We start from the raw sequence: 144,179 nt of genomic DNA, 5'->3' as shown, positions 1-144,179 counted from the left end.
GGAAATTCAGGTATAGCATATACCATAATTATTCATGATTAAGTGGCCATATATAATTTATATCCTTATGTTGTAACACTACTAAACACTAAAACATTAAAACATATAGCAATGTTAAATATAACATTATGCTTCTTTGAAGGGAACTGTAAAGTCACCAATCAAGACACAATGGTAAAAAGGATCATACACATGCAATACACAAATATATGTCACAAGTTTAAATCAAACCATCTAAAGGAGGATTTGTCATGTTTGTGGTCTTAGGTTTGATTGCGTGGTGTTTGTGACAGTGATACCTGCAGCTGATGTGAGTAAAACAGTGTCTATGATACAGGGGCTTTTAATACCCATCTATAACTACAACAACATCCTCCTGAAAACAAACCCAGCGTCCATAAACATCCTCTCAGTCGGTACGTAACTGTATGTAAGGGGTTAGAAGAGGAGCATTCAGTCAACAATAAAAGTCACTGTTTTGAATTCTACAGCTGTCTTTCCCAACGTGACTTCAAATCCTGCTTTGACCACTGTTCCACCAGTCTCAAGTACAAATATTACAATATCAGGTCTGTGCCATTCAGAGCTTCATAACTCATGCAATAAATGCTTTTATAAATCCAGAAGACTTTTCACCATAATTCATATAAAAAAGTAGGTTGCTAAAAATTCACATTCCTTTTCAAGAGCTCATATGCAAACCATTTTGTTCTTCAGGAACTCGCACAACATCACAAACACTTGCAATGGAAAATAGCTGTTTGATCACTTCAGGCTTAATTTCAAACAGAGGTGAGTTAAACGATGACACAACACATATTTTTGTATGGATATACCAGAATCTCAAATGAAAAACAAATTAAGTGACAACTATGTAAAACATATTTGAATGCAGGTTTTATGAGGGAAACAAATATTTGTGCAAGACGTAGAATCATATTGAATTAAATATCCTTATTATATGTTTCTTTTAAATGAGTGATATTATTTTCTGTCAAATAATGTGTAAATATTGCAGTATATTATGTTGTATTTTAAACAGTTGATTTAATTGGCATCGCTTTATTTTAATGTGTCCTCATTTAACACATACTTACTATTATAATAATGATAAACTATTCATAATTACATGCAAGTAAACCTAAACAAAACCCTAATCCTAGTCCTAAACATATAGTAAGTACATGTCGTTAATTAATATTACTCAGTAATAATTACACTGTAACAAGGACACTTAAAAGTAAAGTGTAACCATTTAATTCACCAGAATTTGGAGACATTTTCTATAGGGTCTTTCTCAATCTAACAATGAGTGGCAGCCACACAGACCCTCAACACACTATACAGCAATGGGTGAGTAATATGGAATCATATAGGTAGCAAAAGTCATGAAACATATTCTAAAAAGTAATTTGGTCCATGCCTTTGTATTTATTGTGCTTCTTTCTTCAGCTTCAGCAAACACTGGGGAAATGCAGCATGGATGTTTGGAATCTTGCGATAAAAGGAGGTCCTAAGTAAGTGTCCCAACACTGAATACATTGAACACCCAAATGCAGATGAAATAGATGCTGCATTGTTACTTAAATAAAATCTTTTTCAGGTACATGACTACTTTTCAGATTCAGGCTATACCATTAGTGAATGTCACAGCAACAGAGAGGCTGATTTATGAACTTTTGACAAGAGGATACACCAATGCTACCATCAGTATCAGTGTCCCGTCCGGTGAAGTCAACATCAGCCATATAGGTACTGTCTGGTTTATACTGGAATACTATCTTATACTGGAATTAAAGAAATATTAATGGAGCCAGAATATGTGAATGGTTTCTCAATGCTGTTTATTGTTGCAGATCCAGGCCTTTGTCCAGAGGAAAGCATGCACACAGTGTATGGTTTATACCCATGGCCCGAAATGACAGCTCAAAGTGAATATAGCATGGGGTGTGTAAGAGGGAATGAATCTGCTACAAGGTTTTGGTAAGTACTACACATTGTGCAGTGCTTTCACAGCTAATACACAGGTTGTTAAAATATGAACATCAGCCAGTTAATCTATTGAGGTATTAAAAAACTAATTTCCAATTTGTTTTATGGACGTTATAATTTTTTTAATCACCACTGAATATATTTTTAAAGTGAAATATTGCTTTGTTTCTATAGATACAATTCAGTGGCCTTGGAAAAACATTCAGATAACACTAGTTTGTCTTGTGTTTGTCTTTGCGTCATTTGGCACACAAACTATACAAACAATGCTGTGCTGCACTGCTGATTAATATGCCTTATCTTTTTCTTGTGGAAAACAATATCCTTTAATTGAATAATTAGCTTGACAATACTGCTTGGACTCCTGACAATGCAAACATTAACTCCCAGTACAGCAATATAACACACCATTGCATGACACTGTCTTCTTGAAATCTTTTCAAGAGCTCCAAGAAACCTCAGGTAAAGCTGTTCTAAAATAATTGTAAAAACCGTATAAATTATATTTTCTTGACGTAAAGAATGCATTAAATTGGTAATTCACTGCTGCCAAATGGGTTTAATTTTTTTTTTTTTTAAGAAAAACATTCAGAATTAACATTTTCATAACTTGGCAGAACACTGGAAAAACATTCTGTAAAAATTTGAAGCTGGGGAGCTGACAAAAGTTCTTTGCTGACAAACAAGGGTGTATAATTTAGTATGGATGCTAGTTACATGTCCCTACCAATATCAACTACTTAATCGTCCCTAGCTATAATTTTGAATAAATAATGAAATATATGTATATGTTACCACTCTTGTTGTAATTTCAACTGCATCAGAACTAGGTCATACCATTAATATTAACTGATATGCTAGAAAACTGCATGCTTTCAAGGATGTACATTTAATACACCTGTGGAGTAAGAACAAGGTTTTAAAGTGTTTAAAAAATATGTGCACAACTCAGTTAAATGTTAAAGTTTATCCTCTTTATCATTTTTTAAAACTGAATTTACAAAGCAAACTGTTGGCTGAAATATCCACAAAATAAAAATTAAGCGAAACTGTGGTCAAAAGTCTATTATAAACGCGAAAATGTTGGGGTATTTAGATTGGTAGGGGGGTATGGTCTGCAGTTACGTCCCAAGTCAAAACCAAACCTTCCCCTTCGCAGTTTTGTGCTCTTTTGCATCACCCATTTGCTCTTTTAACATTGACAGTCACACTATAATATAGAAAAATACAATTCCATTTTAACAATTATTTCTCAAATATTTAGTACAAGGTCTACTGATAAATGTAACATTTATTCACTTATGTGGTATGAGATGACTGGATGCATTTAATTTATTTTATATAATATGTCAGCTACTGAACTGCAGTGGTCAAACTGTTTAAAATATAGTGAATTAAGCTACAAACTCAAGCATCAAGTACAATGTTTCCATATAGGATAACATATGTATTTTGAGGTGCTCATCATATTAATGGAGTATTTCACTAATAAGGAGAAAACCGGTTACCTCAAATATGTTGGATATTACACTGAACAAAATTATGAACGCAACACTTTTGTTTTTGTCCCCATTTTTCATGAGTTGAACTCAAAGATTTAAGACTTTTTCTATGTACACAAAAGGCCTATTTCTTCCAAATATTGTTCACAAATCTGTCTAAATCTGTGTTAGTGAGCACTCCTTTGCTGAGATAATCCATCCACCTCACAGGTGTGGCATATCAAGATGCTGATTATACAGCACGATTATTGCACAGGTGTGCCTTAGGCTGGCCACAATAAAAGGCCAGTCTAAAATGTGCACACAACGCAAAGCCACAGATTTTGCAAGTTTTTTAGGGAGCGTGCAATTGGCATACTGACTGCAGGAATGTCCAGCAGAGCTGTTACTCGTGAATTGAATGTTCATTTCTCTACCATAAGCCGTCTCCAAAGGCGTTTCAGAGACTTTGGCAGCACATCCTACCGGTCTCACAAGGACAGACCACGTGTATCCACACCAGCCCAGGACCTCCACATTCAGCTTCTTCACCTCCAGGATCGTCTGAGAGCAGCCACCTGGACGGCTGCTGCAACAAAAACCAAAGAATTTCTGCACAAACTGTCAGAAACCGTCTCAGGGAAGCTCATCTGCATGCTCGTCTTCCTCATCAGGGTCTTGAACTTACTGCAGTTGGCCGTCGTAACTGACTTGACTGGGCAAATGCTTACATTCGATGGCATTTGGCACTTTGGAGAGGTGTTCTCTTCACGGATGAATCCTGGTTTTCACTGTACAGGGCAGATGGCAGACAGTGTGCATGGCCTCGTGTGGGTGAGCGGTTTCCTGATGTCAGCGTTTGTCGATCTAGTGGCCCATGGTGACGGTGGGGTTATGGTATGGGCAGGCATATGTTATGGACAACAAACACAGGTGCATTTATTGATGTCATTTTTAATGCACAGAGATACCATGACGAGATCCTGAGGCCCATTGTTGTGCCATTCATCCACAACCATCACCTCATGTTGCAGCATGATAATGCACAGCCCCATGTTGCAAGGATCTGTACACAATTCCTGGAAAATGAAAATATTTCAGTTCTTGCATGGCCAGCATACTCACCGCACATGTCACCCAGCATGTTTTAGATGCTCTGGATCGGCGTACATGACAGTGTGTTCCAGTTCCTGCCAATATCCAGCAACTTTGCACAGCCATTAAAGAGGAGTGGACCAACATTCCGCAGGCCACAATTAACAACCTGATCAACTCCATGAGAAGGGGATGTGTTGCACTGAATGAGGCAAATGGTGGTCAGACCAGATACTGACTGGTTGTCGAACCCCCCTGGACCCCAAATACAGTAAAACTTCACATTTTAGACTGGCCTTTTATTGTGGCCAGCCTAAGGCACACCTGTGCAATAATCATGCTGTCTAATCAGCATCTTGATATGCCACACCTGTGAGGTGGATGGATTATCTCAGCAAAGGAGTGTTCGCAAACAAATGTGTTGCGTTTATCATTTTGTTCACTGCATGGACATGGAAGGCATCTTCAAAATGTAAATACAGATATTTTATTTGTAAACAAAATAATTTTTCTGCTTATTTCATTTAATGTCATAGCAAGCTAAGGAAGTAGTAGTACTGACAATGTCATATATACATTGCTGAAGGTGTAATCAGGAAAAGACAAACTATGGACAGCCTTTTTAACAATTAAAGGTGGGGTAAGATATTTCTGGTTGCCAATATTTCAAATCACCACAAAAACCCTAGGTCCCCCCTGCACTAGTATCTATTTTCATGCTACTTGTACTTATTTATTTTTTAGATAGTAGTATATTTCCATTAAATAGTAGTACTTATTCATTAGCTACTAGTGTTTATTCTTTAGCTAATAGTGCTTATTATTTAGGTACTAGTGCTTTATTCTTTAGCTACTAGTGTCTTTTGTAAAGTAACTAATATTTATTCATTATATACTAGTTATATATTAGATACTAGTGCTTATTCCAATAATGACTAGTATTTAATTATACTTTTCATGTTAAAAAAATAGAACTAGTACTTAATTTTTTAGATCAAAGATATGCTGAACTTAATAGATACTAGTACTTTTTAAATGTGCATTTCTGCCCAGTATGGTAATCGTATGTTGCATATTAATGAGACAGCAACATATAGTAGAGAGATTAGACAGGAAACAAAAACAAGGAGACGGATGTATGGTTTTTTGGAGGAAACCACATAGAAAAAAAACAATCATTTGTACACTAGCACATAGTAGCCTAATGTGTTTGTTGGTCATTGTGCGATTGACCTCTGGTGGCAGGATGGAGATAAGACACCCAATTTTATTATCTATTATTTTCCTCTTTTTCCTCCAGTAAAATCAATAAAAATCATATCAGGGCAGTATGTCATATTTTTTTTCTAAAAAAAAAAAAAAAAAAAAAAAAAAACACACCAGGTTTGCTGTATTTGTAGGGATGCACAATTTGGCTTTAATTTTGCCACTTATAATGATTATAGTTATTATTTTGGAATAAAAACAAAAACAATAAAATATATGAACATTCATTTTGTAATAACATTATTTCACTATAATATTTTGATGATGCATGTTTCACAAATTTTTATCTAAAAAGTTATTTATTAAAAAAAAATTTATTTAATCTTTATTCAATTATTTTAGCTATTTTTACCCAAATTAGAGTTTTGTGATCAATAATGAGTATTCAGTTATAATTAATATCCGGTAAAAATATACATTGTTAATTTACTTACACTACCAGCATTGTAGCAAAACAAAGCTGTTCTAAAATTGGTTAACAAACCCTTTATAAATAAATGGCTAAATGAGACTCACATTTTGTCTCATTCTATTTAGTAAGTTGAATGGGGCAACTGACAGAGCAGTGTGGGATCATCCTGACATGAGCAAGTGTATTCGGACAGTGACAGATTTTGATGATTTGGAGAATATCACAGTTACAGCTGGTAAGTTATCAATGTGGGTTTTTATTTGCCTTTATCTGTCAGAGAAGACAGAAACAATTAATTCAGCCCACTTTAATATTTTCCATGTTGCATCTGTCTCCAGACAACTCAGCAGACATTGTGGACATGATTGAGGATCTTTTAAAGGAACAAAGCAATCTGAATGACGCTCAGATGGACATCGTCCTTGAAAAACTGTCTGAGGTCACTGAGGTTGGAACCTTGACCACAGCCCTGTCCAACGACATTACTAAAATTGTTTCAAATATCTTTTATATCAAAACTAGTCCCACCCAAATCAACAAGTAAGTATGCAAGCAGGTCAGAGCATTTTATGCAGGATTATATTGTGATGCAAATAGTATAAGAGATAGCTGAACCAAAAATGGATATTATATCATTAATCACTCTCATGTTGTTTCAAACACATTTCTTTCATCTCTGGACACAAAAAGTGAACATTTATAATAGAATGCCCAAGTTGCTATAATATGGTGTCAGAAGATCCCACACTATTTTAAACGGACAATGCATTTTTTCATGGCTCTTTTCATGGAGCAAAAAGGAGAATTACCGTATTTTAAGTCGCACCTGAGTATAAGTCGCAAGACCAGCCAAACTATGAAAAAAAGTGTGACTTATAGTCCGGAAAATACGGTATTGTGATTTTTATCAACTCATCCACATCTTGGATGGCATGAGATGGAGTAAATTTTATTTTTTTGGTGTCAACTATTTCTTGAAATCCAAAGTTTTTTTCATTTGCAGGTTGAGCCTAAAACAAGCATATTTAGTACAGTAGAAAATTTCTATAATTTGATCTCCGAAATATGTCTGAATTTCTAATTATCCTGCTGCATTCACTCCATTGTGGCTTTCTGTCTTTGTGTGTGGTAGAATTCTTTCTATTACAGACCTTATGGGAGACAGGACGGTGTTTGAGGGCGATGCTCATAACATGACAGCACCTTCATTAGCACTTCAGCTGATCAACCCTGACACCTCTCAGTTCCACGGCCTCACATTCGAGGTGTCCTCCTTACTGAATGATAGCACCCCTGAGGTGAGAGACTGTATATATATCACTGCATGAGATCAAGATGATTATGGAAACTTTAGACTCTTAGCGAAAATAGAAGTGTGATATTAAATTATCACAGTACCTTTGAGATTGTGTTTTCACACCACAAGGTTTCTGTGTCCTTGTGTGTGTTGTGTTAGTGGATCATGGGACACAAGTGGTTATTTTAGCACCATGTACATGTCCGGTGTGATACTAGCCCTGACCACCAAATGACTTTGAAATAAAAGAGATGTGAATGTATTAAGCAAGTATTTTTGTATGTATTGAAGCTGAGGAATGTAATTTTCCTTTTGCGTTGAAATATCTTTGGTGTGAATTGGGGACAGGACTATCTGTTTTTCAGAGGATGTTTGTTTGTTTTGTTCAGTGTTGCTTTTGGTGCAGAGAGTTCCACGTATATTTATATCACATATGCTCCTGATACATATTAAGATCAAGCAAAGAAGGAAAGTTTCTGCTCAGTTGGTTCACTCATTCATTTGTATTCAAATAAAGAAAATATGAAGCCAAATCAAGATTCAACTGTTGTGGTGCTACCGAATGAAACAATATTTTGAACAAATTGGTTATTCATTGACTCATTCATATAGTCATAGTCACAGTGCATTTTGGCATAACCTGTTCTCACAGCCTGCAACAATCAATACAGAGAAAAACGACATGTATGGTAAAAGGGGTAAAAATTTATTTTTAGCGGACAATTTTCACTATTAACCAGTTGCTTATTAGCATGTCTATTATTAACATACACAGGTTGTTTATTAGTATTTATAAACCACTTATTCTGCGTGACCATATTCTACATTCCTAATCCTACCCCAAACCTTAACTTAATAACTACCTTACCATCTATTAATAAGCAGCAAATTGCGAGTTTATTGAGGCAAAATCATAGTTAATGGTTTGTTAATAGTGAGAATTTGGCCATAAAATAAAGTGTGACCGTAAATGGTTTTTAAAGTATGCTGTAATGTTTTCTAACTTTTTTTATTTCAGATATTTTATGACAAGAACTTTACAGTGCATCCAGACACAGGAACTGTAGCATTCATTTCTTTACCTCACGCAATTGAGAGCTTTTTCCCGGACAATGGAGCCAGACCTCGTGTACAGTTTCATTTTTACGGCAAAGAAAATTTATTTGAGGTAACATACATTAAATTGGTGATCACACTTTCCACCTTCTGAAGAATAAACCACCTCAAATCAGTTTTCTCATATCTTGCCCTGGAGGGCCAATGCTCTGCAGAGTTTAGCTCCAAGCCTGGTCAATCCCACCTACCTCTGATTTTTTTTAATGATCCCAAAGACATTGACAAGTTTGCTTAGGTGTGTTTGATTAGGGTTAAAGCTAAACTCTGCAGGTAAGGTGAACTATAAAACTATAGAATTTTCAGTTTTTAACTATATATGTGCAGCATTTTCAGTTCTTACTTCTGATGGCAGACTTTTAACATTTAGGACACTACAGCCGACATGAAGCTGAACTCTTATGTAGTATCTGCCAGCGTCACCAATGCTACAGTAAGCAACCTTGAGATCCCAGTGATGGTCACGCTCCGTCATCTCCAAAACAAAGAGGTCTGTATGGATACAATCAGCCAACACCAAAACAAATCACAAATCATTTCAGCATCATTATTTTACAGTTGAAACAAACTATAGTAAACAGTTACCATAATAATGTAAGCTGCCGAATGTATGCCATCTTTTGTCAACAAATATCTTCCTAAGAATAGAGAAAAATGTGGAATCTGTAAATCGTCGACTATGATAACCCATGGCATTGTCACAGATTTACAGTCTTATCATTAAAATAATATTTCACCAAACTCTTTTTTTTCTCTCTCTATAGGATTGGGACACTGTCAAGTGTGTCTACTGGGACTTCAACAAAAACAGTAAGCTTTTTTACACACATTTTCAAATTCAAAATTTAGGCCTGTCTACAGTAAAAGTGCCCTTCATTTTGGTTAATATCCCCGTGATAGTTGTTGACTGAATGTCTTGTAGATGATAAAGGTGGATGGAATGATACAGGATGTGAGACGGTGCTGTCTAATGCCACTTATACGTCCTGTTCCTGTGATCACCTCACACATTTTGGAGTTCTTCTGGTGAGTTTGGTTTGTCTGGCCAAAATGTAGACAGCCAATTAAAAATGTTATAATGCCCATAAAGTTTTACCTCATTAACATGGTTGTGTGAAACTAAATTTGCCCTCGCAATAGTACAATGTCAATGAATTATAACAGACTTTATATTCACCAAAGGAAATATTAATTAACAGTAAAGCTTTTATGATAACATTTGCAAACTAAAGGTCATAGGTTCATTTATGGATGACAAATTATGTCAACGTGCATAGCGTTTGCATAAAATACGCCTGGATTCTGATTATTGTAACCACTATGCATGTTTCCCTGAACCCATCTGTCTTCCAGGATATCTCTAAAACCCCAATAAGTGCGAAAGATGAAAGGATTCTTACCATCATCTCGTACCTGGGCAGTGGCATATCCTGCATCTTTCTTGGAGTCACACTGTTGACCTATTTGGCCTTTGAGTGAGTTCATAAACATTTGTGACCCTGGACCCTGGTCTAAAGTGTACATTTTTCAAAGATCATCTGAAAGCTGAATAAATATGCTCATGAATAAATATGACAATATTTGGGCGAGATAAAACTATTTGAATATCTGGAATCTGAGGGTGCAAAAAAATCTAAATACTGAGAAAATTGCCTTTAAATTTGTCCTTAGCAATGTATATTACTAATCAAAAATTAAGTTTTGAAATACTTGAAATTTACTAATTATCTTCATGGAACATGATCTTTACTTAATATCCTACTGATTTTTGGCGTAACAGAAAAATCGATAATCTTGACCCATACAATGTTTTTTTGGCTATTGCTAAAAGTATACCCCAGCAGCTTAAGACTGTTATTGAAATCCAGGGTCACATTTTGTAAGCTGCAGCTTAAACCAGAATAACAATGCAGACTAAGAGACTCATTTGGTTTGTTTACATCCTTGAGCAACTCAAAAGGATTCATCTTCAGAAATGTCAGTAAATGTTGTCTTTTTTACATCTGTTTTCTTACCACAGGAAACTGAGGCGAGACTACCCTTCAAAGATCCTTATTAACCTCTCCGTAGCCTTGCTAGGGTTGAACATGCTCTTCCTGGTGAACTCCTGGCTTGCTTCTTATAACAGCAGTGCCATCTGTATTACTGTAGCAGCCTTTCAACATTACTTTTTCCTGGCTACCTTTACGTGGATGGGACTGGGTGCAATCAACATGTATCTGGCTTTGGTCAAGGTCTTTAACTCATACGTGCCATCTTACATCCTCAAATTCTGTGCACTTGGATGGGGTGAGACAAACAGTTTTATGTTTTTTCTCTTCAGATTTTATACTGAATAATTTCAGTTGAATTAAACGTGCATAAAAACTAAGAAAATCAAGGAAAAGTTTTGTGTTTGTTAATTCTTGAACTGTTGGTTGCAGGTTTACCTCTGCTGGTTGTAAGTTTGGTGCTTGCCATTGATATTAATTCATATGGCACCATGCTCTCCAGATCACTTCACCAGGAATCCCCTGCATTGTAGGTGCCATAAGCAAAATAATTTAAAATACACATTTGTAAATGGTGCACACCAACAAATATAACTATAATCATAGAGCAAGATACCCAATCCCACAAGAAAACGTATTTTTAATTAGTTGCGATTCTGTATTTCATGACGTTGCTAACACATTCATGTGATAAAAAATGTATGATTTATGGTGGCAGAGAAAGCTCAAAGCCCTGCAAATAAACAAACAAACAAACAAAAAAAATACCTGCAAATTAAGAAAACATTTTCATTAATTTGACAACACATGCATGGCACATGCTCACAACACAACCAAATAAAGAAACATGCTGCAAATATGCACAGACAACATTGAAAAAGTTTGGGAATCGCAAGTTTGGGGCAGGGCAGTGGGAGGGGGATAAGAGTGTACTGTAAATGAGAAACATAAGGTGGCTAACTTACTTTTGCAAATTTCCTTACTTTAACCATAGCCTATGCTTTTATTATTAAAATTACTTATTTGCAGTGTGTGTGTGTTGTGAGCATTTGCAGAACATGTGCTGTCAAACTGATGTCAAACTGACTGTTTTTTCTAAATTTTTCTATTTGCATGTGTTTTCTGAAGTTGCAGATCGTTGAGCTCTCTTAGCCATCGAAATGATTGGTCTTTTTTAAATTTTCCTCACCGTTTTTGCACGCGCAGAACATATCTGAAGGGCATGATTAAAATAAACAGAAAGTTATCGCCTGTTGGTGTGGACGCAAATTTATTTATCACATGGTTGCCATTATAACTGTATTTTTGGAATTAATGGGCCTTTATGGTTATACTATTTCTCTTCAGTTGCTGGTTAAGGAATGACGTGACCTTTTATGTGACGGTGGTTTCCTTCGTGACCCTGGTCATGGTCTGTAACATCTGCGTGTTTGTGGTGGTGCTGGTACAGATCCGTAAAATGCAGGTCAATAAGCCCTCCAGCAGCCGAAAAGGGTTCCTGCATGACCTGAGAGTGGTGGCCAGTCTCACCTTCCTGCTGGGACTTACCTGGATACTAACCTTTGTCGCCTGGGGCCCAGCCAAAACACCCCTGATGTACATGTTCTCCCTCTTCAACAGTCTTCAAGGTAACAGCAAGGACTGCTTATGCCTGTGATAGAAAGTTTATGTTCAAATATGTAACACAGTACATACGATATATACGCAGTAGGACTCATCATTATAATAGGTCCATCATACAGATAAGAATAAAATAAGGATGCATTATTCTGCTGTTTAACAACAGAAGATAATATTTTGGATTGTAGTTGTCCTGGTGAATGTAAGGGATCTTTGGACAAGTGTTTTGCTTTTTGCTGTATTTCAGGTTTCTTTATCTTCCTGTTTTATTGTCTGATGAAAGACAATGTAAGGAAGCAGTGGAGGATACATCTCTGCTGTGGAAGATTCAGACAGTCTGAATACTCAGGTTTGTCTCATATAAACTATAGTAAATAGCTATAGCTAAGAGAAAAAAATAATCATATTGTACACTGTTTGAATTGAACAAAACTGTATATCAAACACCAACAAAAATGATAATAATAATATAAGGTTGTAGATTAAGTTTTAAAGATCGACCCCATTTACACCACTAAAAAAACAAACCTATCAACTGGAGACAATAGTTCTTGAAATAATAAATGAATAAAAGATCATTTGAATTTCGAGCAGACTGGAGCCGCTCTGTGACACCGGGGGCCAAAGCGAAAGGTGGTCTAAAAGTCTCCTCACCGTCCATGAAGTCAGAGACTACTAGTGAAACGAAGAGCTCCGATACCTCGAACTCAGGGACCAGCCATAATGCTGTTTTCCTGACACAGGACAGAAAACAATAAAAAGCGGGAATATGACTTCTGTGTATTCGATTTCTTTTTGTGTTTGTTAAATGACATGTTTGGAAATCTCCAGCAGGTTTCATTAAGTTTTTTTCCTCTCTCTTTTTGTCAACTGTATTGTCATTATTTTATTGATTTAAACAAATAAATACGATTGTTTCAATGATTCTTTTATTTCTTCCAGAGAGATTCATTTCCGAGGTCATCTGTTTAAATGTGTTATGACTTGTGTCATTCAACTGACTGATAGCTATATATCTTTATAGCTAGACAGGATTTTAGTCATTTTTGCTTCAGACTATCATAATTAAAAAAGACAGCAGTTTATCCCCCTGCCAGATCTAAAACATAGTAGCAAGAAATCATAAAAAATCCAGAGGGTTGCTCATTAATAGGTTCCTCTACAATAATAGGGTTTTTCTAAACTATATTTTTGAGTAACACTTTGCATACATGTATTAAGATAAATTATTGTGACATTAATAATGAAATAAAGGACAAATAAAACGAGTATTGATCATCAATGTTATCTGATCCACAATGTCAACGGGAAAATTAAGTAAAACAACATAAAAACATAAGCTTTGTCAGTGTCTTTTTTTTTCCAGAGATGACAGTTAAATGGTCTAACTTGTTCAGTCACATTCTACTCGTGCTGGTTAAAGTTCATAGATTAACGCCCCACATTTAAGGGCAAAAAGTGAAGTAGTTTCTTGTTGTCGATGTACAAAAGGAAACGATTAAACTGTAGCGTTTTCAATTCTCGCGCAAGAGCGGATATTTCGCCTTTGTATGATCAGTGTAACTGAAGCGTGGGAGCGTCTGATTTAACACTCGAGAATTCACGCCTTTTGCACGGTGAGTAAAAACGGTGGCCGTTTCCATTACAGCAATATTTCATCATTTTAAAATAGCTTTAACAAAAACGTAGAGTTAAGCGTTATGCTGAATTCTATAAATCTGGATAAAATCAAGTGCTATAGCTCCTAAACCTAGTGATTTACGTGCAGTTTGCTGTTCAGAGAGGGGACAGACTGTTTTAATGTTTTAATATTCTGCAACAGTGCCAGTATTAAGATTTTATATTAAGTAGCCTAGATATGTATCTGCATTTTCGTGAATATGTAGACTTCAATTATAACTTCCGAAAGACCTAAAAAAAAATAATAATAAGAAAACCTTCAGATAGCTAGCTTCAGATATCAATCATTACTAAATATTAACTTAAAATGAAAAAAAAAAAAAAACATTTATTTTAAATATAGTTTGCAGACCTGTTACCTGTTATCTATCTATTTATCTATTTATCTTAAGAGTATGGTACTGTTTAGATAGATAGATAGATAAATAGAAAGATAGATAGATAGCAATGCATTTAACACATCAACGTTTAATCAACAACATTATAAAATGTGTTTGACATATGATGACGTTTTGTTCAGTGCCGTCCACTTTTAATTTATTAAACATATCATACATTTCTCATAAGCTAACAAAAACAAATTGTCCTTTTTTTTTTTTTTTTTGCTGTGGAAAGTTCAAGATTTAGTTCTTTAGCAGAATAGCACTTACCAACATAAGACGTCAACCAAAAAATGCATAAAAATTGATTCGGCCTCATATTGATCTTAATAATACTGTATCGCTTACTGCAGCAAACCTTAATACTCGAGTAATTGATGCTAATATAATATAAATCCACTTAGCAAATATAGAACAGCTGGGTTGTGACATATCCCATGCTTACATAATCTTATTCATCTATACCATTGAAAGAATGCAAATAATGCCATGCATTTGCAATTTCACATTAGATTTAGAAGACAAATACTTAAACACACAATAAGCTGTCACCACGGCAGGATAGACGGATAAATGATGCAATGCCTACTGTTTCTGCAGTACCAGATCAGTGATGGAGGAGGGTCTAGGGAACCCTGTGGCTAAGAAGACTAAAGAGGAGTCTGGTAGTGTCCTTCTCACTTACTTCCAAGGAGACATCAACAGCATGGTGGATGAACATTTCTCCCGTGCTCTGAGTCAAGCAAATAAACCGAAGGAGGAAGGCTCCAACATCAAAAGAAATCATAAAGTTGCTCAAACAAGTAACTGTTCCTCTTAAATTTAGCTTTTACATAAAATATGTGACTTGCTAAATGGATTGAAACACTGAATTCAATATTTATTTTATTTTTAGATGGGCTTTCAAGTCAATGGGAAGCAGAGTCACAAACCAGGTTTCAGTCCTTGTTTCCTCCGGAACATCTCCAGCAAGGAACAAGCAGGGAGGTTCAATCCCACCATCACATGCCACCAAATCACCCTGCAAACAGTGCTATTCTGTGGTCAGGGGATTCCAGGCAGGGATTGAGTGTTGTACTGCCCCCCATGATGTACCCCTCGGCTGTATCCTCTGGTGGTTTGATGGTAGCAGAACATCAGTACTCTAATTCAATGTTAAATTTCCTCCACAACGATCACCCTGACGTGGGCACAGTAGTGCGACCCTCCTCCAAACAAAACCTTGCATCTGGATGGACCAAGTATCCTGGATTTGGCGATCAGATGACTGATATGAATCTTAATTCTGGTAAATGCCATAATTTTCTACCATCCTATTTTAATAACACCATTTTATTTCTGTGATGGCAAAGCTGAATTTGCCATCACTTTAGTTTTCAGCGTCTCATGATCCTTCTTATTCATGTATGCTATTATTCACATTCTTTTTCATTTTATAAGACATTATCCATCTTAAGTATTTTAATTAAGTAACTTGTGATTGCCTTTTAGGTGTACAGGCGACTGAGAAAAAGGATCTTTTTTGGATTTAACAAGGTTATTTGAGATTTAAAAGGAAGAACAAAGAAGTCTTTCATCACTTTTTCATCGTTTAACTGAACAAGTGACTAATGGACCTTGCAATGCTTCACCTGGAGGCGTCTGCACATCCAACCTGTTCAGAAACAAGCTCTTCATGTACCACAGCACAGAAGAAGATTGTACAAGAGATTGGCCTCAGGCTCTGTGGTTAAAGACGTTTTACACGCACACAGGAACACACACTAAATCTATGTTTTACATACATACATACATTCATGCAAACATACATACATACATATATATATATATATATATATATATATATATATATATATATATATATATATATATATTGTCTGAAAGCTATTTTGTTGCATTTAATTTGTCAGATAGGCTTCTCTGGGTGTAAATAACTGATCTCGAAAAATATTACAAACATAATACATTGAACATTGTAAATGTACAAAAACAAAGTATAAAGAGGTTTTATATGAGAAGTGCAGATGTTGCATAGTTTGCACAAAACATATTTATTCTCATTTCATTTATGCTTGAATGAGAGCATTATACAACTTGTCTATGCAGTCATTTTGTCAAATTCGACTGCTTTTAAGTGCCAGACAATACTGTAGTTTGATTGAATGCACAGCCTTTGATGTCGACAACAAAAGGAATCTTTCTCCTCTCTTTTAAAAATTAAAATGTTATTTATTTTGCTACCCTTAATACAGTTAGTCACATTTTATTATTGGCATTTGGCATTGTTTTTCCCTGCTATCTTTGATAATCAGAACAGAACTGTAAGGTCACAAACCAGTTGAAAATCACTTTGGTATTGTGTTGTATAAATGTCATTGTATTGTATTTCCAAATGGGATATTACAGTATTTCATTTGTACATTACAGTATTTAAGACATACTTGATTTAAGTTATTATTACATTGGTGGTCAAGTATGACATATTAGCTAATGAAAACACTATAACCCTAGTGGGCGACAACAACAATGCACTGCATCTCGCTGTAAAATACATTAATTATAACAGCATGATGTGAGGTCTATATGTCTTGGAGCATATCTTAATCTCACACTATGATGTAAGTATCACTCCACTCCACTCCCCCACCATGAATCCAATTCATGGACGCAGATGGAGGAACAGCCATCTCTCCACACCCCTGCTTGAGGATTACTGATGTCCTTGTACTATATTTAGCTGTTACCCATCTGGTGGCACACATGTCCCTTTCCAAATAAAAATGACCAAAGCCAAGACTAAACTCTGCATTCAGACTCACCTCTGGCTAGAAACATTCAGCACAATAATCGATCACTCCACATTTTATTGCAGTGGGAGTGGAGGACAAATCCTTTTTCTGAGCACAGAACTTTATAATTACACAGTATTACTTGATTCTACATCCTTACTAGTATCTGAAAAGCAGTACGGGAAATATGTCTAATTCAGCAGGCAAAATTAAATGGACACTTTTCTATCCCAAGAGGTCACAGGAGGAGCTGTGAATGGCACAGAAAGTGCCACAACTGACATGTTCATATTGTATTCATACTACACACATTTATATAAATTATAACCTACTTTGACAATGTGATTTTAAAATGCAGCTACTAAAAAACGAAACTGGCACCATCTTACATCTCAGTTATCAATTAGCGGTATCAGATCATGGAGGACTTCAGCTTTAATATTACTCTAATGCTGTGTCAGTGTTTGTCTTGTTGCTTCGCCGGTTCTTTTGGACACTGAAACAGAATCTAATATGCAGGCAAAATTATTAGTTTTAATAATTGTATTTATTTGTTGATTCATCATGTAATCAGCTGGTTAACATACAGTCAGGCCATTTTTACAGGAGTCCTTACCCCAGCTAACAGGAAACATTGTCTGGCAAGGTTCTCTCAAAGTTGTGAACAAATTCAATCCTCCAGCAACATTAATAGAAGTCAAAGATATCTGGTCAATAATGCACTCAAAACATTAGCACAAAAGCATTATTAATACATTTTAAAACATTCAAAACAATTTTAGTTAGACTTTCACCTGAATTTAAATGTTTGTTTAAATGTTGCTAGTTGTTAGAATGTTTAGAGAACATTTTCATAATGTTTGCAAAATGATGAAGCTCAAAACTTATGAGCCATCTATCTAATGCAGTGCTTCTCAGCTTTAACTAGAAAAGGTCTCATTTGTTTAGAAAGGACATTTTAGGAGGAAAAAAACTCAATGTTATTGTGCAAAGGGTAAAACTCTTCTGGCATTTCGGATTGGCTTTATTATCAAAACTCTCTCCATTAAAACCTCCGCTCTCCTCTTTACTCATATTTAATCTGTTATTCTAATATAGTCTGCAGTGACACCTCAGAGAATCCACAGGGCACAACTCAATTATCACTGACCTATGGAGGTGTCACCTTTAAATAGGACAGATTTAACTTTTGGCTTCATAAAATAGTATTATTTCTAAAACAATACTGCCTGACAGCTGAGACTAAATAGCTTCTGTTAACTATTGTGAGCTGATAACACTGACCTACAAGTATCGGTGGATTCTGCCAGAAGCCCTTGTGTTAATGCTGATATGTCTGTGTTATTAACCTTTTTCCTCACACAAATACATTTGTAGCCATGGAGTATGATATGACAAGGTGCTGCTGTTTTATGTATGTGATTTATAGTGAGAATCATACTTTATTAATTAACAATATAAAACCATGTGGGCTCCACAGGGGAAATCATCACAAAGGTGGTGGCAAAATTACCATAACAAGATTTTCCATGGAGTGGATCAAAACTCACAGCCACACAACCAGTTACTGTGGATGTGAGATATATGATCACGGCAGTATTGGAAAAAGATTCAAAGAGTGTCCAAATTAAAACAAAAATTTGACTATGAACATTGCATGGCTGTTGTAAGTTAGCAACTTTTGATTACCTGTCAGTTAATGTATAGCCATCCATATCATCATATCTTTAATACCATATATCTGACAAAATTTAAGTTTACTTTTGAATCTCAGGATAAAGCACTATCTGGCAGAAGTTGGCGCTTTGATTGATAAATTTTATTTAAAGAATGCTTCACATGGTCTGACTTGATAGAGTCTAATGGACAAAAAAAAAAGAGGAAAGATTCATAGTCATAATTCCAAGAAAATAAATTTTATACAGATATTATAAATGGCCAACTATAAAAAAATATATTTTCTGAAATAGAACTTTAAGCATAGGCAGTATTTTTTCTCCCCAGCAAAATAAACAATTTGTTGAACCTTAATGCATGGGTAGGGGAGAATGGGAAATGTTATGATACAGTGTGAGTTGTAACATCATTGATATTTTTAAATTAAATATAGAAATAAAATAATACATCTGGCTTACAGTTTGATTTACAATCATGTAAATGGTAAATGGCCATGATAACCTGAATCTAAAAGTGATTCTGAGCTTGAGTATAAAACCTCACTTCATCTATCTCAATTTTGTTTTAAATGTATAAGTCATTCACTGTAAATTTAAATATGTTAACGTTACTTTAAAAAGTCTTAGAATCTTCTTAAAATTTATTTAAGGTTTAGTTCAAACCTTACTACGCAATTAGCCTAGCCTACTACAATAAAACCATTTTATTAAGGGATTTGTGTCTATTGTGTTTTCTTCCTTTCTTTCTACACTTCAAAGTCCCGATCTGAACCAAATTTTTTGCCATTCACACTCCAAAGTCCCAGTCTACGTCAAAAAAAAGACTCAGTAATCGCTCCACGGTTCCAATATAAATCAATTTTTTTTCACAATCTATACTCCGAAGTGTCAGGGGGCTTTCACACTTGTCATGTCTGGTTTGAGTAAAAACGAACCCTGGTGCGATTGCTCTGTTAGTGTGGTTCGTTTGAATAAGTGTGAATGCAGCAAAACAAACTCTGGTTCCGTTCAAATGATATATGAACGCAACACGGACCAAATACTTCTAAACAAACAAAAAACAGGAAGTAATGAAAAGATGCAACATGATTTGACGATGTGGTGGAACATAAAACAAAATCAGATAAAGTGCCTTTTATGAGCTCCTTGTAAGTTTGCATGTGGTGAAAATAAAATTATATATAGGGCAATTGAACCAAGTGTGAAAACACCTTCAACATGAATCAAAACAAAAGATTTGAGAATATATTCAGATTATGCCTGGTAACCGATTTTTTTTTTTTTTTTTTTTTTTTTTACAATTCTAATTAATTACATGATGTGGTGATTAATGAATCAAAATAATCGCACATCAAATTTGGAGAAATTACTCACAAAAGATAATTTGAAGTCATTGTTGTGTAAAGCATCAAACAGTCATTACAAAAAGTAGGTTCAGCAAGACAAATTTTATTTGATAAAATTTATTACATACTTTTGGACCATGTGAGTAAATGATGACAGAGTCATTTTTGGTTGGGTGAACTATAGCTAACTATAATAATTTATTTTCTTCATTTGTATTATTATTACTATGACAATATGAAATTATTTCTTTAATGAAATTATACTCTAAATAATAAACTAAAACTCCCAGTAGGTGGTGGTAAATGTCTTAATGATTAAGTCATCGAGTCATTTATTCATTCATTTGATTCGTTCAAATGGCTGATTCATTCAGGAGTGAAGTAAATGGTTCTTTATGAATGGTTCATTGAATCATTAAGCTTGCAGCGGGTCATCACCATCAGACCGATCGGTGTGTGACATCAAAGTACCGCAATACAAGAGCTCCTTAATACAAGAGAGTTATTGCTCTGTCTCATAATAGTCATCAGTAGACTGTATGAAATGGCAGATGATCCATAGGTCTGGGGCGGGGCAAGTGCATCAAATTCGTTAATAATTTTAACGAGTTATTTTTCCTCCATAATTAATTAAACAAATTAACACGTTAAATTACCAGCCCTAATTCAGATATATTCGAAACATTCAGATGTAAGCCCTTTCATAATCCCAAACATTTTCATAAGTAACTAACAAATATACTTTTTTCGACCTACTGCATACTGAACTGTGAGCAGCGCAATGTTGCTATGGTTAGTTCCTCAGGCAAACTTGATTTCATTAGAACAGAACAGAGTCCACTGGAAAGTATTGAAAGCTATAGCCTACGTATCTGTGGAAAAATATATTATAGCATTTATCAATACGAAAACGATATGCAAATGTATAAAATATAATATATATAGGCCTATAGTCTAAAAATAATATGCACCCCCACCCCCCACCCCTCATAATTCGCACCCTGGTCACCCTGGCGCTCAAAGACGCGCCTCTCAGACGCACGGGAGGTCAGCAGCAGCAGAGGCAGGGTGTTAATGGTGGGCTGCGCGTCAGTGAGGGGGGAGATGAGAACTGTGCATCCATCCGTGAGGAAAGTCATAGTGTCAACACTATTTAGCCGTACAGTAAGGCTGCTATGGTCGTCTACATCTGGAGTTTGAACATTAGCTACAAAGACACTTCTGAGCTCAATCAAAGTGCAAATGTCAGTTCAGAAGACGCCCTAGAGCCCCACGATCCCCCACCCGGCCTGAGCCGAACCGGCCACACGGTGACCGCCGTCTGCCTCGGAATCATTCTGGTGTTTGGATTCCTCAACAACCTGTTCGTCCTGCTCATCTTTGCGAGGTTTCGCTCGCTGTGGACACCTATAAACCTCATCCTGCTGAACATCAGCGTGAGTGACATACTGGTCTGTTTGTTTGGGACTCCCTTCAGCTTCGCTTCCAGTCTCTATGGGAAATGGTTGTTGGGATATCACGGCTGCAAATGGTACGGGTTCGCCAATTCGCTTTTTGGTAAGTTTCCTACTGAAGTTCATCCAACAGGTGAGCTATATTTCAAAGGATATTTTACAGCTGAACTTTCTTTGTAGCGATGTGCGTTGCTTTCTTGAGTAAGCTACAGGTGTATTGCTGATCGATGAGTAACGCTTTTAACACAAACACACAATATCCATGGTCGTTATATATTTAATAACTATTTATTAATAGCGTCTTCAAACCAAAAGCTTAATAATGTTCATATTTTAGTAGTTTTTGGGAAGCTTAGGAAAAAAATATAAGCCAGAAAAATATAGGTTAAGTTTAGAAAATATAAATAAATAAATAAACATATATGTATAAGTTTGTTGCTGACTAATTTTAATCAAGCATTTGATTTGAAAATGTCTGTGTGTGCGTCACTCAACAGCACACAATTATAAGTAAATAAGTTTTCAAGATGTTGCAGTTAAAGTAGTTAACCAACACTAATCATAATATATATAGCATATGCAAAAATAATGCATATGCAAAATATCTCTTGCTGTAAGGTCAATCTGCTTCTATTTTTATTATTAATGCTCAAGGCAGACAGAATCACACTGATTTTATCTTCTCTGGGGGTTGTCTCGGAAGTCACAGTTATCTGACATTTGAATGGAGAGCTCGTTTAAGACCATTAATTATTCTAGTGGGAGTGTTATGACACCCCCTGTATCTCTTGCTGTGATGTGTAGAGGAACTGCAGGGACAAGTGCAGAGCACTTTTATGCAGAACATGTGGACCTGCAGTGCAATCCCACTGAAGCAGAATGAAGTTCAAAGTTTTTCTCTGTGGTTAACAATTGGACAGAAGAAATAAATATGTTGTCAACAGCTTCTTCGAGCTCCATCATCTTGTGTAAAGACACATCTGCATTGTTTTCAGGATGGGTTGTTAAATAATGACTTGTCTCCATACCTTTGACCTCACATCAGTGTTCAGTAAAAACTAAAATTAATTTTGTATGTTTTAATAATTTTATACATTCTTTCAGATAGTTTATAAACACTGTGCATTGATTTTTAGAGTTCATAAAAAGTTTTTAATCAATAAATAGTTTTTTTCTAGTTTTGATAAACAGCCATTAAAGTCTTGTTAACACAATACCTCAATGTTGCAGATAATTTGGGCAGTTTCTATATAACAGATGTAGGTTGTGCGACTGATCCAGGGACAGAACAGGATGCACTTTGCATTTAACCTCAGACTTCTCTCTAGGGGACTGTCCCGGATGTTCACGGTAAATGGCTTTGTCAAACTTGGGTTTATTGTCATTTTCCCCCTGCGTGACAGAAAGTTGTCAAAATTGCTGTCATTGCTTGGTGTAGACTGGCAATATATTATGATAAAAAGACATTTGGAATATTCACAAGCTATTTGTTTTGTGACCGCCATTTTTCCATATCTGTTTTATTTATCCCAAAATAGGAATTGTGTCTCTGATGTCTCTGTCCATACTATCATATGAGCGTTATGCCGCCCTGCTGCGCCCCACCAAGGCAGACGTGTCTGACTTCCGCAGGGCCTGGCTCTGTGTGGCCGGATCCTGGCTCTATTCACTGGTGTGGACTCTCCCCCCGTTCCTGGGCTGGAGTAGCTATGGACCTGAAGGGCCCGGGACAACATGCTCAGTGCAGTGGCATCAGCGCTCAGCCAACAGCATGTCTTATGTGATGTGCCTGTTCATCTTCTGTCTGCTTCTACCCCTAATGCTCATGATCTTCTGCTATGGCAAAATCCTGTGCATTATTAAAGGGGTGAGTGAGAGAGGATTTATTCATTATTATATGTTTGTATGTATATGTTATTATTTCTTAAATGAACTATATATTTTTACACCAATCAATAGAGTACTGGAAGAGAAACATAAAACATCCATTTTACATTGTTCCATTGTACAAAAAGGTTATTTCATAGTGAAAAAGTTTCTTTAGATCAAATAAAAAGATCTTTACACTACGGAAAATCATTCTTTTAACTGTTTACTTGAAGCTTCTTTGGGCTTCTTTTATAGCATCACTGTAGAAACATCCTTTTGGAACATTTAATTTTTAAGATTGTAGAATAAAGCTATTGTGATTTTTGATTTTGTGATATTTGGCCAGTTTCTAGAGAGCATAACATAGTATTAATAATACAATTATTATTTCTAAGTCAAAAGATTCAGTTTAAAAAGTCAAAACGTATTTTCTATTATTAGTAGTTTTTTTTAAGCACGATTATCATATTGTCATATTGCTCCATCGTCAAATTGTGAATGATGAATGATTCAATAACTCATATAAAGACTGCTTTCACAATTTTTTATCATGTTTTTCTAAGGAAGAAATGGTAAGGCTACATCTCATGCAGTCGCATGCACTCCAAGTAGGTACTACTTTGCCACTATTAAAAGGATGTTCTATATAGTTTGAATGTGTGTATATAGTATTAATGTAATCCAGATGTACTATATTTGTCATTTTGTCACTGTCATGTGACCTACAAGCATCAGTTATGATGCTTCACTGTCATTCACAAATCCTCTTTCGTGAGAGTGAGGTGTCCATTGGATGTGCACTAAAGGATGTTTCATAAACACTTTGAATTTGAACATGAATAGTGTGAACCTGGAGAAACAATGCAGGTAAAACTCCCATCACTAATACAGTGACTGAAAGCACAAACATCGACAAGAAGAGGGATCCCAGTGCTTTTGTGTAACATGTCTGTGGAAATAAAGCTGTTGTACCCAGAACTCTGCAATGATGTCTCATAGCTAGTGTCAAATTAACATTTCAACCCCCGGCCAGCTACAGATAACAGATTCTCCGCTCTTGGATTCTTTATTTATCCATTTGATATGGATTTGTCCAGCTAAGGGAATAAGATCAAAGCACTTTGGGGCATCAGGTTAGACAGTGCTCAGGGCGAAGAAGGCTTTAGGTTTTTGTGACTCACCTATGCCTGAGGCATATTTCATAAACACATCACCGTGTGAAGAAATATGTCATGAGCATTTCCAGCAGGTATGCAGGGAGCCAGCCTCTAGTCGCCAGAGCGATTCTATGAATGAATCACCATCTGAGTTATTTTTAGAACGAAGAGTCTGTTACTACTGGTGACAAACTGTTATGTAAGAAACCTATTTCCTTCAGGATTCACTCTGTTCAGTAGCAGGCACCACATTGTGTATCAGACAAATGGAAAGAGCTGCTTCCATTACACGTATGAGTGGGCCAATCGCTAAAGCCCTTTGGCTTTTCTTAGAAACACAAACATGGAATTCTGATGGGATTCAAAAGGAGGAATTACAAGAAGAGAGCACTGGTAAAATCAGGGGGTGACATGTCTGAAAAAAAGTAATTGCATTCCTAAAATAGAATCACTCTAGACGTGTGGTATGAAATCGATTTCCAGTACACTATTCAATGGTAAGCGAATGAAAATGTATTTAGACACTATTAAGAAGCACTTTTTGGGGTGTTTATGAATGGAGGACACTTTTTTGTTTATTGAATCATTTGCAGAATCAAAGACTTCCAGGCAGAAGGGTTAATAAATTATGGAAATGGAAAAATTATACTGTACTGAAAGGAAATTTTGTTTATGTTGCTTCAAATTAATATTTTTTTTTGTCAGTGTCATTGATCCTACAAATTGCTGAAGGACACTTTCAGAGGATTACACAGGTGAGAAAACACAGCTAAGCTGGAGCTGTCAATACGAACACAATCATCTTGTGTAGGACAAATGGAGCATGTAAACGGTGTGAATTTCGACATTAGCCGGTGCAGGGAGCTCAGCTCCATTCATCAGCTCTCATTTGCCACCACTGCTGATTGGAAGTTCTCATTCGGTTCCTGACCGGCAGGAGATCTTTATAGAGAGAGATTACTTCATGATAGGAAGGGGATAAGGAAGTTGAACAGACTCCAGAGGGTAAAAGTCACGACTCTTGATGTTTTGATGCCTGAAGAAACCATCTGCCAGTCTTCTTTTAATGTGCAGACGGCTTACACATGGCAAGCTAATTCATGAACTGTATGACAGTTTATGTTATCTGCAGCAAGATGGAGGCTTTTAGTTGGATTTAAATGGTTGAAAAAGTCTTTCTACATCAAAATGCAGTGTTTAATGTACGCATAGATACGCATACATTAAGTGTTTCTTTTTTCGGCTAAGGTAACTAAGATCAACCTGCTGACTGCACAGAGGAGGGAGAACCATATCCTTCTCATGGTTATCACCATGGTCTCCTGCTATCTGCTGTGCTGGATGCCGTACGGGGTGGTGGCTCTGCTGGCCACCTTTGGCAGGAGGGGAGTGATCTCTCCCATAACCAGCGTGGTGCCATCAGTCCTGGCCAAGAGCAGCACAGTGGTCAACCCGGTCATATATGTGCTTTTCAACAGCCAGGTTAGTCCATAGATGAAATGAATTTAGAATTTTTTAGTTGGGGTGTAGAAACACTGTACTGTGTCCTAGTGTATTGATTTGACAATAAACAATTAAGTGCATTTATCATTAGAACTATATATTATTTATCACAGAATTTTTTTTTTTTAAATAACCTAAAAGCTAAGCTATAAGGCCACTATATTCAGCCACATACCATAATTTGCATCTACTACTTTTGATGCATATTTTGGAAAATCAAATCTAACCAAATTCGGACCAAATGTTCAGATTTGTCAAAATATTGCATCACATAATTAATAATCACATTCAATGGTCAGAGCTAGTATTTCAATATTTAAATTGTATATATTTTTATATTTTAATGTATGCACATTGTTAGGAAAAAAGTGCACAAAGCATATAAAGTATACTCCATTTTCCACATTCCACTCCATCTAGTGCAGTCGAATGCGCAGACCTTTAAAAAAAATACTTAGTTGCCCATGAGTGCTCAGGTAGCACATGCACTGCTGTCCATGCACAAGTCTGTGAGGACACAAAAAAGTATGTTGTGCATTGTCCATGAGACGAAAGTGGAACACAGACAAGTATACTTAAAAGGACAACATTGTACCTTATCTTCCCCTAAAAAAGGTCTATATTAGTGAAATTAAATGCAGACTGTTTCATTCTTTTTTCCTTTCAGTTCTACAGGTGTTTCTTAGCATTTCTGAAGTGTCATGGAGATCCATCTTTTCACTGCCAGAATCCTCAGCACAGCAGCAAAGAGGATCCTCATGTGCTCAAGCCCTGTGATGGGCCCTCATGGCATCGTGGCATCAAGGGCTCCCAGAAAAAAGAGCAGCACACCCTGGCATTAGTGGTCCATTACACCCCCTGACACTCTCAAAGACTGCCCAGGCTCTTTACAGATCAGCATTTATGATGCAGTATAATGAAAACTGACAGTGTGATGATTGTTCCAATATCACCACAAAGTTTCATATGACCAGTGTATCAGAATCCCTGAGTAGGACCGAAACAAGACTTAAAATTAATGTGCACTGTGTCAGGTTAACAAATACTCTAGAAAAAAATAATGTATTTTTAGATACATACTATATAATGAACAGTTGAATAAAGACAACACGTTGCTAACAGTGCAGTGAAGCAGTTAGTGTAGTGTCAGCCTGTGAATGCTGTATTTAGTGTAGTTACACTTGTCACCAACAGTAGGAGCCACTGCCCATATCATACTGCAGTGAGATTCACTAATGTTTAATCATATATAACAGAACTGTAAAGTTGAGTCCATACCCATATGCGGCTTGTGGCAGATTTTTTTAATGCATAATTTATTACTAGCCTTTGATATTGGCATGTTAGCTAATAAAAGTTTCCCTATAGCATAGTATTAAATATTTTTAAGATATTAAAGCCCACTGCTTCATTGATATCTCCATGTACTTAAGTGTTATCATATTTTATTAAGCTTTACAAAACTGTATAAAGTGTATTTTTGTGAGTAAATGTGAGTCATGTTATAACACAAAGACATGTAATTACGTCATTATTCCAGCTGAAGTATTTTCACACTTCAATCCTGCATCATTTGCACATTTTCAGGAAAGTGTGAACATTTTAATGTGCCATTTTCAGTTCCATAGGCCCACAGTCTCTTTTTCACCAACACGCACAAAACAGACACTGAGTCATGCGTTACCAATCATTCTATCCATCCCTGAAAAAAGAAGCAGTGAATACAAGGTTTGCTATGTATGTGTTAAATTCTATCTCCCTGTAATAATTTTATAATTTTGTAATTATAAACACTAGTCTGTAGCTAGTTTTACAAGTTACTGCACTTTATACTTTCTAGTCATTTTCAGAACAGCCAATGCACTGGAAGTCTATCAGCTTTCTTTCTCTTTGAAAAATAGTGAAAATTACATAAAGCAACAGCATCATGATTATCAGTATATTACCTAACTACTGTACAATAACTTATAAAGCCTTGATTTTTAAGGGGCGCCTGAAAGAAGATTTAGAATTTGCAGGAAGAATTTTTTAACATGCTTTGTGTGTAGCTTTAATTTGTGACAATAAATGATAAGTGCCAATATTTTTCACTGTAAATGACCTCACGTTACTCATGAGCATTGCTTATTCAAAACGCTGAAATATGTATACTTCCACCTACATGCATTCACACTACGCAGGAAGCACATTGCTTTATATCTTATGTTTCGGTCAATAAAGGTCAAATGACAGATCCCAGTTGTCCCCTTTCACGACTTGTGGGCGAAGATCATTTCCTAATGTATGAAGCGAGTGTTTGAAATAATACTGATGACTTCGGAAAATGTGAGCCCTGGCAGTGGGGGTGGAACTGAGGTTAGATGCTTCAGTTCATGTGAAACCTGTTGAGTGTTTTGTCTTTTGCATAAAATTGATCGATACTATGTAATCAGCATAATTAGGTTCTATTGTCAACAGACTACATTTAAATGAAAAACCTTTTTGTTTTTAATATTATGTACTGTTTATAACCAACATTACAGTCCCTTCATTTAAAAAAAATGTCTAACAAACTATAAACTATGTATAGATGCTTACTCGTTTACAGATACAGCAATTCTTTCAACAGAAAGATCAAGTGGAGTTATGAGAATATGTACTTGAGACCACCAGTTGGTGGTTAAAATGAGGTCAAAAGTTGTCAACTGTATATAGGCCAAAAGCCAAAAGGAAGAGCATGTCACTCATAGATTTTCGAGGATGCTTTATAGATGTGGTAAAGTAGGAACTTGTTATCGACCTTGATTATCTAACAAAATGGTTATGGTTCATAAAAACCAGGTTTCATAATGGGTTTTGCTGGTGTTTATGCACACGACTGCAAAGAATCTTCATTCTCTGTTGTTTACACCACATGTGCTTCACTCCGGTCAGATTTTTTTTAAAGAAACATAGACACATACAACATGTGACTTTATTTCCTGTGGTTTACTGACAAACAGAAACTCTGCTCTAATTGCAGCTCACAAGTCACCAATAATTAATGCCCAAAAATAAAGAGGCACCAAAAGTATTTGGACATATAAGTCACTTGTATGCTTATTGCATTTGACTTAATAAAAAATCCTCCATTCATTTCTCTAATTGGACACCTGTTTGAACATCGTCTTACCCTCACTAAAATCACTTTGGGATCAATTGATTAAAAGTAACTGCAAAAAAAATTATTTCTGAGAAAAGATCTAAAATTATTTGTTTGTGAGATGCCATTTGGTGTGCTTTTTATATTTAATGCAATGCTATTCATACAAGTTTTGATATTCGTTTAGGTAAAACTAATTCTTTACAAATACTTGTGTACAAAATGACAAACCAGAACATTCAAACGGCAGATTTTGAATCTGCAAAGACAATGACCTTTGTGCAAAAATGTGTGACCTCATGGAATCAGGCCTTTCTAGTACCTGGTGTGAGGATGCATGCTTACTTATGACAAATTGTGCACAAACACATCCGCCTTTAACTCTCAGCCCATCTAAAAAAGGTGACATCTTTCAGGAAGTTGCATTTGAATGAGCTTGCTTGCGTTGAGAGCAGCTCTTCAAAACTGCATGGGTGCCACTGGAGTACACCTCTCTTCTCTAACCGACTTGTGCCTCTGTTCATCATGATAAACACCTTTCACACTAGCTACAATCCTCCACCTCCACCGGTGCCTCCACGGGCAGGATACAGCAGACCCCGGCCAGCGGGCAACACATCTTTAGTCAAGTTTTTGTCAGTGATGCTACTGCTGTTAATGATACTGACCTTCGGAGGCTTCCTCTACCTGTTCCAGAAACTCAACGTGGTATGAACGGATCTTTTCTTAGTGTCCAAATTTGTGTCTACTGCGGGGTTTCATAGGGGTAAAATTGAAAAAATATTATGTATAATATAAGGTTAAGTTTGCACAGTTTTAAATATATATGTGTGTGTCTGTGTATGTGTGTGTGTATATAAGTAATTTATTATTTTAACAGAAGCTTACATACTTTTAGATTGCAGATTATTTTATGGCTTCATATATTGTAATAATCTTGCTTATGATAATTATTTATTATGTGCATTATTGATATTATTAACATTATCGTAACTCGGCAATCATTGATAATCGTTTTGTGGTAGGAGCGAATTAAAAGGTGCCTACATGAGGTTAACAACGTTAACATAAATTGTATGCTAAAATAAAGAACAATATTTTATACAATGATTATTTTGTCTCGGAATATACAGAAACTTTGAGATTTAAATAAGTGAGAGGCCTAATCTCATGGGTGTGTTTCCTGGGCTGTGTGGTTTTATGAGTAAGGCAGCATGCTGCGCATCAAAGAAACAAAGCCAACAAAAACCAGATTTTCTGCCCAAAAGGAAGTTAAAACCAAACTACCCAACAAATGATGCAATCTCACTCTTTGATTTATATGCTAAAGGAGTGACTCGATAACAATTTTAAGCATGATAATCCCTACATAGTACGCATTACTGAGATTTAAAACATCATAAGAATCAAATTGAATAAAAAATCAAACATAAATCTATACATACAGCCCTTATTTTGGCAAACACAGATATACAGTTTAAAAATAGATTATGTACAGCGAATGCATTCCATTATAATGCAGTATGCATTTCCGTGAATCAAGCAGACAGACTGATAAATGAAGTGTTAGTTTCAGTAGGGCTTTCAAATGTTTCAGTAATGATCGATTTAAAGTGCAAGTTAAGAGTGCTTGTTTCACCAAACAGATGTGAGAATGTAAGTCACGTTCACCAGAAGAGTAAATACAGTAACATACCTTCCAGTGCGATCAGTTTCAGGTGAAATGGTGATAAAACTAAACACGACTGTCATTACACATTTATTATTAAGCTTATGAAAGATCTACAAACCAAAAATATATGACTTTTTTATCATATATAAATGATATATTGTGCACCTACTTCATGTTAGGTGTCTGTATACATTGTTACGATGCAACTGTGCACATATGCTTTTACATTGTATACTTCTATTTGAAAATACCATCCTGTAGACAAATTAATTACTGTAGTTACGTATAAGTACATAGTAGTTAAAGATACATAATGTAAAGTTTGAATTGAATTGAATATATATATATATATATATATATATATATATAGGCTATATATATGTGTGTGTGTGTGTGTGTGTGTGTATGTGTATATATCTATATGTGTATGTATGTATATATATATATATATATATATATATATATATATATATATATATATATATATATATATATATATATATATATATATATATATATATATATATAAAATATATATAATATAAATAAATAAATAAATATATATATAATGTAAAGTGGGTTATATATATATATATATATATATATATATATATATATATATATATATATATATATAGGAAATTGTACTTGTATGCTGCGTGAAATAAGCTTCAACAGGCAGCATTGTGTACATTTATAAAAACATTTTCATTGTCTATTTATACATGAAAAGTCATAATTCACTTTTTGTGTTCTCTGTGATCAGTTTTTTTTTTTTTTTGGAGCTCTCTCTAGATATTTACTACAAATGCTTTAAGCATTAAGGGAAGCATATTAACAAATGTCTTTTCCTTCATCAGCAGTTCCAGGACAGTTATCATGAAGAAGACTTCGTCCTAAAGAGACTACAGGACTGTGCGGACAGCGGTATGGGAGAAGAATCAATGACAGAATGTGGCAAACTGATGGAAAAATATAAAACCGTCATAGAAAAGGTATCATGTTATTGATATTGACCCTCCTAGATGTGAATCGTACAACATTTCCTTTAAATGAAAACATTGTATACAACTCTATGACTTCATGTATTAATATTCTTTTACTTCCTCCCAAAGGTTTCACAAGCAAATGAAAAATGTAAGTGTCTAAATATATCACACCATGTACTGTTAACTACTGACTGTGCTAGGATGCTAGTGCCTGCATAAAAATAATGTTTAGCAAGCAATGTGGTGTCCTTTTACTTTTGATATATTTTATTGTAACCCTGTGTTTTATTGTATACTTACTACTGTGTGTTTCTCCTGCAGTGTCTAAGTTAACTGGAGGGCCACACTTTATTGGACCAGCTGCACACATGGTTGCTCTGACTGTGCCCAAAGGTAATAGAATCTAGTAGAATCATTCATTTAGTATTAAATGAAATCATGTAATTAAACGTAAGCCTATAGCAATTGTGCGGTGATAATGGGTTTCTCCTTGTTTTAAAACCACCAGATAAGGCTTCTGACTTCTTGAAGACAAGCAGTCTTATTTGGGATAAAGATCACTCCCTGCTGCAGGACGTAAAGATCAGCAAAGAACGGGACAAGTTGACCATTCAGTATCCCGGAATCTATTTCATCTATTCCCAGGTCACCTTCTCCAGAAATACTCCTTCATCTTCATTAAAGCAATCCATAAGGAGCACAGGACCCAAGAAAGACCAATTCAAGGAGCTACTCAAGTCCTTTTGCAGTTTGAATCCAAGCACATCAAATATGTGTACAGCTTCTGTGACAGGGGTGTTCCATCTAGAGAAAGACCAACAGATCTATGTTACAGTAACAAACACAACCTTGGTGAACCGGGACTCTTGCAGCTTTGGATTATTCAAATTGCGGTATTGAACACTCTGGAAGTGGATCGTGGCACTCAATTATAAATTATCCTATACATCTCCAGGGAAATACATTGCACAATCTTTTCTCCTGGACTCCAAACCACAATCAAAATTCAGGACACACAAGGAAGTCATCAAATATTGTTCATTAAAAAAAAAAAAAAAAAAAAAAGTTAAGAACAACATTATTTATAATGCCTTAATAAAGATATTTATTTTCAAATTAGCTTGCCAATTATAATTGATGGTGGATTCTTATTTATAGTACATCCCAAGTACTTTTAATTTAAATGTTAATATATCATATGTGGGTTATATATTAGTATTCAGTAAGTAACTTTGAATAAAAGAGCGCAAAAATAATTTCCCCCTCCCTATTACACCATTCCTCAAGTCCTCCAGTATTTTTGATTTTATTACCAATGTTTCCAAGTGGTCAGAAGTTGTGTAAGTTTTTCCTAACATAGTAGATTGAGGTTGAGAGAAGCGCTTATCTTAAACTTTGGAAACTACTGTGTAGGACGAGGCGAAGGGAACGACCCATAAGCCTACCAGTTCTGTTTTTAACTTCAATTTGATAATACGACCCTGAAGTGACTACTGCTGTGCCTATTTTACAGCATTCCATCCTCCTCCATGGAAACAGTGAGTTTTAGGTGACAAACGCGTGCTCATTTGAGCCACGCGGATGCCTCTGCTTACAGGAAGTAGTCAGCCTACTACACTCACTCTAGCTTTACTCCATTCAAGCATCAAAAAAGTAACACCGTAATGCATCATTTGATCTACCACCTTATTTCACAAGGTGGAATTTCCTCGTATGTGTAAGGATTAAAATAAAATCAAACGTATAGCTCATTAACATGATGTTATTTTATTAAAAGAGATCCTTATTGAAATGAAGACGAAATAAAAACACAAGCACTAGTGAAAAAAACAAAACAAATTATATATATAGCATTTATATTGCATAGATCAACTCCGCAAAAATAAAACCTGTGTTCTGCAGACATGGGCACTTTAGAGAGGAAACTGACGTGGACATTCTTCATCCCTCTTTTATGATCTCCTGAAAGTGCTATTCAATTTTTTTTTTTTCAGACACATTCATGACATGACAAAGTGAATTTCCTTTCATTGAGATCAGTTGCCACCTAGAGCAAATATCATGTATACACACTAGCATAACCTATGGATCAATTCAACCTCTTACACACGCACGCACACACACACACACACACACACACACACACACACACACACAGGCCATCAGAAATAACACATTCACTACTGCAGATGGCAAAGTTTCAGACAGATGCTTTAAAACTGCAGGAGTTTCCATAACAACAATACAATCAGGATTAACACTTTAAAATAATATTTAAGGCTATGTGTACCGCATGGCATGCAAGGTTAATTGCTGGAAAAACAAACACGCACACAAACAGGAAACAGATTTACACAAAGTACCACAGTAACAGCATTTTGTTTGTGCACCTCAAAGCACAAATTATTGCCTAATCGGAAGAATATATTATACAGTATACTCCTTCCAAGAGAAAATCTGGCTCTTGTACAGCGATTGTAACAACAAACCAGTCGCATATTGCATTGAATTGCCACAGCAATGCTCCGGAGGTGACCGCTGGTGGGTTAAAAAAAAAAAAAAAAAAAAAAAAAAAAAACAACAAAAAAAAAAAACTCCCCACCCAAGTTTTGCTCATCTTTACAGCTCTTGCCTGCATTTCTTCGCTGCTTAAGATCTCTAGCGAATGACAGATTAGTCACGGTTAACCAGTTACTGTTAAAATGGCAAGAGTTCAGGAAAACAAATATGTACCATGGGTACCACCCACAACTATGGCAGAATACAAATGAGTAAGAAAATGCACCTCCACTATAAACCAGATTAGATGCCATATGCAATTCAATGTGGATGAAAACAAGTCTGTGAGAGATAGATGTACCGTCTTTACCATGGCATCCACTACATAAAGCTTAACTCTTCTGAGATGTAAACATCATCTGAAAGCTGAATACATAAGCTTTCCGTTGATGTGTGGTTTGTAAGGATAGGGCCGAGATACAACTATTTGAAAATCTGGAATCTGAGGGTGCAAAAAATAAAATAAAATAAAAAATTAAATATTGAGAAAATCACCTTTAAAGTTGTCCGAATCACATACTTTTTTAAACTCATGCTATTAAACAACAGCACAATTAACTAAATGCACTATCCATCACAGCCTCCATTTCATTCCAGTCAAAAATTAAATATGCTGTAACCCTAAGGTCTATTGCTGATGGGGAGCAGTTTGCGTTCTAACCACATTTGTTCGTCACTCTAATATGAGCCTCCAAGATATGGTAAGTGAGGAACAAACAGTGCCTTAAGTACCGTATGCTTCTACGCACACTTGGTTTTTGAGTCCTAAAAGGGCTCCTAGCACCAAATCCGCAAACATACTGCATTGTTTTTGGTTTAAGAAGCATATGAAATAGTTTCAAGCCTCTGAAAAAGGAGGATGAAGTTCCTACTGTATTTTTGTTATCATTAAAAAAAGATTCCTTTCTCCATAATATCTGATATATACATATTTATACTGTATATATGACATACATACATTATATGATGTATCCTATTAGTATAGTATCATAAACCTAACTATTTCTGACAACGATATCCCTGACAGCTTCAAACTAGTGATGATTATCAAAAGCGTGATTATGTAGTATTATAATGGCTGTTTTGGAAATACTGTGTACCCATACTGATGCGAGCGACTGTCCGGGTAACACATATTTGGAATAAACTGAATCTAAACCTACAGTCCAATGACGCATTACAGGCATTTAATTCAAAGCCTTCAAACTAAAAGGAAAAACTAAACTCATTTCAAGAAGTAGGGCATCTCGTTTCAATCAGGTGCAAACCACAAATCTCAATCTTGTTCATTTGTTACCTAAAAGCAACAGTTTTCACATTATAAAAGCAGAAATAGGTCTAAAAAGAGCAATACTTGTTGGAATCCTATGACAAGTATCTTCTCTTATGCCATAAACAGAATATTTTCACTTGTGCAATAGCGGCTTGAGTCGGAATGCTGTTCATGGGCTGAATGTCATCGGATTTCTTTTGTCCGTGACCAGTAACAGTCATAAAGTGAGGCAGATATTTGTTCATTTCAAAACCGAGAGATTCCACCGTCTTTTCTGTGATGATTCTTGTTGGATTGGAGCGGAGGGAACCGGAACAAAAAATGGACTGGACTCTTAAACGGTTATCTGAAGTTTTCCAAATCACAAAATACTTAAGATGCAGTTCACTTGGTTTTCCGGAACAGTTGCCGGTTGTTCTAGAATGTCACATCACAGGAGTGTGAAGCAAACCGCACAGTGATATTCTTCAGTATGGCAAGATAAACACAGTCACTAATCACAGAGTTGATCTTCTTATCGCCTCTTGTCCTTAAAAAACATCTGACGAGAAATGGCTGAAAATCCCCAGCACGGTGACTTTTCAAAAGCAACGTTCAGTGTGTAATGTGATGGAGAAAACACATAAAAACACACTGGTGAGGACACACAGACGCGGAAACACATACATGCGGCTGGCGAAGGGAAACAGGCGAGTGTCCAGAGTGTTCTTTAGTGACCTCCTTCATCCCAGGAAGTGTCATTCTTTTGCTTGGCCAACTTTCTGACTATACGCTCTAGCTCCTTACGGGACTTCTGTTCCTCTTCCAGACATTGCTTCATCCATTTATTCTCCTACGTTCACAAACACACGCCATCAGAAGATTACAGCACAATGCTGATAATGATAGCTCAGGCCAACACCAGGTTACAAGAACGTCAAATCTTACCTTTTTTAATTCATGGACTTCATCTTTTAGAGCATAAACAGCATCAACAAGACTTCTGCAAAAAGCAATAAAATAAAAGCATTCTTTAAAATAAAACTGTTAAGTCTTTATACAGTAAGAATCAGAGTCAAGACTGAAAAATTCTGAACTATTTCTAGAACATATTTACAATTTTGCACCATTTCTATGTAACAAATAAAACAAACTAAAATATAGGCATTTTTGTTAAATGGGCTCAGTGCTAATCATCAAGTAATTCTGATATCAGATATCTGAACATACTTTTCCTCAATGATGGTCTGGCCATTGCTCTTGATCTCCTCAACAATAATCTTCTCTTCATCTGGCAGCAGGACCTGGGGGATGCACTCCTTACGAACAGCTGTGTGAACAAATCACATCTTCTAATGAAATCACACTGTTAAACTGTATTAACGATACATTTCTGTTATTAAAAATTCAGTAGCTTAGTTATACAGTACAGATGACGGGCAGGTCTACCTGTGGTGGACTGGAGGAGACTGGCTCCAGTGCAGTAGGCCTCAATCACTTTGAGTATCTGTGCATCCTCCTCCAGAGCTGCTGTGCCTGATTGTGACAATTTATTATGTATCTGTATTTCTTTTTGATTGTATGTTAAATACAGGTTGGCAAAGCTACTGTTTGTTTGTTAGTTCTCAAACCCCTGCAATTCTACCACTACGTGGACTTTTTTTTAGTTCTGGGAACTAAATACAGTGTTTTAATATACTTACTTTTTCTGAGCATGATCTCATCGTCTGATTGTTTTCTCTCCGTTTTTCTCTTTGGGAGGAACTTGGCTCTGGGTTTTGGGCTTTTACTAGTGTCCTGAGGAAACAGTCTGGTGTTAATGAAGTAACAGGATCTGCTGAGCTCTGAATAAAACCACAAAACCGCAGCTTGAGGATTTTAATTGGCGCTCAAATCCCGAGAGAGGATGCTTAGAAATTAGGCCAATAAACGGTAGCTTACATAAGTTATGACGCCATTCAGGATAATTCAACAGCAAATGAACAGGGACTCGTGAATGAAAACAATTTGCAGATGAGAGACCCTTGTCTGTTTGTGAACTAATTATTTCAGTCTGAGTCATTTGTTGACTGTCACAGCAGTGTCACAGGACTGACGCCACCTTTTTTTTCTTGAACGCGAACAACGCAGAGTGAGTCATCTAAATTAGTCTCCTCTAGAACGAAAGCTTTATTAAATCAACTTCTTTTGACCTTCATTGAATTGTCTAAATGACAGGCTAACCATGGTAGACATAAAAAAAATTCTGTGGGCAGCTTTATTTAGGAATCTCTGGATGAATATTAAAGGGTTTAAAAAATTTGGTCACTGACAACGAGTCAGTTCAATCGCAATTTTAGTGAGAATCCGTAAAGTAGTAGTATACAAAGTATGAATGTTAATGAAAGTTGCTTAACCAAGACTGTATTGCTTTTTTTTATTCTGATATACAAACGTGTACACTTGGCATGCTTCACGCTACAGTAAATGGGGTTTTCAGTTTTTATATTTTACTCGTGACATCAAACCGAAAGTAAATGATGGAAATAACTGAAGTTATTTGTACATGTTCACAGTTTACAGAAATGTTTATCACTAACAAATTGCTCATTCATGAAATGACTGTATAACATGATTTGAATCAACACGAAAATAGAAAGTGGCAAATATTAGCTCATTGATTTACAGCACAACATTGTGACCGTGAGAAATATATATGTATAAAAAACTTTTTTTATGAATGACGTCTCAAACGATTCTCCAGGTTCGTCAAGATCGACATTTAGCCCGGAAAATGACGTGAAAACTAGCGGAAAGACCTGGCTTATGAGAAGACCTCTTAGTTTTTAAATAAAAACTTGCCATTATGCTCTGCGGTAGTTGTTGCTCAGAATACCGGGACAATCACACAAGCATGATTGGAAAATAATATTCCTTCTTACGGTGACATAAACAGCATCACCTCACACTAACTAGCCATTATGAGTCATTTTGCCATTTCTATGAACAGCTACTTGGCAGATACGGATTCTTATGAACGTCTAAATTTAGCTTCAAATATAAGATGTGATATCTGGATTTTAACATGTGATATCAGCTGTGAAAAAGTGTTTTTTGAATGGCCATATTTGTTGGAAGCAAGAAAATGTATAGGCTTGGGTACATTTTTGATTGATATGGATGGAAAGTGTTTTCTAGCACTTCAGTAACTGTGGCAACGGCTAACGTATGCCGTAATCCCTTCAGAATCTCTCGAGACAGTCTGCAAGACAATTCACGATCCCAGTTATTTATTTTATATCCCTGGAACACTGCCGCAGGTTATTAGGCCTTTGCCGAATATAGAACCAATTATTGCTGTTATGTTTTCCAATATGAAGAAATCCCTACCTAATGCTCTTGATATCTTCAAGTGATTTACATTTAATCACATTTAAATACATCTTCCTCATAATAATACATAATTCAAGGGCCACATTCTCATCATCTCAAAACCTTGTGTGTACAGCTTAGAACATTGTCATTATTGAAGAGATGGCTACATTTACATTTACTATTAGTAGCACTTGTGGGTGCAGATTTAATATAATTATTGAAAAAAGCATATTATGATACTTGCTGTCTTACATAAAGAAAATTGTTGCTACCATCAGAGCAACTGAAGCGTCAAGTACCACCAAATGGAAAGCAGGTTTTAGCGAGTCTGCTACCACACTGGTCGAGAGCAAGCAGCATGAAATGAGTAAAGAGCCGTTTGCAGAAGAACCCTTCTTGCATTTTGAAACAGCTGGACAGAATGTAGGAATGAAACCCAATCCAGGGCTTTGGAGGCACATTTTTAACAGTTTTTAAAATGAATCTTGAAATGGCATGGAAGCCGAGGCAGAAACCATATTATATATATATATATATGTGTGTGTGTATGTATGTATGTATGTATATATATATATATATAAATAATGTTTTTCTCAGACTAATAAAATAGCATGTTTAAGGAAATAAAACAAGCAATATATTGACTTCTAAAGCCAGTTTTGCCTATTTAGTGCTTTGTCTGCCACACTAATGTTACATACTTGGAGTTTCTTTTTTTTATAAAAGTGATTAATTGAATTAATTACTCACATTTAATGCAATTTATTTGTTTTGATCAAATTGAAGCTCAATATTTCTATAAACTGTATGCATGTGCACACTTGTTTTTTGGTTGGATAAGTATCACACCATCTTTTGTAAGTATCGCAGCAGTTTTTTTCATGCAGGAAAAGGGTTGGTTGGGTTTGTGGGTATACTGATTAAAGACGATGAGCTTTGAAGGTTGAGAAGCAGGATATGATTCAGTACACGTTGTTTACTGCCTGCCAACATTTTGCTATTGTATTTGAACTCCCTTTCTATTTATAAATGAATACTACATAGCAAAGATCATTAATTACAAATGGATGCATCTTAAGCAAAGATCACTGCAGAGGGAGTAGAAGATACAACTGCAAACAACACCAGAAATGGGCGGCTCTCCACAGAATTAGAGAAAAAGACAGATAACCATGGATCCAGCGTGCAACACCGGTGCTAGCCAAGCACACAGACACGGACACAAACACACAAGTACTCACAGAAAACACACAGACACACATCTACTCTTACCTTCAGGATATAAGACATCCTCTAAAGAAGCAGAAAATGGAGAGAGAATGAAGATGTGTATGAGAATAAAAGAACAGCCTGACAGGAATATGATGGAAAGATCAGTGAGAGGTGAACGTTAACTGTTGCAGAGAATCAGAAAATTTCACATGCATTTCATGGTCGTCACTAACACTTCTTGTAGAAAATCTTGTAGAAAGGCCATGCACATTAATAAGATGTTCGAGTGGGCTTTGGGTAGAGCTAGCTAATCTGCAGCTCAAAGACCACTAAACATTCCACTTAAATCTGAGATAACAACACCTCCACCGCAACCTGTGGTGAAGACGATGAAGGAGGCTGCTGGCTGAAAAACTTTACAGTCAGACTAGCTCTATGTGCATCAGTTTCCTGTTAGGACCACCAAGAATACACAAAGGTAAATTACGCTCCCACTCAAGATCTCTTATGACTGTTTTCCCAAAAGCCTACCTCTTTATAACCTAGCGCAGCGGAGGGCTTGAGGGGCGGCGCTGGTCTGAGACAGCTTAAGGACCATGGCTTGGTGAGTTTAGGGGGTTCGAAAGGTCCTCGGTTAGCCACACCAGAACCGAAACTGTGCAAGTGGTGGGACGACGTGCCAGCCATGGCTGTAGGTTTACCCTCAACACTCTGCTCATGCAAAATACACAAGAAAATAATGATTCAACCGTAGAGGGGCATCATACTGAGAAATAAGGTGCAAAAAAAAAAAAAGGTGTTACCTTCAATATTGTTCCGACTGGACTTCCTTCCTTGCTGTAAGCATGAAGATGCTCTAACCACTCCAGCTGCTCCTGTGCACTACTGCAGAACACCATGGTGCGATCTATTGTCCCTCCTAAAAACACCATCAAAACATGGTTAGCGAAATGGAAGATACAACAAAGCTGCAACTGCTCAAGCTTTTTAGTACGTCTAAATCTTCATGCACTTATGAATGCATCTATGCACTGTTTTAAACTGTTTTAAGGAGTCACTGTGATTTGTTATAACATCGATGGCTCATGTCAAATATGGTCTTTTTGGTCGTCCAATCCTCACTCGACAAGAAGGGTCACACAGACTCTTGATCACGGTGTATTTAACAACCTCCCTAGATCGGTTGGCAACAATTCTGGTAAAAACAATCTCTCATTTGGATTACTAATATATGCGATCACTTTCCACTAAAGGACCTCTGGTGTACAGTCTGTTGTCTGACTGTAAGTTTGACTATCACTGTTTAACTGAGACATGGTAGACTTTTTTAATCTAAACCAGTCTGTTCTCCCAGGATATGGTTATGTTTTTTTGAACACTTTCTGAACTCTTGACTTACCTTTGTTCCATGTCTCCTAATGTTATTATGCTGGGTGATTTTAACATTCATATAGATAATGTCAGCAATGCATTTACAAGTTAATTTATATCATGCTTGGATTGTTTTAGTATGCAGCAATTTAACACACTGCCTATTTATTCTAAGGGGTATAGTCTTGATCTTGATTCATCATGATTCATATATGAATAGATTTTACGTGAACCTCTGTTTTTCTCTCTTCTCTTAAGCAAAGCAGCATGGTCTCGGCCCCTTTTCGAAAGGGAATGGTTTATCTGGGTTTATTTTGTCACAAACCCGTGAAGTAACTTCTTATAGTCCCTACCAGCCGTTTTTGTAGGCATTAAACTGCCAGAATTTTAAATCTCTGTTTGCATTGAACTTTCAGCTTCGTAACTTTACAGTCATTGTTTAGGCTTAAGCAGCAACATTACACACTAACTAATTTTAAAAAAGTGAAATCACAATCAACCACCCCTTAAAGAAATCAGGGGCTGATCCTTTACATTTTGATAATTTTCATCCAATTTCAAATTTACTGTTTATCTCTAAGAAAAGAGTATTGCAATTCAAATTCATGAACATCTCTAATAATAATAATAATAATAATTTGTATGAACAATCTGAATCTGGTTTTCGTTCCACCATAGCACTAAGGCTGCTCTTGTCAGAATAACCAATGATCTATTGCTGGCAGCTGACCATACTTTCCCTTCTTGAATTGAGCACTGCCTTTGATACTGTTTCACATAACAAAATTCTTAACAGGTTAGCTTCTATTGGGATTACTGACACACCTCTGTCTTGGTTTAGGTCATATCTTTCTGGATGCACTTAGCGCATTCAATTAAAAAGTTTCAGATCAAGAAAATCTACAGTCACCCAGGGTTCTGTTTTGGGTCCAGAAGTATTTCAGAAATTATAAACTCCTTCTTGGTTAAATAAAAAAAAAAAAAAAACATTTGGCGATATGAGCCAAAATTAATTTCAATATATTAAACACTGTCCAGATGATATCAAAATTATATTGTGATATGAGAAAAAAAAATTACAGACAAAAATTTTTATCCTTATATACTAGAAAAAATGAGGGATTGGACATAGACCTGAAATCATCAATGTTGCAAACATTTGTGCTGCTTAATATTTTTGAGGAAACTATTTTTTCATGATTCTCTTAGTTATGAATATTTGAAATTGTTCTTTAAGTCAGAGCGCTGGAGTTTGTGAGAAACAGAATGGGGCATCCGTTTACTGTCATGGATTTGTTGTGTTGCGTTGCACCGCATCCACAGTAGAGAACATCACTGGGTTCTATTTGATCGCGTCTGTTGTAGTCGCTTTGAGCAGAACCAATTAATTTATATCTCTACATGGCTCCCTGCAATACAACTCTGATTCTTTAATCGTACCATCTACTGGTTATTGATTACAACCATAACTTCTACATCTGTTAGTATAACACTTATACTCACCAAGGCTGCATATATTAGATCAAATTTCAATAAAGTGTAATATTGTGTAATGTTATTAAAATTTAAGATAACTGTTTTTCATTTTAATATAACTTATTAAATTATATGTAATTTTTTCCTGTGATGACAAACCTGATTTTCAGTATCAGTACAGTCTTTATTAGCACATGATACTTCAGAAATCATAATATGCTGATTTTCTGCTCAATAAACTTTTCTTATTATTATCAATGTTGAAAACAGCTGTACAGCTTAATATCTCTGTGGAAACTGGGATACACTTTTCAAGGTTGTTCAGTAAATATAAAGCTGAAAATAACAGCATTTAATTGACACAGGAATCTTTTGTAACATTATAAATGTCTTTACTGTCACATTTTATCAATTTAAAGCAAAAGCTTTTGAGCTGTAGTGTAATTCATTATTAACTGATAACAAATTCAGTCAACTCAATAACTGATGCAACCAGTCAGTCAAGCTTTGGAACAGAATCACTGAATTAACCTTTAAGAATATAGTGTAAAAATATACAGTTTAGTCTAGTAAATAGAGTGATTCGGTCAGTTTCTCACAAAGAGCTATAAAGAAGGCTTGGAATATTTCTCACACGTCACTTTGACTATTATAGGGCTTTATTTTGTCCTTTCTGAATCTTATCAGATGTGGTCTTTATGAGCTGTATGTAAAATATTTGCATGAAAAACTGGTTCCACAGGATAAAATAATGACAGTACATAAAAGTGAGCAAATAGTGAAAAATTTCAATTCTGAGTGAACTATTCCTTTAATAAATTACACACATACGCTCTACTTGTTAGGTTAAACTCCACTGCTGCCCGCTGCTGTAAAAACAGCTCAGCTACTAGCAGCATTGAAGAAAGCAGCATTAATGACAATGTCAAGTTTACATTGTTCTGTAACCTCTCCAAACTAAAACGGTTTACATGGACTGAAACAAACCTGTGATCTCAAAAGCATAATGGCCTGTCTCTGCATCCTCTGGCTGTCTGGTTACAGTGGTTCCAGTCAGTGGAAGACGTCCCTTTGAAATGAGATTGCGACACAAATGAGAACACTGAAATTGGCACTTTTTCCTAAATAACACGTGCTCAATGTCATGCACCCGGAAAATAAATGAACTCACCTGGTAAATGAAGCCACTCATTCTGGGGCTGGCAGACAGCATGACTACCACATTAGGAAACAGCATGAAGTATCGCTCTTCCTTTTCCTAGAAAAACAAACAAACACATATGCACATTACATTAAACTTATGCAAAAATAATATGAAATAGCACTACATAAACAATCATGGCACAGACGCAAGTGTACGGCATTACAGCAAACCCTTACAAACACAAACAATGTCTCAACTAACACACGATTTTGGATTGGTGCACGTCTTAATTTTTTTGCTACATTGATTACTCATGATCAACACATATCATACCTTATGTCTAGCAAACCAAGATACTTTTCAGCTAAGCAAAAGAGAGAAAGAGAAAAGCAATGCATTGAACAGAAATGGCGGGGAATCACTCCGAATGAATTTAACAAGATAATACTTTCATCAACCTACGATTTTTCTTTCAGCTAACCCTCTTCTGATATAATTAGTGGCTCTATCAGCCCCCCACACAACACTGTTTCCATTAACCAGATCATCAGATTCAAAGGGGGCTTAGGTTCCAGTTAAAAACACATTCAGTGACCACAGATGCAAAACTTTGCAGGGGGCTTTGAGCTGTTGACACTTAAAGGTTTTCCATTGGTTAGATAAAACGAGTCAAAACAATATCAACAAATTAGTTTGTGCTTCTGGCCGTTATGTTTAAAAGGCCCTGAACAGCACTTTAACACCAAACAACCTTGTTTTGCACAACATTTCAATTAATATTGATTAACATAATCGCTTCATAGATTATTCTTACACTGTGCTAACATCTAACATGCATTTTGCACAAAATAAACAGTGATATAACCACGCAGATGTGAAAACAACATGTCAGGTCGAGTTTAGCTGCCACAATGTTACTTCCTGGTTCTCACCTCATTTGAGCTGCTCTGCATATGGACCTGTGACATGTAGACCACCTGACCCAGTGACTTCATGCTGTCGCCCTCCCAGCCCCGCACCGGCTCCGACAAGATCTGCAACTCCAGGTTCTTTCTTTTACGCAGATCTTGACACTGAGTCTGAAATACACAAACAGACCAATGTGAAACAAGAATAAGACTTAATTCTTGTTTCACTGAAACGAGAATTGGATACATTAATGTGTTAATACTTCACAGTATGAGTCAGTGTAAAGACAAACCAATGACACATAATGATTCCAGACAATATTGTTTTACAGTCAAGTATTAAGATTCATACCAAGTCAAAAAGGGTTAACAGCTGTGATTTAAACATTTAGAAAATTGTCTTAATTCTCTGAAAAATGTCCCGTTATATTAATTATTTGTCAGACATTTAGAATGCATACACACACAACGGTTTTACAAGTTTGAGGCTGATATGATGGTTTTTTTTGAAAGTCTCTTATTTATTTGATCAAAAATACAGCAATAAAAAAAAAATCAAAATTATCTAAATCAAATACTATTGCATTTAATATGAATTTTTTCGATTTAGACGCGTTTTAAAATGTAATTTATTCCTGTGATGCAATGTCACTTGATCCTTCAGAAATAATTTAAATATGCAGATTTTCTCCTTTTTTTAGACTTTTTTTTTTTTTGACTTCAAATTGTAATGCGGAATTCGAATGTCAAATGGTCGAATCGTTAAAATAGGCCTAATTCAAATACGAACCGCGCTTTCTAACGCACAATAACCTGGAACATGAAATGGTCCTTTCGGAGTGGGAGGTCACTTCTCCATATTGTCAGGCATTACGTTCATGTTCCTAACTGATGCTTATTTATCAGCGCGATTTACAATAAAGTGTGCAAATCATCTCATCGGCAAATACCAATATAGGTAACAGAAAAAAAGGATAGGTAAAGGGGGAAGACCAAGTCTACATGACACCTCCACTTGTGAGAACTATGCAGATGGGACTCTCCCTTACTGGTCAGAAAAAAAACTAAAAGAAAACTGTTCCACAGAGCACAAAGAGTAAAGAAATCACCTACTACTAAAACTTCTTAGCAGACACATTTGACCTGAGAAGCCATTATATATGGAATGACTCATCTTTCCTCAGTATTTTTTATGTTATAAAGGCACTCTTGCAAAACCTTAACCTTTGCATTTCATGTAACAGCGAAATCTCTTCCAACCTGTAAAGTGCAGTGAACCTGCTGTGCGGTCTAGAGAGATGAAGGTAAAAGGGAATTAAAGAGAAAAGATTCTAAATATTTTGCAACATGACAGGAAACATCTCACAGTGGTCAAAACTGAGAGGTCAAAGTGATGAGTGGATTTTATAAAAAGCTTTAGTTGTCAGACAAGGACCAAGATGAAATGGCAAATATGACGGATAACTGTTACATACCACAAGGTTTTTAAAAGCAACAGTCGCTTTGAGAATGTCACTGTAATCTGGATGCGCGTCCTACGAGAAAAAAAAGGAAGATTCTGTAAATGTTATAATTCATGAAAAGACTCAGGAGCGGGCATTCATGGCCATGACGGCTTACGGTTACCTCCACATGTCGCTCAAGCTCCTGCAGCAGGATGGGGTATTTGTCGAGCCTCATGAAGGGTCTGCTCAGGCTGGTGGTGAGGGTCAGGATACCTGGAGCACTGGCGCCCTGACTCTCCATGAACTTGTCCAGCTCCTCACTGTTTAAGGTAATGCAAAGTATTGGAATAAGGTGCCTTTTCTAGTCAATTCAAGTCAAATCACATCAGTATCGAAAACAGTCCCTTCATTTTAAAATTAATGTTCATTTTAAGAATTCTTAGTAACACTTTAGAATAAGGTTCCATTAGTTAATGTCAGTTAACTACTTTCGTTAACATGAACTAAGCAAGAACAATCCTTCTACAGCATTTATAAGTCTTAGTTCATGTTAATTTCAACATTTACTAATGCATTATTTAAATCAAAAGTTGTGCTTGTTAACATTAGTTAATGCACTGTGAATTACCATGAACTAACAATGAATAACTGTATTTTCATTAACTAACTTTAATGAAGATGATAAATACAGTAATTAATGTATAATTCATTGTTTGTTCATGTTAATTAATACATTAACTAACATTAACTAATGGAACCTTATTCTAAAGTGTTACCGAATTCTTTAAAATTTATCAAACCTTATTAAAGATAAATATGTGACAACAATATATAATCTGAAAGCTTAATAAATAAGATTTGCATTGATATATGGTTTGTTATGATAGGACAATATTTGCCCGAGATACAACTATTGAAAATCTGGAATATGAGGGTGCAAAAGAATCTAAATATTCAGAAAATCGCATTTGAAGTCGAACTAACCAAAATTTCAGTTTTGATATATTTACGGTAGGAAATGTAAAAAATATCTTCATGGAACATGATCTTTACTTAATATCCTAATGATTTTTGGCATAAAAGAAAATTGAATAATTATTATTATTATTAATTTTTTTGGCTATTTCTACAAATATACCCCAGCGACTTAAGACTTAAGGTTTTGTGCTCCAGGGTCACATATAGAAATAAGAATGCACAACAACTACCATTTAAAAGTTTGAGGTCAGTACATATTTTTTTTAAGTGACTTAATACTTTTATTTGCCAAGGATGAAATAAATTAATCAAAAGTGACAGTAAAGACAAGTACTAAATTTTTTTTTTTCATTTTAATGTTTTTTTTTTCATTTATATTCATCAAAATAAATTTAAAAAAATGCACCGTTTCCATAAAAAATATTAAACTGCTTTATTTAACCTTTGTCAACTCTGGTAATAATAATAAAGAAAAATTAATATTAGAATGATTTCTGAAGGATCATGTGACACTGAAAATTCAGCTTTACATCACGCAAATTAATTACATTTAAAAATATATTACAATAGAAAACAGTTATTTTAAATTCTAACTATATTTCTCAATATGAATGTTCGTAATGTATTTTTGATCAGATAAATCCAGCCTTTGTGAGCAAAAGTCTTCTTTTTACCAACCCCAAAATAAAATAAATGCAATAAATAACTGTTTCATAAACGAACATTTTAGTTGCATGTTAAAATGTATGTCTTGGCATAATATAAAAAAAATTATAACAATAATAAGAACTCTGCGGCAATCATGCCAAAAGTGCTTTCACATATAACCATAACAATAGCAAGTGTTTTGGGGAAGATGACAGAATACTAGATGCTGAAATGTGATAAACTGAAGTTAGACTTAAGATGAATCATCTGAACACATGCCTTGAATACACGATCGAGCAATGGAAAAATGCTGCAACAATTCTGCAGAGTGATATGCAAGTGAGCAAACACAATCAAAAGTGTGTATTCTGCCTCCATCAGCACAACCACAGCTATAGATATCCTGTTGGGTTAGTGCTGTTTCCTGTGTGTATGAGGCATGCCTTTTCACTCTCTCCTTCTGTCGTGGAGCATTCTGAGGTGGAAGGAGAAAACTAACAGAAACCCTAATGTAGATCATTGTACAGGAAGTGTGTAAAATGTGGCTCAGGCATTTATGAATACCTGTGAAGTTTACTAGTACAAACCAAAAAAAAAAAAAATGTTTTAATTGAAATAGGGCAGCACTGTTATATGTAAAGGCAAACGGGAGACATGCTTGTTTAGTCACTCAGCTCAGAGAGACATAAGAGAATGAAAGCTTTGTAGTGACACCTGGTGGTTCAACTGGATATTAAAAAAGCAAAGACACCAGTGACACAAAAAAATTGTATTACTAGTGTCAAACAAACAGAGAAATGTTTAGCAAGCTTAACAGCGCTAAAGTATTAACAAACTTTGGGAAGTCAACTTACATACGAAAAGATCAAAACAGGAGACAAAATATTTTGTGCCAATTTTTTCTCAATAATTTGTTTTGCCCAGAAACCACTCTTTTGCATGCCTCCTCATGAGCTACACAAAGATGTGCTCAGAATCTATCGATGTATTACTGTTCTCTACAGCTCTCTGTACCAGTATTCAGACTTTACACTAATTCTGTACAGTCCGTAACGTACTTTTTACAAAATTATGCCGAATGATCACTTTAACCCTAAATATGTTCAAACTAATGTCAAATTATAGTAACACTTTAGAGTAAGATTTGATTTGTTAATATTAGATAACTACTGTACATTAGTAATAGTTAACATAAACTAACAATGAAAATACTTCTAAACCATTTATTAAACTTAGTTACTGTTAATCTCAAAATTTAAGATACATAATTAAAATCAAAAGCAATCTGTTAATATTTTTTAAGTGACCTGAGCTAATCTGAACTAACAATAAACAGCTGTATTTTATTAACTAATGTTAACAAGGAAAATAATACTGTAACTAATGTATTGTTCATTGATAATATTAGCTGATGCATTAACCAATGTTAATTAATGGAACTTTATTGTAAATTGCTAATAATATTAATTTTTAATAGTTAATCAATGCACATACACGTACATAAAGCATATGTTAAATGGAAGCTCAACGGTACTTGCATGACATGCTTGAGCTTCAGTTTACCATATTTTATATGTTCTATTTGATGTGATGATCAATTTTTATATGCCGTCTTCATACGACTTGAATTAAACGGCTTGATTCATTTGCATCACTTTTACAAAGCTTTTGTGGAATGAGCTTCCGATGAATAGTTTAATGAAAAATATCTTAATTTGTGTTTTGGAAGATGACAGTTGTGTGAACTCTGACCTGTGATCGGTCAGCACACAGACTGCAGACGGATGGCTGGAGCAGTAGGACAAGTACAGTGTTCTGATCTGACACAACAGGTTCAGGTAACAGCCGCCAATCCGCTGCTGGCCCTCTGGCATCCTGCAAGACAAAAACACACAGATCAGCTCTGATACATGATCTGACTTTTTATATCTTTAACTTAATGTCAAATAACCAGTGTTAGGGAGTGACTAGTTACATTTAAAAGTGTTATATAAATTCAAGTACCGGTAAATAATAAATGTAACTTATCACTGACACCAATGTATCAGCAGTTTAGGACACATGCTTATTGGATAACTGCTTTTTTGGGTGTATGTATATGCTTTTTTTATTTTTTAGATTAACTATTTTTCCCCCAAGGCTTACTTTTTTTCCTGTCATAGCTATTTGAGCAGTATCAAAGATGTTAAATGATTTCTTGTTATGATTTTAAATCTTTATCTAACCTCAGAATGATCTCAAAGTAAAAAGAGGTGCCAGAGTCTGATTTTGTGGTTACTGTGCTTTAAAATTAAATCATTATAATCATAATTCAAGTGATGAACGATTTTGAAAGTCTGGCAGTAAACAGCGTAAACTACTGTAAACTTAAAGGGACAGTTCTTTATAAATGAATAGTTCTGTCTGGTTTAGACGTTGGAAATGATTAACAGTTGAAAGCATTCGTTAGAAATTTAGCAAAGTAAAAAAACAGTAATAAAATGCGACCCTGGACCACAAAACCATTCATAAGGGTCAGTTTTTTAATTGATTTTACATGTCATCTGAAAGTTAAATAATAATAGATTTTCCATTGATGTATGGTTTGTTAGGATCAGACAATATTTGGCTGAGATACAACTATTTGAAAATCTGGAATCATCTGAGGGGGCAAAAAAAAATCAAAATACTGAGAAAATCAGTTTATGAGTTGTCCAAATGAAGTCCTTAGCAATGCATATTACTAATCAAAATTATGTTATGATATAGTTACGGTAGGAATTCTACAAAATATCTTCAAGAAACATGATCTGTACCTAATATCCTAATGATTTTTGGCATAAAAGAAAAACTTATAATTTTAAAAATATACCAGTGCTACTTCAGACTTGTTTTGTGCTCCAGGGTCACAAATGAAACCAGCGACATTAATAAAGTAACAGAAACAGCTACACTACGTATAACATTTTAAACAGGGTCACTTGTAATCTGTAACCTAATACATTTCCAAAGTAACCTTCCCAACACTGAAATAACCTACTGTAGGCTTTAAAATGGAACAGCATAAATATGGACATGTTACAAACATGTGACACAGCCACCAGCAGATGGCGCTGGAATATCAAGGGGTAAGACTTCACCGAAAACAAGATAATCAAGCAGTCATTTGAGCATATGAAGACTGAATTAAAGACACTAAAATGCGGCTTACTTGGAGCACTCCTCTAAGGCAAGACACAGTCCCTGTTGGAACGAGAGGATGTCCTCTAAATTCCCGTTCAGACTGGAGCAGTCCGCACTAGACAGCCTGCAGAGAGAGACGGCAGAAGAGTCATTATGCGCATGGGTTTTTATTGACCGCCCCAGTTTCCCAAAATGTCAATCGGCTTTGATATCAAAGGCTCGCTAAAGCATGGTAATGTCTGAGCTGTCCTCTTACTTGTCGCTGGTCTGCAGAGGGCGCAGGTAGCAGCCCAGAACCGTCTGCAGTTCCTTAACAAACTCTCTCTCATGCTCCAAGATGTCTTGCACCACCTGAGAGACAAACAAATGACTTAAAATAAGAAAATACAACTCCTTTACATGTCATTTTTGGAATCTGCTCCCGCCTTTAAAAGAACTTACCACACTGTAATAATTTTTAGTCAACTGAGGAACGTCAGGTCCTTTTACCGCTTTCGGAGAAATCGGCTTCTCTGGAGATAAAAAAAAGAAAGGGAAACCCGTTTCATTTCATTGTGTTCACTAGAGCAAAACGTTTGTAACTATGCAAAGATGTAAGACAGTATCCTGTACTGCCCACTCACCACATGGCTTGACCTCCCGGACGTAATTGCTAGGGAACCAGCCGGTTTTGCCGTTAAGGGTTCCCTCCCACCATCCACCGTCCTCCTGGCGTGTGACATGGATCAGCTCGCCCTTGTTGAAAGACAGCTCGTCCTCATTGTTCTGCTTGAAATTAAAGCGTGCCTTGACCACCAGCTGCCCGCCACCTCCATTCTCTGACATTTCCTGGACACAACAGCAGCAGGTGAAGAACCTCCGTATTCAGTCTTACTTTAATGATCATTTTAACGGTGATCACAACAACACTCGAATTTCTGCACGCCAGAGATCTACAGCAAAATCGGCATCTATTCACATCTAGAAGTCAATAATTAATGTCTTGAGAAAATACTAAGATCCTGGACAAACACTTAATAATGACAATAAGAAGTCTATGGGAAGTTAGTTATAATATTAAATTATAAGGGCTGGGAAAAACTAACTCTAACTCTGATAACTATGAGGTTATCACAATAATGTTATAATAGAGAAAGAAATCTGAACAATGAATTAAAATGGCTACAGAAAAATATAATGCAGAATGCACTGATTATTTTATGTATTAATTTTTTCTGTTATGTTTTGAAATTAACTGAAGAAAGTAAATTACCTTTTAAATAACTTCACAGATGTTTTGTTGTTATAATAGACCAACGGTTATCAGCATTTACAGCAGTGGATTTATTTCTTACCAAAGCTTTTGACTGTCTCCGTAAAGACCTGCTGGACTTTAGGTTGGGAACAGCTTGTGAAGGGGCTGACAGGCTAGGAGCAGAGCCACTGGACTGGGAACATGATCTTTTAGGGGTATCTGGATACAGTGAGAAAATAAGAGAAGTTTTCACAATACACAAAATAAAATGTATAACTGATAGCATTTCTCACTGACATTCAAATGACTTCATGCCACATGACAATGTCACACCATATTATGTTGTATGATTTATTGTCACATCATATTTCACGTCATGAAGTGTAAAATTTGGTTAACCACATCTAACATTAGGGACACAGGGATTCACACAACTAGATTCACTACTGTTTAAAAGTTTGTCTGTTTTTTTCAGCAAGGATGCATTAAATTGATCAAAAGTGACAGTAAAGTCATATGTAATGTTACAAAATATTTCTATTTCAAATAAATACTGTCCTTTAGGAATTTCTATTATTTCACAATATAACGCTGTATTTTTGATCAAATAAATGCAGCCATGGTCAGACTTTTCAATGACAGTCTGTTTTTTTTTTTTTTTAAGGCAAGGCCAGGAGAGTTTATTTATATAATCACATTTCATACACAATCTTACAATTCAAAGTGCTTTACATAAAAAGGAATTACTATAATCATGAAAATTAATCATGTTAACTTGAAAATGATTGTCACACAAAATTCCATTAGCAAATACTGTGGAAAATTCAGTTCAACTGACTTCTCCAGCTTGAATCATTTGACAAAAAATATAAAATGTGTATTACAACTACTTTTTTTTTTACTATGCATTACACTAGGGACATAAAATGTAGTACAGAGTAAAGTCAGGTCACTCGATTATCTTTAAACATCCCAATTAGAGCACGCACTCACTCACTTGTAATTCTGTGGTGTCTGTGAAGTGAAACCATCAATAGTCCACAGCTCAATTCACTTGCATATGGGTCACAACAAACTGCTGAAAGCAGCCAGACACATCCTCTCTAATGTATCAAAGAGAAGTCAGTCTATAGACATAATGTAGTCTCCAGTCTAACCAAAGCAAGGCCTGAAACTCTATAACATACCGGTAGTATAGTATTTATTTAAAGAAATTCACAAAAACCAAATTGCATACTCATGTCAAATCTTAGCAGGCAGATTAGCTTGTATTAATTTGCTATGAGCAATCTGTCATTCATAAGTATAGGGAGATAAGCTATGAGGAGCAATGCCGTATTTAGTGATTGAAGAAAACTGTCAGGTGCCCCGTTTGCTGCACTCTGGGTCCTGAGAGCTCCAGCGCTGCAGGGGCCTCCGGGGCTCTTCACTGACTCACACTCTGCTCCATCTACACAATAAAAGCTCAGCATGTCTGCTGGATTTCACGGCAGACTTTCCGAACACCCACAGTGTACAAACAGTGTGTGAACCTGCTCCAAGCCTTCCTCAGCCAACACAACAGAGACCCCAGATAAGGCCAGGCGAGGGAACGTCTTTTCTATGCCTTAAGCACACTTCAGAGTGAAAACCTCACTGTTTCATCACAGAGATCGTTTCAACACAAATCCAGTCAAATCTATCTGCCCCCGCTTGATCTGCACTCATTAGTGAGTCATTCTTAAGAACTAACACATCTTTTTAATCTTACTTTAATATAGAGTTTGCAAAGCTATTTGCAAACATTTGAAGTTGGATCAATAGTTAGCAAGAATCAATATTAATAATGAATTAATAAATATGAGAGAAGTGTTGTTTGGAATGGCAAGCGGTCCTAGTTAGAGAGGAAATTAATAAAAAAAAAGGAAATTCTTGAAATATGTTAAACATAACATTGATCCAAACATTAATGCCTTTTAATGTAATATGAATAATAAGAAATTCCTTCTTAATTATAAGAAATATTAATAATAATAGATAACAAAAAACATTGCATTACTTTTAAATAAATACAATCTATCATTCATATTATATTGATATTTTAATATCAAGCAAGTGCCAGTAAAGACATTTATAACGTTACAAAAGATTTCTATTTCAAATGAAAGGGTTAGTTCACCAAAAAATGAAAATTAGCTTGTGATTTACTCACCCTCGAGGCATCCTAGTTGTATATGACTTTCTTTTTTCAGACAAATCCAATATGTGTTATATTAAAAACTGTCCTGGATCCTCCAAGCGTTATCATAACAGTGGGCAGGTGTTTTGGTTCAACAGTCCAAAAGAAGTCAAATAAAGTGTGTGCATCCATAATAAAACATGCCCCTGGGGTTGTGAATAAAGGCCTCCTGTGGCGAATCCATGCGCATTAGTAAGAAAAATATCCATCTTTTAAAAGTAATAAACACTTCTCTCTCACTTCAATCAAAAGTGGTACTCGCAAGTCGTCCCAGCGGATGACGTAGTCAGATCATGATCAGTGACGAACGCGGAGACAAAAACAAAACAACACACCAGTCACGAATAAAACGCAGAAAATGAGGATTTGTAAAGAAAAATGACAGAAGATTTTGATACAAGCCATGAGAAGACTGGTTTTCCTTTGCTAAAAGTAAGGAAACTTTATTTCCTTTGCTCCTGTAAACAAACTCGGGAAACTAGCATAGTCAACTAATCATCCACCTGGATCAGCTTCCACGTACAACAGTTAGATGAAACGAGACAGAAGTGTTTATAACATTTGAAATATGGATAATTTTCGAACAAAAACGCATGGATATGCCTTTATTCACCCCCCCCGGGGCTGTGTGAGGCACATTTTATTATGGATCTGCGCACTTTATTTGAAGTCTTTTGGACTGCTGAACAAAAACACCCACCTAATGCAACGATAACACTTGTAGAAGCCAGGACATTTTTTAATACATCTCCGACTGGATTCGTCTGAAAGAAGAAAGTCATATTTACCTAGGATGCCTCGAGAATGAGAAAATCACCGGCTAATTTTCATTTTTGGGTGAACTATCCCTTAAATGCTATTTTTTAACTCATTAAAAAATTCCTTTTAAAAATGTATCATGGCTTCCACAAAAATATTGAGCAGCGCAACAAAAAAGAACCAAATCAGTATATTAGAATGATTTCTGAAGGACCATCTGACACTGAAAGAGAAAACATAGAAAACTTTTATTTTGAACTGCAATATTTAAAAAGAAAATTACTGTTTTAACTATTTTGATCCAATGAAAGCAGCCTGGGTGAGGCTTCTTTATTTATAAAATAAAAAAGGGTCTTACTGACCCAACCATTAGAATGGTGTGTGTATAGATATAAATATTGTTGATGTGTAAAACTGTTGTGAAGCAGTCCTGTGGGATTTGAGGAAGACTTGTGCAATAACAAGGAGGACGCACTCTCCTCTAAAAGCAACCGAAACCAGGAGTTTTGGGAAAACATGACAAGGAAGCAAAACCTGAGAATAACTACATGCCTCATGGATTCCGCATGCTTATGCAGATGCAGTCAGCCGCCTGAACAGGCCCTACAAAAAGCAACTGTTTTTAGCCTCCAGTAGTAGAGAGCAGCTGCTGCTGAAAGACACAGATGCGGGTACGACCCCAGACAAATCACCTCTTTACGTTCACAGAGCAAATACAAGAGGTCAGTCATCCTCATCCTGAGGAAAAATGCGATTTGTATCTCATGTTTACTGCACATTAAAAGGCAGATAGAAAGAGATAAACTTGCATGGGCATGTGATATCCATCCTTTCCTTATTCGCAGGCTTCTAAAAATGAACTTCAACTGATAATGGAACTAAAATATGTTTACTGAACCTCTTTAGAATCGAATTATTATACCTACTTAGAAAAACAAAACTCGTTGATGCTAGCGGGATGAAGGACAGTTGTTGCAACAGGTTCTAATGGAACACGCAACAGGAAAGACATGGCTCATTTCCACTAAGCCACAACACTGAGAGTCTATTGAGTGCCTAGGATCCTGCTTGTAAACAGAGACATTCTTTATAGTTCATAAGTGACCATCAGGAGCTAATTTTCCAAAAATGTCCAGCACACTACAGCATGTGTTAAAGACCGCCTGTGTTAACATGACTTCCACTTGGTGTTAACAAATTTAGGCTATATCGAAGTCTGGATTCTCCTTAGATTTTGTCTTCTGTTTTATTTTCTTCTGCTTAATCCAATTGATAAATAATTGATACATTTTGCAACATCAACACGGTTATTGAGCTAAATGGAATCAACATTGAATTGACTCATGCAGAATAACAACACTACTGCCTAAACTTGTTTTATAATGAATGAACTTCACACTACTTTTGAGTTAAACTGGACCAACACTGAACTGTCTGAAGCTGAATAATTAACACCACTGACTTCTTTATCACAGAATTTGGATATGCCTTATTTTATTATGTTTGCATGAATGATTCTGTTTAATATTTGTGAAGCTGCTTTGAAATGATCTCTATCGTATAAAGCGCAATAAAAAAAATAAATGTGACTTTGAGAGGAAACTTACCAATGACAACACAAAGCCGATGCCTACGGTACTCAAGGAAAGAAAAGATATATGGGAAGAACACATGACCGTAACATAATAAATTACCTTGAGTGGCGATGTTCACTGCTGAGAGTGTCGACAGAACCTTGCTGAAGTTCTCGCCGGTATATAAACTTTCTGGATCAAAGCCCTACGAGACAGACACAAGTCAAACACAAGAAACAACTGTCCACAGACAGTGCCAGAAGCTGCAGAAGTAGGTCAGAAATCAGAGGAGACTCGGGTTTTATCTAAACATTAAAAAAAAACATATGCATATTTTACACAACCAGTTACATTTTTATAAAAAATGCAAAGACAATAACATGAACATTTAATTGAACTCCCTGAAAACTGGGTCATCAACAACAAAAACACACTTTCATTTTTCAAACACTATATAGAAAAATAAAATCATAAAAGATTAAAATCATATAGAATTTTGCATGCGCCATTGATATATAACATCTCATTTGATTGATGCAATGATCCATATCAAATTATCATGACACCCTGGTAAAAAAATTTCAATGGTTTGGAAAATAAACCTCAGTGTGACCCACATTTTGATGCTGGTTTGGCATTTGGTCTGCAGGCCCTGTCAGACGCTGGGTACAGACAGCTATCCCCTTTCTTGCTTAGGATACGGTTTCATGTTTTAAATAAAACATAATAGCGTTTACACAGCAATGAAAGAAGCATCTGTTTTTTTTTTTATTTGCTGAACACTATTTTGCTATAGAGGCTGCAACAAGACGAACAGTCAGTGCAGTTTTAAGATTACATTTGCTTTGGGACATTTTCTAATTGTTGTTTGCATTTCTCTCTCATCAATAATGTAACAAGGCACATATCAAGCCTTAGCTTGTGTTACGATACTTCTCGTTTTCAGCTCATTTAAAAGCAGAAGTGAAAGTTATGCGACTTGCTTCTCTGTCTAGTCACACGACTTGCATCAACCATATGCCTTTCAAAGAGAATGAGACAGGAGCTTTCTTAAAAATATATTTCTATGATTATATTGTTAAAATTTAGTTTATACAGTGTATATATATATATATATATATATATACATTTTTTGAATAATTTTACCTTTTATAATTTCCAAAGTAATGGTGGACCTAATAAAATCTGTTTAACAAAATGTAATTGGCAGACAAAAATGTATAGCAGACAATTAATGTAGAATAAAAAGCTAAATAAATAAAAGTTGTTCAAATGAGTCGTCTGTTCGAATACACTGGCACATGGAGATTTTGTTTTTGTGTGCAGTTCTCGATAACGGGACAGTTCAATAACAACATGTGCATTATTTCTGTCTAATCAAGCTCCAAAAATAACATTTACAAATCAGGTAAACATGAGTTTATGCCGTGGCATAATTGTTCACCATATATGAACAGTTTACCACTCTGTAACCAGATTTTGATCATAGCTTTAGTCCAATAAAACTGTCACTGTAGAGGGTGTGGCATCATAGTTTGTGTGCAGAGCTTGCAGACTGACAATGTTTACTGTGATAGTTATTATGCCTGACCATTTTCTTGAAAGGGTCTGTAATGCTGCTGTAGAACATATAATAACCATAATAAATGAAATGCACAAGCGAAAGAGCTAGTATTTTGTGCAATCTTGTTTAACGGCATATTTTAAGATCACATGTTCAATACCAAAACAAAACCCTGCTATTTATTTGCCTGTCCTCAGGGTGACCGAAACTAAAATAGATGGGCTGAAGGAAGAAGAACTCTGCATAAATGCATAATATAAATAATTGAGAATATGTTATGCAAATCATTCCTTCATAAAATCAATGTTTATGACTACAGCTTCAGTCTGAACTGTATTTATACACTATAGAACACATTTAGGTTTATTTATGATGCACTTCTACCTAAAAGACTGATATATCTTCAGCCTACAAGCAAAATATTAATACACACTCAGCTGTTTTTCTCAAAGGCATGACCCTTGATTAGCAAAACGTTGCATTTGTGTGATCCCAGCTCACTTATGCACAGAATTTAAAAAAAAAAAAGATCTTACCTCAACCTTTAGAGACTGGCATCCTTTTAGAAACTCTCGAATGTTTGCAATGCAGTCCGCTTCGCATCTGGGTTCAGTTGAATACTGAAAACCAATGGAAGAATGGCGATGTCAATAATCTCAACTTTTGCTTCGAGCTCACTGCCAGGCACAGAACCACCTGAGATCAACAAAATCTCGTTTTTTTTAAGTAAATGTCAACCTAGCCTGTCAGCCACATTGTACCCTGCCACTGCTGTCCAGTGTCGCATGCTAAATGTCTTTGGCGTTGAGTTTACAAAGTAACTGTTTCTTTGCCTCCTGTTACACAGACAGCCAGCCAGTGTCTATGCTAGATCTCATCGGGCCCTGTAGCACCAGGAAAAGATTTTTTGGAGGAAGTGACGATGTTTGCTCAGCAAGATTCTACTTGGACCGTTTACTCAGTAGTGATGGCAAGTCCGATTCATTTCCGCGAATCGGTTCCTTCGATCTTTCCAAACAGTTTCGTTCAAAGAATCGTCTCAAAAATCTATTTTTTGCGCATTGATGTCATTGATGGGAAATCCAGGCGTGGTATTTCATATGTCATAAATAAATGTGCACTGTATTCAGTGTGTCTGTTAGCGGCAAACATTCAGCTCGTAATAAAAGTAATTAAATAAAATCAGCATTAATTCATTAATTTACATATATCGGCTGAAAGATAATTTCCCCCTCAAGAATCGTTCAGCCCCGTTTCACGAACCGACTAATCTGATTCATTAAAAAGATCCGACTCAAACGAATGATTCAATCACTAATGTAAATACATTCAACCATATAAAATCAGTTTGAAGCGACGTGTTAAATCAGTAAAGCGGCATGAAACATTTCAAATAAACGTAAAAAAAATTAAGGAAGGAAGAAAAGAACCAAGACTTATAATAAGCCTTTTATAAAACTGAGAAACTTCTAACGTTACAAGTTGTTGAAACGATCAGCACATTCGTCAAACTTTTCAATGATCTCTATATTTTCGTCCCTTGATCAAACCACGGATTTAGAGCGCTTAATTTAAAATAATTTCAACAAAATGTATTCCGAAGATAATCCAAATGCAAACCTTAAGTTATCTTAATAATAGGGACCTTATGTGCCAAGGGGGAGCTGGATTGGTTAGCAGCAGAGGCATGCAGACAGACAATAATCTCAGATGTGATTTACATAGTTAAATACGGCTTTTACAAACGATAGAACGTTTCTTTACAAATTCTCTTGGTATTTTGTAATGAAGGGAAGATCGACAAGTTTTTATTTATTTTTTTGAAAATGCGAGAATGCGGAACAATTTCTCTTGTAACAGGAAGTCAGATTCTCTATCTCGATTAAAAGTGTCCCGAATAATAATGATAATAACAAAACAAAGTTACATGCATTTCCTTGCTGAAAATTGTTTCAAATTGTAATGTATCTTTACAAAATGCAGTGCATCTCAAAGGGTTACTTGTAACAGCGAGCGATCCGGCATTACGCATCGTGCGCCGTCAATTCCGCATGGCTTTATCAGATACTTTTGTATTTATGAAAATTTTCAATTCACTAAACTGCGACGATTTATTAAAGGAAACATACATGTGCATTATCGATTACCTTTAAGATGGCTCCAGGTAGCACTCGCTCCATAAGCTTACACAGGACGACCCCATCTCTGAGAGATGTTTTCAGAAATTCCTCCGGATCAGCGATATTCTTTTTGGGTGAATTAAGCACGCCTAATGTTATTAGCCACGTAACAGCCTGCTCCTCGGGATTCATAGTTTTAGGCTCAATGGGCCTTTCAGATTTAGCTGCACCCTTGGTGCGCCAGCTGTCACTATTTGTGTTGAGATGCTACCCACATCCGTCGCGCTTCTGCTTTTCACTGATGTTACAACGACCATTCACCCGGCAACTTAGTTCTCCAGTGGACGTGTGCCACATAACCTACATAAAGGCTCTTTGACATTTCAGTGAAACAAAAGGAACTGTGATCGCTTTAAAATGCCACAAGAATTTACCATATGGCTCAACTGCGTTTTTAGATCAAAGGCTGTCGTAGAGTGAACAGATACAAATACAGCACTATTACAGTGGTAATTAAATAAAATGCATAGACAAATAAGTTCATATAATTCAAGTGACAGTTTATTGAAAAGCCTTAATAAATGAGCAATTCATCTGTAGCACTCCGGGACTCCATCTGAACATCACAAGCCTCAATGTACAACAGCCTCCAAGGAACCAGAATAGGTTGGATCTAGATGAAAACGAGTAATTAATTGTACGAAAACACCAAATATAAGTTTGCAATGGTTTAAGGACTTCTTCATACCTGCATCTTGCTTGAGACCATCATGCATCACCAAATGGCAACAGGTGCTAATCAGCAATGAGGTATTATCTTCAAACTCCTTTTTCCTCCATTCAGCCTGCAATGAGAGTTTCCATAAGCAAACTGTTGTAGCTCAGCATAAGGGACACATTTTTTTTAATGTAATTTTACAAAAAAAACTCAAATGACCCAAACTGATTGGTTTTCCAGCTTTGTTGATAGGGTGCTGTCTTTCTCCACATGGACTCCTTTGTTAAAAACGGCATGCTTGAGAGCGTTCTGGCTTTTTGTTAATACTAAGTGAATTTACTACATTTTCAAAAGCGTTCCACTGAGAGGTTTCAAGAGGTTTTGCAGCTATGTGGTTTACATTTGGCTGAAGTTATAGATCCATTGAGGAGACTCCTCTTAACATCCTTTTTTATATGTATAAAAAGGGCCATTTCTCACTTGAAAGGGGTAGAAAAAAAATCCAGACATTTTCTCCTTTAGTGCAAAAGTAGAACTGACTGATATTTCTGAGACTAAGACCTCCTAAACTGAAGTGATCCAGTGGCTGGGGAGAGGGATCATAGACTCCTTTGAAGGCAGAAGTGAGGTTTTGTTAATAATGTTGAAAATCATTGTTTCAGATTGATTTTGAAAAAGCCAGGGCAACCAAGTCGATGTTTGAGTAAATTACACTGCAAAATAACACCACCGAGACTTGACTTATACCAGAACAAAAGGGTTTGCTTTGCTTACCAGCTGTTGACAGGTTTTATCTGTGGTGCTGATTTGTTTCTTGCATTTTGGTTGTCTTTGGATTGGTCGATGCAAGGCGTCAATGTTTAGGCTTTGTGATGAAGGATCCATTTGCACTGAGGAAAACTACACCCATAGAGAGTTTGGAAAGAGGTGACATTTGCCCAGTCCCCAACAATGTGAACAATCATGCCTACATGAATATTCTGCATTGCTTCTATATTAAGTGGAATTTGGGGTTGCTCACCATGGAAAACTGAAGAGGTAAATTGATATTTATGCATCATTGTTTCTAATTCTTTTGAATAGCGTTGTTGCTCAAGATCTTGGATTAAAACATTTTATTGATAAATGAAAGCCATGTTAGGGCATTGCAGGTTTAACAAGTCACTAGTATACAAAAATAACACATTTAGATTCGCAATGGTACCATTAAATGGGAAGTGGGCAAGAGAAAACAAACTCTGAATTTAAAATGGACAAAAATAATAATAAAAAAAATAATAAAAACCTTCACAAGTTTGATAGCTTGAAACTGAAGCTCGAAGTCCAGAGTTTAAAAGGAGTTTTTTTTTGGAATCTTAAAAGTCTTTTGAATGTTTCAACAAGCCGCCATCATTTCTCCTTTAAATTTTTTTTCCTCCTCCGAGTCAGTCTTAGTATCGGTTCCGGGCCATTCCTCTATCTGCGCGACCGCCGCCTCGGCCACCGCCTCGAGGCCCCCCACGGCTCGAGCTGTTGTATTCACGATGATAGCCTCGATCAAGAGGAGGGGGTGGCCCTCGCTCCTGCCTACCCAGACGGTCACCACGACTAGTGGAGTACGGGTCACTCCGACTGCTGGAATAACTGTCTCGACTGCCATATCCATCCCGGGAACTGCTGCCAAAGTCGTCATAACGACTGCTTCCGCCACTCCCACTGTAGGACGGAGGGGGACCCCTTGAGGGTGGGGCGCTGCGTGAGTTACCTGCAGGTTCAATGGGTCATGTAATTGGCAAAATTAACTTCAACAATCTTTCCCATTTCCCTAAATTTGTGTCACGACTAGCTCAATTTGGTTAGACACTATCCAAATGAGGATAGAACAAATTTGGATCTCGAGTTACGGGTGGGACTAGTTAAACCGAAGATACCTGAACTACCCAACTGCAGTGTTGACAATTGCGCAATCAGAGCCCTTTTGGCAGGTCACTGTTGAGTAAGTGCACTTTCCTTGGTTTGGTTTGAATTCCATTTAGACTGTAGTTTGGATACTGGATCTCTGTTGGTTGTTCAGACAAAGCTATCGGAACATTTTGGAGGGGCAAAAAAACAGCTTGCAGAGATTCCTTGTTGGTGCGTTTTTTTTTTTGAGGGGGGAGGGGATGGAACACGCAGGATGAAAAGACGCCACATTTGAGGTTTCCACTTTTTGGCAATGACACGAGGCAGCCCTTTCCAGGCTCGAAACAGGCAGTTTAAGTGGAACCCCTTAACCCTTTTCACCACACTAAAGGTTTAATCTTACCGTAACTGTCGTAAGGGTCTCTATAGGAGCCCGTATTGGGTCGATCCATGTAACCCCTGGGCTCTCGTCCTCCACCGTAGCCATCACGATCACTAAGAAACAAAGAGACATTAGGCAAGATTCATAAAACTGCCATCATACACATTTTAGGATGTTCACACACACACACCTGTAACCTCTGGATCCTGACCCATAGTCGTCTCTAGAACTGGAATGGCCCGAATACTCCCGGTATGGGTAATCACGTGGTGGCAGGGCATAGTCTCGACCATCCCGTGAACTCATGTAGTCACGGCTGGAGTAGCTGTAAAACAACAGCTTATGAGATTCATTGAGTACTGCAAGATTATGAAAGTTAAAAATTTGAAAGTTGCCATGACATGGAGCCAAGTATGGTGACCCATACTCAGAATTTGTGGTCTGCATTTAACCCAGCCAAAGTGCACACACACAGCAGTGAACTCACACCCGGAGCTGTGGTGCCATTATTATCTAGTATTCAATCACCTGCATAGTGTTCATTGCTTTTGAGTTAGCATTTATAATTTACATTTAAACAAGGTTTAAGTAATTTTATTATTGATATTTCAGCCCAAAATGAAAATCAATGTAATCATGCTCATCCCATCCTAAGTGTGTAATAATTTCTTCTTTCAGATGAATACATTTGGAATTGTGTTAAAAAAAAAATTCCTGGCTCTTCCAAGATTTATAATGCCAGTTAATAGCGGGTGAGATTTTTAAGTATGGTTGGGTATCAATTGGGTTTTTTACGATACCAGTGCCATTTCAATACTTTTAAAACTGTGCCAGAACAGATACTTATAAAAAATAGAAAAGAGACACAAAAACTATGGATAACATTAAAGAACAAAATAATTAAAATAAATCCATAGCTTTCAACACACTCCTTGGATGCTCTCATTTCCCAAGCTTCCCTTACTCAATGCCTAATAAAATGTATTTCATGATCTCGGTCATTGTTTAATAGAAAACCATCAATCACTCTGATATTTAGTTAAAATGAGTGCTATCGGTCCCTGTTTTTAAACAGTTCTGTGAATGACTGTATGGTAATTCTTCCTAAAATAGCAACAATGTCGTTTGTAGAATACAGTACTGTGCAAAAGTCTTAGGCACATTAGTATTTTCTCCCCAAAAATGTTTTAAGCCAGTTATTTATATATTTTGCTGTAGTATGTCAGTAGGAAATATCAGTTTACATTTCCAAACATTCTGCCATTCATTTTAATAATAATCTAGTGAGATTGTTGAATGCACAAGCAGATCTCAGTGTGGAGCACCGGCTTTTGTCAGACTACTTGTGCAGTCAAAAATCTGACTGCAAAAGAACTGCACAGATACAGATATTATAAAAATCTATCAATAAACACACCTTGTGTCCTCCACCATGGTCCGTGGACTGAAGAGCGTGCTGAAAGACGGGGAAGAGAAAGATCTGCCGTCGTTTTCATATGAAATTAAAGGGGACTGAGGCAATCGCAAATTTGTGTACAGTTTATGGAGCTAAATACTACAGCCCCACTAAAAAAGCCTAGCGATGCCCACACTTCTTGTGATCAGGGACCAGGACAAATATTTCAAACCATTGCTCAGGCGTTTAAGAGGCACCGAAATGAGGCACCGAAATCTGCATCCTCATTCAGTTCTGTGCATACCGATTCCATATGTACCGGAGTTATATTGGCACCCGGTTTCGGTACCCAACCCTATTTTGAAGTTTAATAAAATGTGTCCATCCATCATAAGTAGTGCCCCAGACAGCTTCAGGGGGTTAATAAATGCCTCCTGAAGCAAAGTGATAAGCTTGTGCAAGAAAATTATCCATATTTAAAACTTCAAACTGTAAATTTCTATCTTCTGAGGTCAGGAATTAGAATTACGAAACAAAGATTTGTAAAGAAAAGTTAGCGGATTTGTTAAACGTTAGCCTAGAGAAAACTGGTTTTACTTTTTGTAAACAAAACTTGGTTCTCACCAGAGCTTAAGCTGCACCTGCGTCAATTGCTGGAATGCCACTCGGTCATGAACATGCATAAGACAGTTAGTGGAAGCTAGAGATTATGGTTTTATAAAGTTTTATATCAGGCTGCAAGACATATTGAAATATCGCAAATATCGTAATACACATATCATAAGGGCGTGCAATATCTATTGCATTTAAATAATAGGCTACTTAAATCAAAACGTTGAAAAAGGTCAAAGTTTTAGTTTGACATATAGCAGAGAATTCCTTGACGCTAAAAAGAGTTAAATGCAATAAGTTGCAGAAAACAACTCCTCTCGTCTTGCTGTCTGACTCACACTTAAAACACACGCACGCGCGCACACACACACACACAAGCCACATCTAGCACAGCGTCTCTTCAGTTCTGCAGCACACACGCAAAAGCATGTGAATACACACAGAGGCGTGAACACAGTTGATTTGTTTCACATCTCATGTCTGAACAGACACATACACAATTGTCAATAGTACCTGTCTCGACAATCATTCTCGTAAACGCAGTCGGTTATGTTTTAAATTAATGTAAACAGCAGAGAAAGAAATGTGTATGATCATACTGGATAAATGTCATATTTAAAGGGACAGCAGCCTATAAATGTGCTGCTGAATACATCACTAATGTTAAACAAACAACAACACCGCTATAACAAAGATTACAATTATATAAATGTAGTCTTTTTTTCACACTGATGTTAAAATTATATTTTCTGATTTGGGACATTACTTTTTATGTACTGCTAAAACACCGTTAAAACACTTTTCCAACAAATTGGTTAAATAGTTTTCATTCTTAAATACAATTTAAATTGATTATAAACACTAAGCAATATCGTGTCGCATTTTTTAATAAGGTATCGGATTTTTCTTCAATATCGCACAGCCCTAGTTTGAAATATGGATTTTTCTTACACAAACGCATCGCTTCACTTCAGAAGGCCTTTATGGAGCCCCATTTATGATGGATTCACTTTATTGGACTTCAAAATCTTAACGCCCATTCATTCATTGCCAGTATAAAGCTTGGAGGTGACTATTTAATATAACACATAGTATTAAGATAGACATATACACCTAGGATGGTTTGAGGGTGAGTAAATCATATGCATCTTTGGATGAACTATACTTGGATAAACTAAGCAATACTTCCATGTTTTTTTAAGCGAATACTTAGATTCCCTATCTACATTTCTGTATTATTCATGCTTTTTTACCTATCCCACCTGTCTTTACTATAGTGGTCATCACGAGGTGGAGGACCATCATCCCGACGTGACATCAGAGAATCTCTGCGAGGAGGGCCGTAGGGGTCCCTGTCTCTGGACATTGGCGCTGTTAAACACATTGAGAAAATAATTTTATGGTCCAGATGATTAACAGTTCAAATCTGTGTATGTTCACCAAACTCACGTCTGCCCATTGGCCCAGAGGGTGCAGATCTCTTGGGTGGGGGTCCTCCATTCCGCACTGGGGGGCCTCTCTTCAGTGGTGGCCCTCGGGATGACATGCCTTTAAAAAAGGGTTCTACAATACCTACGTTATCTTGGTAATATTTATTTAGGCAGCAAGCATATTAAGCACAGGCTCAGAACTTCTTAGAGGACAATCAATTCAAACAGATCATCAAAATAGTGTCATCATGGCACAAATTAAAAAAAGGTTTGGGGGGATAAAGTTCTGAATGGTACCTCTGCTTGGTGGTCCCCGCATTCCACTTGGTGCTCCCCTGGACCCTCGTGGACCTCTAGCAGGGCCACGACTCCGTGATGGTGGTGGACCACGGCGTCCTGAAGACTCAAACTGAGGTTTCGTGGCCTGTTCCACTTTAATAGGCTTTCCATCAAGGGGCTTTAACACAAGAAACAGACTTTTAGGAAACTGCTCTTAAAACTAGACATACAAATAAATGTGTAGATTCATTATCACTGCGATTCCAGAAAATACATGGGTAATGTGTCCCGGGAATTGTTCCCAGGTTGCTAGATTTTACCCCTTTCACACCGCCAGTGGTTACCCGGAATGTGTGCGTGCGTTCACACACAACCCGTAAAGGTCCCGAGTGGAAAACGCTAGGCATGTTAACTTTCACATAAGCTTGCAAACAATCTCAGCGTCAGTGCGGAAAGTGAGGGACTCACTGTTTCATTACAGTTTGCACTTTTTTTATTTGGCGAATACTGATCTTCCTTCAAAACACCTAGTAAAAAAAAAAAAAAAACTGTAACATGCGTCATCACTACGACACGTCCTTTACGGCATCAGTACTGGCTTTTGTTCACACAGTGCTCGTTCCGGGACTGAACCCGGCAATGTTACTAGGTCCCCGGCTTGGGGACTTGTTCGCTTTCACACGCGACCTGGCAATGTTCCGTCAATTTTCCAGGCCAACGTGGAGTGTGAAAGGAGCTTAAGTAAGCTCAGAACTTCTTGAGCCCCTTTCACACTGCACATCGGACCCGGCAAATTGCGGAACATTGCCGGGTCGCCTTCTGTGTGAAAGCGAACACATCCCGGGAATTGATTCCGGTATTGAACCCGGGTCGGGGATCTAGTAACATTGGCGGGTTCAGTCCCAGGACGTGCACTCTGCGAACAAAAGCCAGATCTAATGCCATGTCGTAGTGATGATGCACGTTACCACGCGACTCTTTTACCGGCTGTTTTGAAGGAAGATCAACGTTCTTAAAATAAATATGTGCAAACTAATTAAGCAGAGATCAGTTAGTTCCTCACTTTCCGCGCTGATGCCTAGATCGTTTGCTTGCTTCAGTGAAAGTATAACGTGCCTAACGTTTTCGACTCGTACATTACACGTCACACGCTGATGTCGCGTGTCGTTACGGGACCTTTATGGGTTGTGTGTGAAAGCACGCACATATCCCTGGTAATCACTGGCAGTGTGAAAGTGCAAAAATCTAGCGACCCAGAACACTTTACCCGTGTATTTGCTGGAATCGCTTTGTGTAAGGGGCTTTGGAGGACAATTGTGGACTATCAGTTCAATCAGATCACTGCTACAAATCTGTTCACACCATTACTACTCACCTTTCCATTCATTTCCCTTGCTGCATCTTTAGCGTCACCAGGATTTTCATAAGTTACAAATGCAAAGCCTCTGGATTTATTGGTTTCACGATCCTTCATCAACAGAACTACAAAAGTTGGACGAAAACATATGGTTACACCAAATGTTTCAATAACATTTTCTAAAACAAATTTCAATAATATATACATTTTGAACCAAAAGACAGTTCTACTAGAAAGCGATTTAAATCATACAAAAACTACAAGTACCTTCCGATATTCTGCCAAATTTGCTGAAATACGCTTCAAGGACCTTCTCACTAGTTTCAGTGTTCAGGCCACCGATGAAGAGCTTCCCTGGTCGGTCTGCCTCAGCCATGCTTTCCGCTGCAGGGGAGAGACAATTATGCATGAGAACAGCTCAGTGTCTTTCGTTAAAAAAAGGAAAATTAAACAGCAGAAGCTGGTTTCTCATGCGGAAAAACTCAATGGTGCCTAAAACCAGCAAACAGACCAACCTAGCCATGTTGGGAAACCAGCTTACTAAATTTTAACAACATACTTAGGAGCAATGCAAAATACCAGTACATGTTGTCGTATGGTTAATGAAGTTAGAAAAGCTATTTGTTTACAGAAACACGTTCAATTTCCTTGTTCTGTGAATTAGATCATGCTTAACACTGCAACCATTAGCTGTTAGCCCTGTCTGGCTAGATGCAGTTATTGAACACGTGCAAAGACTAGGTCACGAACCATCACAAATATAGTTACAAAACACACTAATCATTTCGGTTTACCAGTTTGCATGACATTTACATGTGCATTTTAAGGCATGGTTCACAAAATGGCGGACAATCAAAGCTAACGTTAGATGAAGCAGCTTGAGACCTCTTCAGGCCGTGTGGCTAACTAACAACATATGTTTGATTACGAAGCTCATGAAGATATGATACACATTTAACCACAAATCACTACTAAGATTAAACTACATAAGCTAATAACACCACAGGCAAATTCAAAATGGCGATTGAAATTTGCGTTTAGAAAAACATCTTATCGTCTGTCATCTACACGAGGACATGTTCAGTTACCATCACAGCTGCTCTCATGCAGGCTATGCAGCTAAGGTATTACCAGATGAAACATCAAGCAGCAAACACAATAACCAAGATTACTTTTAGTTGAAAATGTAAATCTATTATATTTACCAATTTACTTACCACAGGATCAACAAACAGACACAAAAGCGCCTGCTGGTTTATATTTGTCTAAATGTTTCGACCCGCCCAGCAGTCATTGACATTTACTCTATGGTCAGGCTCAGAGGGAGGAACTTAACGGTTTAAAAGTCTCTCACGCCCCCTACTGCCATGTTTGCAAACTGTACGCTTTCACAACTGCACTCAGTAACGAATTGTACACAAAATAAATATGTATTTAAACTGTGTACTGGATTAAGATTCCAGTTATATCTGCAGGTAAATAAATGCTTGCATTAAGTGGGTCGCCTAAGGCGTGAGATCATGACCAAACACTATTACCTGCCTCATAAAATTCAAATGCATATTATATATTTGGAACTTCCCTAATAATTGTATTTTGTTCACTATCCATTGGCCATTAAATATATGACTACTGACATATCATCAGACTTTAAGTTGGAATAAAGGCCTACTGAGTTTTTCCATATCAACCATGCTGAAAAAAACAGGTTAGGTTGATGCTGTTCTTTTGCTGGTTTATGCTGATCTTTTGCTGGTTTATGCTGATCTTTTGCTGGTTTATGTTGGTTTAGGCTGGTCATGTGCTGGCAAAGGACCAGAATAAAGCAGCAAAAGGATCGGCATAAACCAGCAAAAGGAACGGCATAAACCAGCAAAAGGAATGGCATAAACCAGCAAGGACCAGCATAAACCAGCAAAGGACCAGCATAAACCAGTATCCCAGCGTCTACCAGGCATATGCTGTTTTTTTTTCAGCAGGGGTCAAGTGTGGCATTCTTATTATTATTAAAAAAGAAAGTTTCTTTTCACCTGTGGGACTGGTGGTAGTACTGCAATTTCCTTGATAAGCATTGAACACGTTCCTTGAGAAAACATTGATAAATATTATGTCAAACTTTATGTAACAAAAAGGGGGAAATGCAAAAAATAAAGTAGATATAGCCTAAATATAATAAAATACATATAATTGAATAAAACAAGTAAACATGATTTAATTAATTAATTAAAATATAGTAATGGTATAAATAAATTACAAAATTAAACGTTTTCTTTTTATTAAAGTAACAGAAATTATACAAACACGTTCAGGAGAACATTAAATAGCATCAATAGAAAGTTTCACATGTAGCGGTAATTTGCCAAATACAGGCCTACACAAAAGGATACAAATAAAAAAAATAAAAAATAAAAACGAAACTCTTTTATTAATCCAGGGGCCTGTACCATGATGGTGGCTAATCAAATTCAGGGTTACAGGATTAGTTTTGAGTTGACAAAACCAAACCAGTCCAAGCCAGTTTTTTAGGTACCATGAAGACGATCATCAACTTTCTCCTTGTGACATCATTAATGAACAGCCAATCACATGTCGTGAAACTGCGATTCACTTCTCGTGAGGTAGTAGGTGCTATTCACTCCCAAAAAGTAAAATTTAAACACATTTACATGAGATAAAACGATCTTTCCATGAAAGAGGGAAACTTAAAGAAAACAACTTACCATATAAGTGCGAGTAAAAGTTGTAAAGTTAGTTTATAGAGTTGATAATATTCATAGATATAAATCACTTCCAAATCTAAATTCATATGTTGTCATTTTTAAAGCTTTCGAGTCTAAAACTTATTGATTTAGCGTATTATCAATGTTTATATTAATTTAAAATAAAATTAATCTAAAATATCTTGTGTAATGGATTAAGGGTATAATAATTATATAAATCATATCAAATAATTATAATAATTATAATTTAAAAAAATTATAATTACCTCTAAAAATCAGACAATTTTATATTTTAAAATGTTTTACTATGTAGCGTCCTTTAATTTGGAGTAAGTGAAACTGAGGGAGGGGCTTTATTGTAAGTATGTGTCACTTTGCTTGAAGCTGATTGGTCCAATTTCAGTTTGAGCCCTCTAAACCAGCAGGTTAGCTGTGGAGCGTAAATTACTACTGTGGTGAACACCACTAAAAGCAAAGCCACTATCATGGTACCTGACTAGCCTGTTAAACCAGCTAAACCAGCTTCATGGTTCAGGCCCCAGTCAGATGTGTTTGGTGATCAAGATAAATTGGAGGAGGGGCCACCGGTGGGCGGAGTTATGTACACAGTGAGGAAGTGACTCTGAAGCAAATCTTACTCGAGAAAGTAGCAGATGCGAGCTCGTTGTCTTGGTGATTTTCTTCCGTGAACTGTCGCCGGTTAGTTTCACGGTTTGCTCCAGCAGAGTAAACCGGAATTCTCGCAGGACGCTGCTTTGAAAAATGAAGCCTTCAAATCCATGTTTTATATTTTTGCTGAGTTTAACAGTAGTCAGCACAAGCTTAGGATTCTACCTTCCGGGTTTAGCACCAGTCAATTTCTGCGAGTCGAAAGGAGATGCGGAGGAATGTCAGGTGAGCTTTTACTGTCCTCTACTTAATAGTATACTTCCGTGTAAAGACAGTTGAGACATAACAAATCAAACACACGTTTAGACATTGAGTTAATAAGCAAATTCTGAATACTCCACATTGCAAATTTCTGTTCAAAATAAAAAGTGTTGATCCCACTCTCCTGCTTTCAATCCAACAGACTGCGATACAACTGTTTGTGAATAGACTGGACTCAGTGGAATCAGTCCTGCCTTATGAATATGATGCGTAAGTGCTCTTGATCTTTACATTATAAGCTTTATTTTTATATCTGCGTGCATTTCTATACAAGGACTGATCAGCGAGGGAATACGTTTTACTTTAGGTTTGATTTTTGCAAAGACACGGATGAAAGAAGGCCCTCAGAGAACCTTGGGCAGGTGTTATTTGGAGAAAGAATAGAGACGTCACCTTACAAGGTAAGAAATGAATGTGTTTACGTTTTTTTAAATCATTGTAATTGAATATAATTGTGGCAGTGACATTTAGAAGAGTACACACCTTGTTCACTGAGAGATCACATCTTGTTTATCAAGTTTACTAGTTGTAGCTGAGAGACACAGACGCTTTCTTTTGTGTTTTCTGTGATTTGTTTTTTTATAAGGTCGTATGTAGTAATATATTGTCATATGATAAAGTTGATGTTATTCAGGCAGTGTATTACTAGTTGTTACTATTCCACATTAATGTGTTAAAACTAACTCTTGTGGTTCTCACATAATGGATAGATCCTCACTATACTGATTTTGGAAATTCTCCTTAGTTTTCATTTAAGGCTGACAAGACTTGTGTGAAGGTCTGCACCAAATCGTATGATGCAGGTTCAAAAGAAGACAAGTTAAAGTTGGACTTCCTAAAGAAAGGAATGGAGCTGAATTACCAGCACCACTGGTAAGTCTAGATGTGAAGCCTACAGTAGGTGTGGTAGCAATAACAAAATAAAAGTTTTGAAAGACACAATATCAGTTTGTCATCTGAGGGTTTTGTATGTAATTCTTTACGCGGTCTCTAATGGTTGCTAATAAAAGATAATTGGATTTGGTTTATCCTTAAACTTGTTTCGCAGGATTGTTGACAACATGCCAGTGACGTGGTGTTACATTGTGGAGGGCGATCAGAAAGTCTGCAACCCAGGGTTTCCCATTGGATGTCTAGTGAACGAAGAAGGAAAGCCAAAGGACGCCTGTGTGATAAATGTGAGCGAGACAGCTTTTTAAACTACTTTAGTTGTGAGCTGGCAGTCTGTGATGGAATAAATGTGATAGATTAAAAAGTTTGGATAAATGCAATCAGTTCTGTAAATTATGTTAAGATTATGACGGTGTTCATTTAATTTTCTTGTTGGAATACTAACATGATTTTATCCACTCTTCAAGGCTGATTTCAACAAGAAGAACACTTTTTATGTTTTCAACCATGTGGACATCACCATAGTTTACCACAGTGGAGATGAAACGAATGGCATGCATGCTCGACTTGTGGCGGCAACACTGGAACCTCAGAGGTCTGATTTCGCAACTAACTGTCTGTTACTAACTTGACTTGAAATGATGTATTTGAGATCTTATTTTAGCTCTTGCTCCACTTTCCGTTGGCCTATATGATCAGTTTCAGATTTCATATTTAACTAGATCGGAAAGTTAGGCATAGTGACACCTGTTTGCAAGCACACTTCAATAAGAAAACCCAGTAAATATTTACTGAAATGCATCTGTAGGATAGTTTTTTACATAAGAGTAATACGTATGTTGTCTGTTGGACAGCATAAAGCATAGTAATGATGAAAATCCAACCTGTGAAGGAGCTCCCATGGACATACCAGCAGATTTCAAGACTAATCTCAAAGTCACCTACACTTATTCAGTTACATTTAAGGTAAGTTGTTTTATAGAGTCAGTACAATGAGATGGTTGGAAAGAACTATGTGTAATAAAGTTTATTTTTTCTTCCTTTTCTAGCAAAATGATGATATTAGGTGGGCTTCTCGATGGGATTACATTTTGGTTTCCATGCCTCACACCAACATCCAGTGGTTCAGGTGAGTACAAGCTGGTTGTGAATATCATACAGTCATGAATAAGAAAGCTCTTTTTTCCATATCTCCATGCATATTAAAGGCCCATCTTCATTAATTTTTTTTAGCATCATGAACTCTTTAGTCATTGTGCTCTTCCTGTCTGGCATGGTGGCCATGATCATGCTTCGAACACTGCACAAGGATATTGCCCGGTACAACCAGATTGACCAGGTACCTTGAATTTACTTTGTTCTCATTCCAACTTTTACCTAGATAAGAGAAGAAATGAATGACTCTGTAATGTCCCCAGAATGCCTTGTGTCAACAAGAGCTGACACTCCCACATACACACAAACTGTCAGAGCCAATTTCCATTTAATCTATACTGTGTTTGCTTCTTGGATTATGCAAATCCTAATTCTCAAGCAAAGACAGACCAATAGTTTTTCCTCTTAGTTTTAGTGTGGTCTTATTTTTCTCATTTTAATAACCTTAAAAATACCTCCAGTCACTGAATTCTCTGTTGTGACATTCACAGGCAGACTGGGTTAAGATCCCTCCAGCTGCAAACGTTACCTATGTAAGCTTATTAGCTTATGTTGTTACTGGTGATTATGAAATGATGATTGTGTGGCTCCGGGTGTAATTGTACAATACCATGCTCACCAATCAAGGTTAAGAAATGAAGGAAGCTATTTTGCAATGAATAGATAATGTCACTGATAAAGCATGTGTGGCACATACCATCTGCTTTTCCCTCACAATTTCAATAATTGAGTTTGTTGACTGTCCGTAATGATTTACCGGATGTCGGTCATGTGAGGTCATATTGAGATTTATTGTTCTATCTCTTGCAGGAGGATGCCCAGGAGGATTCTGGCTGGAAGCAGGTTCATGGTGACGTGTTCAGGCCGCCCAGGATGGGCATGCTTCTGTCCGTCTTCCTCGGACAGGGCACTCAGGTCTTCATCATGACTTTCATCACCCTTTGTAAGTGCATTGGAACAGAAATGAATTAAATGTGCTGCAGATTTTGTATTGTACAAATTAAACATAAAGGGTTTATTATCTAGTATTTTGAGAACGCGTTAATATTTGAGTGCATTCCAAAAATGTGAACTGTTCTCCACTAATCCTTTATTTTTAGTTAGTGATCAATTTAAAATGGTTGTACACAGTTTGGTAATTTTTTTTTTTTACTGTTATCCTAGCATGGTCATACTTTATTTTAAGGTCCAGTCCTCACCATTAAAAAACCATAAACTACCGCTTTTGCCTCAGTAAACTCCTAGTTTGCTGTTTTTTAATAGGAAGTTGTTAAGTTTAGGTATTGGGTAGGATTAGGGAAGTAGAAAATGTGATTTATAAGCACTAATTAAATGCTGATATGTTAACAATATGCATGCTAATAAGCAACTATATATATATATAATAGTGAGAATTGGTCCCTATACTGAAGTGTTACCAATAGCATTAAATGAAAAAAGTGACAATCCTGCTTTTCTCTTTAGTTTTGGCCTGCCTGGGCTTCCTGTCTCCAGCCAACAGAGGGGCTCTCATGACCTGTGCAGTGGTGTTGTGGGTTCTGCTTGGTACACCTGCTGGATACGTGTCTGCCAGACTCTATAAGAGTAAGGAAATACTGCAATGTGGAACACTTATTTGACCTTATTTTCTATTGGAACCATTATGAAAGCATTGTAATTTTTCATTTGAAGAGCTATTTATTTTTTTAATTCTGTTCATTTTCGGAGAAAAATACATAGTCCGCCTTAAATATTGGCTAGGAAGCTTATACAAACAAGGAATTTATCTAGCTGAAAGAAGCCTTCAGAAAAAAGTACAGACATACTTGAGGATGAAGGCAATAAAACAGAATATAACACAATAATAAAAAATAGGAAATAAAATGTAAACATAACACAAATCAGTACAGTGATTAAAAATATAGAAAGCTCATAGAATTGTGAATGTGCAGAAATGTTATTTACAGATGTAGCGTTTTGAAAAACCCTGTTGGTAGTTTTAATATTGATTGCTTCCTCAATTTCACTTGGTTTCATCAGCTTTCGGTGGTGAAAACTGGAAAACCAATGTTCTTCTCACCGCCTTTTTGTGTCCTGGGTAAGTTGAATACTGTCTTTATTGCAAACCGTAATAGATTTCCTGACAGCAGGAATAAAATGATGTATGCCAGGATGTCGTTTCAGTATTCTGTGTTTCTGCAGGATTGTGTTTGTGGATTTCTTCTTGATGAATCTGATCCTGTGGGTAGAGGGCTCCTCCGCTGCGGTTCCCTTTGGTACACTGGTGGCCATCCTGGCACTGTGGTTCGGCATCTCTGTTCCTCTCACTTTTATGGGTGCATACTTCGGTTTCAAAAAAACAGTGAGTATGTCTTCTTTAACAGACCCACTTCTTAAGCAGTTTTCAGCAAAGAACATTTTTAATTCCTGGCATTCTGACAGGTGGATACTAAGAAATGACATTTAATAATCAGCTCCCAGATTTCGATACTCTCGCATTCCTATTTTTGTATTGTTATTACATTTCCCATCTGTGTGAGCTTTTTCTGTTGGCACGCTGTCATGCATGATATCATGAATGTGGGTGTGTTTTTGTTTTCCTGTTTTAACAGGGCATCGAGCCACCAGTGCGAACAAACCAGATCCCACGCCAAATTCCTCAGCAGTCCTTCTTCACCAAAGCCATGCCGGGCATCATCATGGGAGGCATCCTGCCCTTTGGCTGCATCTTCATCCAGCTCTTCTTCATCCTCAACAGCATCTGGTATGATTTAGAAATCATATCATGCTGAAATGAGTTGATTTGAGGATTGATGTTTTGCTCCTAACGGTGCAATCAAATGTTCTTCTGCAGGTCTCATCAGATGTATTACATGTTTGGCTTCCTTTTCCTGGTCTTCATCATCTTGGTCATAACCTGCTCTGAGGCAACTGTTCTGCTCTGCTACTTCCATTTATGTGCAGAGGTGAGATTCATATGAGTCTACATCATTTTAAACATTTGTCAAAAATGCTATTATTATTTATTTTAATAATCGCTGGTGTTTTTGTGTTTTTAAATGTAAAGCCTTCTTCTTTGTGTTTGACAGGATTATCACTGGTGGTGGCGATCATTCCTGACCAGCGGTTTCACAGCAGTGTATCTGTTTATCTACGCAGTGCATTACTTCTTCTCAAAACTACAAATCATAGGGGCTGCGAGCACCATCCTCTACTTTGGCTACACCTCGATCATGGTGCTCATTTTCTTCATTTTTACAGGTAGGTGGAAGGTGCATGATTTGCTTTAGCTTTAATACACTTTGTGATTGGAGTAGGGATTCCCAAACATTTTTGTCAAGCAGATCCCTTTGATGAAAATATTTACTTGAATTACCTCCTGAAGTTTAATATTAACATTTCAGTCATTTTTCATTTGTTCTCTGAAGTTGGTTAATGGTGACATGACATGCAAGTTAATAAAAAAAAAAAAAAATATATATATAGTATAATATAATTGTAACGTAATTTACAGTAGCATAATTATAATAGTATAATTTAGATTTTATTTGACACTATTATTATTATTGTCTACTATATTATTGTCTATACTATTACTATATATTGTATATAATATATATACAATATATATTTTTTAATTTTTAGGATTTAATTCACAGCCCCCAGTTTGTGAAACCCTAAATTAGAGAATAGATTTGTGTTATGACCTACTTGAGAAAACCAGGTTGAAGTTACATTTTATGATTTTATCACAGATGAATAGAGCTATACAGTGCTTCCTGTGCTGTTTTTGAAAGACTCTAGATCAAATGGCGAAATAAATAATACTTTTAGTTTTAGCTTGCAGTCTGAATTTGAATTCAGTTTTTCTGTTGTGTTGTCTTCACTAGCTGTAATGAAAAACTAGCATACAACACATGTGGTCTGTTCCACAAGCTAATGACTAAAACTGAATCAGTCTTATGAGTCCTACACTGAATGACCTTTCACTGAATACTCCTTTTCAATCAAATGACCAGTTTAACCCTTAAAGTGCCCCATTATGAATTTTTGAAAATGACCATTCATGCAGTGTGTAACAGCTCCAAGTGAAAGAAAATATCCTGCAAAGTTTTAAATCTGAAAGTGCACCTGCATATAAAGTTATTGTCACAATAACTTTATAAAGAGTTGACTCTGAATCTCTGACTCAAGCGATTTTTAAAGCACATCCGAAGCCTTTCATGTTGACGTCAACACGAAATATTAGCATACTGCCCGCCCATTTGTTGGCCTTTTCAAGTTGGTCTGAATGAAAATGCAAATTAATTCTTTGCCACTAGGTGCAGCTTTTGGAGCAGTAAAATACCTTTTTTACGCTGTACACAAAGCAGCACTATGCACATAAATGCTGCTTTATCAGGCATTACAGGCATGATGAAATGAAAACGAGACCGATCCGACCAATCACTGCAGATTAGTATCACGCAAAGGAAGGGTTTGGAAAAATGAATCATTAAATGAATCATTAGTGAGTCATTGAGCAAGTAAGGTAAAATATTATATTATAAAACAATGAAAGTGTCAAAATCGACTATATTTATTTTGTTAGTGCACGCTGCTTTTTTGTGGTGAACAATTCATCCGTGCAAGTCAATCCACAAAAAAAATGGTTTGCCTTCGTAATCTTTAATCCAAATTTGAAAATGCACCTCCCCTCTGAAATGATGGGCCTTTTCTGGTGACATCAGTTTGATGGCTTTGATTTGAGCATAACATCCTTAAACAAAGCACAGTCACGTTTCCATGATACATCTTATTTTTTTACGTGCAAAATTTCATATTAACAAATGTAAGTTATCCTGCAAAAAATCTTTTTGCCCATGAAAATCTATCCTGCAAAAAAATAAAAAAAATAATTTTAGGGAGGAATTGGAGCATTATATTGATACTATACGATTTTCTATGAAACAATGGCTTGTTAAAACAGTGAAAGTGATATATATATATATATATATATATATATATATATATATATATATATATATATATATATATATATATATATATACACAGCCCCTCTAGTGTATAATTGTTTTATATAATATATAATGTTTGTTATATACAGGTAACTTGTTTTTGTTACTAATAATAATAAAAAATAAATAAATAACATCCTTAAACATGCCCTCCAACTGTCAATGTTGTTCTGAATGCACTGATAAATGCCTGCTTTATTACATCCAATCAGTTCGCAGTAGAAAAAAAACACGCCCTCTGTTTTTTGCATTCAGTATTCTGTTTCTCTCTGAAGTACGTCACAGTATGGAAGTAAAGTCGGTCATGACTTCTGGTTCACACAGACTTTAAAAGGATAATTCACCCAAAAAGGACAATTCTGTCATTAATTACTCCCTCTCATGTCATTCCAAACCCTTCGTTCATCTGCGGAACACAAATTACCTTTTTGTTTTAATCCTTACACGATCAAGGCTCAGAAACTTAGTAAGGAGATTGTTTAAATAATCCATGTAACAAATAAGCTCTCTGCATAGTCATGTGGAGAGGCATAATATGACGTTAACCCTCGGCGATCCAATTGCAGCCTTGAAATACGAGATTCTAAATTCTTCTAAATTTCTTTTGCCTTACAAAATTAGAAGTTTCCTTTGAAATATGATACTACTTACTGGTCAGTAACTTTAAAAGTATTCTTATGTAAATAACATTCAGAAACTGCATTTCAAGTAAATAAAAGTTAATAAATAAATACTCATTTTAAAAAAAGCACTAAAAACAACACCATGCACACCACAGACAGATGCACAAATATTGTTTTCTCTTTCATGGAATGTGAATGAGTGTAAAAGTCAACATTATCACATTCCTAATGGATTGAAGTCTGACAGGCAGAACAAGATATTTTGGAGACAATGCAGTCATTCTGCTATTTAAAAAAAATAACTGTTACTCCAGGTCAGAAGCTTCTGTAAATATTTAGTTTGCACATAGAATTACACTGCAACTCATTTAAACTGTGAAATGCAAACATATTTAATAGTGGCTCAGTTGTAATTTCTGCACAGCTGATGCAACCGCCCCTGATACCATTTAAAAGCTACAGGATTTGTATCCTGTTCCTGAAATTGAATACTTACAGCATTCAATATCAGGAACAGGATACAAATCGGTTAGTGTAACATGCAAAATGTTTGCCTTATTGTACTTCACCTACAATATCAAATGTTCCTCATGGATATGGTGCTGCAGTGCCTCTCTTCTAGTCCTTTCGTTTGGCGGATGACCAGTTCTAGGTGGTTTGTTCCTGCCTGATGGGTCATGCTGTGTTTAGGCCGAGGGTAATTGGGACACCTATAAATATTCCTCATCTTTCATTGTTGTTGTTGAAAGACAGCGGCGGTCCCTCCAGCCTTAATCAAATCTCTGTCGCTTCCCCTCATTGATATGCTGAGGATGAGGCGGCGAGAGATGGCCAGCTGTCTGCCAGCCATAAACATCTTCACATGCTTACCTGTTTCTCTACAAATGGCATGTAAATGTCTTTTTTAGCTTTGCAGCAAGTGTTTTCCTCACCCAGCATGAAGGAAAGCGATTTTACAGCTGTACAACTGCGACTGATTGACCCAGTGAAATAACCCAAGCCCCTCAGCGACATTTCATGTTGAACCTTTACAAAACCCCTCCAGATTGCCAATGTAATTGCAGCGGGTCTCACGGCTTTGCTTTGAATGATGTGAAACCACCGTCATCGGTTTTCTGAGTACATATTAGCCACAATCTATTTGTTGCCATGGATTCTACTAGATGCTTTAGCATCCCTGGCTACGGCTGTTATGGCAACTTCCATGCACACTTGAGGGGACAATATGCAAGGCATGATTGAAACGAGGCTTAATGGATTGCCATCTCACTCTCAGTCCCACAGATTAAAAGCAATGGGTCACAGAAATGTCTTGTTTTTGTCCAAACTAGCATGACTCTTTAGATCCGAGAGAGCCAAGTGAAGATACAGCGAGAGCGTGTGTGTGTGGAAGGTGAGGGGGAGGACTGAGAATCGTGTGTATATAAACGCATCTCAAAATAGATTCCGAGCTAAAGATTTCAATCAGATTGGCTGTCACTGCCTCCCCAGCGATGATCAGATTTAATCCTGTGCTCCGTTACACTCAGCTCAGTTTGGCTCTGTCAGATAATTTGCTGCATTGAAAGCACACTATTAATAGACGGTTATCTTATAAAATGCCACCCAAATGACTCTTAATGTGGTTTCGATAGAAGCACTGTTTCATAATGTGCACACTATTAGTTAGTCTGGCACATTTCGTGACATCTTTTATGTTGTACATTTTATTTCTCACATTAATTCTCAAACATGTCTCCTTCTGTGCAGGTACTATAGGCTTCTTCTCCTGCTTCTGGTTTGTAAATAAAATCTACAGCGTGCTGAAGGTGGACTAAGGGAGGGACATTTGGAGAACACGACATCATCTTTTTACAGATCAGCTTTCATGTGAAAGTCTGAATAGACATTTAAATGAAGGTTAAAAGAACGGATGGTGTGTTTGGCTCAACTGTAATTCACTGACCTGCAGTAGGTGTGTGTGTGAACTCCAAAGATTCTTTTTTTAGTGCTTTACTTGTCTCGCGTTGCCTATGACTTCATTCCAGCTAAACCTACGGCACTGAGAGCAGAGACCCATATCTTATATATAAAATTGTCTTATTATGCTTTTATACTTATTCAAATGTATGTTTTACTTTGTGTGTTTTATTTAGTCATCTGTAAAGACATAATTTGAGTATATATTGCAGTACATGTTTTAGCCTTTGTACATTTTGTAAAGGTCAGATGGGACACAGTTTCGGGTTTACCAAACTTTACAGTCACATTTGCCTTTACAGTGAAATTCCGTGGGCTAAAAGCAGTCATCGCAAACTGGAATTTTGAGTGAGTGAAACATGAAAACATTCCACACACAGACTTCTCATGGGATTCAAGTTTGTTCAGTTTTGAGCACACAAATTTGTCACACTGATCAGTTTTAAAGCTGCTTAGTTTGGAAGGGACCTCTGAGTAAGAGGTGTAGCATCACTACGTAATAAGTTTCACTCATGTAACACACCATTATCTGGTGGAATTTCACAACGAAATACCGTCTTTTTTTTATTGGAATCCACGTGTTTTGGAGTTTCGCTTAAGGGCTAAAACATTTCCCCCACACAGATTTGTCCTGTCAAAGATGACGGTGAGAACAGAAAATAGGTTTGGAAGTGACTTCCTTTTTTTTTTTTTTTTTTGCCCGTGAAATATACCTATAAAGAATTTTTCGCATTTAGATAGGAATTAACGCAGTCAGGAATTTCACGTGAGGGTGAAAGATTTTGCAACGGGTTCAAGACAAGCTTCTTTGTTTTAAAGTGACTTCTATGTGAGCTCTGCTTTATGCATTGTGATATTGACAATATACGAAGGAAAAAAAATTTTCCAATGAAATTTCCCTAATGTGACTGCATGTAAAACCACACCAAAGTAAACTCTATCATGTTTACTATAGGTGAATATCAGTAATATATTTACTTTGTTGTTAGTATCAAAAAACTACGTTATTTTGTTTTTATAGTTTTATCTCTCTAATGAATTTTTTTTATGGAGTGAAGGGAATCGATTGGTTAAGAAGCACATAGTTTTTGCTACAGGACTCTTTTATACAAGTAAGGATATCTAAATAATGGGAGGTATTTAGTGATTTTTATACTTTGTAAATTATTTAATTGCAATCACGTTAAGAAAACGACATGCTTGCACATCTTTTTTCCAATCATTTTAATTTAAAACCCACAGAATGTACTGAGCTTCAAGTCTTATGATGAGGTATGCATAAACATTCTTCACAATGTTCTAATGAAAGAAAAATAAATCACAAAGTACATCATTACAAAAATGTCTAATTCTAAAAATATAAAACAGTCGGTTGTTAGAGTTGGAGTAAACACGGTGACATGTTTCAGCTGACTCTGCTGTTTTATTTTTTGAAAGTGACTGTCTACAGTTTTGTAAGTGCTGCAAGCATTGCTGGAAACTGGTATACAGTTGATAATATCTGTGATATGTATTGTTGCACTCACTTGTTTCAATATAATACTTGCTGTAGCAGAGGAAATTGCAGGTTTGACTCATGATTGATTCAGCTAAATTCTAAACACCCCAGCCAGAATTTAATATTGAAGCACTAGCAGTCCTATGTTGTACACAGTCAAGCTAAGTGCTCAATGAACGTTTAACATTCCTGCCTTATTGCAGTGGTTGAACTCCAGAACATAAAGTGCTTCAGCAGTTTCAAAGCCTGCTTGTTTAATCATGTCAGTTTGGCAGTGTGAGGGGATTGAACATCTCATATGACACAGAGAGGATGTACAATTTACAATTTTCATAGTGAGGCACTCTTAAAGAGAGCGGACTCTTCACACCAGTCAAGAGGTACATCAGAAATACCCTGAGATCCTGAGCTCATTAGCTGCTCTTGGGTGAATCTCACAAAAACATGTCCAGGTCGCATTTCTCACACACACAATAATTAAAAAATAAACCCATCGATAAATAAAATGGCACTTCAGCAAATATTATCATGATATATAAATACTTTTTAAAAAATGTACATTAATGTAATAAGAAATGGATGGATTGGTGGGAACAATGCAAAAAAAAAAAAAACACGAAAAGAAGGGTTCATTTTCTTTTTTCTCTCTGCTATTGGGGTTAAATATAATCAGACATGATCTTGACAGTTTTCATGTGACTCACCCTCTTCAAAACACTGAAACCCCTCCACATTACACACCTTTTATATACAAACAGAAATACAGTGACCCATACCCTAATGCTGATGTGATTCATCGCTTAAGTATTATTGGTGCATGAACAATAAATAAACAATATATATATATATATATATATATATATATATATATATATATATATATATATATATATATATATATATATATATATAATTTTTTTTTTCAATTTAGCTTCCTTTTGCTTGAATTTACATTGTTCCTGTAAGAGAACGTTGATTCCAGTGACAATGAATCAGTTGTATAAAAAAGTTTATGTGTATGCTTAGAAAAATAGACCAAAATCTTTCCACATGTATTCTAAATTCATTTAACATAAGGAATACTTTGTCTTTAAATTATAAAGTAGCAATACATTTGACATGGATGTATACAAAGAACATTCATTTGGTTAGACATGTTATACACTACTATACGCTGTCTCAAAAAAATATTTTTCCAACATTTTACTCCCTATAATATTGTAAGAATTATATCAAAACACTAAAGGAAAATCAATATTCTGTTTTTGATGGAGCACTTTATACTTTGTCTCCAATATTTTCTATTTTAAACCACACATAAAAGACATTAGATGTCAAGCCTTGTGTATTAAATTAATATTCAGACCTTATTTTTAGTCTGTTTAAATAACCATGACAAATACTGCAAATGATGGTATATTTTCAGCCACTTTCCCATTCACAGAGTAAACACTACCATTGAAAAGTTTAAGGTTGATAACATTTTTAAAGCATTTTCAAGCCTCTTATGCCCATCATGGCTGCATTTATTTGAACAACAATACAGCAACAGTAATAATATGAAACAATACAATTTAAATACCTCTTTTCTATTTTAATATATTTTAAAAGTATATTAATTATGTAATGGCAAAGCTGAATTTTTAGCAGCCATTACTCTAGTCTGCAGTGTCTCATGATCCTTCAGAAATTATTCATATGCTAATTTGACATTCAAGAAACACTTCTTAATATCAATATTGAAAACAATTATGCTGCTTAATATTTTTGTGAACATCATGATTTCAGTGCATTTTAATGCAACTGAATGCATCCTTGCTGAATACAAGTGTTAATTTATTTAAAACATATTTTTGAATATAAAATAAAAATAAATAAATAAATCTAACTCTTGAATAATAGATAATTTAAACAGTCTATTATCCAGCCAAGAAAATACGTTTGCTAGGCTTTTCTGTTGTTGTGGTCAATGTTATTTTTGTAGATACTAACCATAAAGTAAGTCCATAGCATAACTAGGAACACGTATGGTTACATATAGCAGAACAAATGGGAACCTGGATTACCAAACCAGTTTTAAGTCACCAGAAAAACATTGTATGGGTCAAAATTAACGATTTTTCTTTTATGCCAAAAATATTTCAGATATTACATAAAGATCATGTTCCATGAAGATATTTTGTAAATGTCCTACCGTAAATATATCAAAACGTAATATATGATTAGCAATATGCATTGCTAAGAATTCATTTTGACAACTTTAAAGGGTTATTTTCTGAGTATTTTGATTATTTATTTATTTTTGCACCCTCAGATTCCAGATTTTCAACCTTGGCCAAATATTGTCCAATCCTAATAAACCATACATCAATGGAATGCATGTTTATTCAGCTTTTGAAAAATTGACACTTAAGACTGGTTTTGTGGTCCAGGGTCACAAATATGCATTCTCAGATTACTTCTCAGACTCGGTACCTTTTAATAAAGGACATTTTGGACCATTTGTTCCCTATATTTTGGTTCATTTTAGTATCTTAAAGGTACATGATATCACTTAAAATGTACATATTAGTAAATAAATGGCACATAATAGTACATTTTAAAAGGATACTGTCTCAGTGACAGTTTCTGTACCTTTCTGTCTGAGAGTGTGAGCTTGTGTTTAAAGGCACAGTATTTGATTCAAAAGTACCAAATTGTGCCCTAAATGGAAACCAGAAGAGATGTATAAACCCCAGATCTGTTCAGAATTTGCCTGTAGGTGTTTCCTCGTGTTGTTTGTTGGTGTTGCTGTGTACCGTGAGCTCCTTCTCTGAGCTCAGACTGATGGAGGTGGTTTCCTTACGGCTGTCTTTGGACCTCCTCTCTGTAGGGGAAGAAGACACGGTGCCTTCCTCCCAGGTTTGGAGAGGACACACTCGGGCAGCCTGGCTTGAGAGATGAGTGTGTGCCATGCGTCCATCCGTCACCGTGAAGCAACTGTCCACGCCGGAGCCCTGACTGATCCGGCCCTGCCCGCACAGTGGCCCGCAGAGCAGAGCCAGGAACTCCTTGCGTACGCTGCGGTGCATGTAGCCGTAGATGTAGGGGTGTAAGCAGCACTGCAGAAAGAAGAGAATGAGCGCCATCGAGGCCAACCAGGGTGGCACCATTGCACTAGAGTAAATGGATATTGTGCTTAGCACACTGTACGGGCCCATGCTGAACACATAGGACGCCATGATGACAAACACCACCCGCGCAGCCTTACAGTGATAATGGAATCGTCTATGGCGGGTTCTGATGGGATAAGAGGCTGAAAAGGGGCCTTCTGGTTGGGGATGCCTTTGGGGGCTGGAACAGGATGCTTGGGAATCTGGAGGGCGATTGGATTGGATAGGGTGAACGAGGGCATTCTGCCGCCTTGCCGCCCTGAATACCATCCAATAACAGCAAAGCATGATCACCACAGGCAGCCAGAACGAAAGTGCAGACACCAGGGCTGAATACGAGTAGCTTGAGGACCACACAACAGTGCAGGCTTTGTGGCGCAGATCAAATTCGATGGTTCCCCATCCATAAAGCGGCGGAGTGCTCTGAAGCACACTAAGAAGCCATGTGAGAGCGATCAGGTTGGTACCCAGGTGAGGTGTCATTCGTGTGGGGTAGGACAGCGGGTGGATGATGGCCAAATAGCGATCTACGGATACCACGATGATGGTGTTGACGCCAGCAAATGCAAACAGGTGCATGAGCACCACAAGGGCTTGGCAGAGTCGGGCGTCCAGCGGCCAGACCTCAGGCACGGTGGCAGCGATGGCGAAGGGCATGACAAACACCGTCTGCAGTAGGTCGGCCAGGAGCAGGTTAAGCACGAAACGGTTGGCAACGTGGAGAAGTTGCGGCTTGCGCTGGAATACCAGTAGCACAACAACATTTCCAAAAAGCGATGTGCACACGATCACCGATATGAGCACCATCTTCACCATGCTGTTCACCAGAGAAGGTGCGCCGGGGTCCCAGGGCACTGTGCTGGAGTTACTGCCCAGAGGTGGAAAGGTGGGCATAGTGACAGAGACAAGGTGGGAGATTACGCATTAGGAGCCTTTCGGATATCACCAACACCAGCCTGAAGGTCTGACAACTGTACTGTCACTCTTCACACCTTGAAAGATGATGTAACACAAGAAGAAATGTTCAGCACATCCTGATCCCTCTTAGATGAATGTTCACACTTGTCAGTTCTGTAATGATATTTGAGTCACAGTGAAACAGACATCTGAAAGAACTATTGTGTCCAACCTACACATACATTTTACATATTTATTTTTAGTCATTAGCAAAGGCTTTTAGGGATGCCTGATCTATATATAAATATATAATAACATCAGTACCATATATATATATATATATATATATATATATATATATGTGTGTGTGTGTGTGTGTGTGTGTGTGTGTGTGTGTGTCTGTGTATGTGTGTGTCCATGCATGTATAACAGTACCATATCTGTAATTAATTATTAGAGATCTTTTAATCTGCCAGTACACTGACATAATTGATAGACTAATTAATTGTGCTAGCTCATTTTCTCTATTTTTACATTATTTTTACATGATCTTTGTTGTTATCTACACTTAACTAAAAATATAAATAAAAAACCTTTGTAAATGTTATGTATACATTTCAGATGAATTCTATTTTTTGTTCCTTTTTTTATTTTAATGTGGGAAATTGTTATTATTAAATCATTAGGGTTTCTAATATTTATCAGTTACCAGCCAAAACTTCAGAAATTAATACTAAAAGCTAAAAGCAATAACAAACAAATATTGCCTTATATTGCATCAACTAGAATTTTAATTCTAGAATTGTTGCATCGCTAATGCTATTACACAACTTGATAAAACAAGAGCCAACAATATTTGTTGTACACATTGCAGTACTCAACTTTAAATTTGTACTGTACACATACTTTTATATATACATATTGTTATTATATACATACTATAATAAACCCTTTTAGACAGCCTAATACATAGTGCCCACTACAATGTACTGTATATGCATTTTCTATATACCTATACGCAAAAGGTTCTAGTGCCTGCTATATCACAGTACATACTTCATAGTATAGTATTTAGTGCATGCTTGTACAAATCTGTATGCACATTTATACATAATAAATACATAAGTGAACCCGTGTACAGGTACACAGAGACAACATATTGATCAATTTCAATGGTTTAGAAGCTGTGTGCATCGTATCTGACCTTTTTCTTAAGTCACTGTTGGTAAGCACGGGCCAAATTATATGCATCTATCTTTCATGAGAACAATGAACAGCTGGAAATCACCGCTGTCATAATTCCATTGTTAACCGCGCGCTAAAAGTGGCGCTGGTTTCTCTACGGTGCAAATCTCAAGCAAATATTAACAATGAATGGAAGACATTTACCGTGTAACGATCATTGGAAACGAAGCATCCGTTCGGCTCTTTTCGAATGACCGTCGGTTGTCAGTCGCCTTTGTGTCTGTCTCTTCTCTGGAAGCAGGGCTCAGGTGATGTTCTCCCATTTTAGTCTCCTCGGTGTCATCAACGACAGTCGCGTCCTCTGTGAGAGCAGCACTTCATTCAGAGATGGAGAAGCATCAATCAAGCGCTCGCTGGTGGTGCACGAGCAGATTGTTTCAATAAACCGCCGTGGATTTCTGTAACCTGCTTGTGAACATGCGGTGGCGCACATACAGCAGTGTCACAGCGGTTACATGTCATCATCAGCAGCACACCGTTCTGCTCATTAACACTGTAACGCCTTCGGTGCTCTCGAGTGCACTTAAACACAAACCTCCCACAATAAATAATCGCGCTGATCACATCCAGTGGGTAGGCTATACAGTCAACAATAAGTGTGTTTGAAGGCCAAAATTAAATAAATAATTACATGCATATATATATATATATATATATATATATATATATATATATATATATATATATATATATATTTTTTTTTTTTTTCTTCTTCTTCTCATTCTAGGCATTGTAATGTAGTTCATACTAGATGGTTGAATATTACATTTGTAAAAAATAAAAATAAAAAATAGATTAGCAAATAATAATGACAGGTTTTTTCAGTGACATTAGTATATAAAAAATATTCAGTGACATTAGTATCAAAATTATATTCATCTTCCACTGTTTATTCAAACTCACACGGTGATTGAGCCAATGTTGTGTCGCACTTAGTCACGCAGCCCAAACAAACAGATTGCAAAAATCACAAAAAGATAGGCCTAATGTGTTTTACAGATTGCTCTTAAGGGCCGCAAATATAATTGTTTTGCATTTGACTGTACTCTACTGATACACACGACGTTTAATTCCCTCTCTATAAGCTAACCTATTTTTAGTTTTTTTACGAGGTTCTGATGGAGGTACTGGTAATGATTTTGATTTAGATCAAGACGACTATAATACTACTGATAGCAAACTCATATCAATGTGCTGTAGCACCATCTAGTGTATTAAGAGACAAATTACAAGTGAAGTTTTTGCAGACGTATCATCATCATTAACCCTAGCATGTGCCTTCTCTCATGAAAATATAAAATATAATTTTTTCCCATCGTCTAGCATGGATCATTGCCATTACTATCCCTCCACGTCCCTGAGATACAATTTACCTGTTCATAATTCCTTTTATGTAGATTTAAATGATATAGCCATATGGTAATGAAATAAATGTAAATCCCATTTCTCATTTCCTCTAAATCCCTCTCTTTGTTATTCTCAGTGAGATTTATTTACTGAATAATGCAAAGAGGATTTTATTACACATTGCAGGGTTGTGTAAGAATCCACATTGTGAATAATAATTGATGACTGCTTGTTACACTGCATTATTCTACAGTAGAAGAGGCCACCTAGTGGCTCTGGTGATTATGGATTACAGAAACATCTCAACTCAGAATCCTCTCTGTTTGGTAATAATGGTAATTTCACAAAGGAAATAGAACTTTTTCATTTGTAAAGTCAGATAGGTACTGTAAGTTAAAATAGGAAGACAGCTCCTGGAGACACTTTTATTTATTAAGAGTATATATATATATATATATATATATATATATATATATATATATATATATATATATATATATATAAAGTACATTTAATTAATTTGGAAAGACGTTTTGGTTACATGTACAGTTGGTTCTTTTTTTCTTTTCTTTTTTTATCTCACCACTCTGTCATACACTGCATGTTTACTCTCATCCTAAACTAATGTGATGGCCACTTTCTGGCCACAAGAGAGTGGTGACGGAAATATTCTGGACCTCACATATAAACAAACAGAAGCTCGACAAGCAGTAGAACTTTAGAAAAGCTCCCATTCACATTCCCAGATCACAAAATGCTGTTTGTATGGATGCTCAAACAGTTTAGGCATGATTACTTATGTTTTCCCTGGAAGGTGATTACTTTGCTACTCTTGGCAGCCATTGTCACAGTCTGGTGCTTCCCATTCATGCAACCGGACCACCGGCACAAAGGAGCGAAGTGCTCGATTGATGACAGTCCTCAGTGGGCCAAAGGAAGACATTAAAACTACTTGTATGGGGCTCTTTCAAGAGATTAACTTACTATGAGGGCTACCTGCCATGGACCCATTGCTTGTATTCACGAAGCCAGTACAAAGGCCTTTATTTTTTTAGCCAAGGCCACAGCTGCATGAAAGCCAACACTGAATAGGGTAATGACCACAAAAAACAACAAACCTCAAGTGTGTAAAAATAAAGTGTCTTCTTAGATGTAAGCCTTCTTTCAGGGGAAGGTGATTCTGCCATTGAGGATACAAAATACCGCCGGTCTAATTAATTTCAGAGGAGTGGTGCTGTAAGGAAAGCCGGCATAAAGGAACAAAGTAGACTTTAATTAAATCTCCCTATCTGACAGGCGGCCCCGAAACATACACATCACATGGCCCGCTCTAGCAGGAGGTGTCTGACTTGTTGTATGTCTGGGCCCCAAACATACGACAGACCGAGCACAGAGCTGGAGACAGAGTGGCGTTATAGAAGTTTTGCACTGACTCACGAGTCCCACAGTATCAAAAAGAAGAACAACCTCAACCTCAAAAAATGTCTTGCCCAAAACCAGCCAGTCCACTGCATATTTATTTAGCTATTTCCATAAATGCACTTTAAAAAGCTAGTGATAATGATGTCGTAGTTGAGAGCACCAGAAGAAGAGCAGGATTAGCACAGGTCACCCTTCTCCCTTTTACACATAAAGACTATGGAGAGCTTTGTGTCGGCACTCAGAAGTCCATCAAAGCCCCATTCGCTGTGTCCATCTCTACCTCCTGGAGGGTGTGCGCGACCACCCTGGCCTCAAAGAAAACACGGCATACACCCCACACACACAATAAATCCACACACCACCATTTCGGACAATAGTCATAGTGTCTGTCTGAGAGCGAGAAAAAGGAGGGAGCGCCTCAGAGGCGAGTAAGAACGCATGTGTGTGCACATTTAGGTGAAATTACGCCATTATCTCACGGTCATAGCTGAGAAAGCAAGGCGACTGAATAGAGTCTTCTTGAAGACACACAGCACCACGTAGAGAGCGCACCAGAGGGAGGGCCTGAGCGCTTTGCTCGTGCTTACTGAGTGGAAATGCTCTGACAGGTGTGCCATTGTACGAGTAAGGGTGTGTGAGCATTAAAAACGTTCCAGGGGAGTCCTGTGTCTGCTGGTAACGTGTTTATCGTCAATGATTTTTTTTGTGTCCTCTCCTCCTCCTGTCTACTTCCGCCATCCCCTCAGGATCTGACTGAAAGGAGAAAGCCTCTCTTGCACAGTTGGCTGGACCTCTTCTAATGAGTCAGACAGGCAGCACTAGTCGCCATTCAGCCACACATACAGGTCAGAGAATGAGCAGAGAAGGAGGAAAAAATGGAGTGAGAGCAAGAACGAGAGCTTAACGTGACAGAAAGCAGGAAGGGGTGAATAGTGACCACACTATAGTAGGCACTAAAGGAGTTTAGGCCTCAGGCCTCGGTCTTATTGGATGTAAGCTGGATGAAGTTGTGGGTAAGAGCAGGTAAGTGTCTGTTTGCTTCACTGTTTCACTCTCCAGTCATGTACAGATGAAATGTATAGCTTTCTGAGTTACACCAAAACTCCTCCTGTGGTTTTCAGACACTGATCCAATGATACTCTAAGATTAAATCAGTGTTTGATGCATTGACTCACAAAATTCAAATTTTAGCAGTTACAGAAAGACGACAGAATTAAAACTAATCTTTTGGTCACCTACTAAACGTCACATCAAGTAAACGTCAAAGTATTTGATAGAAAACGACGTCCGTCAATAACGCTGCAGTTCCACATGTGACCGCTGGATGTCAGGGTTCGCTCGCCGCAGAGGCGCGTCAGCTCGCAGCCCCTTGGGGAGTTTTAGCGAGCGCACGTGGTGTGACAGCTTCCCTAGGAAGTTTGGGTGACATTTGCTTCACTTAATGACACAAGCTAATTAATCATTAGCGATCCCAGAGGTATTCCTTTTAGAGAGGCTTTGTCGTGCCTGCTCCCAGCAGGAGGCTGCAGCCCCAACATGTTATGTATGCATATGTTTAACTGCCGTGTTCCACACTGAAGACATTTTAATTTTCTACTGTTGATTTTTTGGATTGGACTCGAGTTCTCGATTGCCAGTATAAATAAGGCATGTAGCATTAAGTGTTTGTTTTTTTAAACTGCGGTGTTTGAGAACTGAATATTTATCCATTCGTGGATATGTCATACATATTTAAAGAGTAGGTCTACCATTTATAAAGGTCTGATGAAGCTCAGCGCATCAGTGATATGCAGTGGAGAACTGAGGAGCTATATCAGACAGAAGATGATTTACTAGACTAAATGCTTTGTGGTGTCATATCAAGGCCTAAACTATGAGAGTGTTTTGCTCTGTGAGGTTGTGTTTTCAGAGTTTGCTGAGTTGTGGCATCATTACCCGTCAAAAGTTCAATTTAGACTTGAAAGAGGCTGCCAGAGACTCCAATCTCACTGAAGTGTGAAGTAGTTCGAAATAGTTTGACAGTTTTTGGAGATTCTCTCTTTAAGAATTCTGGTGGAGAACTCTGTCTACGAAGACAGGCAGTTGGGTCTTATTATTTCCAATATGTTTCTATTATTTAAAGGATCTCATCAGGCTGTCTGTTAGGGGTTGTCTCAGAAAAAGACCTGACCTTCTGGGGTAATGTAGCTTTAGAGCATCGTTCTTGTCCTAGAACAGACAGATCACTCTTGCACCATAGTGCTTGGCATAGTTTTCTGAGCATTATAGGAATCTGTGTTGTGCACAAGTCACAACTGAATTGTGAATGCCTTTTAAATTCCAATTGAATTTTTGAATTTGTATTAGGTAGATTATCATTGATACAGATTTTAAATGTAAGTAGAATTGAATTTAATTTAATTGAACTTGAATTAAAAAAAAGAACATTGACTTGAAAATAAGTTTAAAGCTTTGAAGTTGTGTATCCATTACAGACTACAGAACTAAAGATAGACAAAGATAGAAAATGAAAATTGATAGATTGAATGACAGAATGATGGAGAATGATAGACAGATCAATAGATAGATAGATAGACAGATAGATAAACAGATAGACAGACATGCATTATGTGATATTTATTTTGCAGTTCTGTCAATTCTTCTTCCAATTCAACTTATTAACTGAAAGGGAGCCAATTCTTCAATTCCAAATTTTGCACAACCCTAATATGCATGAACTTCTTTCAGAGCTCACTTTCAGAATGATTTCTCTGGATAAAAGGCCCTTCAAAACATTCTGGTCATCAGACCCTTCTGTCTTTCCCCAAAAGAGGAAAATGCATTTTCAAAATGCTCACTCTGCAAAACTGGTTGAGGTGGTCATCAATAAATTCATTTTTAGCCTTGTAAGCAACCCCCCACTGATCATGGCACACCATGTCCAGCTGTTACTGGCAGCAGAAGAATGCCGGCAAAACAATTAATCAGTCATGTATGCTTTGTCTACTCTACACTTTTTGTGGACGCATTGCACACTTTGACTGTAATGTCAAGACTTTGTCAAACCTCCAAAAACTTGGTTTCATCCCATTTGTGCAAAGTTGCCTTTTGGTGTGTCTGCCATTTTGTGAGAGTAGACCCGAGATGCAGCGGTACACTTATTGTGCTCTCGCTCTATTACATATGTGCTGCCATAGAGGAGAATGAATTATTCTCTTTCATAGCAGCCTCGTCATTAATATGCAAAGGAGAGCTAGGCCTTCCCCACCATGCCAGGTGCCATTTAACATCGCTTGGATGTACAAGGACTTCTTCATAACCACTTAAATCAGGGGAAGATTTCACTCTATCACAGACAAAAAGTAATTAAGCCGCTCACTTGCAACACGTTTAGGGCATGTTTTAGCCAAACAGCTTCAGTGATTGTGGGGGAACTGCATTGTACATTAACAAACCTAACGAACCAATTTATTATCAATATGCAGAATGGTTGGCGTCCCAAAGGACCACTAATACGATGCAGATTTCGATTCAGATTTTAAAGTGGTCCACTCGGCGAAAAGTCAGAAAGTCGGCACTTCAAAAGTTCTTCACTTTACCTTTCTTCACTTCTCATTCATATCTATTCTTTTGGCATAATGGAGTCACAGCACACCTGGTGCCAACAACCTGACATGCCCTAAGTGTCTGTGAGCCCCCCTACGGCGAGCCGGATGGAGGCATTCAGAGAAATCACCATATTCTTGGACCTGGAAGCTCTGCCGCCACTAGCACAGGAACTCCTCGGTCCCTGGAGAGCTTCATCTGGAAGCTTTCAGACCCTCCCCGTCTCCTCAGCCAATCATTAGGTCATCTCCAATTACGCGGCATTCAGGCGCAACAAGGTGCAGTGCCTCCAACTTACCTGCCCCCTCTTGGTTGTTTGTGCCCAGAAACATATTTAGACATGCACGCTACATGCGCTTACGTCTCAGCGGGGGGCCACCGTGAGACACATCAAGACGAGTAAGACTTATCTCGAACAGTGGAGCCTACATGTCCCCGCACGACACACACAGTCAGCGAGCAAAGATCCTACTTATCAACGATGAATCAACATCATTGCCTGTCAAAAGTTCAATTTAAACTTGAAAGAGAATGCCACAGACTCCGATCCTGCTGATACTAGAAACGTGTGAAGCAGTTATGAAATAGTTTGACACTTTGCGGAGCTTCACCCCTTTATGAATTCCGGCGGAGGCCTCCATTTACTCGGCGTCTATCAAGCTCGATGCGTGAAATCACCTTTTGGAGTCAGCAAGTGGGGAAATTTGTAACGGAGCCCCGGAGGATAGCTTATTTACTCAGTTGTTTATGGTTAATCAAAGTGCAGCAAACTTTCACTCTCTCCGGAATCGCCGCCTTTTAGTAGCGGCTCTTTCAAGATATTGTGGGGTGGGGCATGGCGTTGTGTGTGATTCTCTATCTTCTGGAACCCCGCAATTACATCTGGCACAACTCTGCATGAAGTAACGCTTCATAAGCCTTTGTGCGACCATGCTTTGAAGCGCCCGGGCCCTCTGTAAGTTGGCTTTTTGTCTCCCTCGTATCCCTCTTTTCAACCTCCCCCCTTCCTAACCATTGAAGACAGAAGACAGAATGTGATGTGTCGTCTTTGCCCGCCGCACAAAAGCTCAGTGCATTTGACACACCTTGGCCGGCACAAAGGATAAAAAGCGAGGCAAGGCTTGGACACGCAGGACGCCGCTGCTAGGCCCGATAAAGACGCTTCAAAAAGTCGAGCCGTGAGGAGCCACGGCCCTCTTCTTCTCCCTCTCTTTCTTTCTTTCCAAGACCCTGCAGTGCCAGAGAGAAAAGAAAGAAAGAAAGAAAGAAAGAAAGAAAGAGAAATGGATTAAAATTTGGGCCTTCATATATTGGCCACGTATCTGAATTCAAATGGAGCTGAATTGTAGTAAATGGGATAGCATGGGAATTCTGATGCACATGTGTGTATTTATTAGCAGGTGTGTGTTTACAGGGATGAAATTTCCATACATGGACAATAAAACCTGAAATCACTTATATTGGCAAGTCAGTGGTCATAATGAGGAAAACCAGGAATATTTTGGCTCCAATACTTAAGATCAACTGGCAACACTTGTGGCATGTGTTGTTAAGAATTAAATTAATTTAATCCTTCCTTTTATATATATATATATATATATATATATATATATATAAATAAAAGCGGTAAATGTGAAGAAAAAAAAACACAAGATGTAAACAATATGTGTGTTACTTTAAAATTTAAAGTCTGTGTGAAATAAAAACTCTGCAGGCCTATTTATTTTCTAAATGCATCTCATTCATCTTATTATGAACATGTTTAATTTCTTAACTCATTTTTATTCAATCTTCTGGTGAACTGACAGACTTTAGTCAGCTTAAACTCCACCCCAAATCGACTGCAAGCAACACCCACATCTCAAAATCCAATCAGCTACTGATGGATAGAACCAAATGTCTGCGTTATTATATTCTTTTATGATAATCTGTCAAACTTTGACGTATATCACAAATTGTAAATCTCAACATTAATGTAATGCCGTAAAATGACCATAAACCCCAAAAAACTAAGGATTTAAACAAAGATTTAATGCAAGGACCATAAAAACATACAATTCAACTTCAAACTGTGTTTGTACATGACTTTCCACAGTGTGTTTATAAAAGTGACGGTCAGGTTTAGGGTTAAAGGATTGACGTTAAGTCAATGGAAAGTCAAAAACAAAGGTTTTTAATTGTAAAGTAGGGAAATGGGAAAACATGGCAGCCTCTAAAGCAGGGTGAATGGATAATGGGCTGCCCTTTGACTAACCTGTAGTCTGGGCTCATAGAGTCAGTGAACCCTATGCTACACTGCTCTAGCGGCATCGATTGGTGGGACAGAGAGCAAACCTCTCTTTTACAGTAACTTTCTACCCGATCAATCTGCCCTGGCCTGTCATACCCTCTCTCAGGGGGTCTCATCCAAAGACAGAGTGACATTGCGTGCTATCACAGGCACCATGTGACTAATTATAGTCTACATCGGAAAGCACATTTTATCTTTGTGAATGTGCTTGTGTACTTAAGCATACATGCTTAGGGGAGGGGACTGCTTTTGTCTGACACACAGACATGCAGTCTATTATTGTCAGTATTTTGTAAGCATATGTTCAAATGGTAAATTATCTATACATTTCAGACTGTCAGGAAAGAGAAAGGAAAACAAGATGGACTCATTGTTTATATATTAAAGGAAGAGTTATATTCTGTTGTATGTATTTTTATAATCACCTTCACTTAACTGCATTTTTTTTTGCACTTTTGAGGAGCACAAAAGGCAAATTTTCATTGCAATCAAGCTTCAAAACAAGTATGACTTGTGTGCTTTATTCCATGAAGTCATATGAAAGCTATGTGTGAAAAACAAATCTAGCCTAATTTCTCTTCCTGTCATTCTAATTCAAAATTCTAATTCAGCTGTAGGGCTTAGCCAGTTGAATTCTGAAAACTGAAAGAGAAGCAATTCTTGAATACTAAATCTCGCCTGTCCAGTGCATCATTTTGAATCATTATGAATTATTTTTTGGCTAAGTGTAAGATCATTAATTCTGTTCCCCACACAAAGCTTTTGGGTTACACTTTATTTTAAGGTGTCCTTGTTACAGTGTAATTACACATTTAAATACTGATTAATATTAATTAACTACACATACTTACTAAATGTTTAGGGTTAGGATATTAGGGTTTGGCTTAGGGTCACTTGCATGCAATTGCTCGAGTGTGTTTTCAGTGTGTGTGTGTGTGTGTATCCACTGCTGTGTGTGTGTGCACTTTGGATGGATAAAATGCAGAGCACGAATTCTGATTTTAGGTCACCATACTTGCCTGTATGTCACATCACTTTCACTTTCACTTAATTATGCATAATTCATTTTTATAATAATACTAAGTACATGTAACGTGTAACAAGGACACCTTAAAGTGTTACCAGCTTTTCTATAACTTTATAATGTATTTGTTCTCTTAAAAGCTGAAAAACAGCATATGTGTTTGGTACAACAGAGTGTGGAAATGATAGAATTGTAATTTTTCAAATTCCTTTTAATTAAATGCTATTTTTAATAATGTGATTTTCTAAATTGAATAAACTGCTAAAAATTCAGTCAAATAAGAAATATACCCTTTCCCTCTACTCCCTCTTCCCCTCTCCTTCTTTTTGCCTGTCTTTTTCTCTCTCTCCCTCTTCTCTACTGAAACAGATGGCAATTTATGCTGAGCACAATCAAGACTATTCAGCATTGGGTAGGCTGGTCCTCCCCACAGGAGTGAGGCCCAATCACAGTCCTAATGAACACATTGAGAGCTGTCTGCTCCAAATGAGTCCCAGTAGGAGCTGGCCCACAGGTACCCCCTGCCCGCTGGCATCACTACACACACTCGCACACGCACGCACACACACACACACACACATATTCGCACACATACTGGCACAGCGCAGCACCGAGCTCCTCGAGCAGCACTTAATTCAATCAAGATTCTTATCTCCAGCTGCCAGCATTCCAAAAGTGGAAAAAACAACAATAGGGATATAAGTTACATGCAGCAAGTTGTGTATTGACAGATCATATTTGTACATGGGATCACAATTTAACGAGTGTGCAAGCAAAAAATTTCATGGGACTCATGAGTGGGACTATCACATTTTCACATGTGCTTTGTGTCTCAACGACGTTCCACTCTTTTTTTGTCCTATGTATGTATGCAATATACATGCAATTTATGCATACAATGACTAGAAAACACTAATTTTGTATGGAGCATGTTTTTGATTCCTGAATTCAAATTCCTGTATGATATCAAGTATATATTTTTTTTCTTCTTTTCTGGAGCATAAAATATAAATTTAAGGGTGATACAAATTTTCTTTATAAAATAGAAGAAAAAAGTTTTATTAAAATAATGAAATTCTTGACCCTTGTAGGCCCTCATAGCTCTGTGCTGGTGTCATTATGAATCTAAAAATAGATGTTTTGACCTTATGACAACACTGTAAAGAATTATCATTTGTAAGTTGCTTTGGATAAAAGCGTCTGCTAAATGACTTAATGTGAAGGCAATAAATATTGTAACTTTTACTGTGAAATACTGTAAAATGCTGGAGCAAAACAACTTAATGTAATGAATGAATATATTTAAAAGTTACTAAAATATATCTGATTAAGATGCACGCACTCTAGATGTACATATATTAAAGTATAAAGATAATCTGATATTACTTTGTATGTTATATGCTATATATACTAAAAAAGTATATTTTAAACCATATAAAAACCAACATTTCTAAGACCTTGAATCATGGAAGCTGATTTTCCCATTTCTTCATAGTACATCACTGACCCATTTACTAGGTTTTTACTCAGTCTTTGCATGTTGGCTAATTCTATACCGGTCTTCCATCTTATTTGCATCAATACTCTATATTCATATTCAAGTGCTGTATGAATTGGAGACTCATGTGGTCGGTCTCTGGTGAGGACACACTTCTCCCATCTGTCAGTCTGGCTGCATGTATGTCTGTTGTGTGTGGGATGCTTTGCCTTTCTTGTGCTCTTTCGACTAGCCAATTCATTTCACCGCATACACAGACTTCAACAAGTAGAAACTCCCTCCAACATCCAGAAACACAAAGACAGGAGAGCAGATCCCACACAGAGCGGTCGGGATCCCTCACACATCAATCACCCCCACACTCCTGCCCTCTCCTCGTGCGTCCGTCACAGAGGTTGACAGGAGCGCTGCCCCTCGCTCTACCCCAATCTGCACCTGAAGAGCTGGTGGGCAAAGCCTGGTGCCTTCTGTCGCATGTCAAAACCCCACTGGGCCTGCAGCACTGAGGAAGTGCAAATATCCTCTAATGGCCTTGATGCAGATGGATGCGTCCATGACAATAGCCCCCGTGCTGGTGCTTTTTGTCAGCGGCCAGTAGAAAGGCCATCACAATGACTCAGCAGAATTATGCATGCAGTGAGGTGCCTTTCTCATGCTAAAGGCCACAGAGAATGGACGTCTTATTTCAGAGAGAAGCAGCAGGACCTTTTCTCTTAACATGTCTTAGAAGACCCTTCTGCTGGGACAATGCTGTGTTGGTATAATTGGATAGAAGGGTTCATTTTGGACCTACTATCATTTTGTTAGATGATGTGTTTTTTTTTCTTTCCTAAAGATTGACAAGGTGCCACCGAAAAGGTGGACGGGTTGGGCAAGTTGGCGACTGATGTTGTGTGGCACCGTAGCATTCGATAGCTTCCCCTTTGGTCTCCTGAACATGAAGGTTTCACTCCAACCAGAGGTTACGTAATAAAAATCACACCTGTCTTTGTGTGGCGTTTCTGTTCAAATAGCGGTGTAAATGTGATCCTCCTGACTCACAGCGGGGTTGTGCGCTTGTGTCTTCAGCCGGCCCGGCTTCACGGTGCCCTGTAGAGTGTGGTCAGTGCGGTCGCGTGTTTTCGCAGTAATCTAAAACCAGGAAGCCTTTGAAACCTAATGAAAGCATCTGGAGAAGGAGGTTGGCGGTCCGGCGTCACTAGGACACTCGGACAGTTTTGTTCAGACTCCCTGTGGTAGGTCACAGACATGGCCACTCGGACCTTCTGCAGCTGCAGGGCCTGTATTGGCTTTCACGTGAGCAGGCCACGACACCAGTAACGCTCATCCTATCCAAAGCTGCAGGACTGATCCGATCTGTCATTTATTACAACCACTGAATTATGTCTGTACACATCTTAAATTATCACTTTTGTGTTGGGTTTTATTATGGAAGGGTTTTATTAGGCAATTTTGTAACACACAGTTTCAACTTTGTTTCTCTGCAACTTTATATCTCCGACTTTATATCTTGCAAATGTGACTTTATAACTCACAATTCTGGCTTAATTAAAAATTATGACTTTATGTCCAGCAGATATGACTTTGTTTCTACTAAATGTGACTTTATACCTCATAATTCTAACTTTATTTCTCATATATGTATTTTTAAATCTTATTATTGACTTTATAACCTGCAAACGTTGCTTTGTTTCTGATAAATGGCATTTTATAACTAAAAATACTGACTTTAATTCTCATAATTGCATTTTATATCATCATTTTGACTATATCCTGCGAATGTGACATTGTTCCTTTGCAACTTTATGTCTCACAAGTCTGACTTTAATTCTCATAATTGCAACTTTAAGTTTCATCATATATTTAATTTCAATTATGACTTTTTATCTCACAGTGTTACTTTTTTTTTACTGATAATGTGGCTTTGATCTTTGAAGATGAGACTCACAATGTGTCTTTATATCTTAAAATGCCACTGTGAATATTCGTCACACAATATTTTTACTCAGAGCTGGAAAATGGCTTCTACAGTTTATCAATCCATAGAAAAAGAAAAAGATACAAGAAAGAAAAAAGCAAACAAAGAAAAAGAACACAGAGTATCATTTTTCACTGAGTTTCTGGCAATTTTGTAAATACTGTCGCTACATGTGTGAAAGAGGAGCAGCGTGTTCTGGTCTTGATTAGGGGTCCTGCAGTCTAAGCAGAAAGGGAAGATTACAAAACACCTCTCTCACACTTTCAGATAGGCTTAACGTTTATAAGCTAACACGGTGCAGACTGTGGTAGTCGCACACATAATAAGGATGTTGTTGTATTTGTTAAAAAAAAGTGAGGGCCAATTTTGTCGTCTAACAGTGGAAAATCCAATCTCTTGTGTTATTTTGACACACTTCCAAAGTTTATGGATTTTCCTGTGAGGTAAAATTGGGTATAAAAGATTTTAGTGGCACACCTTGTGTGAAACAAATGTTGCAATGTTAGCACAACGCCGGTGTCCTCTTGTGAGGTCTGGCCTCAGGTGGTAACTTCGGAGAACTGCATTATTAAGCTACTGTAAATTAAAAGCTGACTGTGGTTTTTCTTATACCTGTCCTAAAATTTTTTTTCCCTGTCACTTTGCTGTTTAATCATTTTGAAATAATGATTCAGTTAATGAGCAAACACAATTTAAACAGGTAATTAATAACATAACTTTAGCACATGTATCATGAAACCAAATATTATGTGCATTACAAGTCCCATAAGTGACTAATGCCAAAATATTAATTGCAAAAAGTAATTAGATGGTTTAAAATTAATCAGGCAGACAAGTCACCAGTCATTACGTTTCCAAACACCCATGCTAGATCTTTTAATGCTTATCTTCTAAGAGATTCTCCTGATTTTTCAAGACTTTTTGTCAGATTAAACCAGCTGTCTCCGGTTATTTGAAGACCCACAGATATCTATGGAGATGATGTTGGTCTGCAGGCCTGATCTCTCCATATCTATGCGAATATAGATGGCAAAAGGCTGCTGGGAAGTCTGGGCACTGCTTTTATCTTATCACCTTATCTTACCCTGCATGGGAGCATAGCTGCTATAAGTGCTGCCAGTCTCCTTTACATTCTCTCTACCACCATTAACAAACTTTATATATCACACTTACTGGTTTTTTAACATGTACACTAAAAAAATTGACCAATTAGCAAACAAGATCTTCAGCTATATAAAAAAACAATATGCAATGACCAGGTCTGTAGTCCAGACAGTACATCTGGGTCAGTCTAACCCTCTCTGACCCCCTGCTTGTTCCTTTAGCCTCTTTGTCTCCATTAAGCCCTTCTATCCCAGCATGATCATTTCTTATCATGTATTTATTTGTTTAATCCACCCCTTCCCCCGAGAACTCGGCTACCCGCTTCATCCTCGCCACCCACCCCCCCGCCCCAAACCCAACCCAGGGAAGCCCAGAGATGCTGCACAATGGGAGGATGTCTCCTCGCCAGCCTCGGAGTCTCATCCGGGGGTGATCGGGCTCCCTTCATCTCTCTTGCGCACTCTCTGTCACTCACAAGCTCAGATGTGGCCATCCTGTCCCAGTCGTGCACACACATCATAAATAATGAATGCATTAGCATGCGTGAATGTCTTTTTGGGGATATGTATGTGGGGGTGGGGGGAGGGTTTATGCCTTAATTCATTATTAATCTACTTCATGAGCTAAAAGGAGTCTGTCTGGGCCTGTAGGCCTCTGCTAAACCCTGCTTTAGGGGGTCTGGCGCACTGCAGTCCAGACAACCCCCCTTCTTTTCACTACTCTCATCGTCCAGCTAAAACCCATCCTCATCCCATCACACTCATTCCATGCATCTTCATCTTGTTCTGCAATCTGGTGCTCATCAAGTAGTATTTAAGTAGCTTTTGACGGGCACAGGTACTGGTTGTTTGGGAGACAGCTGGCTGATTTGGCAGAGTAGGGGGTAACCTTCTTAAAAATAAAGATTTCAAACGTTTTTTTTTTTTTTTGCTGTGATGACGTAGAAGACCAATTTTGGATTTGCCAAAAACCTTTCAGTGAACAGTTCTTAGGACCACTTAAGAACCACTTTTTTCTTAGTGCACTCTTTAAAATAAAGGTTATTTATTGGCATCTATGGTTCCATAAAGAACCTTTAACATTTCAGGAAACTATACAGGTTCTTTAGAGTGGAAAAACGGTTGTTTGGATTGTTAAGTGTTCTTTACACTAAGAAAATATGGTTCTTTTAGGAACTGTTCGCTGAAAGGTTCTTTGGGCAACCCAAAATGGTTCTTCTATTTCTATATACTATATTTTAAGAGTGTATGAAGAACATTGTAATTATTTGAAAATATGTTTTCAAGAAAGTATTGCTGTCAAATGATTAATCGCAATTAACTGCATATAAAAAAAAGTTTTTGTTTACATAATATATATGTGTATACTGTGTCAATGTATTATGTATATATAAATACACATGCATACAGTATATATATATATTTAATATTTACATGCATATCCATATAATTTATATTATATATAAATATATTTAATATAAAAACGTATTTTTCATAAATATATACATGCATGTCTGTATATTTATATATTCATTATAAATATACACAGTACACACACATATTTGATGTAAACAAAAACTTTTATTTTGGATGCGATTAATCGTTTGACAGCGCAAAAAAAATAAATTTGTTTTTGTATTTAAAAAACATTTTTTTGGTTTTCCCAAATAATTTTTCATTGAACAGTTCTTGAACTACTTTTTCAAAAAAGCCTGAAGTACATTTTAATTACTATTTTCTTCTATACATTTTGTGGAATGCAACGGTTCCATGGATGTTAAAAGTTCTTTATGGAACCATCAATGCCAATAAAGGACCTTTAGTACAAAGATAGTATCTACCAATACAACTTTCTACCCATTTTTTTGTTGTTGTTGAAACTGAACTGATAGCCGGAAGCCTTTTGACTTTGAAGTCGCTGTTAGTGCCATTTGGTTTGGATGAGGGGATGGGGGCGGGGTTATCTGAAGGTTAGAGAGCTCACAACCCTCTGTTTTGATCACAGAGGCATGATGTCCCATATATGGGGGGCACATGAGGATACATGCTATTTTTAGACATGAGATTATAGCACAATTATACACCATATTAGTGCTGGAATAATGAAATTGCACTAGCCTGCAGCAAGTCATTGTGAGAATGAGTCAAGCGATTGTAATCATAGATTGGATTAAGACATTGTACCTCAATTGTACATGCACAATCTTAGGTCTACAACTTATATTTTACAACATTTATTGATGTTTTACAGTGATAATGTATACAGAATAAAGCTGCTGTGTTTCTGTCCTCTCATGCCACTAGAGTGCACTGCTTGCTATAAGCCACGTCCAATCAGAGCGCTCCATTAAAAATCCATAGTTAGAGGGATAGAACATGTTCAATCACACACATCCAGTCACTTTATAGCGTGTACAGAATTTCTCTTCATGCAAACATGTACCCCCCTCTCTATGCACGCAGAAACCGGATATCAGCTTTCCTTTGTCACCTAAAATGAACATACATAATCACGTTTCCCTAAAACACCATGATACTCATAAATATAACTGACCCAGATAACAATGTCAAGATGAGACACATATCACAGTGTGAGCTATGCCTTCAATCTTGCATGTATTTTTGTCTCTCTCTCTCTCTCTCTCTGAATGTTTGCCATATGTGCTTTGGGAGAGAGCGCTATACTGAAGGGAAAATATTCCAAAGTGAAGCATTGCTTCCTTGAAAAGCAACGCTGTGTATCTTTCTTTTGTGCAGGGGATTCTGTTTGAACTTTGTTGCCTAATGTGTCTCTCTCTCACTCACACGTAAGAGCGTCCTTTGATCTTTTGCAGTTTTTGTTGAGTTAGCATGGTTGCACTACTGCCAGACTGCTTACTGCTTTATCACTTTAAAGTAAATTCTGTGATCAAATATTCTGCAACCTAATCCTATAGATAGAAAGGTTCATCATCATAAATGGTGACTTAAAATATCAAATATAAATGTTATGCTAAATAATTTTTAAATGAAAATAAAATGTTTATAAGCATTAAAAAATGGCATGCAACATATATGTATTAGAATTGATGCATTATTGAATATACAGAGTGACTGATTTGAAACTATACACAGATTTTAAAATTCCTAATTCATCTTTATAGAGAGTGAGTGCAGCTAAAATGAATATGAACCGATTTAGATATTGTCAGTTGGCCTGTTTTGAGGCAAAATCTTGTATGCAAAATAATAACATCCCAAATAGGATAAAATGGCAGGTGTCTCTGCTTTTTTACACAGTAAACACACACTTTTTTCCCCTTGTGATCTTAAAAATCTTTTAATCTTAAGGTTAACATTTTTTTCTCAGACAAATATATATTGTGCATAGATTTCTTTATAAAACTAAAATAAATAAATAATGTATTTATTTTCTTTTTTAAAATGAAGTTTAACCAGATAGTGAAGGAAAAGGAGCCCACAAGTTAATGCATGTGAATGATTGAAGTTATAAATTAAATTGAATGAATTAATGAATTGAATGAATTAATGAATGAATGGACGAATGAATGAATGAATACATTTATTTATTTAAGCATAAGCTGAGACAATGCAAAATATGAGATTAATTCTGATTAGAATTAAAATAAGAGACACAATCATTTGGGGGTCCAGTTTTAAACTCCTACAATCCTTTCACTGTATAAAAAAAATAATAATTCCTACTATTTAAAATTGTGGAAAATAGCAATAAGAAAAAATGACTTTTGACTGGTAGTGTAGGTTTCTTTGAACAGTATTAGGTAGCAGCAGACCACTCCGTTACCATTGAGAGCCAGGATGCTTTTTGCTGAGGCTTTGGAATGTGCTCGGTGCTATGTTTGGGTCTGGGGGTCTTCACTGCGGGTGTCGGGGGCAGTGGCAGGAACCACACTGTGCCTATGAACTCTATTCAAACTCTGAAATGCCTCTGCCTAGGCAGGAAATTGAAATATTGGGCTGTATGAGCAGGCCAATGACCATCTATCATGGCATGTTGGCCCAAGGAGAGAAACTCCATAGATCAGAGATAGGCTGCCGAGTCTACAGGTTAAGAGGTAAAGAGACAAGAAGAGAGCGCCTTGCAGGGGTCCAGTTTTAAACTCCTAGAATCTTTTCACCTTAAAGAAAAAAAAAAGAAAAAAGAAAAAAAAAGAAAAGAAAAAAACTGGGCCCCTCTTTCACTCATCTAGCAGTGGAGGGGGCATTAGTCATGGTTAGAAAATCTTTAGCATTTCTTTTCTTAACTCAGAAGAGGTATAGGCAAGAAAACTATAGGCCAACTACAAACATAGGCAAGGCCAATGTCAACTACAAACACTCATGCAATATCAAAATGCCTGGATAACACCTTATGACTTTGCAAATAAACACTATAGTCTGTTCAAATATTATGAATGGCAATTGATCAGCACTTAAAGTATGTAGGAGTTCAGGAATTTGCAACTCCCTCCATTAGTTTAACAAAATCATACCACCTGCCAGCTAACGGTACAGCAGAAGTTGACAGTATTGGTTTTTGTATAAACCTTTAAGGGACAAAACGCAAAACTGAGATTAAAAGTAAAATAAAAAGTTTTATATACAATCACACAGCCTATTTGTAGTTAATATGGTGTTTTCTTTCAATTGAATTAATAATTTTTATTTTCATTAAAATATTACATGTTTACCATTTGAAATTTAATGAAATTGGGGTGCATTATAATATTTTAAACAAACATGAATGTTTAACAGCACTCTGTGTAATCGACAATTTATACAAATTGTTTTTATTTGTAGCACACAACTATGGTAATAAAGCATAAAAGTTTAAATAAATCGCCAAAATAAATACCAAAAACAAGGCGTTCAGGCGTTTAAATGAAATCTGTAATCGCATATACATATTGATTGGATTTTTGTTGGCTACAGATTAAAATTCCACCATGTTTTTGTCAACAAACTTTCTAGAAGAATATTTAAGAAAGGCCTTTAGGGCACTTTAATAAAGGTCACTTACAGAAAACAGTTCCTGTAAACGCATTTGACTCGATAGAGTGCGAATGAATCTTTCTGCGATTATATAAAAGTAAATGCGCCACAGTCGGCGGACGCACGAATCAAGCGGGATTTTGAATACCACTAAATTTTTCCAAAACACTAAACCCGACAGATTTGTTTCAGAATTTCTTTGAAATAACCGCTCGCTTGGACCTATAGACCAGCGCGGTCAAGCGAGCGGAAAAATTGCTCCCAATTAGTGGTTTTGAAACGACTCAAGGTATGTGGCACTCACACAGGAAATGACATCAACGGGTCAAAACTAAAAATATGTCGCAGGGCGTACGGTGACTATGGGACGCCCTGAACTTGCTCTGTAGCCTACTGATTGCTTCGAGACAGGTTTCTATAGTTTTGGAAAGTGGATGCTGAGGACCTGAGCTGGGTGAGCGCTTCTCAACCATCACTTTCATCCTCTGCAAGTTCAGCGCAGACGACACACTTTCACTGGGACGCCGGTACGCAGCAATGGCACACGTAACATGTCGCACTCTGTAGTCTGGGCATATGTAGTCCTGTAACATTGTCTTCAACTAAATATATGCGTTCATGTTGGGGGATTGTCTTGGAACAGAGCCGGTGTGCTGTCGCAGGTGCAGCTGCTGTCTGGGGCAGAGAGAGGAGACAGACAACACATACAGTGAATGCTGGAGTTTTGACAGTTGATGGAAATGTGGTTATATGTGGGTATGATTGTGTACACTACAGCACATTTTAATGTGAGCCCACTTTATGTAGCGAGATAATGCGAAGATGCACCTGCAACGATCCGCGCTGTGAAGTGTTAACGAGGCGCATCCATGTTTGAGCTCCTGCATCACTGTGATGAGAGCGAATCAGGTGCCACGGCGTACGTGGTCATGTGTTTCATGTTGTTGTTGGGATTACACGTCGGTCTGGAACGTGCCTTTGACTTTATTGTCCCGCTGGTGTACACATTTTAAAATCATGCTTCATGCATGACTGCATACATGAGGATCATTGGCTATGTTTTGCGCTACATATTGTGCATTACGCACGCATTGGTACAACGTAATGTTTCTTTGTGGAAACCTAAATTCTATTAGATATTAACATCGAGTTAATATAAGTATGTAGTGTCAAAGATTATGGTTCATATAGAGATATATTTACTCAGGGTCATTTTTGTACAACATAGGCTACTTTATACTTTAATAAATGTCTCTGTCCATCCATCCAGCAAACCTAGTAATAATTTATAATTGAATCATTTATGTAATTTAAAAAATATATAATTTAATAACCCCCCCCCCCCCTAATTTGCACACCTTTTGTCGCTATGGAGAGGCATGTTTTGGCAGTATATGGAGTTTGCATAATAACAATATGACATAAAAACCTTATATAGGGATTCCCCCCGAAACATAAACATTGAAACAATTGTGAAATGCAAAACTGCTTGCAAAATAATGAAAAATACATAATGTAGGTTACATACAAAATAATAAACTATTAATTGAAATAAACATAAGTTTTAATTTATATGTTCTATACAAAAACATGTGACAAAGTGACCTATTTATTTATTTAGGCCCAAGTGTGTAAAAAACCCTAAATCCTCATGTCTATTTTCCAAACCATGGTTATAGATAAATTATGATTAATTAATCTGTCCATATGTTTTATTTTGCTTTATTTTTGCCTTTATAATTGTCCATCAAAATGTGATAAACTTGATCTTGTAGTGAAATGACAGACTTCTTTCTGGTGACGTGCTGGACCAATCATAGTCGGCTTAAACTCGTCCCCGCAAGCTCTGATTGTCCCCACCCAACATTTATTTTTTTATTTTTCATTAAGCCTTTACATTATGCTGTATGTCAAAATACAGAAGAATTTGCTCTGTTGATGTAATAATCCAAATTGGCCATTGAATCGAACTTTTAAAACTACTGTTTTTTTGTGTGACAACATTTGTGTAATGAAACATTGACTCCACTATATTCACTGAGACAGGCATGTGACAACTAGCCCCAGTCTCCCCTGATCTTGATTTATTTTTTTACAGATGCTTCATGCACATCATCTCTTGCAGAGAGTGTGTATCTGATGCAGTGTCGTGCGAGGGCTTCAGCACTGAGCTGCAGTTTAAACCTGCTGTCTGTGTTGCCTGTCTGTCTGGAGTGATAACTGTATTATTCATGCTTGCGTGTAGACAGCTCTGTTAATCTCCTGCCACGCAATAGTGCTTCCATCAGCCGTGCTGCTCACGAGTGTCCCACATGTGTAAGTTCGTTCACGCGCACGCGTGTGTGTGAGGGTGTATATAAGATGCATAGGTCAGAGCAGGCTGGTTTGGTGTTGTAGTGGTGCATGCAGCAGATCTAGGCCTTTGAGGTCTCAGTAATTAGCTGGGTTGGGGCGTTCATCATGGCCATATATTCACCATGCTGAAAGGGTGCGGGCAGGGGGTCTATTGACGGCTGACAGGTGCAGCAGCGGAAGGCGTCAGGAGTTTGGGCAATCGAAACCAGAGCTGCAGTCTATTAGAACCGTCTCCGGCCCCTAGGTTACCCCTCGCCCCCCTCCTGGGGGTCAAAATTGAAAGCAAGTTCAAGACCCTTTTCCTGCCCTATTTTGCTGTGCACAAAGTCTGCTGTGTGATTTGTGATTGAATGTGGACACAAAGAAAGCCTGATTGCCATGGTTATTTCATTTTTTCCTCTTGTTTAGGTGCTTACAACATTTGCACATTATTATTATTTTCTTTATTCTTTGTGTGTGTATGTTTACATATTTACATGCTTTAAAATGCGTGTGCATGCTACTTGCATGCATACATACATACCTACATACACACACACACACACACACACACATATATATATATAGTTGCAATTTATATTTACATGTACAGTTTATTTAGAATTATTTTTATTTTTATTGATTATTCTTATGAAAAAACATGCATGAGTTAAATGCATCTTATTGAATTATTTTTAAATTATTAATGTATTTTGTGTTATGTTATATGCTTATACAATATACCATGTGCATATATATGTATATATACATTTATACAGTATGTGTGCATATGTGTGAGTGCATATTTTTTAAATATATGCTTATATTATACATTGTTTAATGTGAATATATAAACTTGTTAACTCTTAATTTTTTTAGCATTTATATATATATATATATATATATATATATATATATATATATATATATATATATATATATATATATATATATATATATATATATATATATATATATATATATATATATATGGTAAATAATAAATAATAATCACATCCAAAATAAGCTTTTGTTTACGTAACATATGTGTGTGTACTATTTATTATATATGTAAATACACACACATGCATGCATATATTTAAGAACAATATGTTCGATTTTTATATTAAATGTATTGATATATAATATCAAATATATAAATGTAAAGATATACAGTTTCATATTTAATAAGTTTAATATTTTTGGACAGAACAGTATAGAGATGACAGGAAGCCAGGTTTAGAATTTTAATTTAAGTGAAACATTTTGAAGATTGCTTTTAGGACTCATTCCAAATTGCACACTTATGTACCTACAATGGCTGATGTGTGTATGTCCATGAAACCATAGTGTCCTTTTGTGAGCACCTGCGTTTTGTTGTTCACAAGCCGCCCTTAGCCATCATTTTTGTCCATCACCAAAATGTGGACACAGTGTCTTAGAGCATCATTTGGGACAGGACCTTACCAGTTGACTTGTTAGTGCAGACAAGTAGTCAAATAGTTGATTATTTGTGCACATCCCTACTGTGAAGCATGTACCAGTGCATTGACCTTTTTTTTTTTTGCACTTCCGGTCCAGCCTGAACTGCTTAATCTTAGTTACAGCCATTACAAATCCTGCTGTCTTGGTGTGAGAGCCAGACAGAAGGCTTTCTCTGAAAGCTTTGGTTTTATTTAGCATTCCTCAGAGGTTTATGGGCAGGTGTTTAAAATTAAGAGCAGGATATTTATTGGAAACTTTCTAAAGGCACAAAACTTTTTTTGCTTACCTCTCAATTAGACACATACTCAACAGACATCCGATGCACACACGGATCCCTTTACCCTGGCACGTTGAGGAACAACTGAACAAGCAGATAAAATGCAAACCCTCGTCATTTCTCCCACAATCTAACCATTAGCTCAGGTCAGTGTGTTGTGTGGGTGGAGGCCAGAAGTGTATTTTTGACCTGCAATTACCAGGGCTTAACTCTACCATTGGTACTTTGCAGAAATCAAGGTGCCGCTCTGCAGCTCTGGATCCCTGAGCCAGGTCCTGATTGCAAGTTACTGGGCTGGGGATATCAAGTGCGAAAGGAGAAATGTGAAATCCCAGATAAAACCTGGAGCCTTAAGGAGCCATGAAGTGCATGTAATGAGGAAAGTGATGGGGATTGGGTGTGCTGAGCACACAGTCACATGGAGGATGTCTTTGAGTGAGAGTCTCTGTGACATTTGTCCTCCCTAATCCAGGATTTATAGAGGACTCACAAAATTCAACAAGGTTAAATCAGTAGGCAGGTTAGCAAAGCATAACAGAAGCACGGCTTGACAAAAATTAGTAGGCACTAGACAACCTGTGAATGGCTTGTCTTGCCTTGATGGACAATATTACGTGTTCATCAAGTGAAACACACATTCTTATTCGTGTTCATAACTCTTTCACAGTTTGGTGAGTTGATGAATTTGAATAGATTAATACAATCTCACTTGTAGATTTTTGTATGATCTGCTTAGACTTCATTGAAGGTAAGTTTAGGGTTGGTTTGGTTATAGGTTAAAAGTGGCCTTTCATGATTACTTACATTTTTTTTTTACTCATATGATTTTGCCACACAATACATTGATACTGTCCTATATGGTTCCAGAGATTTTGCACTTCTCTTTGTTTTTATGCCCTGTTAGGGTTTTGTAATACTGCTAAGCTAATGACCGTATTTTGCAGAGCCTAATAAGTCAAAAATGCATCTGCCCTGGAAAAGCTGAATAATGGCAGATATTAATGGAGCTGGGCCCTGAATGATTCCCGGGTTGGCGTGGCAGTTAAACGCATTCCAGGTTTTGTGGAGGCCATTATTCCTGCTCCTTAATCACCACCTCTGCTTTTATTACCCCCAAAGCCTCACTGTGTGGCTCGGGGAAACCACATGTGGGCACAGGCCAGGAAATGTCGAGCAGACAAGAAAATGTCTTCCTTTCCCCTTAAAAGTAATAGCCTTAACCAAACACCAAAGACAGGCTGTTCTTAACCAGAGTTTGCTGTCTATAATCGTTTATGGGATATCAGATGCTGTACTGGAGGAATTGTTGGTTTTTGTTGAAGATGTGTAATCGGTATGTAGTTAAAATGATGCTAGGAACTTTAGAAGTCAAATAGTTTTCACGTGTCACTTGAAGTTGTGTTGAAAAAGCTGGTCTTAAAGGTATACTCCACTCCAAAAAAGAAAATTGTCATTAATCACTTACCCCCATGTCGTTCCAAACCTGTAAAAGCTTAGTTTTTCTTAAGAACACAATTTAAGATATTTGGGATGAAAACTGGGAGGATTGTGACTGTCCCGTAGACTGATGGCACAGAACCACTGATGGCAGATGGACTATTCTAATGACGTCTTTCATACTTTTCTGGACCTTGACAGTGTATTTTACTTGGCAGTCTATGGGGCAGTCACAAGCCTCCCGGTTTTCATCCAAAATATCTTACATTGTGTTTTGAAGATTAACGAAGCTTTTAGGGGTTTGGAATGACATGGGGGTGACTGATTAATGACAGATTTCATTTTGGGGTGGAGAAACCCTTTACATGTCATCCCAAAGTCATTGCTTCCCAACTCCAGTCCTCGGGACCACTTCCCAGAATGTTTTATGTCTCCATATTTAACACACAAACAAGCAGTTGAGTTGAATCAGGTGTTTTAATTAGGAAATATTAATACATATACAATTCACAAAGAATTTTGTCTGAGTAATGAGCTTTTGTATCAAGGCTAGAGAAGTATTTGGCTATGGATATTCATCATAATCATTGCAGCAGGCAGAAGCAATTATTTCTTCTTAATGGGGAATCATGTTGCATTGCTTGAAATATGATGATTTTTTTTGTTCAAGTTAAGAGTCACTACGTTTTATATTGGTTGACATTAACAGATGTTTAACAAAAATAAATCAGTATTAGGTATTTAACTTGTTTTTGATTATTTTGCCTATTTTTACATTAACATTACATCTGCTTTCCTCTCACTGAAAGTTTAAAAACACCAATAATTAAATAACAATGTTCGGTATAATCTTCAGCAAATCTCAAAATAAAGATCCAATATGTATAATGTATTTTATAATGTCAAACTGTATAATATAACATTGTGATGTTGCCTAAATTCACTTGAAACATTTAAAGGTTTATTTTATTGTTTTAATTTTAGTTTGCACAAAATAATAAAGAATTTGAATATCAGACATCATCATTAAAATAGTTATTGCTTATTGGTCAGCTAGAATTTTAATATCACTTCTTTTGTACTTGCATTTTTTTTTTTGGGTGCTTAGAGTAATGTGAAGTTGTGGGAACATTTGTTTTACCCCTATTTATATTGATGACAGTGCATTTAATTTTTTTTTTTTTACATTTATTAAAAATAATAACAATACATACATACTTTCATGGCCAGTTGGAAATATCTGCAGTGGATAAACTATCTTTATTCACCTGTCATTGGCAGGTGTGGCAGAAAGTTAATTTTGGATCTCAGTTGCGCATTATCATGGCTCATGTCCACATGAGAGGATCAGTGCCTCAGTCCTAAATTAATGAGGGAGGTCTCATCCCTGACACAGTCCATCCATCAGATCCCTCCAAGGCCTTCTCCTTAAGAGACAACAGAGTGGGGGGTATAGATGATGAAGAGGACTAATTAAGCCGCCATGATGTTTTGTTTTATTATGGGTTCAGTTTAAAATTTTTCAATAAATCTTATTAGCATAGGAGGTGCTTGGAGACGTCTGACTGAAGGTGTGAAGTGGGTCTGCTGTTTACACTGAGGCTAACAGCTGCACACTTGCGAGGGCTGTAAAAAACATACGCTGCACTGGTGTCGCTGTCGACACACTGTCGGCTGATGCCATAATTCATGTGTGTCATCCACGGGATGCTGTGTGAGGGGAGGGGAGTAGGTGAGTTTTTTAAGCTCCTCCTGTTTACCCACTGCCTGATGGCCCCCTGTAGAGAGCAACAGCAATTATCACCTTGGAGGAATGTGGGAGCCTTCTGTTAAATTCCCTTTGACCCTTCGGTAGAGGAGGTCAGGAGGTGGTGATCCCCCCAGGGAGCAGCAGGCAGTGAGGGGTGGTGGGGGGACGCCATGGATGGGTGCATTTGGGGCCGTTTCTCATGGTCAGGGAAACTTGAGTCTGACATTGCTTTACAGCTGCAAGCCAACAAAGTCAGTTGGTTCTCCTTCTCCATTCCTCAAATATGATTTTTATGGTGCATTTGCAATGTAAACGGCTGCTTTGCTGTCTTAGTTTGACTGCATCAGGACTGGCTTCATACTTTGAGGACAGGTAGTCAGGTTAGCCAGGATGAACTTGAAAACTTGTATTCTTACACAGTCATAACACCTGAAGACAAAGCTCTTCTGTGAAGCTCTTTAAATCACAGCAGTCAAAGCCAGTCTTCTCACCTTCTACTCATTACTGAAAATGAACCCTAAGTTAAAGGGTTTTAGGAATAATACATGCAAAAATTTAAAATTCTGTGATCTTTCCTTCACTTCATTCCAAACCAAACCAAAGATAAGGAATGGTTCATATGTTTTGTTCCTATAATGAAAGTCTAAATGTCCAAAACCGCATTAAATCATTCAGATTTTCATTCTATTGACTATTTTCTTTTCTTTTTTCAATTTCCTTTTTCTAAACGAAGTAAGTCATACATGTTTGAAACAACATGAGGGTGAGTAAATATTGATGCAATTTTCACTTTGGAATGAACTATCCTTTTTGAAACAATTGAACATGATGATACACTGATGTATAAGTCTTAAATGTAGTTTTGAATTCAGAGACCCTCCCTTTGAAATATGATTCAACAGGAGGTCACATATGAGACACATGTACACTCTTGGGGAAAAAAGCTGCTGTGCCAGTCCCTTACAAATCCGTAGTTAAAAGTATTGTTCATGTTGTTCCAAACTTAGGGCTATATGAATTTCTTTCTTCTGATTCTACTTGGTAATTTTGGTAACAGTTGCTGGTAGCCATTGACTTGATATTTTTTTCCCCCAAATGGGCGAGAGTGGCAACCAGTGACTGTTTGGTTAACAACACACTTCATTTATCTTCTTGCACCATTAAGAAATTCATACAGGTTTGGAACAACTTGAGGATGAGTGAATGATGACAAAATTTTCATTTTTGGTTGAACCATCCCTCTAAATTGTACTAGTATTAGTATCTAAATATACAGATATTCGTATCCTTTGACCATCTCAGTGACAGCGTTTGTACATTTTTTTTTGTTCTGGGAGCATAAATACCTGCTGTAAACAGTAATATGTCTCAGTTGCTAAATGCTAAATGATTCAATGTAAATGTAGTCGTCCGCTGTGAACAAATCAACTGAGGCTGCTGTTAATACTCGGTGTAACCAGAACCTATAATGTCTGTTTGTGTCAAGCAGTGTTGTGATTGCATTTATAAATCACGGCTTAACAAGTAAGGCACACCACATCACGAAGACTAACAGCATTGGATGCTGGCTCTGACTGGATGGGCTTTGAGTGTTATTTGTGTGTACTGCATCATGTGACCCAAAACTGATTATGTATGGTCGTTAAGAGCTGTAGTGACAAGGCCAGCTGCAGACCCTTGACAGCTGCAATACAGTTTTCATTTCCAATCTGTCCTTTTAGCCCCTCATAATTCACACCTGATATCTCCTGACCTGTGTTCATGTTGAATCAAACAAAGCAGTTGTTGTTTAATAGTGATGAGAGCTTCTAATAAGACATCTCTCAGTGGTGATTAGCTAATCGGCCCCCAGAGACAAGACAAGGGCATAGACTGGGCCCCTAACCATTTTAGACTGGGACCCATTCACTTACAAGACCTTGGTCTTCTTAGAGTTTTTAATAAGTCCTTTCTTTTAAATGATTGTAAATGAAAAAAAAAAATCCTGTTGTACCAAAATATGTTGTTTTCTGAAATAAATGTATTTAGTAGCTTTTGTGGTTCTTTTGGCATAGCATATTTATTTCATGGTACATTCGGGGGTTAAATTGAGCCTAAACATTTGGATACGGAGTTAATTAAATACGCTATAAAAAATATATTTTAAAATGGCTTTAATACTTTTAAATATTTGTTACTTTATTTTATTAAAAAAGGCTAAATGTAAATGATCAATAAAAAAATGAATAAATGAATTAATTAAATGAATGAATAAATAAACACACAAATACATACATAAAAAGGCTACATACATAACAGCTGTACATTTTATTTTTATATAAAATATTACTTAAGCTCACCAAATAAGTCTTGGTATTATATTATATTATATTATATTATATTATATTATATTATATTATATTATATTATATTATATTATTATAAATGATCAATCTAAAAAATGTAATAATATAAAATGTTGTAAAAACTTTATAAAAGTATTATGAAAGTCCATGCTATAATATAATATAGTTTATTTTTCTTTGAAAAGAAAAATGATCAAACATATAATTAACAATCAAAAATAAAATGTAATTGTAAAACTGTATAAAGTCCACTCAGTATGTTTTTTTTATAGTGTGTATATACTATATTGGTCTCCAAAATATTAATTTAGCCCCTGGACACACTCCTTATTCTTTGAATATAGACGAGAAGCCATTGATTCACGAAATGCTCTGATGTCTGCCTTAAGAATGTTTGCCTTTGGAAGGATAAACAGAATTTTTAAAAAAATATTAAAATTTTGACCTTGTTATAGTCTTTGTCACAGGTGGCATGGGGTGTTTGTCTTTGATGGAATTTAGATTCTGATTCCATTCATGAGTGGTATTCTGAGGGGAGTAGACTTTTCCTATTGTTGAAGAGGCATATCATTTACAATCATTGTCAGATGTTGAAAGCTGACTTTCTTTTTATGTTATCTTTTGAGTGAGACTCACTGCACTTGCCCGCACATGACATATCAAGTGTGTCAGAGCTGTGAGAAAGGTAAGAGTCTGTATTGATCTGCTGTATTGATGGAATCTATTCTAAAGTCTCTTAGTCATAACATTTCTTTCTATTTTCTAAGTTTGCTTTGATACATATTGGGGCAGAACACTGAATGGCTTCTCTGTTAAGTTATAGACTTATAGACTGGCAGTTCAGATTGCACGGCTTAAGGCGGCTCTCTGACCCTCAAGGCCATCTATTAAGTTCTGTCCTCAGCAATTTGTGTTAAACAGTACCTTAATTAACTCCACTGTGAAAGCAGCCATCCTTAAATACAAGGGCCCTTACACATTGTGACAAAGTAGCGAAGCCCCACAGTTTTGTCAGATTACTTTGCTGTGTCAAATTAGTGCGAGTCTAGGACAAACCCCTTCTAGACATTAGGGGTCCTGTCCAGAGCACTTTACAGCCCTGTCCCTCAGGAGCCTGTGTCCATGATTTATTTAATATTACATGGCCAGTCCTCCTGAGCCAGTAAAACATGTCTCATGCAGTCTACCCCAACAAAGGGTCTACCCGTGCTGTATGGATGGAACTACTCAGAGCTCTGCTACTTCCTCCAGTACACGGTGGGACTTGAACTTCAGTGTTGCCATAGAAACCCCCCCCCCCAAATCCCCACCCGATGCCGTCCCCCTCTTGTCTGCTGGGCTTAAAGTTATCTGGCACTGTGCCAGATCTCCGGTGCGTAGCGTTTGTCTGCGGAAAAATTAATATAATAATCCTACATTTAAAAAAAACTTGTTTATCACTTTCGAGTTCATGAGTTCGCCTGCCAATGGTCTCAACCAAACTAACATTACTAGACAATCAGAATTTTTTGCTCTCATAAATACGAGACGAGCATAATAGTATCCAATTGCAGAGCCGCAGCCCTGATTAATGGAGAAGTGCGACACGTTGAAAAAGCTGTGAGGCCAAATGGTCAAAGATGTCCATCTAACGCATATTTATATAGGAAAACTAATTTAAAAAACAGCGGAGCTTTGTAAACAGCTCAGAGTAATCATGTCATCTCCATAAGAATGATATGATTTTATGATTTTTGAAAAGGTCCTGTTGACACATGATCTTTTAATGGTAACTTACCGGTAATTTACCAGTGAAGACTGTATGTGTGAATGGGGCTAAACTCTTCCTCTGCATATGCTGTGAATTTGAATTGCTTAATGTTCATCTGGGAAAACAGTGTGCATTATCTCAATAGATTTGTATCGTAAATTATTTATAAACTTTTGTCAACACATAAGAATACTTCAACCTGTTTCTAAATATGCCATTTATTGTACATCACAATTTCAGTATAAAGGTTTCTGAGTTTGTATGTGGCCAAATATTACATTGTTTAAAAACACTGTAAGGTGAAACATCACCAGGCCATTGTTGTCCTTTGCCTGTATTTGTTCAAATACATAATGTACTTAAGTTGGTTATGTTCATATTATGTATAGGTATATTACATTATGTATTTTAATAGTGTTGTTCAATAAAACCGTGTAATGATATTTTATTTGAGCCAATTGGTATTGTCTCATTGGCAGTTTAATATATAAATAGTCATACTATAGCCTGGTTTTCACTTAGGTCTATTGTGTTGCTAAAAAATATCAGATTACTCAATTCGCAAAATAATCAGAAGATTACTTGATTACCAAAATAATCATTAGTTACAGCCCTAAATTAGTTACAATATTTCAAAACACAACTACATTGTTTTACTTTTTTGTAATTAAGAGCCAAATATTTTCTCATAGAAAATTTCTTAAAAATAGTATTAAAATATTGTCTTGTGAGCTAAGTGTATTGCCACACCCCTAGTGCTGATAAGAGGTAATATAGCTCATAATTCTCCAAGTATATGACATAGCTTTCATTCTTCAGGTCAACAATATATTCATGGAAAAAAAACATCAGTTTGAATAAGGAAAGCGATAACTTTGCCATAGTATCCTTTTAAATGTTAAAGAAAGTTTCTCAAGGAATTATCCATATAATCAAATAATAGCTCTACCAGATGTATTGACTACTTAAATTAATAAATAAGTAAAACAATTAATCAAAATAAAATGGATGGTTTTATTTTGTCTGATTGTATCTACAAGAAGTCAAATGACTAATCACTAATTTTACAGGTTGGAAATGTAAAAACTGTAGACTAGCAACATTTAATAGAATAAATTAAACTCACTTCATACTTGGAGATTAAGCAGTGTTCTGAATAATTTAAGGGCACTAGCACTAATGGTATACTATGGCATTTTTAGGACAAATGTAGTAGTAGGTGTCACATTTTCATTTTACGTGTTCATGTGGAAAGTAATGTGAGGAGAAGAGAATTCATTGGTATAATCAGATTCAGAAACGGTCTTTTAACTCTCCATTGAGATTTGTTCAAGATACTGTCTGTGTCGACTGCTTCTTTTGTACTCATACACACACACACACACACATTTATGCATGAGCACTTACATGTGACACAGCCTGGCACTCACTACCTACACACACACACTTACACATACATAATGCAGGCCTCTGGGAAAATGCAGTGTGTAAAAGAAGGAGGGAGAGCGAGCGTGATTTTTGAGTGAATGAATTTAGAGTACGGATGAATGTCACACTCATGCCCATCATGTTTCTCCCGCCGCCGTTCAGTGTGTGAGGTAGACTCAGATGTGAGATTCCCCTCATCTATTATTAGTCCTATGGTCTGCTGCCTCAGCACAAAAAGTAGACCATGCAGCCAATTCTTTGTACTTCTTTTAAATGAAACTTCCAGCAAATTTGGACTCAATGGCACACAATTTCGATTACGTACACTTGAGAAAGTGCAGTGCAAACAGGGCTATGTCCTCTTTGACCAGAATCCTTATTCACTTAGAGGAGAGAATGAAGCAAAGAGAGTGTGATCACTTCAGTAAAATTGGGAAAACTTGAGTCAGGTTGGGTTTAACGCAGTGTTGGGAGTAATGCGAGTCACATAATCGGATTACTTTTTCAAGTAATTAAAGTAACACAGTTTTAATTGAAAAGAAAGGACTGGTTTTACATTTTTAAAAAGTATAAAACGCAAGTTACTTTGTTTTCCCATTTATTGACTGCCAAGTCTCCTGTCCTCATGTTGAGAGAAATCAGGAGAAAGTGCAGAGGCGTTGTGTGTGCCGTGTAAACATGATGTTACTGTAGTTCTAGACTAAATGTGAACTTGCATTTACTCATCTCACTCACAAAAACGCAGATTTAGTATTCCTCTAAATGGATAAAAACAGGGAAATGCAAGCTCAGAATATGACGCAAACCTGCTATTATTAAATATGTCATATGACACAAATATCCTTCATCAAAAAAGCAAGCCTGGCCAGATTTAAAAAGTAACATAACGCATTATCTTCCAAAAAAAGTAAATGAGTAAGGTAGGTTACTTTTTTAGAGTAAAACAATATTATGATGCATTACTTTTAAAAGTAACTTTCCCCAACACTGTTATTAAAACTAAAATGTCTTTTGTGACTGAAGGACAGCTGTACTATAGGGAGCGTTTTAAGGTAAACAAATATATTTGTACACAAACAAATACTGAGGGATTTGACGTGGTATTTCAGGTTTACTTGATTTGTCCTTGCATGTTTATGTTGTTTACTATAAAATTAACTTGTTCTGCTTAAATAATAATAATAAAATAATATGCACTATTTGCATTTTCACGTAATTACAAAAACACTTACTGTTTTCAGACAGGTTTTCCTTCACAGCACACCCACTGTCTGCCACAAACTGATGGCATTGGTTTTGGTTCAGTGTTGCTCAGGCACATTAAAATGGGTAGTTCATCCTCATTTTGGTCCAAGCTTGTATGACTTTATTTCTTCTGTTGAAAAAAAAAAAAAAGATTTAAAAAAAAAATGTTTTTCCTTACTGTGAATGTCAGTGGGATCCAGTGTTGTTTGAACCACAGCAGTCTTTAAATAATTTTCTTTTGTGTTCTGCATGAACAGCATAAATGTGACTAAATCATGATCACAATTTTCCTTTTTGTCTTAACAATCCCTTGGGATAAATGGGATGGCAGACATTTTTTTAGCATCAGAATTAGAGGAAGCAATCTTGTTTGTGCTTGTTATTTGTTATTAACAAGTTTATGATGGAGTGAAACTGGGCAACAGAAATGCATAGTTTAGCCTATATATTTGCTACTATTTTAGAGCAAGAACAAACTGTTTTCCATATTCTTAGATCCACCAAAGCCAACCAGACACTCCTTTGATGTGACGGACCAAATGTGAGGTAGATCCAGAGAACATGTTCATTAAGGCAAGGAAAACAAACATATGTCAGAGAAGAAAGAATTTATAATATGTGGAAGAGGAAGACCTTGGGAGTGCCTTGGCCCTTGTCTAAAACTGTTAGTGGCCCAGTCTTTGTGGACGTCTTGTCTCTGGGGGCCGGCTGGGTAATTATCAGTGAGGGTGCACGTGTGGGTGTGTGTGAATGGGGCCGTGCGTCAGGCGACCAGGACCCACTGTTTGCGTTCTCACTGCACCATGTCAGCGGGATGCCCCGAACTGAACGGGGTCGCCCTGAAAAGTGAATCCAATCCCTCCCTTTTCCAATCTCATCTCCACTCCTCCCCACCTCATCCCACTCTTCATCGGCTTCTCCCCAGGAGAATGGGAAGAAGTGGAGGAGGATGTAAAGAACCATCTCTGACATGCTTGATGGGGGCCCTGTTGGACAAAGCCCTCTTTCCTGTTCGTCCATGTGGAAAATTATGGCGGAGGAGGAGGGAGACAATTAGTGAGATCTGCTAATCACCCGGGCAACACTCATTTAATTGACATGTGAAATTTTGTTTAATCTAACATGTCGATAGGCAATATGAAAAAGGCCTGGAAGCCAAGGACTAGACCGCTTATTATTGGAGGACGGTCTTTGTAAGGCCGGGTGTGTGGAACAAGTCTGGTTGGGGGTTGATTAAATGCCATTATCTTCACAATGTGCTCGGACAAATAGCGATGCACACTCTCACTTAGGTGTTTTTTTGTTTGTTGTTTGTTGGAGCAAAACAGTCTGTTTTTTTTTTTTTACTTTCGTGATTACAGCTTTGGAGGTTTTAAGGGAGAAAGCGGCTGCGGTTGAGAGTTTAGGGTATGAGTGGCCACTTTTGTATTCGCAGAAATCAATAAGCTTTTGAAGGTCACTGAAAAGGGAGCACTCACACCTCACACTGTTGAATTGACTGAAGACTGAGAGCTTTATAAGCAGACATTTGCTTATTATGGTTTGCAGAAATTCAGAAATGGCATAATAGAGTATATTGAAAACACATCGTAACCAGTCACAAGGAAATACCAGCACTCAAAAATACTTGTCCTTGTGTGAGCAAAATGTTACCTTAAGATCTCCTCATTGAAATCAAGTCATGTAAACACCCAGACCTCCTGAAATGTGATGTTTTAACAAGACAAAGTTATGCAGATGTCTTTGGCTTCACTGTTCTAACACATTTTCTTCCCATTTGTCTTTCAGTGGGCCAGTTGTCTCTTTGAAGTCCTGTAACCAGGGAGTTAACAAGTTAAAATCGGAGGACAGGTAGGCCTTACCAACCTTAATGTTCTTCTGCAGCTTCTGCAAGTTTGTTAGTGTGTTTTTGTGCTTGTGACATGGTGTCTCTCTTCATGATGTCCCACAAAAGTCATTAGAGGTGAACTTTATTTAAAAAAATAATTGTATTTAATTGCCTGTGGCAGACCTTAATTTTATATATGAATGAGAATGATTTCAGCTTTCTTTTTGTTGTTTTGATTGATTTCATGATTACTATACTGTACTTTCATTTTAAAATAGATTTTTTTTTTTTATTAACGATTGAATGCATTTCGAATGCAGGCAAAAATCAGCCATTTGAAAGTGTTTTTCTCCAGTTTTGATGTTAAAACGCTAATGACATGCATGCTGAATAAGCTGGTAAAGTGTGTTTACTTGCCTAATGAAATTGGGGTTGTGGGCAAAGATCTGGGTTTTGTTTTAAACCGTTTATGACTTTTTGCCTATAAAAGAACGCTGTTTAAGATGTTTACATGTAACCATAATGGCTGTGAGATGCAAATGCAGTCAATGACAGCTATGTAAATGATGTCAATATTCAAAACTGAGTCATAGGCATCACATCTGTAGAAGAAATCATTTCTCTGGATAGGCCAAATCCTTTGTGAAATCATACTTACTGTATTTGTTTCAGAGATTTCCATTTTGTTTGCCAGACATTTTGGCTGTTTGCCCAAACTCACAGCTGGAATGGCCAGGCTTTTAATGCGAGCATTGGGGGTTGGAATATGGGTGGATGGGATGGGGGTTTGAAAAGGGCGAGGATGGCATGGCTAGGGCACAGGGAGATTTTTTTCTCTTAAAAGACTAGTGCTCGAGAGTGATTGAATTTAATCCAATATATGACCATGTTTTTTTTTTATTATTATATATATATATATTTTTTATTTTTAGGTGTTTTCCCTTTATTTATGCACAACAGTACTGTATGCAGACAGGAAGTAGGAGAGAGGTAGGGGGATGGGATCAGCAAGGACCCGAGCCAAAATTCAAACTCACTTTCCCTGAAACAGAACTGCGATATATGTTGGAGCGCTGCCGCTTCCATTTCCAGTCTTAATTTCAGGTTGAGCTTGCGAACAAAAAAAGCTCACTATTTTATCATGTGATCGCCAATGCATTTAACTTGCTTAGACAGTGAATTAAATATTAATGGCATATTTGATTTTCCCTGGAATCGATTCAGTGAGCTCAATGCATCAGCTGTGCATGTGATCTCTATATAATTTTTTTTCTCCCTTACTGCCAGGTTTACTTTCCTTCATTTCCTCCTCTAATGTAGCCATATCTGTATCATTGTGACACTTAACACTCGATACTGTCTAAAATACTAGGTTGAGTCTTATTGACAACTTCCTGTTAAATTGGTTGTGCACAGGTCTTTGCTTTGTGTCGAAGAGAAGACAACAGCATCAATGAGCAGGTCTACCCCAATTTCCTATGAGCCCTTCACTATTGTGACAATAATAACATGGGCTCTTTATGCAGTAGCTATTACTGCCCTGAGCAGCAGGAGATCTTGCCAAGACCGATGCGGCAGGGGTTTACTTGACTCCACGCAAGCTACATCCCCGCCACTTTCCCTCCCTTCCTCCTCCTTGTCGAGGGCCGTTCCTGCTTTGCCACTTTGCCCTGACAACTGACTGCTTAAACGAGTGCATGAAAATAGGTGCCTTGCTGGTCTCCATGACAGACCGCACATAATCAGTGTTGAGGTATGTAATTACAGCTGTCAGGCCCATCCGCTGTAATTGATGCAAGTGCGAGCAGTGCTTGCTGCCAGGGCGGCCTCTAACTGCACACATGGCAGCGACACTGGCCTCTCCTCACGAGAGAAAAGGAGAAAAACATTACCTGCACGATGCACATTAACAGACGCCAAGCGAGTCTTTTTCTGCTCAAAGTGTGACATTGTGTTTTTTTCACAAAGGATAGTACCCTGGACGGGTTTGTCTCCTGGCTTTCGATTCTCAGACTCGGTTTGATGTTGCCGGGCACATTCACAGATGGTGAAGGGGGGTAGGGGGTGTGATGAAAATGCTGTCAAAGCCACAGACGCTTAAGTGTCTCCAAGGCGAGGTGGTCTGTCTGCGGGGTGTCTGTGCTTGGCTTATCGCTGTTGGCTTTTTAAATGTTTCAATTCCTGCCATCCAGTAGAACACACGGTGCACCATTTAACTTGACTGGAAAAAAGAGAAATGACTTGAATCAGACTTCTTATGCGGCTTCATGCGCAAAGAGGTGGATAGGCCAGAAATGTAGTGGCTTGAGCATCCAGGCCGAAGGCTGGGGTAAATAAGTCCTCTAGAGAACATATAAAGACCCATCTGGCTACAAAGCAGGAGTCTCAGGTGCCTGCCCTTCACCTCGCTGTTGTAATATTGATCAGAGGAAGGCATGCTTCCCTCTTCTAGCTCTGCTGAGGATTGATGGTGGAAACCAACACAAGAGTATATGTATTGATTTGGCTTGGGAAGTTACGGGCAAGATAACTTGACAACTGCACCCAAATGCAGTGATAGAGAAGCTTCATTTAATTCTTATGTTTGTTTTGCCATTATTGATTTTATTATTTTTTTATCAGCTGTTACTAAAACTGTTCATTTGCTGTGACATCAGGGTTCCCATTTGTTAGCATGTTTCGCATTTACATTTTTGTCTCAGTACCAGGAACAAAAGCATTGCATTGCTCGCTATGCTTCAGTTGTTCAAAATGGTGACCAGAATTTTTCATAGTGCTTTGAAATCATGCATACTATATATTTTTTTTTTATATGATATGAAAGAAATGTATCTGCATTTTTATTATTATTTTCAATTAATCAATTATCAGCTAGTTTTTCTCATAGTACCCAAAGTTGGAGTGTCATATTTTGACTGTAACTGAAGGATGCTTTACAGCCCGTTCCCTGTGGTTATTGCCAACATATGCATGCAGCATGGCTATCTGTAAAGTAGTAAGTCGGCTGAGCCTCTCCACCCGGTAAGCCCTCCCCTCCCATATGTTCAACTTCCAGTGGCAGACCACCAGCGGCATCTCATCAGACATTCAAATTGACGACAATTTCCCTCCATTGATGTGACAGAGTAGGAGAGTAGAGATTTAAGATATAAACAGCACTCTGACTCTGGCAGATCTGACATGTGAATACCTTGACGTCCATATTTGTAACTATTTTTGGGAATAAATATATATTTATATGCATATAAATATTCTTTTTATGTGCTGTAAATGTATATATTAAGTATAATAAGTATAATACGTATAATTTTATTCATTTAAATATTGTTTAATTGTTTTTTTTTTTTTTTTTACTATTTTTATTAAATTTATTTAGACAAATATTAATGTATTAATTAATTAACTTCCTTCAAGATACGTTGAATTCATGCAAATGTTTTATGAATTTTGATGATAAAGTAATGAAAAAGTAATGATGATTAAAATGGAGCAGACTTTGAATAATCTTAGTTGTGTATGTTTCAATGCTCAAACTTTGTTTGTTTCAGATTTGTTTTTAATGTATTTGAAATTTACTAACTTATTTTTCAGTCCAGTAGTCTAAAAATATTGCTTACCTCCAAGCATTTATTTCTGTGTATGACAAACCTCAATATCACTCCAATAGACAAATACTAAAGTAATGTGCATTTGACAGAAGCATGCTAACCTTTCACTTTGTCTGGTCCTCAATAGACTCTAGATTACAATAATGGAGGTTACATTGTCCACTGATATGTTTATGTGGTCTGCCAGCACCTTGTCTGACAGGAAGCACTGGATTCAATTAGATTAGCACCTACTAAATATATCTCCACACGTAGAATCCACAACATAAAAGTGCCATTTCAAACAAGTCTGGCTCTGGCCGGTCTGCATAGCTGTTCCCAGACCTGCTCGCTGCAGACTATAGGAACACAAGGTGAAGTGTGAAAGTTTGAAGTGGGTAAAGCTAATCATTGTGTAATTACGCCTGCCAAAAGGGAGCCATTAGCTAAGTGCTATCCACTAACGGTGGTCTCTGTCGTTTTGCGTGAGGATTGAGAGTGAAATTGTTGACAATGGTTGAATAGTCCTCCAAGGCCCCGTGATTTGGCCAGGCAGTCTCTGAGTTCCATTGCTACTCATTAGTGGCTATGTTTGGTGCACTGCCTTGACAAATCATACCCCAGTGTTATTAAACATGTCGAAACATTGTTTGACAATTTCCCTGCTCGCCTTGTAATTGGTGCGCTCTGTGAATAGGCTATATAAATATATTTATGAGCTGAGAAATTTCGTGCTATCAAATCAAGGCAGGGCCTAATGCATTTTTCAGTGCTGTAAATTCGGAGATAGTTGATGACTTTATGAGGATGTTTATGGGGATTGGCGCTGTTTATTTTCATTAACAGCTCAGCAGATGCTGGTGAGAGCAGCTGTGGTGGTTTGCTTTCTAATGGAAATGACAGGGCCAGCTGTTGTGCTGAAAATACTGTAGTTTAGCGCTTGCAAGTTTGCAAGAAGGATTCATCCATTGGAATGGGGCAGCGTAGCTAGAAATAATTTTGTTGCAAGTTTGCTCAACTTTTCCAAACATATTCTAGATTTATGAGAGCTATAGATGAAGCACAGGGAACAATCCATTCTGACAGTAAGTTGTTTTCATCATCAAAGAACACAGGCAATATGTGTGATTGTTGCTGTGGGATGAAAACGATACTAAGTACATACCCGATCGCTCTGTGAAAAGAGGAGGGTTTCAATTCTGAGTGAGCCCTCTAGACACCTCCATCAGAATTAGGTTCCCCTAAAATACCTTCAACTACAATCATGCTCTCAGCTGAAATCTTCCTCTGTATCATTCCCTCTGGATGAGTTTCTATAAGATGGAAATCAAGATTGAAAAGAGGCTGTATACTAGTGGGCGTCTAGTGTCAGGGGTGTGTGCACGGGATGCTGAAGACATATGAATGAACGCCTTGATGTTTGTGTAACAGCGTAAGCTATACTGCATAAACACATATGCCTGCATACATTTCCTTGCATGTTCTGTTACTACACCAAAGAGCAGCTTTATTTCCCCTCCCAGCATGTGCACCCGTCGATGCCAATCTGTCTGACATCAGACTCTTATTGACACTAATGTATGTGCCAGTCAATTCAAGACCAGACTTTTGACTTGTCGACGTAAGATCATAATCTCGCCGACGGTTCCACCATGTGGCACAGGAGTCACTCTTCAGCTCTTTAGTGACTCTTGGCTGTCACCGCACGCTCCGTGAAGAGCAGCGGGCATGTCTCCAAGTCAGTGAACTGCTAAATGAGGGCTTGGCCAGACAAGCAGATGCACACGGGCGACAGAGAGCACAGGGGTTGGATTGCTTTGGATGGGACGGTTGGTCTCTCGCCTCCTCTACGCCCAGGTCTTTGTCTCCTTTGCTAATTGAGTAACCCGACTGACCCTAGAGTAGCATGTCACCACAGAGGGGTCAGGGCCCTGGTGTCATGTGACATGGAGCTTGCGACCTGATGTGAAGGGAAGGGCCAACGTCACCGATCTAATCCAGTGATATTAGAATCAGTTCTGATCTTTCGTTTTTTTTTTTTTTACAAGCCAAACAAATTCCCTTTATATGATTCTAAATCCATGTAGACACATTATCAAATTGGACTGTGTGTCTGTTTAAACCTTTGTAAATATTATAATTATTTGTTTTGGCTGTTATAAATAGCTACCTGATAGACTGCCAAAAGGGCTTTTGAAAACAGTCAGCTCAAAAGGGATTTTTCCCGCTATTCCACAACAAACAAAAAGACTGATTAGTATGTGCCATTTGTGTTTCATGTGCATTATTTGCAAAAAAAAAAAAAAAAAACTAGCTCTCTTATTGATTGCAGTCTGACAATAGCTCTTTTTATTCAGGCAGGACACTCATGCTATGTTGCCTAGTGACATAATGACATCCATCAGGAAGTCAAATGTCAGTCCTTTCTTGCTCTGACATTTAGTTTCGGGTACATATGGAGTCATTGTTTTGCATTTGATTTGGCTGATGTTGGAACAGCATCAAATGGGTTATTTTGTGCTATTTTAAAATGACCGTTGACGTGCTTCAGCCATCATGAGGGACTGGAGACAATTCTGAATTGGTTGCAAAGACAAAAGGCACATCCTTGAATCTTGATCCTCTAATCCCTGAAGCATTGTCAGATATTACAAGAAGGCCTGCGTCAAAATATCTATGAATGAGTTTGTAATGTATGGGATTGTGCAAGAGGGACATCTTCCATCACTCAAACCGCAGGCATTTCTGTCGGGACTGTGAGAAGACTGACAGGTCTATTTACCCCTTTCCAGTCAATCAAGTAGCCTCCTTAATGTCTGCAGGCCTGTTGGCTTCAGGTTTGGGTTGCAACAGAAATCTTTTGTGATGATGAAATCACAGAGTTTCCTGTCCGTTTTCCACTTTGAAGGAACCAAGGGCCTTTGTGGTGTTGTAGAAAGATACCTGCTGTGTTCGAATGGATTTGATGAATATGTTTTGTTGCAATGATAGTCTTCTGCAGATGTCATACTGCCTTGTCTTCTACTCTGATGATTTTACATGCTACTCTATATGTTAAATGAACACCTATGAGCATCAGAACTTCTTGAAATTTGTTCATATTCTTACAATATACCCATCTTAATACATGTATGTGGAGCCTGAAACCATATCTTTGAAGTATCTGTTATTTCAGGTGCGCCGGAAGAGTTTGTTTAGTTCTATTCACTGAAGATTTCATATTTCTGCGAATAGATTGGTTCATCTCTGCACTTATGAGGGCCTTGCCTAAGAAGTGGCAAACTAGTTTTGGGGGTATCTGTGAAAAGGTTCCCCTTAATCCATTTTATTTGCTCTGCTACCTCAAAACCATTTGTCCACACAGCCCAATGTCCCCCGCTGGCCCTTTCCTCCCGCTTCTTCCAAGGATTGAGAGTGGAGGTGCAAGACACAGACTGTTAAAAAAAAGCCATCTGGCCAGAGGAAGAGGTGGGGGGGGGGGGTTTTGCTGAGGGTGGAGGGAGTCATGCTGGGCAATCAAAATGACAGACAGCAGTGAAAAGTGTTTTGTGGGCTCCCACATATATGTGAAGTAGGCTGACTTGTGAGCTTTCACAGCTCCCTTTGGTCTTCAGGTAAACACTGACTTAGTCACGGTGTATCTCATTCTCTCGTGCTTTCTGTCGTACGCTCTTTCTTACTGGCCCGTCTCATACAGACACACCCGTACGCTGGGTTTCCAACAATTGCACAAGCATTTTGCATAATCAGTACAACTGAAACTAGGTGACATGATTGTTTCCTCCAGAAAACGCAAATCAGGGATGCTAAAATCCAACAACTGAAACGAAAGTCGCACAATCAAAGTCTTCTTCCCTTTCTCCAAATATTATAATCTCTTGTTCTTATGCATTCATTTTCACCATCCCCCCATTGAGGCCCCCTCCCTCCCCCCCCCCTTCTAAAAAAATCCTAAATGTGTGGAAGCTTCATTTTTCACTCTCCCCAAGCGGCTCTGTTGTCAGAGAGGAACCCTTAGGAAGTCTTTATTTCTGCCAGGCAGGGCCTCTCGCGTTCCTCCGGCTTCTCTGGCCGTTCTCATGGCTGTCCCCCCACCTGCTGGGACCCTGATCCCAGGCCGAGCTGCGCTTCAGCAGGGGACAATTACTATCCCGCTCTGCCTTTGATCATCTGACCACATGGAAGCACAACAGCTGACCACATGTTTCAACAGACAAGAAGGAGGAGAGGGGAGAAGAAAAGGGTGAAGAAAGAGTAGAAGAGGGAAAAGCATTTGCCTTTCATTCTCTCTCGCATGCTGCACACTAGAAAAAGGCCCATTCCAGGAGCGGCTGTAGTGCTTGTATAATTCTCATGAACTTTGGTTGTGTGGTAAATGCCTGGGTTGAGAAGGCTTATTACAGACATGGGGCGGCCGCATGTAAAGTTTCTTTTTGAATTCATCTCATCTCGTTTACTGAAGCTAGCACCGAGTGCTAGAGAAGTAATTTAAAGCTGAGCTTGTAAAAGAGAGTGTTAATTCTTCTGACATTGTCAGCCAAATTGTCTCAGAGCCAGCTGGGCCTCTGCATAAATGCTTGCTGTGGTCAATACTGAAAGCGCTTCCACACAAAGTCAAATCAAATTTTGAACTTTCCTAAAATATATTCATTGTTTTCAAAAGGTTTGCATTTATATTTATAAGTCAAAATTATAAATGATTCATTCATAAATATCACTGATTTTGATGGGGTCACACAGCATGTCAATAACCTTAACTTACCATGTCATAAAACATTTAAAATAGGAGATTCAGTGGCTCAATCATTAGAAAAGATTAAGCCAATATACTTTTTATCTTTTCAAATCAACCCCCCCCTCCACCCACCTTTTAATGAAGAATTTTTCTTCATTGTGATTCAGAACTGTTGCTTGTTTTGATACCCCAAATGAGGGTGTGAGCTCAGCATATTTTTGCGGAGTATGTGTGGTTGCATGTGGTACGCGTGTTATTTGTCGCAGCATGTGTTCATGTTTTATTTGTTTCTGGATGTTATTTGTGTACGTATCGAGTAACTGCGCGTGCATGTGAATGGATGTGTACAGTATCTTTGAGCGTCTTTCTGTTTGCATGCCCACCGAAGCAGACCTGAGAGGTGCTGGGATGTGTTCAGGGGGCCGGGGGTGAGGCAGCTAGGCCAAGGGGAGCTGTTTGTTTTGGCCTGTTTGCTGGGGATGGCCTCCTTGAGTGTCCCTATTGTGCAGCAGATCACTTTACCACATTAAGGGCGCATGAAAAGAAGCTCTTCACTGGCACTTGGGCTCTGGCTGGAATAACAGGCAGTGTTTTGACTGGCTGCCACCTTCTATTCTGACCGCTCTGCCGCCCAGCAGACGGCTCCCGTCTCAAAGAAGCCTGGGAGGAGAAATGCACAGACAGATAGTCACAAGACTCTTACTCAGCAAACAAACCGTTTTGTTAGATTATGTCACAATCTCAAAGTCTTAAGTCTAAGTTCATGTACTTTAAGAATGAAAAGATTCTAAACTAATTGTAACTTTTTTTTATTATTATGAAGAAGTTTATGACTGCCGTGTTCTTGACAAAACATCATTACGTGTCTCACCCCCTTACAGGCCTTTCGTGCATTTTTACCTAGTTCATAATCATTTTATCCGGCAGTTAAAAATAATTAACAAGTCATGCTCTTTTGTCGTCCGCCGTTATGAGTCCTCCGTCTAGCAATGAAAGGCTTCAGCATAAGCAGAGTCGCATAATAGTGTCAAAATCTATTTTAAAGTGCAGTAATTCAAGGGTTTACAAGGCTCCATAAAACCTCAACATGCCCCAGTAATGAGAAGCATGAATGGAAACTTGGAGAGTTCTTCGTGGCCCCAGCAAAGGCGGGAGACCAAATGCAGGACTCTGCACAAAGCACGGGGGCTGTAACAAAGGGAGCAGGATATATATTTGGATATATATTTGAATATAAGAATTCATTAAAGTGATCAAAAATGTTGTTCTTTTGAACTTCTGAGAAGGATAACTATCACAAAAAATATTTCTGCAAAAATATTAAGCAGCACAACTTTTGTTTTAAACATTAATAAATAAATGTTTTTTGAGCACCAAAGCATTATATTAGAATGATTTCTGAAGGATCATGTGACCCTGAACAGAGAAGGAATGGCTGTTTAAAATTCAGCTTTGCCAACACAGGTATAATTACATTTGAAAATAAATGTGAATATTATACAGTACTATACAAAATTAATGTTTATACTGCTTTTTTCAAGTATATATTAATATACCATTTATATATATATATAAAAAAAAATTCATGTATTTTTTTTCTTTTTTTGTAAAGCACTTTGAAATACCATTGTGTATGAAATGTGACATATAAATAAACATGCCTTGTCTTACCTATTTTATATTCCCACTTTTCACAGAAGTTTTAGCTTCTCTTCAGGATTAGCACATCACTTTTCCAGGTATTAATAAATGAGTGGAAGTAACTGTGGAGAAGCTCTCTGCACTCATACAGTCGTATTTCAGACTCCTTGCTGAGTTTACACTTGCTAGAGATCTCATAACTCCACATGTGGTCGGGGCAAGGTAAAAAAAAAAAAACTGTGATATCATGTAAACTTCAGGTTGTACACACCTCTCTGCTGTTCCCAGGACCCGAACAAGAGCAGGTCAGATGCAAATATGTGAACAGTTCTGCTCTGCACGCTCTTGTGATCAGTCTTCTCTTGTAGCTAAAACTCGAACAAATCTATTAGGCGCTTTCAAAGTTTACACGCGCACAGTGCGCTCTCTTTAAAAATAAATGGAGGTGTCATGATCTATGTTCTCAGAGCTGACTTATGAGGTATGCCTGCGCTCCAGCTCCTGTCTCCATGATGTCCCCCATAATGTCTCCAGAGACAGATGCCATGAGACATAATTGTGTGTGGGAAGTCTGGATGCTGTGCTCATGTAGTTACAACAACGTATCAGTGGGCTTCTGAGTTGCTGTGTACTGTAGATGTGTAGGAATGTTAAATTCAGCCAGCACAAATCATAATTGACGTTAAGCAGTTTATGTTGCTGAAAACAGACTACAAGCTAGCAAGTGTGTGGGTATTGCCAGTATTTGATTTACAGGCTGAAGACTGAAATCCATTGTAAATCACCAGAGAGAAACGACTTTCGCAACGTTATTACAGGAACATTTAATGTTATTATTGGAGGTCATAAATGCTTCACTTTTAGAACATCTTGGCAGCCATTAGTGCATTTTTGGCCATTTGCCTCCTACCACCATGTTTTTGATGGCTAGATCCACTGAAACAGATCCAGAATATATTGTACAATGTGACTTTGAATGTGTTATATACATCCATTTCTTATTTTAATCTTGAGAAACTAGTTTCATATTGTGCGTTTTTTTTCTCTAAGCAAAGTTTGGTATGAGAACCTGCCTTAATCAAATATTCTTCCTGATTCTTCAACAGACTTAAGTTATTGCTGAGTAGTTATAGAGCTTATTTTGTTTGTTCAGTTAATGGCTACTATAGACAATAAATTATTTACTTTCTGTACATGTGAGAGTAGTAATTATGCAGCTGTCCCTGCCTCTTCTTCAGGTCCCTAGGTAGTCTCGATGGACAGCATGTCATTCCATATTAATTAAAAGCATATCAAGTCGTTGTGTGGTTTGCTGTCAAACTTTCCACACCGAAAGGATGTTATGCAGGATGCCATTTAATATATGTGGCGTTAAGTTTTAGAGTTTGTGTGGATACTTTTAATTTTTCAACCCACCCATTAATTTGGGATGCAACAACTTGCTGTTAAGTTGACATTCAAATAAATAAATAAAATAATAATTTAAATAATTAGTGACTCCACACAACAATTTCTTTGTTCTGCCAATCCTCTGGCCATCAAAAATCATCCGATATAGAGGAATTCACTTTACAAATTATATAAATAAATAAAAGCATGAAAATAGCCAGGCTTTTTACTCATCAGCCTTTGATTACTTTTAATTAGAGAGCAATTTTCTATGCAAAAAAGAAAAAAAAAAGTGTATGTGTGTGCAGTAAAGGAGATGACAGGTCTAATGGTTAATTGAAATGAAAATGTGTCAGGCAGGAATAGAAAGATATGAATGCATGTCAGAATGACTGAAACGTGCATAATAAGAGGCAGCTGTCAGTGTAGAGGCTCTTCAGTCTTGGCCGTCCGGTGTGTAACATTTCTAACCTAATGCTAGTTTCCATCACATCTTAAAGCACTAAACATTTTTACCTCTGAATCTTTTACGTTCATGCCATATATACTTACTCACACTGCCCCAAGTAACATTTAAAATAACCCAAGGATGAATATAGAAGTATTACTTCTATATTCTAGATAAAGATATATAATCAGCCACTATTTCGACATTTGGAACGACTCTGAGAGTGTGGTTGTTGCGTAGTGCATGTGACATGCAGACCAGTGAGAACTGAAGCTACTCCGGCTGCAGCTGCTGTTAATGTATGTTATTAAAGGGTATAGTAATTTTTCCTGTAGTCTTGCAGTTGGGGGTGATTGGTATCTCTTAATGTTTCTCATTAAGAGACCATCGGGAGAGGAAATGTTTCTGCATAGCCAGCTGCGGAATTGTAAAATGCATCAGGAAGAAATTAGGCTTTATTAAATAAATGCATCTTTCTGTTTTTGAATGCAGTGCATGTAAGAAGTTAAACCTTTCATATTTCATTTTTGAATGTATTTATTTTACAGACTTGGTTGGGTTGAGGTAATGCATAAAGACTATGTGTGGATGTTTGGTACACTGTACAGTGCATGTTACCACCCCTTTATTTCCAAAGATGTACAAAAAGTTATTTTGACTCCTCCCATGAAGTTAAATTTGTTGATGTTGGATTCATTTATTTATTTTGATGAGTGGTCTGATGTATGTGTAGTGGACAAGAGGATGTACATCCGCTTTCCTTCAGCCGGATCTTACAATTATTTATTTATTTTTTAAATAGGGTCCCATTCCCACTCTCAGGGGGAAACTGGAATTAATCATGGATTAATAATTGACATGGATTAATCCTTAATCTACATGTTCTGGCAGCCTGTCTATGTTCTATGTTCAGACAGTAGTCTGCTGAACTGTCCATGACTCTGTATTAAAAATCCCACCAGTGTATTAGGTGTTAATACACTGCAGAACTTTTACGTTTTAGAGATAAAACATGTTTTTGTTCCAAGGTCTCCTTCTGGCTATGCCTTACAGTATTGATTATGATTTATGTTATCATTTTAGAAGTTATTTATTACATTTTGGGCATTTAAACGGTCTCAATGAAACTTGGTCTGTTTGTTTAAAATGTGTTTATCTTCTGAAACATTCTGACATTCTGGGTTTTAAGAGGATGGAAAAGAAACTCTAAGGTTTCTGTTAAAGCAGAGGGCAGTGTTGTCACTTCAAAAGAGTATAGAGACTTGCAGATCAAATATTAAAAAATAAATAAATGCATGTTTGAGAGGTTGCAAAGCTCTCAGTAATACGAAATGGTACACAGTTTTGCATTGCTTTATGATTGTACACTGTATCGATATGAGTGTGTGACAAATGCAGAGAATTATCAGGAATTTCAAACGGCACTATAAAGTGCAAATGAGTTTAAAAAGCACTTAGCACAAAATAAATCATTGTATAGACCTACATACATAGCCCTTTTTAATTTAGCAATTATAAAAATGTTCTGTGAATGTAGCATGAACATTAGCCCCCCTCTGAGCTATTATGCTGGCTGTCTGGTGTTGCAATTTTACACTTCACTGACTCCGACAAGCAGCCTACTTGAGCCCAAATGCCCCAGATTTCACCTTATTTAGGTGATGTACCAAAATCATTCAGGGCGCAGTCACATTTGGCAAAATTAAACAAAACAGGCAGAAACACAGACATCGTTTCTGAGAAGAAATAACATTTTATCCCAAAACATGCTGATATCTGAATGCAAAATGTAGGCCTGTAAGAAGAATTTCCCGGACAGTTTGCATTTTATTTACATTGTTAATGTTCGTCTTTTTCCATCAACGTTAAAACTGACTTCATGTAGAATAGATGCTCGTTTCATGTAGGCTATGTGATTATATATATATTTTTTTTAAAGTAAGCTATATCTAAATATTCTGAATTTATTAGTCGGAAAACATACAAAAATTACTTCGTTTCCTCACTTTAGCATGCCTAAACCTTCAGACACGGCGTTTTACATGATGAGCGGTTTACTTCACATTCCTGTTAATTTCTGATGCAATCAGGCGTCGAATGCATTAATGGCGACATATTGAATGAAACAAACAGACTGGCGACATAATGTATTATTAATAACCTGAGGAAAAACACTTCTGGTATCTTAGTGTATACAATTTTATGCTGTAGAATTTCCCGTTTTTAAAAGTTGAAATGTAAAGGATAAAATTGTGTAAGGATATGATATAGGCTTTTTGACTTAATGTAAGAAAGACAAAAAGCAAAACGATCGCATGCAGGTAAATTAACGTTTCTTTTAGCCATGATTAAACTCTATAAACTTTTCATCTGAAAGCTTTAAACGAATGAATTTTACTCCTTCCACACGTTTTCACTTAAAAAAAAACATAACACCTTCGAGTTTTCTGAGACAGGGAAATTGCAGCAATCTGACCTACAGTGCATGATTGAAGTTTCTTTGACATTCATTTCGAGCGAGTTCCTCAAGGACTTGCCAAGTGAATTGTTAATAACTCTATGCTCTGACTTTTCTTTTTGTGAGAATTACAGGGTTAAGCCAGGCTGCCTGTGACATTTATGACAAACATTGACAAAGTATGGCGTGACTTCTAAACTATTTAGTTATTCAGAAAAAGGTGCATCTAACGCATGCTGCATAAAATGTACATTTCTACTGCACGGAGATGTGTTCCTGATTTTTACTGTTGTAGTTATCTTTGAATTGGCACGTTGTTTAATTACTTTTGTTGTTTAAATCGTTAAATCGCATTATCTGTGAATGCAACTCCCTTGCATTTTTAGGTGCAGCCAGATATTCAAGTTTTTCAGCGTAATAACGGTCGGTTGCTACCTATTTTGCATTGTAATATAGCTATTATGTTCTCTTGCATATGTTTTTTAGATTTTAAACATAGCTACAGGATAATATATTTGCAAAATATGTTTTAAGTAGGCCTATTGCGTTATAGGGTTGCCGCTGCAGTCTTCACCCACCTGTTATATTAAGGTAAGTTTCGTTCTCTCCTCGTTCAACTTGGAAATTAGTTAACTGATGCATGATCACTCATGCATAATTTGTCTTTCAGATATGCTAACTTGATTTTAAATTCACAGTCAGTGAACTTTCCAAACTGATGATCGTCATAATTTTTACTAAATGAGAAAATGTCCATTTGAACTGCAGTTTGAAATCTATACATTTATATGAAACATGCCCTCAAGATTTTTTTTTTTTTTTACAAGTGATAATGTGGGTCAGTATTAGATATTGTGATTGCAATTAGTGTTTGTGTGCCACAAAGGCAGCATGGTTAAGAAACACATGAATTCACAGAAAAAAAGTGAGTGAAGACAAAGTATGTGATCTGTTTTCTGTAATACCCCACAAAATGTACAGATGAAACAGGAAAAACAATTACACAGGAGATTGTCCCTGGGGTATTGAGAGGTATAAGCAGCATGAGGGGTTGGATTGACTCTGGTGCACCTTTGGACCTTGCATTATCCTGGCATGAGGTCTCTTTGGCAATAGCCAAGCAATTTCCAACAGCACCTGATAGCCTCTATACCTATGTGTACCCACACACACACACACACTTTAAAGTGTGCATAATGACTTTCTATGAAACTAAAAAAAGTGAGTACACAAGATTTGGAAGTCACCTCAGGAAATAAATCATTACTTGCATGAGCTATGGTGTGAAGCTTCAGTATAGAGCTGCTTGTGTATTCTATGTTCAGTTGCTAATATATAAACAGTAAAATATGAAAAATAAAAATGTATATGACTTGACCAATTAATAGTTGACACCTTCCATTTTATGTTTTGATTTAAGGGCTAATTTTTTTTTAAAGTTAATTATAGTCATGTTATGTCAGCTGAAGCAGAAGTGTATCTTTCTGTCCCAATGATTATGCCTTTTTTATATTGTTGCTTAAGTCTATATAAGAATTTATATAGGCTTCCAAATCACTAACACCTGATCTCTCGCCCCCCACAGCCCCTGACCCTTGTTTATAGGTGCTACTGATGCAGTGAGGGCCATCTTAGCTCTCTTTATCCTCTATTAATTTGATAAGTGACTCACAATGATGTTAAACCAGTGGTCACCAACTTCTAGTAACCAATATTATTTATATTATTAATATCTAATTTATATATATATATATATATATATATATATATATATATATATATATATATATGGGCATTGGTGCTGTGAGCATCATTGGGTATATACAGAACATTTTCCAAAGCTCCAGCTGAACTGAGCAATTTTTTTGGCAGATATATTCAAATAATTTCATGTCCTTTCTTGTTAAAGCAAACACAATTCCCATGAAGTTTAGGTAAAATATCTTGTTTTTTTGTTTTTGTTTTTGTTTTTTTAGAATAAACTTTAAATAATAAACTAAATGTACACGTATTTAAAATCGAACCGAAAATTACACCATGAAAACGTTAGGAGGAGGAGTGCCTTCAATCTGACAGAGACAAAAAAAGAACTACTCGGTAGTAATAAAAAAAAGAAAAAGAAAAAAAAAGAACGGAAAAAAGTACCCTGTACGTGTTCTCTTTTAAGGTGCAAATCGATTCGCTGCATTCTTATTTAAACATTCACGTAGACCTGCAAATAGTACTTAAAACTATTTCTGGAGTGTGAAAAGTATTTGGGTCTAGAAATCCATCCTACTATGAGAATACAGTTTACGACTTCTCGTGTAATAACTTCTTATCGTCATAGTAAGAGGTTTGTCCTTAAAGCACACATAACTCTTTTGTAATAAAGTGTTAAACCTAAATTTCCCCTGTGTGTTACCGTTTCCGACGTGGTGTAAAACATAATCGCAGGGGTATGTATTTCAGTGAAGGCGTTTTAAACATAAGCAGTTTTTATCTGCGCTGATTTTAATAACGTTTATTTTTTAATATGTGGTAAGTTTTCTTTATGGTTCCTTGTTAAAATTGGCCTGTGTTCACTGAAATTAAAAATAATAACTTCACCTCTTTGTAAAGTATTAGTACAAGCTAATAAAATGTTTATATGTTTATAAAAAATCTATCTATCTATCTATCACAAGCCGTTAATATGACAAATTGTAATTTTTAGACATTATTTTCCATCTGTGCTAGCGACCCGCTGCAAATAAGGAGATACATGATATAAAAACTCCACTAGCATAACAAAAAAGAGGAAGATGGAACAAGTCACAGTCTTAATTCCAAACAAAAAAAGGAGTTGGCACTTGTTGGACTTCTGGCATAAAGTCTTGTCTTATTTAAAGAAGGCTACCAGAAAAAAAGCCCTTAAAATTCATTAAAATATGAAGGGAAGGCTACATCAATTTAAACGCAAACTTTACGAATCATCAAGGTAAATGATGGCTCCAATTGCCTTACTTTAACATTACAAAAGGCTTGCAGTACATCCAAAGTAGATTTTGAAAGGACACATCCTGGATTAACAGTCATATTGAGCACCTTTTCATATTCATCGCTTTTCCTACAGGTGAATAAGCATCGGTAGAGCGTACTGAAAAGGGTTAATTGACGTGCAAATTGTCCCTATCTTCACTCTGGTATTGTTTGGTAAATAGGGAGTTACAGACAAATACAGTCAAATTCACTTATCTTATAGCATATTTTAGCTATGGAGTTTTTTGTATAAATACAATAATACAGTCAGAATTGTATCTATTATTTTACCTACAGATAGCTAATGCCATAACTTCTAGTCTACAATGTTATTTTTACAGTATGGGGTAATTAAACGAATAGCCAAATATCCAGTACATTTTCTGGAACATAACAGTAGTGAGTTTACCTTGCTTGACTTGCTTGACTACAGGATCCCCTATAGAGTATATCCCCAATTGTTGAACGGCATTGAATTTACTTCTACATAACAGGGCCGGGACATGTGTGTTGATATGTGTTTAGCGATATATTTGGGTGTTTTTAATGTTTGAAAAGTAAAGTATAACCCGGAAAAATAATAGCTCACGGTAACATATAGTGCTAACTGCAACCTGTCACCTTCAAGGTAACTCCTGGGTTTATTATGATCGCGCACGCAGTTGCGTGACTGAAAGCGTTTGGAACCTGCTCGTGTCGGTCTATCCTCTTAGACACTCCGCTTAGCCAGCAAAGCCATGAGATTGAGTGCGGCTTCAGGGAGGACTTGGGAAAGGACCCTAAATTACCTATTAGCCAGAGCGCTCATCCAACTCATAAACAGTTGAATACTTCTACTTAGTCATGTTTAAATTATATATTAAGTAAATATGTAAAATGTATGTAAGCCTATTTAATATATAAACATTGTCTGTTAGACTACAGATTAATTAGCCTAATCAAAACCCTACCTCACATTTCTCATATCTGCTTGTCCAGCATTTTATTGACAATGGATCTTTTTTCTTTTTTCTGTTTCTTACTTCATACAGCTAACAACCGCCACTTTTCAAACTCCTTCCACGTGACTGCAGTACCAAAGTGTTTTCTAATCGTTTTCAGACTTCGTTATAAACTGCCTGTCTTTCTTCAGACAGGTATTGTTTAAGGACCGTGCCTTCTCTTATGTGAACCTCTCTATAGTTTTAGTTGTTCGCGACAGCTTTAAATAAAGTCGAGGTTGCCCATTTAGTCAAGCTTAGCGTGTTTTGGGGTGCCTCGGCAAAACAGCCAGCGCCATGTTGTGACGTCACTGTATTTGTCAGATGGACTCTAGCCGATGGCGTGAGGAGAAAATGTTGTGTGAAATAGAAAAAACTGCGCTTGCGCAGAAATCTGAAAAGATTCAGTTTAAATGAATTTGTAAAACTGTTTATATTTGAAGATGGGGGTGGGTTTGATATGAGGGTGGAGTGTATGGGGGTTGGGCTAAAATACTGCATACCAAAGCGAGGAAGGAGAAAAGAGCCCAGCAGGTCCTCTAAAAATAATGGTTGCCTATATAGACTTTAAATCGTGAACTTGACTCAGTGAAAAATATATTTTGTGTGTTCACCACGTACACTTTTATTGATTCGTTTTTCTAAATATTGCTAATTTGTATTCGTAGCCTATTAGTTTATAAATATAAGACATATCAATATTTTGTATACGTTTTTTATAATTTATTTTAAATTCTGTAGCAATGTCTGAATTAGTGCTGCACTGTTAGGCTATATATATATATATATATATATATATATATATATATATATATAATTTTTTTTAAAAAATATAATACGTATTTCTGTAGTGCAGTGGAAGAAAACAAATATACATTCTGCCACTGGTGCAATTTCTCTTGTTTTTACCACACGTTTTGAATGAATGTCTGCCAAGCCCAGCCTACATAATTGAAATCGAGAGAATGCGTATCTTAGCGTATCTCGGCAGAAAGTTTTCAAACTTAAATTTAGCAGGGTTCTTGCATGTGCACCACACAAATTTCCAAGAAAGGTTCTGAAATAATATTCTAAAGACGGCTGTTAACCTGCAATAACACTACACAATTCAGAACTTTTTCGTCCCTCAAAGAAACGGTGCTAAGATGGCGGCATCTTATTGTCAAGTTCAAGTGTGTTGTTGTTTCGTACCGTTGGAGTAGGGCGTATAAGTTCACGGTTAGAACCAGAGAAGAATAGCAAAAGAAAGAAATGAAAAAGAAAAACTGAGGTCTTCATTTGTGACATTTCAGAATTTGTTTTAATTCCAGTCAAAAACGTGTTCACATTTTGTCATAAATAGTTTGTTAAACAAACCAACAAACAATAACCCTACTTCGAAAGAAAGTACAAGATTTTGCTGAGTTTTGAATAGGTATGTTGTAGTAACATCGTTTGCCTCGAAAATGGCACAGTGACACAGTTCATCAGTTAAACGTGCTTTTCAGGAATAACTTGATGCGTGACCCATTTCCACGAGAAAATGTCACAAATCACATTCAAGCTCCATTTGTACATCAGTTCTGTATAAGATCAGGGCTGAAGATACATCGAAGGTGGCTGAAATAAATCTTTCTTCTTTTTAACATAACGTATAGAAAATAGTATATAAAACATATATTCATTAAATTATTTAAATAAACGTATTTATATATCACGTTACTCACGAGGTACTGTATTTTTTATGTTTGTTTTCAAAAGTAGCTGGTGGTTTGAAATCATGTTCATAAGCACAATATATTTATATGCATAATTTTAGTCTCTTAAAAAATATGTAACAA

At 37.0% G+C, this 144,179-nt stretch overlaps 8 protein-coding genes, 1 long non-coding RNA gene and 1 other non-coding gene across 17 annotated transcripts in view; 6 read left to right on the top strand and 4 right to left on the bottom strand.

The window, feature by feature from the left end:
* The window catches only part of adgrg4a (adhesion G protein-coupled receptor G4a), a 14,300-nt gene extending 1,194 nt beyond the window's left edge, over positions 1–13,106 (top strand). Inside the window, exons 4-25 of the mRNA XM_026279435.1 lie at positions 1–10; positions 143–174; positions 268–416; positions 492–569; positions 718–792; positions 1,268–1,353; positions 1,453–1,517; positions 1,604–1,752; positions 1,857–1,983; positions 6,372–6,481; positions 6,585–6,786; positions 7,379–7,544; positions 8,562–8,711; positions 9,027–9,146; positions 9,421–9,466; positions 9,579–9,682; positions 10,010–10,131; positions 10,677–10,945; positions 11,080–11,176; positions 11,995–12,275; positions 12,515–12,616; positions 12,862–13,106. The exon at positions 1–10 is cut by the window's left edge and continues 48 nt beyond it. Of these exons, the coding sequence (XP_026135220.1) occupies positions 1–10; positions 143–174; positions 268–416; positions 492–569; positions 718–792; positions 1,268–1,353; positions 1,453–1,517; positions 1,604–1,752; positions 1,857–1,983; positions 6,372–6,481; positions 6,585–6,786; positions 7,379–7,544; positions 8,562–8,711; positions 9,027–9,146; positions 9,421–9,466; positions 9,579–9,682; positions 10,010–10,131; positions 10,677–10,945; positions 11,080–11,176; positions 11,995–12,275; positions 12,515–12,616; positions 12,862–13,025 (2,704 nt within the window). The 3' untranslated portion in view covers positions 13,026–13,106. The remainder of the gene's footprint in view (positions 11–142; positions 175–267; positions 417–491; positions 570–717; positions 793–1,267; positions 1,354–1,452; positions 1,518–1,603; positions 1,753–1,856; positions 1,984–6,371; positions 6,482–6,584; positions 6,787–7,378; positions 7,545–8,561; positions 8,712–9,026; positions 9,147–9,420; positions 9,467–9,578; positions 9,683–10,009; positions 10,132–10,676; positions 10,946–11,079; positions 11,177–11,994; positions 12,276–12,514; positions 12,617–12,861) is intronic.
* Positions 13,107–13,712: 606 nt separating this feature from the next.
* Positions 13,713–16,129, top strand: vgll1 (vestigial like family member 1). The gene is made up of 4 exons (XM_026281417.1): positions 13,713–13,883; positions 14,928–15,130; positions 15,223–15,615; positions 15,819–16,129. The coding sequence occupies exons 2-4, from the start codon at positions 14,941–14,943 to the stop codon at positions 15,857–15,859; spliced, it is 624 nt and encodes a 207-aa protein (XP_026137202.1). The 5' UTR covers positions 13,713–13,883; positions 14,928–14,940; the 3' UTR covers positions 15,860–16,129.
* A 5,062-nt stretch (positions 16,130–21,191) lies between these two features.
* Positions 21,192–28,296, top strand: LOC113113971 (pinopsin). 2 transcript variants are annotated; one of them, XM_026280597.1, is made up of 4 exons: positions 21,192–21,695; positions 23,131–23,459; positions 25,867–26,100; positions 26,789–28,296. In XM_026280597.1, exons 1-4 carry the CDS (start codon positions 21,314–21,316, stop codon positions 26,981–26,983), a joined length of 1,140 nt encoding a protein of 379 aa, XP_026136382.1. In that variant the 5' UTR covers positions 21,192–21,313; the 3' UTR covers positions 26,984–28,296. The 2 variants fall into 2 exon arrangements, with proteins under 2 accessions (XP_026136382.1, XP_026136381.1); XM_026280596.1 differs by having other exon boundaries at positions 21,192–21,725.
* Positions 28,297–29,653: 1,357 nt separating this feature from the next.
* LOC113113970 (CD40 ligand-like) lies at positions 29,654–33,894 on the top strand. 2 transcript variants are annotated; one of them, XM_026280595.1, is made up of 5 exons: positions 29,654–29,950; positions 31,778–31,909; positions 32,030–32,051; positions 32,225–32,296; positions 32,412–33,894. In XM_026280595.1, exons 1-5 carry the CDS (start codon positions 29,768–29,770, stop codon positions 32,801–32,803), a joined length of 801 nt encoding a protein of 266 aa, XP_026136380.1. In that variant the 5' UTR covers positions 29,654–29,767; the 3' UTR covers positions 32,804–33,894. The 2 variants fall into 2 exon arrangements, with proteins under 2 accessions (XP_026136380.1, XP_026136379.1); XM_026280594.1 differs by having other exon boundaries at positions 31,775–31,909.
* A 789-nt stretch (positions 33,895–34,683) lies between these two features.
* arhgef6 (Rac/Cdc42 guanine nucleotide exchange factor (GEF) 6) lies at positions 34,684–61,073 on the bottom strand. The gene is made up of 22 exons (XM_026280588.1): positions 60,909–61,073; positions 59,298–59,381; positions 57,318–57,402; positions 52,747–52,865; positions 52,036–52,240; positions 51,854–51,924; positions 51,669–51,763; positions 51,441–51,536; positions 50,003–50,125; positions 46,806–46,944; positions 46,655–46,714; positions 45,204–45,350; positions 44,299–44,385; positions 44,115–44,196; positions 41,084–41,199; positions 40,812–40,991; positions 40,341–40,361; positions 37,418–37,511; positions 37,164–37,250; positions 36,945–37,044; positions 36,663–36,717; positions 34,684–36,567 (listed from the first exon to the last, which is right to left on the bottom strand). Exons 1-22 carry the CDS (start codon positions 61,071–61,073, stop codon positions 36,445–36,447), a joined length of 2,334 nt encoding a protein of 777 aa, XP_026136373.1. The 3' UTR covers positions 34,684–36,444.
* A 347-nt stretch (positions 61,074–61,420) lies between these two features.
* On the bottom strand, positions 61,421–70,265 carry rbmx (RNA binding motif protein X-linked). 4 transcript variants are annotated; one of them, XM_026280590.1, is made up of 11 exons: positions 70,154–70,265; positions 69,204–69,320; positions 68,955–69,061; positions 67,598–67,757; positions 67,320–67,433; positions 67,124–67,241; positions 64,053–64,187; positions 63,884–63,975; positions 62,374–63,343; positions 61,630–61,726; positions 61,421–61,554 (listed from the first exon to the last, which is right to left on the bottom strand). In XM_026280590.1, the coding sequence occupies exons 2-9, from the start codon at positions 69,310–69,312 to the stop codon at positions 63,030–63,032; spliced, it is 1,149 nt and encodes a 382-aa protein (XP_026136375.1). In that variant the 5' UTR covers positions 69,313–69,320; positions 70,154–70,265; the 3' UTR covers positions 61,421–61,554; positions 61,630–61,726; positions 62,374–63,029. The 4 variants fall into 4 exon arrangements, with proteins under 4 accessions (XP_026136375.1, XP_026136374.1, XP_026136376.1 ...); XM_026280589.1 differs by having other exon boundaries at positions 61,630–63,343; XM_026280591.1 differs by having other exon boundaries at positions 61,630–63,343; positions 67,133–67,241.
* LOC113114544 (small nucleolar RNA SNORD61) lies at positions 67,491–67,553 on the bottom strand. The gene has a single exon (XR_003293767.1). It is a non-coding gene; the product is annotated as a small nucleolar RNA SNORD61 (small nucleolar RNA).
* A 1,979-nt stretch (positions 70,266–72,244) lies between the features above and the next one.
* On the top strand, positions 72,245–83,767 carry tm9sf5 (transmembrane 9 superfamily protein member 5). Its single transcript, XM_026280587.1, has 17 exons — positions 72,245–72,550; positions 72,729–72,796; positions 72,894–72,987; positions 73,332–73,459; positions 73,635–73,764; positions 73,945–74,072; positions 74,332–74,443; positions 74,527–74,606; positions 74,711–74,816; positions 75,443–75,575; positions 76,097–76,216; positions 76,652–76,709; positions 76,814–76,973; positions 77,224–77,375; positions 77,466–77,577; positions 77,701–77,872; positions 82,002–83,767. Exons 1-17 carry the CDS (start codon positions 72,419–72,421, stop codon positions 82,067–82,069), a joined length of 1,953 nt encoding a protein of 650 aa, XP_026136372.1. The 5' UTR covers positions 72,245–72,418; the 3' UTR covers positions 82,070–83,767.
* A 2,343-nt stretch (positions 83,768–86,110) lies between these two features.
* On the bottom strand, positions 86,111–89,536 carry gpr101 (G protein-coupled receptor 101). 2 transcript variants are annotated; one of them, XM_026281415.1, is made up of 2 exons: positions 89,148–89,536; positions 86,111–87,932 (listed from the first exon to the last, which is right to left on the bottom strand). In XM_026281415.1, the coding sequence occupies exon 2, from the start codon at positions 87,753–87,755 to the stop codon at positions 86,454–86,456; it is 1,302 nt and encodes a 433-aa protein (XP_026137200.1). In that variant the 5' UTR covers positions 87,756–87,932; positions 89,148–89,536; the 3' UTR covers positions 86,111–86,453. The 2 variants fall into 2 exon arrangements, with proteins under 2 accessions (XP_026137200.1, XP_026137201.1); XM_026281416.1 differs by having other exon boundaries at positions 86,111–87,853.
* An 18,843-nt stretch (positions 89,537–108,379) lies between these two features.
* On the top strand, positions 108,380–113,820 carry LOC113113966 (uncharacterized). 2 transcript variants are annotated; one of them, XR_003293660.1, is made up of 4 exons: positions 108,380–108,769; positions 108,886–108,994; positions 112,359–112,484; positions 112,570–113,820. It is a non-coding gene; the product is annotated as an uncharacterized LOC113113966 (long non-coding RNA). The 2 variants fall into 2 exon arrangements; XR_003293661.1 differs by lacking the exon at positions 108,886–108,994.
* Positions 113,821–144,179: the final 30,359 nt, after the last annotated feature.

Source organism: Carassius auratus, chromosome 14 (genome assembly GCF_003368295.1).
Source record: "Carassius auratus strain Wakin chromosome 14, ASM336829v1, whole genome shotgun sequence".
Classification (NCBI taxonomy): domain Eukaryota; kingdom Metazoa; phylum Chordata; class Actinopteri; order Cypriniformes; family Cyprinidae; genus Carassius; species Carassius auratus.
The sequence above is the reverse complement of the archived record's forward strand: the minus strand, read 5'-3'. Positions and strand labels throughout refer to the sequence as shown.

Excerpts from the sequence above, each read along its gene's own strand:
- vgll1 (XM_026281417.1), top strand. The coding sequence starts at position 14,941 with ATGGAGGAGGGTCTAGGGAACCCTGTGGCTAAGAAGACTAAAGAGGAG. Across the intron at positions 15,131-15,222 it reads TCATAAAGTTGCTCAAACAA|ATGGGCTTTCAAGTCAATGG; the intron begins GTAACTGTTCCT and ends TTTTATTTTTAG. Across the intron at positions 15,616-15,818 it reads TGATATGAATCTTAATTCTG|GTGTACAGGCGACTGAGAAA; the intron begins GTAAATGCCATA and ends ATTGCCTTTTAG.
- LOC113113971 (XM_026280596.1), top strand. The coding sequence starts at position 21,314 with ATGGTCGTCTACATCTGGAGTTTGAACATTAGCTACAAAGACACTTCT. Across the intron at positions 23,460-25,866 it reads TCCTGTGCATTATTAAAGGG|GTAACTAAGATCAACCTGCT; the intron begins GTGAGTGAGAGA and ends TTTTCGGCTAAG. Across the intron at positions 26,101-26,788 it reads ATGTGCTTTTCAACAGCCAG|TTCTACAGGTGTTTCTTAGC; the intron begins GTTAGTCCATAG and ends TTTTCCTTTCAG.
- LOC113113970 (XM_026280594.1), top strand. The coding sequence starts at position 29,768 with ATGATAAACACCTTTCACACTAGCTACAATCCTCCACCTCCACCGGTG. Across the intron at positions 32,052-32,224 it reads TTCACAAGCAAATGAAAAAT|TGTCTAAGTTAACTGGAGGG; the intron begins GTAAGTGTCTAA and ends TTTCTCCTGCAG. Across the intron at positions 32,297-32,411 it reads TGCTCTGACTGTGCCCAAAG|ATAAGGCTTCTGACTTCTTG; the intron begins GTAATAGAATCT and ends TAAAACCACCAG.
- arhgef6 (XM_026280588.1), bottom strand. The coding sequence starts at position 61,073 with ATGAATCCCGAGGAGCAGGCTGTTACGTGGCTAATAACATTAGGCGTG. Across the intron at positions 51,764-51,853 it reads CTAAAAATTATTACAGTGTG|GTGGTGCAAGACATCTTGGA; the intron begins GTAAGTTCTTTT and ends TTTGTCTCTCAG. Across the intron at positions 50,126-51,440 it reads GCCTTAGAGGAGTGCTCCAA|GATGCCAGAGGGCCAGCAGC; the intron begins GTAAGCCGCATT and ends TTTGTCTTGCAG.
- rbmx (XM_026280589.1), bottom strand. The coding sequence starts at position 69,312 with ATGGCTGAGGCAGACCGACCAGGGAAGCTCTTCATCGGTGGCCTGAAC. Across the intron at positions 69,062-69,203 it reads ATTTGGCAGAATATCGGAAG|TTCTGTTGATGAAGGATCGT; the intron begins GTACTTGTAGTT and ends CAACTTTTGTAG. Across the intron at positions 67,434-67,597 it reads GCGGGGACCACCAAGCAGAG|AACCCTTTTTTAAAGGCATG; the intron begins GTACCATTCAGA and ends TAGGTATTGTAG.
- tm9sf5 (XM_026280587.1), top strand. The coding sequence starts at position 72,419 with ATGAAGCCTTCAAATCCATGTTTTATATTTTTGCTGAGTTTAACAGTA. Across the intron at positions 72,551-72,728 it reads GAGATGCGGAGGAATGTCAG|ACTGCGATACAACTGTTTGT; the intron begins GTGAGCTTTTAC and ends TCAATCCAACAG. Across the intron at positions 73,460-73,634 it reads CTGAATTACCAGCACCACTG|GATTGTTGACAACATGCCAG; the intron begins GTAAGTCTAGAT and ends CTTGTTTCGCAG.
- gpr101 (XM_026281415.1), bottom strand. The coding sequence starts at position 87,755 with ATGCCCACCTTTCCACCTCTGGGCAGTAACTCCAGCACAGTGCCCTGG.